This window comes from Lissotriton helveticus, chromosome 3_1 (assembly GCF_964261635.1).
Source record: "Lissotriton helveticus chromosome 3_1, aLisHel1.1, whole genome shotgun sequence".
Classification (NCBI taxonomy): domain Eukaryota; kingdom Metazoa; phylum Chordata; class Amphibia; order Caudata; family Salamandridae; genus Lissotriton; species Lissotriton helveticus.
This window is the reverse complement of record NC_136061.1, coordinates 314,683,382-314,827,560: the sequence shown is the minus strand read 5'-3', so window position 1 is coordinate 314,827,560 and position 144,179 is coordinate 314,683,382. Positions and strand designations below refer to the sequence as shown.

General features: G+C 47.9%; 1 protein-coding gene across 1 annotated transcript; it reads right to left on the bottom strand.

Annotated features, from left to right (window-relative positions):
- Window positions 1–48,883: 48,883 nt before the first annotated feature.
- On the bottom strand, window positions 48,884–106,672 carry LOC144822959 (E3 SUMO-protein ligase KIAA1586-like). Its single transcript, XM_078681040.1, has 2 exons — window positions 105,264–106,672; window positions 48,884–48,908 (listed from the first exon to the last, which is right to left on the bottom strand). The coding sequence occupies exons 1-2, from the start codon at window positions 106,670–106,672 to the stop codon at window positions 48,884–48,886; spliced, it is 1,434 nt and encodes a 477-aa protein (XP_078537166.1).
- Window positions 106,673–144,179: the final 37,507 nt, after the last annotated feature.

Here is a 144,179-nt window from a genome sequence, read left to right as displayed (position 1 = left end):
AGCTTCTTTTGAAGGCCCGTGACCTGCCTTCCTGTTTGTTTCATTCCTTGGTGGATCCCGCTCACGATAGCAGGCTTTCGGCGCAGCTTCAGCCTGCGCATTGTCCCAGAGGCGTAGCTAGAGCTTGTGGCGCCGGGGCTATCCCTCAGGTTGCCACCCATGGCATCCGCAGCCCTGTGATTGTGTGAGCTTAAGTCTCGGACTCGAATTTTGAATCTCACCTCACTGTCAAATTTCGGGCACAAAAATTTCTCACCTGTATCATTTGAATGCTAGTTTTCCATTGGTCTATTAACTAGTGCAAGTAAGTGTTAACTATCTGAACTCGCAGTTGTAGAAGGCTGCGCACAGCACCCCGGGGCCACTCGCTTAATTATACTGGTGTGATTTTTTAAAATAAATATTTGTCATCCTGCCTGACTGTGACCAATGTGTGTCGCACATGCTCTCCCGAGGCTTGCCCAGCAATCATGCTATTACGCACATGATCACTATGGCTGCCGGAGTCCTTAAGTCAGCTGACTCTCATGAATTTATGGTATAGGCCTGAGGCAATTTAGATTTGTGTTAGGGCCTCTCACACCCTGTTATAGTCTGGGCCGAGGCCCCATGAGGGACAGAGAGAGCAGCATGGAGTTTAGTGATTCTTCTCTCCTGGTTTATTATTTGAGCTCTCTCCAAACAGCCACAATGCCACATGTTCACAGACCGGTGCTCTCATCAGCGTTCGTCGTGACTGTCACTCGAGACAGACTACTTTTGCACTCACCTGGATCTGAAGGTAGGGTGTTGGATTTAGGGGGTCTTTCGACACTTGCTTTGCTGTAGGCTTTAAACAGCAATCAGGACGGACTGAATACCCGACTGTAGACCAAGCTGCTACTGTGCCACGGGCAGAAAACAAAATGTCAATCTTTGAAGTGTCGTCTGGTGTATTTATACTTGGTGTGTAACTTGTCAGTCGCTGTGCGACACTAGAGATCTAGAGATATTTCTGCCAGGTCATCAGGGCAGGCTCTGGTGATGCTCATGCCACTTCTACCATGAATGCCTCATGTGCACCCAGCAATACCCCTTCTACATCGGTGGGGTCCAGTAAAGATCTGTGTTCTCTACTAAACTGTTGTCTTGTATTGTCAGAGGCACAGCTTTGCTCCAGTGGAGCCCAGAGAAGAGACCGCAGCCACCCGGGGTCTGAGCTGGCCAGAGACTGCTGGATCAAGCAGCCTTCACAGTAGGGCTACGGAGTATACCCAAGGCACATGAGGTGGCAGAATCAGAGGACGAGGAAAAGGTGGATCTTTTACAGGGTGAATTGTTGAACCTACTGATGTGAGCTCCAGCACTCAAGGGCCGGGCTTTGCTCCGCTTGTTCTCCCGGCCGGGCTTGGCTCTGCTGGGCCCCTCCCACCTGCAGCGGACGTCGGAGGCAAGCGCCAGGAGGCGCATAAAGGCTCCCTCGGTGCGGAGTCCGGGGGGAGTCTCACCTGACATTCTTAGCTATGTTTAAGTCTTGATCATGTCTAAAGCTAAACCTGATAAGGCTGTACCTGGTGTAGGCACAATGGATAATTACCTGGTAAAAATGGTGGATAAAATCAACAAAGACAGGAGAGCCTCGTTAAGTCTAGGGAGCCCACCTGTTTTACCCCAAGATATCCCTAACCCCCCAGGTGAAACCCTAACTGATGATACGTTTGATTTGAGCAATCGGGTGGTGGTAAGGGCTGAAGTTCAGGTTCATTCCGAGTTGCAGGAGGAATTACCTGATATTTCCATTGAAGAGATAGAGGAGGTTCCGCCAGCTCCTAGACCAGTGAGATCCTGCAGAAAATCACAACCCAAACGTGGGGGTAAGCTTAGTAAAAAAAGAGCAGAAACTTCCCAATCAGTTCAAAATGGTCGTGTTGTTGGTACCGACCTACAGGAAGGAAATAGTGCAGCCACTTTTAACATTAGCTCAGAGCAGTTTGCTTTACTGGTCTGCACTATAGAAGCTAAAATTGAGGCTAAGATGAAAGACATCATCAACCCGCTAGTGCTCAAATTAGATTCCGTCACCGCAGAAGTTAAGAGACTAGGAGGTTTGTTAGCAACACACTTGGCCTCGGTCGAGAGAGTGAAGGAAGTCGTTAAGGGTCCTGTTGATGTGGCACAGGGAATTGTTAAAGTTAACATGCAGCAACAAATCCAGCAAACAACTGCAAGGGTAGTTTCTCCCCCTGTCCCTACTCCAATATCTTGTACTACTAAACAACATCTTCCAGGGCCTGATAGTACATTGAGATTTAGACAGCCAAAGAAAAGTCGTTTCTCACATCTTCCTCCTGATTGTGCACCCTACGTGGTTGTCCTAACTAATGTCCCGCCTCCAGATCACCACTCTGCTCAGTCACAGGAGGACCAAATATTGTCCACAAGAAGGGCAAACTGGATTGGCCCGTCCAGGAAGACTTGTAGTGGGGACTGTGTTATTGTAAATTTTAAATACTCTCAACATGCCGCTTCAGTTTTGTTAAGGGCAGCCTCTTTGGTTTATGATTCAAATAGTATTTGTGAGCGACCACTAGGCTACTTTTACACGCATTACACTAAAGCTCCTCCTAATCCCGGGAGATCCAGACCTTTTACTCCTACTGTGCCTCAGGCCCCTATAGTTTCACACTTCTATAATGCTGAAAATCCCTGTAGGGAAGGGCCCAATGTCATGACACAAAATAGATTCGATTTACTCTCGGGTCTAGAGGCGTGTGATTGACGCAAGGTCTATGAGGTCTGTGAAGAACAGGGAGGGGAGAGACCGGCTAATCAGGGATGCACGGAATCTGTGCAAGTAAAAATGTCCTATAATAATACCCAATCTAAATGTGCTGGCATCACTGAGGGCGTGGCGGAAAAGGTAAAAATGATAAGCTGGAATATTGCTGGCCTTCGGTCCAAAAGGGATGATAATGTCTGGTTAAATTTGGTGAAACAATATAACATTGTCGCACTTCAAGAGACTTGGGTTAAGGATTGTGACTTTTGGATTAATGGTTTTACATCTTACTATGAACCTGCCTTGAGCTCGTCAGCAGGGAGAAATAGAGGGGGGCTTATGTTTCTGGTCTCAGTAAACATAACAGGAAGTGTTAAAAAGGTCGACTGTACCTCCTCTAATTATCTAATATTAGAAATAAGTCTGGTAAATAACACTAAACTAATTCTCATCAATTGTTACAATTCACTGCAAGGGGAGTCCCCAAACGAGCACTTGCATTCGTTGTCAAATTTTTTAACTACTTATAAGGAGAATCAAACCACTTTTGTTCAATATATCCTGATGGGTGATTTTAATGTACATTTATGTAATCTAAACTGCCAATATAGTGACAGTGATGCCCCTGCTTTCTCAACCCCTCAACATTTTGAACATAGCTCCAAAGGGGAAGCATTGGAGGCTCTTTTGTCCAATAATGATTTGTTTGAGGCGGGGTTTATTGATGAGAATAACCGTGTTCCAACATACAGAGCTAGGGACTGGGAATCTATAATAAATTACATATTCCTATCCCCAGGACTTTTAAACTACGTTATTTTTTATAATGCTATACCCTCTTCTTTTAGCGACCACAATCCGGTAGTGATCGAACTGGATCATGGCCTTTCCATCCTGAATAAAACACCACTGGTACTAGTGCAAGTTGACCTAAAAGTAAAAGATCAAGGGAGAAGATTAAAATGGATTAAGGTTACTCCTGAAGATTTTCTTCACACAATTACGAAAAAGGTTGAGTCGGAACTAAACATATGTGCTGACCTCTCATTTTTGGGGGGGATGTAATAGCTTCATATGAAACTATCTGCCAGCAAGTGGCTAAAGAACTTACAATTAATACCCGAGTTAAAACTAAATCCGCCGTTGGCTGGTTCGATCACAAATGCACTAAAGCACATAATCTACTTAAAGAGGCTCTTAACAAATCACCTAGGAATAAAAGTCTGGTAGCTCAGCTAAGGAAAGAGTAATCACAAATAGTCCAGGCTCGAAAAAATTAAATTAAACAAGATGCTTGGGCAGCATTAATGGAGAAAGCAACTATGAAAGATAGTACTAAGTTTTGGGCAATTGTCAACAATCCTCTGTTTAGTGGTACCCAGAACTCCGTATTAGAAGTCAACATCTCAGAGGAGGCTTGGTTAACCCACTTTGAAAAAATCTTTGGGAGTAACATTGAGCTGGAATCCTTTGAGGTACCAATTTCTGATCCACCGCTGTCACCTATCAGCTTTAATACGACGGAGGTTGAGAAAGCGATAGAGGGAACGGCAGGGGGCAAGGCACCAGGCCCTGACGGCGTGCCTTCCAATATGTATAAGACTAATCCCAAATACTGGGTAAAAATATTTACAAATGTTTTCAACACATCGGCCGCCACAGGGTTCCCAAAATCATGGTCACGATCAATTATAATCCCCGTATTTAAGAAGGGCCAAAGGGGAGATCCCAGATGTTATAGACCAATATCTTTAATAGATTCCTCAATTAAAATCTTAGGGAAGGTTATCCTAGCAAAAATCACAGACTGGGCTACGGAGAAAGACATCTTATGTAACGCCCAGTATGGCTTTAGATCTGGGACGGAGGACCAATGTTTGAATTTACATCTAATTGTTTCTAAATACACGAAGGCAGCTGAGGGTTCAATCTTTCTGGGCTTTATGGATCTGTCCACAGCCTTTGATCTAGTCAATAGATCAAGACTGTGGACCATGTTGTTGGACCTCGGACTTGACCGGCCTCTGGTGTACTTTCTAGCCGAGCTACATAGAGACTTGAGAGTGTCAATAAGGATGACACAGGAGGGGAAATGCACTGCAAGTTTTAAATCAGGCAGAGGGGTGCGTCAGGGATGTATCTTGGCCCCCATGTTATTTACTTTATATATAAATGCCCTGGAAGAAAACCTGTTAACGGCGTCATTAGATATTCCGCGTATGGGAGGAACGCCCATTCCTGTACTCCTATACGCGGATGACGCCGTTCTACTGGCACGGACTCCCCTTGGCTTACAAAGACTATTAGACTCTTTCGGGGATTTTATGCAATCACTGGACCTTGTGATTAATAACGCTAAATCTCATATCATGTCTCTAGGCAAGAGGAAAAATAACATCAAATCCTTTTATTGCAACAAGGAAGCAATCTCAAGAGTGAAAGTGTTTACTTACCTGGGTGTCGTCTTTGACGACAAAGGTCTTTGGACACCGCAACTCTCAACTAAAGTCAAAGCTGTGAGAAGCTCCTCAGCAGCAATACTAGGTTTTGCCAAAAGATTGGGCGGGAAACCGTGCGAAGCTATCCTAGCAATATACAAAGCAAAAACAATATCAATTGCTAGGTACGGACCCGCAATATGGGGTTATATCAAATCTGACCTTATTCAAAGAGAAGAAAACAAATTTCTTCGTGCCCTCCTCGGCCTTCCACAATCGACAGCGACCCATTCGGTCCACCTTGAGTTGGGGGTAGGCTACATTTTAGACATAATAAACGTGGCCCCAATACTGCTCTGGATTAGAATCTGGTTGAATTCGAACCTTACCCTGAATCATAAGATCCTGAAGGATTGTATGAATTTAGATAAAACAAGGGATATCCGTTGGCTGTCCTATATTAAAATGATAACCAGGAAATTGGGGCGCCCAGAGATTTTCTCCAATCCTGAAGGTCTATGTAAAACTGACCTCAAATGGGTTAAAGTAAACTTCATCAAGCTCAGTGAGCTAGAGCGGGAATCTGAAGAGTTAACTAAACCCACAGTCAGAGCTCACTTCTTGCTCATCTCGTCATTAGCCATGCAATCGTATCTTTCTATTGTTACGATCCCTTTTCATAGATGGCTACTGACAAAATTTCGTTCCAACCAGATTAATTTGGTATTGGGTGATTCAAAGGGTTGGAGTAGGCCTGAGGATATGGCTGTCTGTAAATGTGAGGATTTCTCCCCTCAAGATCCGAAGCATTTTATGCTTTTTTGTCCCCTGTATCATGAAGCTAGAAAAAGGTTTATCTTTCCAGTATCGAAAGAGAATGCATTTATACAGTTTAAACCTGCCTTATTGTTTTTACAATTAATGGAATCCCCTGTAACCATGTTTGGTGTTGCAAGTTTTCTTGTCGCGTCTATTAGAACTAGGAGGATCAGACTGGTAGCACAACAGGAGACGGAAAACTAGCTTATATAATCTTAATGACAGTAATTAACTGATTTTTACAATGAAAGTGTTTTTCTACTGTTTTTAATGGAATTTTATGTTTTGATACTATTTTTAATAGAAACAAAATTGTATAGCATACTTTTATGATTTTTATTAATCGAATAAAGTGGTTTTGACTTGACTGACTCGCTCCAGTGGTTCTACAGCCTAACCGCAGGTCCTTACTCTTTTGGTGTTAATTCTTAGTGGAGCCATGTGACCTGCTTTCTAGATGTCCATAGCTGTCCTTTTAATTATAGTCAGCTGCAGCAGGTGTTTGCAGCGGTTTTAGATCTTCTGAGAGTTTCTAGTTGCTCAAATAGGTCTAATTTCTGATATTTATGTTTCCTCATCTTTATTGCTTGATTTTTGCTTGCAAGAAAGTGTCAAATGTCACTCATAACCACACTGAAATTATGAACATGTCACACATAGCGACCTAAAACCTTGGCAGGTATGGATGGCATGTGTCATGATGTCATTTGCTGACTGCCTAACTTGGTTAGTCCCCCCACTTCTTTTTAAAGGACCACTGCCCTGCCACTCACCAAAGATCCTTTCCTCCCCTCGTGACAACCGTTTAGCTCTTACCTTCCTCCGGCTCCAGTACTCCACAGTGGTGGCAGGGTCTCTGGTGTAGAGGTTGGTTCTGCTGCAGCCTATCGCCCAGCACTGCTACTGCCACTGCCACTGCCACTTCCCCAGACTCAACTCATAACTGCCCAGGTTTCAGATTGCTATTTGTGACATTTCCATAATTTTAGTGTAATTATGAGTTACATTTCAATAACTATGAGTGACACTTTCTCCCGAGCAAAATCAAGCAATGAAGACAAGGAAAACATATAAATATCAGAAATGACTCCCATTTGAGCAAAGAGAAACTCTAAAAGCTGCAAAGCACCAGAAATGGAAGTGAACTACCCTAATGCCCATGTAACCTGACTGGGCAGTGGCTTCAGATACTAGCCTCAGACACTCTGCATCGGGCAAGGCTCAGGGGAGTGAGGGTGAGGCACACATAAGTTACAGCCAGCCAGGGCAGTGCTGTGTGTAAAATGGTATGTCCCGTTATGAGAAAATCCAAACATGGCAGACGCTGACACACCAAAAGAGGACTGGGTAATGTTTGACATAGGCAGTTTTATAAAGAAATCAGACAGGTTTTATACAGGGATTCCAGAATCCATGTAACCTTCCAGACACAGCTTGATGGTGTCACCCAGGATGAGGAGACCACCACCCAATCCTGAAACAGAAGATTGTGCTTATGTGGTACTGCTGGCCAGTATCTAGGAACCAAAAATGACCCTTACCACATAAGGGGACAGAAGACTCTTGCAAAACACACAAGATGATGGACGGAATGTTGCACATTGGCAAAACATTCACCCCCCAGTCACAGATCTGGGTTTAATCCATTGTTATTTTGCTCACCACGCCACCCCAGTTCAAACATGGCCATATGCATATCAGCCTTGACCCTGTGCCTCATGGGAACAGTCCAGCCCGAACTGCCAAGCCATGTCTTCCCTGGACCGGAATCAAGCATCCTAGGACCGGTTTCTGGCTATCAGCCGTCATCAGTCAGGATAGCTTGACTCCAGTGGCGTAGTGAGCACTGGACCCACGTCTGGGCATACCCTTCCTACTTAGGGCGAACAGCAAAACACACAAGATGATGGACAGAATGTTGCACATTGGCAAAACATTCACCCCAAGTCACAGATCTGGGTTAATCCATCGTTATTTTGCTCACCACGCCACCCCAGTTCAAACATGGCCATATGCAATTCAGCCTTGACCCTGTGCCTTATGATGGGAACAGTCCAGCCCGAACTGCCAAGCCATGTCTTCCCTGGACCGGAATCAAGCATCCTAGGACCGGTTTCTGGTTATCAGCCATCTTTAGCCAGGATAGCTTGACTCCAGTGGCGTAGTGAGCACTGGACTCACGTCTGGGCATACCCTTCCCACATTGGGCGAACAGCAAAACACACAAGATGATGGACGGAATGTTGCACATTGGCAAAACATTCACGCCCAGTCACTGATCTGGGTTTAATCCATCGTTATTTTGCTCACCACGCCACCCCAGTTCAAACATGGCCATATGCAAATCAGCCTTGACCCAGCCTTGACCCTGTGCCTCATGGGAACAGTCCAGCCCGAACTGCCAAGCCATGTCTTCCCTGGACCGGAATCAAGCATCCTAGGACTGGTTTCTGGCTATCAGCCATCATCAGACTCTTGCTCCATTCATGAGATGCTACTAAAGGCACCCCTTCGCTAGTTGTAGAGTGTGCCAAGGCATAAACTGAACACACAAAGGTCTTTTTCTCGAAAAACGACCTTTGGGAAGGGGGCTAGAGGTGTCTGAATCATTAGGTTTTCCTAACAGTCTTTGTAGATAAGACATTCCAGGAGTTACAAGAAATATGGAACTATTGAGACTACACAGGGGCAGGTGGTCCTTTTCTGAAACCTTATAGGTGTGTTTTTATGTATGCGTGTGCGCCACTCAAATAGTCAAAACCATTCGACCATGTCGGCCTTATAAAATTATTTTCTAGTAGCTATAATTTAATGTCCTTAAGACCTGACGTGGCCATACGTGTACAGAAGATGTTGTGCGATGCTGTAGCAGAAGAAGGCCTTTCTAGAAAAATGAGCCATGTAAATATTAAACTACATTTAATTCATCTGTAGGAGCCTGAATAATATGAGCCTCTCTTTTGTTAATTCGTATTCGGGTTTAAGAAAAATTATTAGCATAAATTCGGGACCCCCTCTAATCTTACTTTATGACCAGGGAAAAGAGAGGACAACATCTATCAGAACAAAATAAAGTTCCCCCATGGCCTTAACATACTTTTGTATAGGACATAGCTCATATATTTAGTTAATAAACCTTCAGATTAACACAGGTACACACATGATTTTCATATATTTCTTGATATTTTATTCATTTTTTGTGTAGTATATCAAAAAAGATTTTTCTCCTTTTTTTATAATTTTTTCTCTTTTACCAAAATGTATTTCACAATTAATTAATAATACATATAAACATTTAAATTAAATACAGAGTATATTCATTTCTATAATTCAGTATCTCTATAAAAACACTTTCTGTAGTGGAAAAACGAGCACCCTGTCAAATACACATTATTCAACATTCATACCTGCTCATTCACACACATATACACACTTAAATTTACACCCTGAGTAATTTCTATGGTTGAGGTGACACTGATGTTAGTCGTCAATCTCCACGCCAGGTCGACGCGCGTTTCGGTGGATTCATACCACCTTCCTCAGGACCAACAAAGGAAGAAATTGCTCTTCCGTGTGTGTATGCAGGGTACCTGCAATTACAAATATAATATATTGTACCTTTGACAAAATCCAAAGGGCAATTGAATCAATCTAACACATTTCTTCTTGTTCAGCATTTAGTGATTACTGCGAGGCATCAATATACACCAGTAACTTCTAACACAGATGGGGTGTGAGAAAACTCTAGTCAATGGAAAAACAAGGTTTAGTTTTGTTTGGTCGTAAATCTAAATGTCGATGTTCTCATCCAAATAGTAATCATCAGTAGGTGCTACATTTGGAACATATTCAGGAGTTTCCAAAACTATTTATTATAGTCAGAAAAAATGACCATAGAAAACCATAGAAATTACTCAGGGTGTAAATTTAAGTGTGTATATGTGTATGAATGAGCAGGTATGAATGTTGAATAGTGTGTATTTGACAGGGTGCTCGTTTTTCCACTACAGAAAGTGTTTTTATAGAGATACTGAATTATAGAGATGAATATACTATGTATTTAATTTAAATGTTTATATGTATTATTAATTAATTGTGAAATACATTTTGGTAAAAGAGAAAAAATTATAAAAAAGGAGAAAAGTATTTTTTGATATACTACACAAAAAATGAATAAAATATCAAAAAATATATGAAAATCATGTGTGTACCTGTGTTAATCTGAAGGTTTATTAACTAAATATATGAGCTATGTCCTATACAAAAGTATGTTAAGGCCATAGGGGAACTTTATTTTGTTCTTAGGAGAAATTATTGCCCGTCATTGTACATACCAGAAAGAAACAGGGTGTGCACAAATGTATTGTTAACAGCGTTTGTCATGGTGGTTTACGTTAAGCAGGGCAGCTCCGTTTGTCTCAGTGGCATTGCTAGGGGGCAGGGGGATGGGGGGGGTCGGTCGATGGGGACGGCCCCACCCAGGCGGCACAATTTTAGGGGCGGTGGCATTTACAAAGTGCACTTGCTCTTCACAGCGGGGCCGGGGGGCACTTGTGGCGCCCTTTCTAACTTATTTGGGGACACTCAAATTCTATAATAAAATAAATGATAAAAGCCGCCGCCAGTGCCGCGTGGCCCCCGTGTGAAGAACAAGTGCACCTTGTAAATGTAGCCTGCAGTGTAACATGCACGCGTCTTGAAGAAGCCGGATTGTTAGCATTTATCATGCCCCGGTGTAATCATGTGAGAGACTTTTCTATCACCATTTCCGTGAGGTATTGCTACATTGCATTATTGTGACAAATGACAACGAATTTTGCATGACATTTCAACTACTGTGGAGTTCTGAAGGGACGTCGATCGGGGTCTTCAAATAAGCAACAGCAGCTGAAATACACAGGTAAACATTGTTCCTTTCCAGAAAAGAAGTGGTTTCTTTAATATCCCAGCCGTCAGACTATAAATTATGTTTTTATGTTGCGCAGATTCGCAGCGCACAAGACAAACCTGTGAAGTAACAAGGAGCTCCGATACACTATGAAAAGCTAAGTGGTGGGAGCGTGCTTCGTTCCTGGACTTACTCTTGTTTTTGTGACAGTTTTCTCTGTTAACATAGTATCTTCAAGTATACAGTATTTGTATCCAGCTAGCCTAAGGATTCTGTTCGTGTTCTGGGACACTTATTGATTTGCTTTGGATACTGCGCTGAGCTGCTGACTCTTCCTTTCTTGTGGCCAGTGTCATAGATTCCTTCTGGTTGCTGAGGGATGTGAACCTTTGTTTGGAATAGATTAGAGTACATTATGCAGGATAAGGCTAGTTTGCATTTGTGTTCACTCAATTCTCTATCCTCTCCTGCACACAGGGTACGTCAGAAAGATCAATGTTCGTGAAGGTGTTGGCAGTCTGCCATACCCCAGAAATGGACCTGACCAGCGCGTCCTCCACCCAGCAGTTTGTATTGTTTTCTCCCATCCCGTTTCCCCGACACAATCCTTAAGGGGTAGCAAGATACGCACTATTGCTCCCTGTGTGGCAGTGTAATGGGGAAGTGGGAAACTATCTGCCTCTCATCATCCCCTCCGGACGTTATCCGCAGGCCAGGGTATTTCTGTCTTCAGTATACGACACTTTCATTCTCTGAAACTATAAATGAGAAATAACAGGAAATTAAACTATTAGTTTTCATTAAACCATATTCACAACTCAATAACAAGTGTTTACAACAGAGAGTTTGGTTCACATTAAATATTGTGAATGTATTTGAGCAAACTTGGTTATCACGTTTCGAAGAACATTCATTCTATATTTATTACGTATATCTAAATAATCAACATGTGGAAAAGTTCCTATGTAGAATGGGAAAACATAATTATACCACTCTGAATATATTTAGACACATTTGTCTTGAGGTAAGGAGTGCATCAGTAAAATAATTGAAATCCCAGGCTTATTGTAAACAGCTTTGTTCTACATCCATCATGGCTGATCCCCTTGAACTCAGAGAAAATATAAATTTGGAAATAAATAAATGAACCTGTTATTTTTTTTAGATCCCCTGGAGGCAGATGTGATAGAGGTTGTCAAATTCTAATTAGTGCTGTTGGTTCAAGGTCTGCCTACAGTACTGTCAGTTCCTTTAACCCAACCATTTTGGCCTACAGGAATGTCAATTCACATAGCTCAGCTATTTTGGCAGGTCACCAATCAGTATCCGGAGCACTACTCTCCTCTGTTTGCAATGTAAAAGTAATTCTTAGTTTCTTACAAAACCGGCAAGCAAACATATTTTAGGTATGTTAACTGTGTTGATGTGCCTCATGTCAGGCGTCTAGGCTTTTAATCTAAACAACAGTTTGTTCACTGCTAATGGAATCACTTATACAAACAAAAACTTCTACTAGGTTGGTATCTTATCATTTTTTCCAGTGACTCTTAATTATGTAAAAACGGTGTCTGAATGAATGCAAGGACAGAAAGAGAGGGAAGGCTCACATCTTCGAAACAACTTTTGATTTCATATACAAAACATTTTACATTTCATTGTAACTTTAGCATTATGGTTTAAATGGAGCATGGCCGAAACTGGCATAAATGTGAATATATTTCGAGCTCATTCAGTGAAAGGAACCATGGCAACCAAATCTTATCTATAGGTATATGTTTAGAAGTAGGATCTAAGAGAAGAATGTGACTCAGCACCCACTTGAAATCAAAGTTTCTAGTAATCGAGTTAATAAACGATTTGAGATTGAATCGTAATTGAATTACGTAATGCATAGACTATTGGAACCTTTTCCTTAAAAGTTAGTTTCTTTATTCGTAATCTTTTTTCATTTAATAAAAACTTCTTATTTTTCCCCATAGCCAACACATATCGTCCCAACTGACTTTTTCAGGGCTTCGTTTGTTGTATCCTTTATGAGATGTTGTGGCCAAGTGAAACCTTCCTAGTCGTAAGAAAGAGAAAATACTTCAGAACTTGGAGTGCTATTTGTCCAGAAAATGCCTACTCCTATATTTAAAAAGTATTCAGAAGGTTCTCGACCTTACATTAGTGTCCTGGCCACATGATTTGCTCCCGCCTGGCACCCCAACTGCAGAGGAAACATTTATTTGAGGGTCTTTAAAATGGGAGAATTGATATAAGGATCACTGCAGTGTATACCATAATTTTTGGAGGAAGAACCAATAGCACTCCAAGTTCTGAATCGTTTTTTCTCTCTTACGACTAGGAAGGTTTTACTTGCCCACTACATCTCATAAAGTATACACCAAACAAAGCCCTGAAGAAGTCAGTTGGGATGAAAGTTATTGGCTACAGCAAAATAAAAGAAGAAGTTAATTTTTTTAAATAAGATTACGAATAAAGATATTAACTTTTTAAGAAAATGGTTCTGAAGTCTGTGCATTATGTAATTCAATTATGATTCAATATCTAATCATTTATTGACTTGTACATTACTAGAAACATTGATATCAAGTGGGTGCTGAGTCACGTTCTTCTCTAATATACTCCTTCTAAACATATTCCTACAGATAAGATTTGGTTACCATGGCCCCTTTCACTGAATATTGAGTTGGTGCTGAGGGAGAGACCTCCAGTTGAGTAGGAAGCAATTAAGAAGTTTAAAGCAGGAACTAGTGTTTCCAGACAGCATGAGAAATTGGATATTGAAGGATATTAACACTAGTGACATAACAATGGTCCTTCAAGGATCCGAGGAAAAGGAGAACACGGAGGAGAGGATTTACTCACAGGCTTCATGTCTAGTAGTTGGGCCATAGAGTGCATGATATCTGAGGTCGAAGAACCAGAGTCTGTGGCACGTGGTGAACCAGTGTTGTATATCCACTGTGCTACTTGGACAAAATATTGAATTTTGAACATCGAGTAGCAGAAATATCAGAAAAAAAATATTGTGATCCAAAAATATTGTAAAGCAGAAAGATCGTCGTCAAGAATATTGATTTTTCAGGTAAGTTATATCGTTGTCAAGAATATCATTATTGTTAATATTGTTTTCAGTAATATAGTTGTACAGAATGTCATTTTAAATTAGCTTGATGTGTTTTCTTTCATATATACATTTTATATGTTATTATTGTTTGTATAATTGTTAAGACTATTTCTAAATATAGATTGTAATTTTAAGTGATTTTTTTATTTAATTGTTAATAATAATTTATAGTGTATTAGAGAGTTGCTAGGTTTGTAGGGGTGTTGAGTGCGAAGTTAAGTATAATTGATTAGCAGTTCAATTTTAATAGTTATTTAATTGATTATTAATTATGGTAATTGTATAATGATTATATTTTAAGTTATTGTTTTGATGCGGGCTGCTGGGCTTTGTAGGGGTATAGGGAGGGAAATTAATTAATTAAGTAATAACTATTAACTTATTCATAATTATTTCTTTTATTATTAAATATGTGTATTTTGTAATAATTATATTTTAAAGTTATATATTAGGTGCAGGATGCTGGGTTTGTAGGGAATAGAGTGGGAAGCTAAGTAATAAGTAATTTATTAATTAACAGTTAATTCTTAATGTATTAATAATTATTTAATTGATTATTAATTATGTAAATTATGTAATTACATTTTTTTGCTATATATTATGTGTGGGCTGTTGGGTTTGTAGTGATTTAGGTTAACCATGTATTCTTAATTATTTAATTGCTTATTAATTATGTACACGGTGTAGTCATTTGTGTTTTAAGTTATATACTAGGTGCAGGCCTGTTCCAAAGATACAGCTAAAATGCAAAGAAAGAGGTTGAAATTACTGTGCGATGTCAAGATATGAAATGAATTGTCCTTCATGATGCGTTTCAATAAAATTGAGAAAATAATATAGTTTGTAAAAAAACATGCAGGATTAACATGCCAACTTTAATGAAATACAATGGCCCCCCTTAAGATGGCGGGAGGACTTCAGTCCGCATGCCACCCTAGCGGTGCTGGGACCAGCCACCAGTGCTGCGGCAGTCCCGCACTGCCAATTAGAATGCGACCGCCACCCTTAGCGGTCGCTTCCCGCATATTCAACATTGTAGCGGGCGGTGCTGTAAGCAGCACCCACCACAATGTTGAAAATGCATGTTGTGCATTTGCATGTACAACGAGACAGGCACTGCGCAGTGCCTGCCACCTTGTGAATGCCAATGGTACCCCCCAAGTGCAGTCCACCATCCCCCCACTACCCGGGGGCCCGCAACAGGACCCCAAAATAATCTCCGCCATGGAAAGGCAGGCACCGCCACCATATTATGGGCCTTTTCCGCCCAGCAGGCAATCGTGATGGTTGCCTACCAGCGGAAAAGCAGTGGCCGGTCTTTCCGTCCACTGCGGCCATTTACCCCCGCCACATTAGCATGGCGGGGATAAATGGCCATCCGGCAGGGTGTTTTGGCGGGCGGATCGCCACCACCGGTAGGGTAGTGGCGATCACCCCGCCATGCTAATAGGCCCCTAAGTGTTTAAGATGCAAACATTGTGAAAGGCAACCATATTTTGTCATACTAGGCCTCAAATGGCTAAAGAACAATGTTTGACTAGAAATGTTTAAACACACAGAAAAGTTATTTTCTTGACCTGTCCATGAACATGTTTTTTTATAGTAAATAATAGCTGCATAAATGTTTTCATCTAAATTTTGAAAAATGTTTCTACTTAGACAAAGTTCACTGTTGATTCATTTTTGTCATTTAGTGAGGTAATAAAAAAGTTCATACATAGATATGGCCAGGTATTGCCGAGTCCCCTCCAGTCTGACACCAACCTTCCTTCCAGAGACCCGGGGATGGATACTTCCCACCCCTGTCAGGGACTGTCCGGAACTATGTGGGGAACGGATCACTGACATAATATCGAGGGACATAATATCGACTATCAAAAATATCGGCGACAAAATACCGACAGACAGAATATCGACTTTGTATCTACAAACAGGTAAGTACAAAAATGACGAGTAAAAAATATCGTTTACAAAAATATAGTTTATAAAAATATCGACTTTATTAAAAACAATGTTAAATTAAATTATTATTAAAAAATAATTACTAAAATATACTTAAAAATACTTAAATTACCTTATAATAATTAAATAATTAATGAAAGTTATAAAATAAAATTTGTTATAACATATATATATAGTAACATAATATAATTAAATACTATCCAATATTATTAACGTAGGATAGCGGAAGTGTAAAAATTACTATTCCCACTCAAAAGAGTGCAACAGTAGGGAACACGTTGGATGGCGTAGGGGTAAAAATTACTATTCCCACTCCAGTGAGTGCAACAGTAGGGAAAGCGTTGGATAGCATAGGGGTAAAAATTACTATTCCCACTCCAGAGAGTGCAAAAGTAGGGAAAGTAAATACCTCATATTATTTAAAAAAATATAAATTAATATCTATAAAAAATGTATTAAAAGTAATTACCAATTTAATATAATATAATAATTAATCAATTAAAATTACAAATTACAATTAATTTTTACTATTAGTTACCTATTCAAATTAATTACAAATTAACAATTAATGAATTAACATTTTAAAATTAATTAACAATTATTTCAAATTAAATATAATTAAATAAATTGAATTATTTAATTAATTATGAATAAATTACTTCACACCCTATTCCCCTATAAACTCACAACCCACTACAGAAAATAAATTAGTCAAATTAACATAATTAGCAATTAATCAATTAAATTAAATTAATTGGCAATTAAAATTGAATTAATTACCCATAAAAAATTAATTAACAATTATTTCTAAAAAAATACCAATAAATATTTTTACATATTTAATTAATTATAAATAAATTACTTCCCACCCAATTCCCCTATAAACCCGCAACCCGCTACAGAAAATAAATTAGTAAAATTAACATAATTAGCAATTAATCAATTAAATAAAATGAATTGCCAATTAAAATTTAATTAATTACCAAATATAAATTAATTAACAAATATTTAAAAATTAATACAAATATATAAATTTACATATTTAATTAATTATAATTAAATTACTTCCCACCCTATTACCCTATAAACCCACAACCCGCTACAGAATTGAATTATGCAAAAAATAAAAAAACAAAATTCATTAATTAAAATTAATTATAACATAAATACACACTTTTCACACATATAATAACATAACAAACACTATAAAATATTCGATATTATTAAAAATTGGATAATTTTAATAACCTATATTATATACTTCGATTTTTTAACTTTCTATATTTTTAACATTCGATATTACATTACTTACCTTCAAAACGATATTTTTGATGTCTATATTCTGTCCATTCGATATTTTGTCCAGCCTATATTTTTTACTCGATATTATGTCCATTTGATATTTTGTAGTCGTTTTATGTCTGTTTACCGTGGGGAACACAGTCAGGGACTTGGACAAGGACTGGGAACTGGGTAGAAGACGTACACAGAAAGGAGGAGTACAGAGCTGCCCAGGATCATACAGGGAGTCAGAGGAGAAAAAGGGATCCAAAGGGGAAGCCTGTACAAGTGAACAAGATGGGTAAGACTCAGAAAGGAAGGGCACTCACAAGGCAATTTAGCATTCAGACTAACTACACCCAGGACGGACGTGCAAGACATATATATAATACAACATTAACAATATAGGGGGGTGTGGGGTAAAGCACTCAGGAGCTCCACATTGTAAGACTGAAGCTCAGTACGTTTCTTACCCGCAATTGCTGTTACAGATACTGACTGCAAATACCCACATGTAGGATATGCATGCAAAGGCAGGGTCTGTGGAGCTTATACCTATAGTGATGTTATAAATGTAACTCAAAGACAAAACTCACAGTGAACAAGAAACACCACCTAGGTAGTCAGCTGAGCCCACGGATCCTGGCGATCAAACAGGAACGCGCAAGGCAGTAACAGCAAAGGGAACTAAAAACAAGCACAATAGACAAGGAGCTAGCAAGGAGGAGTGCTTAACAGGAAAGGAAGGAAATGCCAGGGCACCCTTGGCAGAAAGCAGGTAACAAACATACAAGGTAACAGAAGTAAGACAGCAGAATAGAAAGGCAGCAAACTAGAACTGGAACCAAGGAAATGGAAAGCAAGGCAGGGACCGGAAACGGATATACAGAAGGGGAGGCTACAAGGGTATACTAGAATAGTGCAGGTTAAGGAATCAAGAAAACAAAGTAGCATAGAAGGCAGTGCTGGGGCAGGAACAAGAAGTGAGCGAAGGCTCAGGAGTCAAGGCAGCACTGCAGACAGTGGTGGTTCAGGAACAGGGAAATTACTAGAGCTCAGGAGTCAAGGTACCACTGCTGGCAATACTGGTTCAAGGAAACAGGACATAGCTACAGCTCAGGAGACAAGGAGTCAAGAGAGCACTGCAAGCAGTGCAAATAAGGAACAATAAATAGTTAATCCCAGGAACAAAGAATAACTATAGCTCAGGAACTCAGGAAACAAGGTAGCCCTGAAGGCAGTGCTAATTCAGGTACAGGGAATAGCTATAGCTCAGGAACTCAGGAAACAAGGTAGCACTGCAGGCAGTGCTAATTCAGGTACAGGGAATAGCTATAGCTCAGGAACTCAGGAAACAAGGTAGCACTGCAAGCAGTGCTAATTCAGGAGAATGGAAACTGCTGCAGTTCAGGAACAAGGCATACTAAGGCTATGGGGTCAGGGTAGCACTGCAGGCAGTGCTAATTCAGGAACAGGAAAAACAGCAGCAGGTCAGAAACAAGGCATAATTAAAGCTCAGGAAACACTGGAAACAAGAATAGCAAAAGCTCAAGGAACTCTGGAAACAAGGATTTGTCTCACCGGTAAACAGCTACAATGACCAACCTTGGTCTGAAGGGAACTGGGGCTTAAAAGAGCTCACAGTAATCATATGCATCAGGTGTGAGCATGCTAGCAGCAGCCATCCACAGGTGAGCTGAATTCCTCCACCCATCCTTGGCCTGCAGGGGTAGAGACAAAGCAGTGAACAGGGAATTCTGGGTAATGGAGTTTCAGGCATGAATAGGATGGCTTCCTGTATAAGCAGGCTGGCTTTCACAAAACCCGGCATGGATTGGGAATGGATGTCAATTCCCAATAAGTGTCCAAGGGCCAGATGTAGGTAGCCCAATACCGGTCGGTAACGGCCGAAAATCGGTGTTTTCGGCCGTTACCGACCAGTATTTGGAAAATGAGATGTAGGTCGCCTAAAACCGGAAAAAATACCGAATCGGTAGATTACCGGCTCGGTAAAGATACCGAGTCGGTAAAAGTTCCGAATCGGTAAAATTACCGATTCGGAACAAATACCGAGTCGGTAAAAGTTCCGAATCGGTAAAATTACCGAATCTGAACAAATACCGAGTCGGTAAAAGTTCCGACTCGGTAAAATTACCGATTCGGAAATTACGAAATGGAAAATACCACGCCATCGAGATGTAGGTGAGCCTTAAATTACCGATTTGCTCCGAAATTCGGTAATTACGAGTCGGTATTTAACATGGATTGCAAGCAGGTGGTAATCAGGTGCAGCCTATAAAAAAGGGCCCCAAAATGCAACACTGGAAGCAGAATGGCGGCTTTTTACGTTATAGCAAGACGGCTAAGGCTACAGGCAGCAGGTGAGAGGGAATGGAGAAGGGAGGAACAGGTATATAGGCAAAGGATTACACTCCTCCAATTGACAGAGCCAGAGGTACTGCAGAGATACAGACTGCACCCTGAAACCATCATGGACCTGATCAGGGACCTGCATCCACTCCTGGACCACCCAAGACCAAGGGCCCATGCCATCCCACCCCATGTCCAGGTACTCTGTAGCATACACCTCCTAGCATCTGGGAGCTACCAGAGTATAGTGGCAGCGGTAGGTGGGGTGTCCCAGAGCTGCCTGTCGCGTTTTTTCTGAAATTTCCTGGATGCCATGATGCAAAGAATGGATCACTACATCCACTTCCCAGACACTGACCTCATGGCAAACTTCCCACACGTGATTGGCTGCATTGATGGGACCCACATCTCCATTAGCCCCCCAGCTGCCCCAGAGCACATATACAGGAACAGGAAGTCAACACACACAATTAATGTACAAGCAATCTGTGATGCCAAGTTCATCATCACCGATATAGTGGCCAGATACCCAGGAAGTACCCACGATTCATATATCTTCCAAAACAGTGGGATCTATACCCGCCTGACAGCGGGTGAATTCGGGGAAGGATACCTGCTAGGTAAAGAAATGGGTGACACTCCCTTGATAGATGAAGCAGACGTATGTCAATGTGTGCATCTGAGTAATGTATATTTTGTCTTCCACTTTAGGGGATAGTGCATATGCACTCCGTTCCTTCGTCCTGACACCCTACCTCAACCCCACAACCCCCAGCCAGAGACGTTACAATGTGGCACATAAATCCACCCGGAACATCATTGAGCGCACCTTTGGCCTCCTGAAGAGCCGGTTCCGCTGCCTCCACAAAAGTGGGGGGGCACGGCAGTACACACCTGAAACGTGCTGTAAGATAATTGCAACCTGTGCAATGTTGCACAACCTCGCAACTAAGAGGGGCACAGAGGTAGAATTGGAGGAGTATGTAGACCATGACGATGAGCAGGCACTACCAGCAGCCAACACAGTACCAACACCCACAGATGGAAGACAGAGACGGACAGAAATCACACACAACTACTTCTGAGTAAGTATCGAGACAAAGCACGTGTTGTACGTCAATGCATGTAGTTTATTTAGCACTACGTAGAAAAGACATGAGCCACAAATGTCACATACTAGTGTGCCTGGCACTACTGTGTGTACAGGGGTTACTTCACCCTCACATGTCCAACTGAACATGCTAGACTCACTGCTTGCGCCCATGAACAGCCCCGCGTGATGCATGAGCTTGGCTGGGTTCTAAGTCTGCTGTGCCAGCGCCGGCACTCTGGCGTCTGCTACTCCTCCCTACTTCAGGGACAGGGGTGCTGCCCCTGCTACTAGTGGTATCTGTGTCCCAAGACCTTCTGCTCCTGTGGTGGCTGACTGGTTTGTCAGCAACACTTTCATCGCTGTAGTGACTCTCCCCATCCCCCGTGTGAGGTCAGTACAGCAGTGCACCAGCCCCTCCTGCATTGAAACTGACCGGTGACACATCAGTGAAGTTGCATTTGCAAGTTGCCGCATGCCGCCTGTCTGCTGCCGCGTACGATGGGTCTCCCTGCGCCTTTGTGCACGGTCCTCACGAAGTTCCTCACAGAGTGTCATCACACACTGAGACATGTCCCTGACTCCCTCTGCCATGTCCTTCATGCTGTCTGCCATTGATGCTATTCCCTTGTTCATGTCTGTGAAGTTGGTGTTCAGAATTCGCATCTGCCTGTGTACTGCACTTATCCCTTTTGCCTGCAGGCGCTTAACCTTCACCATTGTGGTCTCGAGGCCTTGGAACACACTCTCATCACGGCCACTGCCGCCTGACTCCCGGACCCTACGACGTCTTGTTCCTTCAGATGGCCTGACAGGAGTGGATGTGTGACCTGGTGCATTCCCTGCCATAGACTGCATTGACTCCTCACATTCCCCTTCCTCATCCGAGGATGTTTGTAGGATCCTATGCGGGGGACCCTCATGCCTCACATGCCTGAGGATTTCAGACACCTCGGAGTCTGCTGGTGTGTGTGATTGTTCTGACGCAGGTAGTGGTGAGCCAATGAGCACAGGAGATGCTTCCAGTTGCATGGTGTTGTCTGCCTCTGGTGTGTCAGCTGCTTGTCTGCAGGGTGCTGTAGGTCTTGCACTGCTGGGCCCAGCATCCCTGCCTTCTTGCTCACTGCTATCCCTTTGGGGATGTGTCTTCTCCCTCACCTGCTGTGACTTGCGTGATGTCTCTCCTGTGGACAAACATGGACAGTATCTTAGTGGTGCTTTCACCGTGTACATCAATATTAAATTACATTTTCACATCACTATTATCTGCTCCACCCATGTGTCTGATTGTATTGTGTGGCATGCCTGACGACATTTCATGTTGACTGCTCATATGGGTATTCTTATGACTACCACTCCCATAATGCATTGCAGGTGAGTACTAAAGTCAGAACTGGATTTCCTAAATACATAGCCACATTGGGGAGGTACACAGGCAGGGGGTGTGGGATGATGGACATCTCCCTTACCTTTCTTAGCTGCAGCTCGGGCTGAGCTGTCTGCATCACCAATCCCCAGGACGCAGTCTGGCTCCAGTGTGGACTCCACTAGCTCTTCCAGGTCTGTGAGTGGGGGTGCCTTGTTCTTCCCTCCACCTGTTAAATTGGACTCCTTGCTTCTTGCAGCCAGTTTCTTCTTTGTGATGATCCTTAGATCGTACCATCGCTTTTTTAGGTCGTCCACTTCCCTGTTGGTCACTCCTATGGCGTTGATTTTAGTCTGGATCCCCAGCCAGGTGCTCCTCTTGACTGCCTCTGGTACCTGCAGGGACTGCTTTCCAAAGATTCTTGGGTAGTGCTTGACTACCTCCTCCACCAGCACCTGCAGTTCTCCAGTGCTAAACTTCATCTTCCTCTTTTTCTCTGCTCCTTCCCTCTGAGAGTCTTGGGGCTCCATTTGTTTCTCCTGCAGGGATCTGCTTCACAACTGCCTGTCTCTGTGTGTCTGCTCTCCTGTGTGATCAGTTACACTGCACCTGCATGGGTGTGGCCACTTCCTGGTTGTGGGGTGGGGTCGATGCACTGGATTGGTCTATTGCTCTGTTGGTTGGCTGAGGGGCGGGATGGAGACACGTGATTGGTTGATACTTCAACTGCCTGATATTTTGTATCCCCGACTCGGTATTTACCGACTCTGTATTTACCGATTCGGTAAAAACCGAGTCGGTAGTTTCAATGCATTCCTATGGGCCTCCGGGCCCATAGGATTGCATGTGAGTTACCGAATCGGTATTTGCCGTATCGGAAAATACCGATTCGGTGAATACCGTGACGGGGTTACCGATTTTTACTGAATCGGTATTTTTTACCGGATTTTGACCTACATCTCGTTTCACTTTTCTGAAATACCGATTCGGTAAAAATCGGTATTTTGGAGTCGGTAAAAATGTGTTACCTACATCTCGCCCCAAATGCCTGGAAGTCAGGATATGCATACAGGTGAGTGTCTGGAGGCATATTAGAACACTGGAATGCCCCACAATTCAGCCCCCTGGTGGTGGGCACGAGAGCACAGGGAGCGAATCGTGACAACCCTCCCCCTATTCCCCAAAGCAATAATAAATCATCCACCACAGAACGTGGATTAGGGGTCGAATAACAGGGGCCGTATTTTATTAAAAAATTAACAAATCATAATAAAAACTTATTGACACATTTCAATACGCAGAAACCCACACATATTCAATACTTTATACATTTCACATACAACGTATTTACATATCTTGTATGGCTAACCTTAACATGAGTCTAATACATAGCCATACCTAACATAAAACTGGAATATGTACAATTTGTTTTCTGCATATCCCGGATAAGCCTACATGCAAGGTCATTACTGATCCCAACTACTTGTCAGGTCCACCTTGCGCAGGAGGCCCGGTTGCCCATGAGATTCCTTTCCGCCGGCACCTCCTACGCCCTTCAATACTCTCTCCCAGGGACTGATGTTATGCCACCTTGGCACCCATGCGCCTGTGCAGGGGTTAGCCCAAGGGCCTGCTGGAAAAGGAGCTTCCTCCCCCGCACCTTTCAACCTACCAGCCGTAAACGCCCCCTGGAGTGTGATGAGAGACCACTGTTCCCCCTCCCCCAGGCATCCCCATTAAATAACGGGATGCCTACTAAGAGATGTAAAAATTAACCGACCAATCATGACTTTCCACCACAGGACAGTATAGTTGACCGACTATCTGCCCCCCCTTCCGCCTGCTGATAAAAGGTCATGCCCTGTCCTTTGCCCCTAAAATCCAGGCCAGCACGTTATCAATGAAAAACTCATTGCCCAGCTTAGAAAGGTGAACCCCGTCCTGTAGAAAAAAACGCTCCCCCCAGATGCATCCATGTGCAATCGTCTGCAGTTTGGGAGCCCGGAAAGCCAATCAATCCTGTTATAAATTCACTTTACTGAGTGATTCAGAGCCCAGACTACTCACCCCCGCAACTGGAACCTCGCGATCATGTGAGACCACACTAACACTGCATGTGGGCACTTCTTGGCCAACCATCCCATTTCTGTGATCAGTACCTCCACCACTCCCTTCCTACCCATGTGTACCAAGTCATTGCCTTCCAGGGGTACTATTACTACGGTGGGTGCTGCCGGAGTCCTAGCCAGAAAAGTAGAAAAAACATTACGAATCTGGCCTAATAGCAATCCACCTTGTCCGTGCAATGACATCTTGAAACCCACCTGGCGGGCCCAGTCTGCGAAATTTCCTGTATAAAAAATGCTTCAACCTGCACACATATGAATGGCCTATGATCCAGACTTCTCTGTGGCCTGGCCCCCAGGCGGGGAGCTGGAATGGGCGAGGCTCAGGTGACCGGCGGACCTCGCCAGCTCCCCTCCTGCAGCACAGGACGTGGAAACAGCAGAAAATTGACACAAAACCAACCATTAACAAAAGCACTTAAAGTAAGTGTAAATTCACATATAGTTTGTAACAGTCAGAAGACCAACGCCCCATTCTTTGAACTTCATGGTGGATAAATAAAGGCCCTTCTGCGCCCAGTGGCCTGTAGGCCAGATAAGCCTCTAGGTTGTCTACCGGACAGCATGCGCTCCCCAGACCTTTGTGCAGAATAACATACATATCCTCCCTGTAGATGAACATGGGCAAATTGCATCCCACCCTGCCAATCGTGCTTGTTACGCGCCACCAATTCCCCTACCCTAAAACCACCATAGAAGGCAAGGGAAAAGCAGACCTGAACAGCTGGACCTCCCCAGTGGATCTACATACTTGTTCCACTGACTCCATGAGGGCTGACACAACTTCTATGCTAATCGGATGCCGTATGTCCGGCTGGGAACGTTGCAGGCGTTACCACCCTTTCAATGCCCTTTGCACTAAGAACCAGCCTGTGGGATCCCTATGCCCCTGCATCTTTGCAAAAAAGGCTATCGCTGCCATGTGGCACCTTGTGCATGCCACAGAACTCCCTCCATCCCAGAATTCCCTCACAAATGATAAGACAGACTTTAGCTCATGCCATACCCCTTCCCAGTCATCCCCTAGAAATTTGCAGTAGGTGGTAAAGGCCCCCTCATAGGCCCGCCAAGTCCTGGGTGCTAGGCTAGCTGTCACGAGGTCTGGTAGGTTGTGGCACCAAGTAGCCACAGATGCCCTGGAAAAGGCGTTGGACAGTCCGCTGCTCCTGGGCGATAGGGCCTGAAAACCTGCATCTTGAAACGAGACAATGAGTCAGCAGCGTGGTTGAGTATTCCGAGGACATGCCTGGCCTTAAACATCACATTTAATCTCATGCATTGCAGTACTATCTCCTTCAACAAGCGAAGCATCATTTAACAATTAGCAGACTGTTGATTAATGCATTCCACCACTGCCATATTATCAGACCACAAAACCACAAATTGATTGCATAACTGGTGTGGCCAAATGCTAAGGGCCACCAAGATGGGGAATACTTCCAGAAATGAAATGTTACTTGTTACACCAGCGTCAACCCACCAAGTGGGCCAACATTGCGCTGCTCATAGTGAACCCAGAATGGCACCAAAATCCTCACTCCCAGCAGTGTCTGTCATGAGGCCAAAGCCTGGGCTGGACCTGGCAGGGCTGGGCCACACTACCGTGCCATTGAACTCATGCAGGAATGCCATCCAAATCCACATATCCTGCTTAACCTCGCTGGACAACCATGTGTGGTGATGCTTTTCTGTCAGACCCGACATTGCGTGCGTAATGGAACATGAAAAAGGTGCGGGCAATTGGAATGATTCATAACGCAAAATTAAGCATTCCCACTGCCTTCTGCAGTTGATGTAAAGTGACTTTTTCCGTGCTCAGGCATTCTTCCAATGGTAGCGTGAAACTTCTTACCTTACTCAGTGTGTCCTGAGTCGGGGTTTTCATGTGTCTCAACCACAAAATGACATCAATTTGATACCAGGTTAAGGCAGAGGCCTTTGCACTCCGGAAGTCTTTGTCATATTCTTTCCAACCCACTCCCCCGAACTCGTCATGTGCACATGTGATCCTATTCTGATAGCACGCCAATTGCGCGCCCAGCCCGGGGAAGCTTTCTAGTATCATCGTGTGATAGTTGGGAAATGCCTTTATCCAATTAACCAAGGTTTCATCAATCTTTTTCCTGGTGGGTCAATTGCCCCAATCCCTTTGATGAGCCCATTTCATTTGTTCATATTTGTAGCCTCTTCTTTATCATCCTTATCAATTAACAAAGAAAACATGTTCATATATTCCCCTTTCCAGACTTGTTCTTTCACCCCCTGTGAAATGTGTCTCAGACGCTTTCTGGATGTGCGCATCTCCCCCAAACCTAAACAGGGTAACACTTGCACTGTACCTGCAGGCATGCAGGCATGTGTCTTTGCGTGTTCAGTTCCTGCAGCTGTGGCAACTTTGGGGGGCTCTAGCCCACTCTTGTGGCACCCCATGCTTAGCCCTTTCTACTTGCGCTACCAAATTCTTGGCCCTTTCAACTGTGTCCCCTTCGGCTAACAGGACCCCTCTGCCTGCAGAAGGAATTACTGCCCCCGCTTTGACTAGCCATGGGAGCACTGCCGCTAGACTGGCTACCAAATCTGGTTGACCAGGAACACTACCCCCCAGGGAAACACATGGGGGTACTACTGGCTGGGATGGGGCCCCCTCTAAACTAGGACCTCCTTACGTGCCTGGCTGACTGTGGCCCCCTGCACTCCCTGGTGGTGTTACTCCCTTTGAACGCTTCCAGGCTCAAAACAGAGGGGGCTACAAACCACAACAACATTATCAGCAGGAAGAGCCACAATTCATCAGGGAAACACGCAATCGACAGTACTAGAAACCAGGGATGTAATCCCTATTTTCAATCTGTCTAAAATAGAGTTAGATGAACATAGTGTTAGCCTCCTATCAAAAGGTCTCTCTTACGTCCCTCATTCTAATGCTAATATTTTTTAACTGCATCGTGATATCATTTCATTCTTTTGTAAAATACGGTTGAAGAAGTTTTTCAATTTTGAAAATATTGTTGACAATAACCATGATAATACTAGTAGTTTGTCTCTTCCTTCTACATTTAGCCCTTCCCTAGATCAATTAGGACCTGAAGTAGCAGCATTTGAGCTGGTGGTATTACAAAGATTGGAACAAGCCCTCCACTTTGTTCCTAAACCACTATACAATCTAAATAAAAATGAACATATGGTATTAAAATCACTAGCAACTAATAAGGCCCTAACAATAAAAAGTTGTGATAAAGGGGGTGGTATAGTTGTAATTGACTCTCTTAAGTATGAACAAAATATGTGTAGTATGCTTGATGATCCCTTCTTTTATACCATTGTCAGATCTAATCCCTCAAATACCATTAGTAAAGAGATCCAGGGGTCCATTAGGATGATGGGCGGACTTTGTCCGCCCATCATCCTAGCGGGGATTGGGACCGCCCGCCATAAGGGCGGGGGTCCCGTGGGGGGCATTAGGATGTGGCCCCCACAGTGGCGGGCACATCCTGCATTTCTAGCATTGTGGCGGGCGGTGCTCTCAGCACCGCCCGCCACAATGCTAGAAATGCATTTCAGCATTTGCATAAACAAAGCGGCAGGCAACGTGCGGTGCCTGCCGCTTTGTTTTTGCAAATGTGGGGGGGTACCACAGGTACCCCCCGTGTGCAGCCCCCACCCCTCCTTCACTCTGGGGGCCCGCAAGGGTCCCCCAGAGTGAAGACGCATGCCTTTCCATGGCGGCATTGCTGCCACGGAAAGGCATGACTGACAGCCCATACTAATATGGCTGTCGGTGTCTATGAGACACCGCCACCATATTAAACATTCTCCGCCCCGGCCGCAAGGCGACCGGGGCGGAAAAGCGGCGGACAGTCTTTCCGTCCGCCGCGTTCACCCCCGGCGGGGGGAAATCAGGAATGGATGTCCGGCGGATTGCCTCCGCCAGGCCGGCGGTGGCTACCGCCAGCCTGGCGGAGGCAATCCGCCCGACATCGTAATGGGCCCCTAAGCGTTTGACACTTCAAGCACTTGAAGCAGGAGACATTACCCAGAAGGAATATGAGTATTTAAACTATAACAAAGGTAAAACAGCTTGTGTTTATGGATTACCTAAAATAAATGGGGACCAGACAAATCCTCCTTATAGACCTATAGTGTCCACCATAGGCACGATTACTGAGTCTGTATATAAATATGTGGATTTTCAGCTTCGTCCATATATTCCAAATATAGTTTCCTATGTTAAGGACACAGGAGACATGATTAGGAAAGTTGAGAATTTGAGTTTTAACCCTTCCAATGATTTACTTGTAACTCTTGATGTTGAATCTCTTATAGTAATATTCCTTTAACTGCAGCTATGGAGACAACTGAATGGTTTATTGACGATCAGAGAATACCTTGTCCAAAAACTTTCACTCTTGCATGCCTGAAGATAGTTTTAACTGAAAATATCTTTGAATTCGGACATCGACTATATCGCCAAGTGAATGAGGTTGCCCCATTTTATGAGTCTGTCTCCCATTGGTCCAATTATATTGATGATATTTTTTTCGTCTGGACCAATGGGAGAGAGGCTCTATCCGAGTTTCTTAGTTGGTTGAATGTCACGGATCCTAACCTTAAATTCACGGCCCATGTTAGTGCTGAGAAAGTTGAGTTTCTGGCTATCCTAATCTTGAAGGATCAGGGGAAATTGAAAGTGGACTTATATGTGAAGCCCACTGCGAGGAATACTCTGCTACATTTCCACAGTTTCCATCCGCGCAATCAAAAGCAGAGTATTCCTTTTTCGCAGTTCCTGAGAGTGAGACGTAACTGCTCTGATCTCCGTGATTTTGATAGACAGGCAGCCGTTATGAGAGAGAAATTTCTAGAGAGAGGATATCCTCACCGGTTGGTGAGGTACTCCTACAAAAGGGCCAGATATTTCGATAGAGATTGCCTCTTGAGATCCAAAACAGATAAGGAAAATTAGTCTGCATTACTAAACACTCTACTTTGGATGCCAAGGTAAAACAAATTGTTAATTCTAATTGGCACATCTTGAATAGCAATTGTACCAAAGATCAAAAATTGTCCAAACCCCTATTTGCACATCGGCGCAACAAGAATATTAAAGACCAGATTGTTAATTCACGCTTCAATGATTCACTGAGGCAGCAGAATTTTTTGCAAAAATCGATTGATACTAATCAACCGATTAAAGGTACAATGCAATGTACCTCTTGCAAATCTTGTCATACTATTCTGGATGTGGAAAGCTTCACCCACAATGGTTATACCACTCATGCCAGCCAAATGTGGAATTGTAAAACATCCAACACTGTTTATTTTATCCAGTGCCCTTGTCCACTTGGATATGTTGGAGAGACTTCGAGGCCTATTCAAGTTCGACTGACGGAGAATCGCTCTGCCATAAGAACTAAAAAATGATTGTCACCCATGGTGAAACATTTTATTGAATGTAATCATGGACCAGACGATTTCAAATGGCGAATACTAGAAAAAATTAATACCCCAGACACTAAAGGAGACATGTGCATAAGAAAGAAACGTGAGGTCTTTTGGATATTTTCTTTGGACACTTTCAAAAATGGTTTGAACAGCGAAATTCCATGGGAAAACGATACTTTTTAATACCATTGAAAATGCTATTGATTAACACTAACTATATCCGTATTTCAGCTATTTTGTTTTTTGGTTTATTTCTTTTTTCTTTTTAGTTTAAGTATTATTCGTTTTTTTACATTTATATGTGATTTTGCCTTGGTTGATCTTGTCTTTGTACTTTTTATACTCTTTGATCTTTATGCCTCTTTATAGAAATTATCTTTTATAATCAATGGCATCCATATATATCTTTGTAATCATAGACATCTGTGGTCAAGAATAAAAAAAGTTGTCCATTTGTATATCTCGCGTAAAGTTATTCAGCCTATATGAGGGGTTGTCTTTATAGGCAGGGTGTAATGCTTTATAGGTATGTAATGCTCTCCCAGTTGGTTATCCAATGGGCTGCGAGTATTCAAACTGGTGAAAATAATTGCATTGTCGTTATTTATTGGCCATTTATTTTCAGAAGACTGTGGTTGATGAAAGAGTTGTTTATTTGTATAATTCGCGTAACTCGTTTTGCCTCCATGAGGAGCTGCTCTCATAGACAATGTATAATATTATGTAATGCTCTCCCATGTAGTTATCCAATAAGCTGTGAGCATTTATATCGACGAAAATACCCACAATCGTGAGTATTTAATCGCCATTTTTGTTACCTGTGCTAACTTCGGGTATTATTAGAGGCCGCGTTAATAAGAGAAATGTTTATTTTGCCTATTACATCGTTTTATTTTCGCGAATGAGTCTGTTCTCTATTTTTATGAAAGGTTATGTGTATAAGACATGTGCCATATCACATGACGTGCTACTGTGCAGTTAACCAATTAAACGCGAGTATTTAAAAGGCTTGGAAGTCAACAAACCTATGACAAAATATCGACTACAAAAATATTGAGGTACCAAAATATCGCAACAAAAATATCGAGGACAATAATATCGGGATCCTATCTCTAACAAGGTAAGTACAGGGGGCGTGGCCAAGACGGCGAACATGGCGGACGTAGCCTAAGTGAGCTCCGTCCCGCCATCTGCATATCCTGCCTGCATCCTACGTCGCCCCGACCGAACTGCGCCCAAAATCAGGTGGCAGACAGCGGATCCGACGGCGACGACCCGGCAGTGACTCTGGTGTCCCGGCGGTCTGCGGCTGGGGTGATACAGCCGCCGGGAGCCCTGACGGCGAAGGGGCCTTCCTCCACGCCACAGCCGGGACCTCGATTTATGGTTGGTCCGCCCGGAAGTGTGTGGCAGCCGGGGCGCGCCGGCGGAAGGTGCCGCTCCAACGGAAGTGAAGCGGCGGAGAGGCGGCCGGAATCGATCTAGCCCCGCTAGCGCCTGGACGCTTGGTGCAGTGGCGACAACGCCGGCTGGGGAAGACGGAGTCGGCGCCCGTTCCCCGGCGGAGGTGGGGTAAGGAGAGGCGGCTGGGCGTGAGGCCTAGTGGGGGAGGGGACGCTCTGGGACTGTGCCTGGCCTCACTCGGCGGCGGAATCGAGCCGCGGGGCTCTGGTACACTGGACCGCTAGGGGGGCGGCCGTCATACCGACTCCCTACTTGTCCCCCCCCCCCCTCCATATTCGGACTGTGACCCTGCTGGACTCTTCCCGGGGGCCGGACTACTGGTATAATCCTACTCGGTGGCCGCCTCGGGCCGTGGTGAGGGGGGGTGAACTGGACGGACCCCCGCAGTCTGCTGACACAGTCCTAGGCCTGCAGGCGGCCCCCAAACGGCATCGACATTGCAACTGAGAGGCGTGGCGCGGGCGCTGGGTTGATCTCGGCGGGCCCCGCAGCGGAGTGAGTGGCCCCGTTACCGCGTGGCTCGGCTGTGAAGCCCGGACGCTATCCCCTGTCACTGAACGCATAGCGCCTTGCGGGAGCTCCACGGGGGTGCGCTTCATATCCGGAGGTCCACGGTGGTCCGGGAGACGCTCATCATCAGAGAACGTGCACATAGTGAGGAGTGCATTGGACTGCTGGTCCCTCGTGGTCGAGATCATCACTCTGCCTGAGACATGACGAGAGGGGGCAACAGCGGCAATGCTTCTAAGCAGGGCCCGATGGACAAGTTTGCAGGACCCAGTGGGAGTGCGGGGGCGTCTGGTGGTCCCCAGAGCACGGGTCTTGACAACGCGGCGTTGATGGCGGCGATCACGCAGTCGAGGGACATGCTGGATGCGAAGATCGGAGCGGTCGGAGCCGACGTGACCTTGCTCCGACAGGACCTACGCAATGCGGTGGCACGTATCACCGAAACGGAATCCAGGATCACGGAGGTCGAGGATGATGTGGTAATTCTCAAGAAGAAAGTCGCCGCCATGGAGGGGATTCAGAAGGGACTTGCGCTGCGGGTGGAAGATGCGGAAGGGAGGGCCAGAAGGAACAACCTGCGCTTCGTGGGCTTCCCGGAGAACTGTGAAAAAGGGAACATGGAGGCCTTCCTGACCCAATGGCTTGAGGGATGGCTCCCCCCGGACACCCTGTCGCGCTGCTTTGTGGTAGAGCGGGCGCATCGAGCACTCCTTCCCAAACCGCCTACTGGAGCTCGCCCCCGCTCAGTGATTGCCAAATTACTCAACTATCACGACAGGGACGCTATCCTGCGACAAGCCCGCGCCCAGGACCCTCTAATGTTTGAGAACCACAAAATCCTTGTGTTCCCGGATTACACAAAATTGGTCCAGCAGCAGAGACAGTCGTTCACTGCGGCAAAGGCACGTCTACGTGAGCTCAAAATTCCTTATGCTCTACTCTTCCCGGCTCGCCTGCGTGTGGTCTTCCAGTCCCGCACCCAGTTCTTCAATTCCCCGGAGGAAGTTTTTGAATGGACAGACGAGACAGTGCGAGTCAAGGTGAATACCCCCCCTAGGCGGAACTCGGATTCGTCGACCACCGGGAGACCTCCAAAACCACCTAGAAGGTCACGCAGCAGGAGTAACTGGAGGTCGCGCTCCCTGAAGTGCCCGCCTCCCCGCGACGAGACAGCCGAAGCACCGGAGGAATCGGACTCTTCCCCGTCGAAATCCTGACTCCCTTACTTTCACGCCGACTCTGGCAACGGATCTACTGGGCTGCTGAAGTGCTTGGCTGGATGGAGTAGGCCTGGCGCTGCTCCTGGACATGCCACTCATTGATGGACTGCATAATTCCATACTCATGGGTGGGCAGTAGGTCGGGTGACGCTTACCCGAGGGCGGGCCTACTCCCGGAGTTCGTCCCCACGTGTTGGGTGGGAGGTTGTTAGATACTTTGTGGGTAGTTGGGTGGGATCCATTGGTGTAGTGGGTCTTGGACCTCCCGTTGGAGGTTTGTGATTGCCTGCACCGCGACAGGTACTTCAATGTTTCTGAGGTATGGAGTGGGGGGTTGGAGGGGGGGTCGTTGGCACAGTTTGGGGCAGGGGGGGCGCAGGGGGGGGAACCGGGGTTGGGGGGGTTCGGGAATCATGGGGGGGGAGTTGGATCTAGCTCTAGCACGGTGTTTGCGAGAACTTGGGGGCAACTGCATGTGCGCGTGTGGTCTTGGTGGCCCGATACTCTCAAGGTTTGGGTGATTGATGGCGGCTGATGAGCAGGGTGCGAGCCTTTCGCATGCTACGATGCGCATATTGAGCTGGAACGTGAGAGGGATGCTTGATAAAATCAAGCGGAGTGCGGTTCTGCGCTTGGGGAAGACTGAAAAAGCGGAGGTTTTGTTACTCCAGGAGACGCACATCATGGGCACAAAGGTTCTTAGTCTGCGGAGGTATGGATACGACCAAGTGTTTCATGCTGGGTTCACGAGAGGGTCCAGGGGAGTTGCAATCTTGATTCATCGCAGGGTCCCGTACACACACGACACACAGTGGCTGGATGTGCATGGACGGTACACGTTTGTCAAGGGGAAGCTGGGGAGTGAGCCTGTGGTCTTTGGCAGTGTGTATGCTCCACCCCCACTACAAGATGCTCTGATTGAACGGCTGTTCGATATCTGGACTGACGTCCCGCTTGTACTGACGATTGTGGGTGGAGATTGGAATGACGTGATGGACGGGAGGCTTGATCGCTGTAGACCTGGGGGAGGCCAGCTACTCGATACTACTACACGACTGAGTAGGGTGGTGCAAGGGATGGGATGGATTGACACTTGGCGGCATCATCATGCATGTACCCGCGAATATACCTTTGTGTCCGCGGTCCACAAATCCTTCTCCCGTCTGGACTACCTGTTTGTCCCACAACCCTGGATAGGGAGAGTTGTTTCTACCTCCATACTTCCTAGGGGCCTATCGGACCACTCCCCGATTGCACTGACGTTGAGTCTAGGTGTGCGGAGACAGCCGTTTCGCTGGCGACTCTCCACGTGGCACTTGCAGCGCGACGACTACCAATCGCGCATGAGGGAGGCAATAGCGCATTACTGGATAGAGAATGAGGACCCGAGTGTAGATGCCATGACCTTGTGGGAGGCCCTGAAACCTGTGCTCCGGGGCGTGGACATAGCGTGGTGCGCCGCGAATCGTAAGGCCCGCACGTTGGCCCTGGCGGACGCGGCTGACCAGGTGCGTACCCAAGAGGCGACCTGCCTGACAGGGGAGAGTGAACACGCGGTGACTGTATTATTGCACCTCCAGCGCTCTTACACCTCCTTATTGCTGGATGAAGCCAGACAGAACTGGCTAGCTACACAGAGTCGAATCTATCATTGGGGGGACAAATCTAGCACGATGCTTTATAGGCTGTGTCAGGATACCTACCAGGCCCAGCCCTTGCCGGGACTCTGTGATGGCGCCGGAAACCCTATATCAGCTCCCGAGATCCTGGCCCAAACGTTTGCCCAATACTACGAGACGCAATATGCCCCCCAGGACTCCCTCCTGGCGGAGGAGATCGATAGATTCTTGGCGGACCTTCTGCCCCGGGCGCTCTCGGATGAAGCTAGGGATCAACTGGATCTCCCGTTGTCTGCTGAGGAGCTGGGAACAGCTCTAGGTGGACTAAACACGGGCAAGGCTCCTGGGCCCAATGGGTTCCCCTGTGAATTCATGAAGTTGTTCCACCTCCAATTGGGGCTGCGCTATAAGAAAGCCCTGGAAGTGGCTAGAGACCGTGGCAGACTGCCGGCGGACTGGCGACATGCAAGCCGGGGAGGCCCCAAGATAGTCCCGAATCTTATCGCCCGATATCATTGCTGAACTTCGAGGCGAAGATACTGGCAAAGGCATTGGTGAATCGCCTTCTCCCATATATTACGGACTTGATTCATGCGGACCAGGCGGGCTTCATGCCCCACAGAGCGACAAGACATAATATACGCCGCGCGCATTTAGTGGTAGAGGCGGTGCGGGCGGCGGGCATCCCTGCGGCCCTCTTGCTGGCGGATATTGACCGCGCCTTTGACTCCCTGAGCTGGCCATATCTTCAAGCGCTCCTCCTCCGGCTTAACCTGGGCCCGCGCTTTTTGTCGTACATTCACTTGCTGTATACGGACCTGACGGCAGCGGTCAGGGTTGCGGGGGCGGTCTCCAATTCATTCCCCATTGGTCGGGGCACCCGACAGGGATGCCCCCTCTCACCTTACCTGTTCGCCTTGGCTATGGAGCCGCTTGCGGCTTGGGTGAGGATGGACGCTCAATTACACGGATTGGAATGGGTGGGAGGCCCATCCGATAGGATTGCACTCTATGCTGACGATGTGCTCTTTTTCCTCACAGACCTCAATAAATCGGGACCGAGGGTCCTGGACATAATGCGCATTTTCGGTGAGGTGTCCGGTCTTAGGATCAATGTACGGAAGTCGAAATTGTGGGTCCTGGGTGACCGGGGGACCTTGGGTCCTTGGGCCTCGGCCTTGCAGGAAGCGGCGGGAGGCCTTAAATATTTAGGTGTCTTCTTGACGGATGTACCGGGAGTGTCGTGGTCCCGTAACATAGTGCCAGTCTGGGACAGGATCCGTTCAGATATGCAGACGTGGTCCAGGATGCCCCTGAACGTCTATGGCCGCTCGGCCATCTTCAAGATGGTAGCCCTACCCCGCATTCTATATCAACTGCAAAACCACCCGTACCCAGTTCCGCCGCATTGGTTTCGGCAGGTGAACTCTGCCTTGGGTCGATTCCTGTGGACTGGGGGAGCGGTGAGAGTGGCGCTCCGTACCTGCTTCCTGTCGACCTACTGTGGGGGGCTGGCTACATCGGACGTCCAATCCTACTATCAGGCGTCGCACCTGCTTGTCCTTAACGAATGGTGGTATGGGGATCTGGGAGACCCGACCTATGCCCTGGAAAGATATATGATGGACCCGGACACGCTCCATACTATCCTGTACTCGGCTGCTCTCCGGAAACGACTCCCGATGGTCACTCAGGTGGTCTTCAGAGTGTGGCGCGACGCTCTCCGCCGCATGGGGTGGTGGAATAGGCTAACAGGTGAAACTCCCCTGTGGCACAATGGGAGACTGCCCGGCTTGGCTTCCCTGCGGGGCTTTGAAGGTTGGGATGCTATTGGCATCTCGGCACTGGGCCACGTCTTAAAGGGCACAGTCCTCAAGTCGTTCCAGGCTTTGCGGGTTGAATATGACATGCCCCAGTCTCAATTCTTTCGATACCTGCAGCTCAGACACGCACTGACCCCCGCACTGGCGAACTTAACGTCTTTGCCAGAATTCAGTCCCTTGGAAGCTAAAGTATTTATGGGGGAATTGGAGACACAGAAAATTTCAACCATATATCAAACGCTGGTTACCCATTGTTCCCCCTCCCTTGATAATCTGCGGGCGGTTTGGGAGGGTGAGCTGGGGGAGTTGGAGGAGGAGGACTGGAGGGAAGCCCTGGAGGCCCCTAGTGGAGCAGCAATAGCAGTGCGCCTGCGATTCATCCAATTTAAGTACCTACATAGAGCATACTATACAAGGGAATGGCTGTGGAAAGCTGGGCTGATAGCCTCCCCGGAGTGCCTGCGGTGTGGGAGTGCGATAGGCTCCTTCTTACATACGGTATGGGGATGTGTACGGCTGCAGAGATTTTGGACTGGTGTGTGGGACTGTCTGGAGGAAGTACTGGCATGGGACCTCCCTCGCACGCCGAAGTTGGGCCTCCTCCATGTTATGGAGCAAGTAGGGGGTAATAGATATAAACGTCACTTGCTCCTGTTGGGTCTCACGGTGGCCAAGAGGGACATGGCCCGGGCTTGGAAGGCACCCAGAGCTCCGCTGGTGGGGGTATGGAAGCGAGGCATGGACTTCAACATGGGCCTGGAACGTCCAATCTTTGAGGCCAGGGGCTGCCCTAGAAAATACTATCGAATCTGGAAGAAATGGGCGGATTATCGGGGCCTACTACTGGACCCCCCAGCGACAAGAGCCACAAGTCTGGATCTCGTTGGTTCTGCCCCTGAGTGAACTGTACCACATGCTGCTATTACGATCCCTCAGATTATGTTCTGGACAATGTAAGCACCGTGCAGGGTGGGGGGTGGGTGTTGGGTTGGAATACGGGGAGGGGGGCTTGGGTAAACGTTGATTGAATATTTTAACCTTATTGCTCTTGTATTTTCACCGCCTTCCTGATACTACGGAAGCGGTGTCTTGTTTATATTCTGTCAACTACTGAAACCCAATAAAATTTGTTCTGAAAAAAAAAAAAAAAAACAAGGTAAGTACAAAAATATCGAAAAAAATATATCGATGTTAAAAATATTGTTTTTTTAAAAATATCGTTTTTTTAATACCAAAAAATGTAATATTAACAAAATAATACTTATAAATATAATAAACATAGTTAAGAATATATTATAATATTTAAAATTAATAAATAATGTAATAAAAAATAATAATAAAAATATAATACATTAGATATATTTAATTAATATTAACTGTAAAATAATTATTTTAATAAATTATAAATAAATAAAAATATAACAAATTACAAATACATTTATATAATAAAATAATAATATAAACAACAATTAATAACAATGTAAAACATAAAAAAAAATATTAAATTTTGGATAGCGTACGGGTAAAAAGGACTATTCCCACTCCAGAGAGTGCAACAGTAGGGAAAGTGTTGGATAGCGTAGGGGTAATAATTACTATTCCAACTCCAGAGACTGCATCAGTAGAGAAAGTGTTGGATAGCGTAGGGGTAACAATTACTATTCCCACTCCAGAGAGTGCAACAGTAGAGAAAGTGTTGGATAGCGTAGGGGTAACAATTACTATTCCCACTCCAGAGAGTGCAACAGTAGGGAAGGTTTTGGATAGCGTAGGGGTATACATTACTATTCCCACTCCAGAGAGTGCAACAGTAGGGAAAGTGTTGGATAGCGTAGGGGTAATAATTACTATTCCAACTCCAAAGAGCGCAACAGTAGGGAAAGAGTTGGATAGCGTAGGGGTAAAAATTACTATTCCCACTCCAGAGAGTGCAACAGTAGGGAAAGTGTTGGATAGCGTAGGGGTAACAATTACTATTCCCACTCCAGAGAGTGCAACAGTAGGGAAAGTGTTGGCTAGCATAGGGGTAAAAATTACTATTCCCACTCCAGAGAGTGCAACATTAGGGAAAATGTTGGATAGCGTAGGGGTAACAATTACTATTCCAACTCCAGAGAGCGCAACAGTAGGGAAAGTGTTGGATAGCGTAGGGGTATAAATTACTATTCCCACTCCAGAGAGTGCAACAGTAGGGAAAGTGTTGGATAGCGTAAGGGTATATATTACTATTCCCACTCCAGAGAGTGCAACAGTAGGGAAAGTGTTGGATAGCGTAGGGGTATAAATTACTATTCCCACTCCAGAGAGTGCAACAGTAGGGAAAGTGTTGGATAGCGTAGGGGTATAAATTACTATTCCCACTCCAGAGAGTGCAACAGTAGGGAAAGTGTTGGATGGCGTAGGGGTAATAATTACTATTCCAACTCCAAAGAGCGCAACAGTAGGGAAAGTGTTGGATAGCGTAGGGGTAAAAATTACTATTCCCACTCCAGAGAGTGCAACAGTAGGGAAAATGTTGGATAGCGTAGGAGTAAAAATAACATACTTATAAACAAATGTTTTATTTTAAATAATAAAAATATTAACTATTAAATAGATATAAACCATTTACAAATAACAATACATAATTATTAGAAACATGATGAGCAAAATATATGTAATTTAAAGAATTTATAAAAATACCATTTAATAATATTTAATTAACAATTAATAATGAATTAACAATTAGATAATTAACAAAACAATTAATTAAAGAACATTACTTAATTACATTTAAATTACTTCCCACCCTATTCCCCTCTAAACCCACAACCCACTACAGAACATAATTATCAATTAATCTATTAATTAAAATTAATTTCCAATTAATTAAAAATAATGAGCAATTATTAAAAATTAATTTATAATTCCTACTAATTCCTAATTAATTTAACATTTTTAAATTACTTCCCACCCTATTCCCCTATAAACCCACAACCCGCTACAGAACATAATTATCAATTAATCAATTAATTACCAATTAATTAAAAATATTTACCAAGAATAAATATTAATTTATAATTCCTACTAATTAATAATTAATTTAACATAATTAAATTACTTCCCACCCTATTCCCCTATAAACCCACAACCCGCTACAGAACATAATTATCAATTAATCAATTAATTAAAATTAATGACCAATTAATTAAAAATATTTACCAATTAATAAATAATAATTTATAATTCCTACTAATTAATAATTAATTTAACATAATTAAATTACTTCCCACCCTATTCCCCTATAAACTCACAACCCGCTACAGTACTAAAATACAAAATTTAATTAAATTACATAAAATTAAATTAAAAACATAATAAATACATAATAATATACACTAAAATATTTTAAAAATCGATATTAGTAACATCGAAATTATTAACATCGATATTACTTACATCGATATTTTAAACTTCGATATTACTAATATCGATATTAAATATATCGATATTACTTACCTTCTATATTTTGTCCCTTCAATATTAAAACTTCGATATTAGTGTATGTCGATATTAAAATTTCGATATTTTGTCTGCATACCGAAGTCAACATTATGTTGATATCCATCCGCCATTTGGTTCTCCATGACGTAGGACGCCGTGACTTCCCGTTTGCCTTCGGTGATCTCTGGCGAAGCATTATCCTAGGTAGGCATTGTACTATTGGACTTTGCTTAATGTCTGCGGACATGAATATTCTTATAAAGGGACCATGTTGTCAATGTGGTTATTAATTTGAGAATCTTGTAGTTTAACTTTCATTTGGGTTAATAGTGTTTATTTGAATATTCTTTCTGGTCGTCTTTACAGCTTCACGTTTTATCGATGTTCACATACCAGAAGGCAACGTTTGTCGTCAAAGACCATTAGGTAGTTACGCCTACACGAATTTGAAGTTTTTTCTTTAATGAATTGGATATTGACTTGGCCTGTCCTGCACGTGTGTTTATTTAATTACACACGTAATTTCCTTTTCATTTAGATTTTATCAGCAGACCATTTTTACAACGTTCTACAATAAGGCGCACCTTTGTAATTTTATCGCTTAATCATATATACGACGTTGCCTCAAAATGAGGATCTAGAAGGTAAATCTGTGACGTACTAAAGTTTTGAAATTCATGATAGGGATTAGGATATTAAACAATTAGGTATCACTTTTCTAATCCTCTATCTCTTAATCCCGTGGATTTAAAGGGGTCGATTCCGATCCGGTAAAAAGCGCTCCGATTAGCTGTACGGAGCCTTTTTCCCGTACGAATCGTACATCCCCGTACGAACTAGCAAGTACGATCCTAACCCAAAGCGCCACTCCGTACAACTCGTATCAAACACCGTACAAATAAAAAGTACATACGGATTCACTCCGGCCGACGCTGTACGCCATGTCCGTATGGAAATTGGAAGCCATTTCCGAACCAGGAAGTACGATCCGTGTTGACGACACTCCGTACGACCCTTTTTCTACGGGAGCTGAAAACAGCCGTAAAAGCAGAGTTTGCGCCGAAACAGGTACGGAACGGCCCCCTGGGTACGGCTCGTACCCCCCATGATCGCAGGGGTACGCACCGTACCCCTGCGATCATGGGGTGTACGAGCCGTACCCCATTGTACGATGGGTGTACGAGCCGTACCCCCATTGTACGATGGGTGTACGAGCCGTACCCCCATTGTACGATGGGTGTACGAGCCGTACCCCATTGTACGATGGGTGTACGAGCCGTACCCCATTGTACGATGGGTGTACGAGCTGTACCCCCATACGGCTCGTACACCCATCGTGCAATGGGGTATGGCTCGTACACCCCATGATCGCAGGGGTACGGTGCGTATCATGGGGGGTACGGATACGGTGTGTATATGTTTGTGTGCTTTTCCGTATGACTCGCCCGGATCGTACTCGTCGGGTCGTACGGCATGTGTACGAGTCGTACGGTATGTGTACGAGTCATACGGTATGTGTATGAGTCGTACGGTTCACGGTTTCAGCCTTGCAATACGTACGGATTGCGACGATTCGGACGGATTCACGGAATGCGGATCGTACTTGGCGACTCGGTCGGATGGGTACGATTCGTACGGAGAGGGCTCCGGATACAAATCGTACGGACGTTTTTTTTCCCGAATCGGAATCGACCCCAAAGTGTTCTTTGCTCTAATTGAAGTCTTTGGCTAATTATTCCACCTTTCTATCCTTCTCCTTTAGGATACTTTAAATCTTTTGATGAATTATTGTACTTCTTAGCGCATATAATCCATTGCGTTTTGTTGATCATGTGATGCTTTCTGATTAGCTTGAAAATATAGGATTTATTTAAAATGCTGGTTAGAATAATATCTAATACTTAGAGACGTATCTAAATACCAGTATTATTGATATTATGTCTCTCTAATAGAAAAAGAACACGGGAATAATTACCCTGCTTGTGGTTTGTTACATTCGATATCACGAATGCAAACAGCTCTTCAGAACTGAATAACACAATTTAAAGAAAAGCAAATCAAGAACCTTTTGTAAGTAATTAGAGAGAATTGGGATCAGCCTCTCAATAATAATTATTGTTTTCCTCAAGGGTTAATTTTCAATATTGAATACGTTATTTTCTTACAGATAAACTAATCAACACATCGATAGGAAAAAGAATTTTAAACATTCTTATCGAACTATCAAAAGTGTTCTTTAAGTAGGAGGCGCTAGGGGGCGCACAGCGGAATGGCTGCCTGACATGCAGCTCCGCCGGGCGATCACACACAATGTGATCCATTGCCGCTGAAAACCCACCATCCCACACAACGCGACTACCAACATGGATGGGAAGGTAGGGAGCAAAAACTGACCCGGTCCGCTGCGGTGTCCACTCCCGCCGTGAAGAAATATTCCGATTAAATCGCGGAGGAACGGGACTGCCTGACAAAATGGCCGCCAGTAAACGACATCACCTGGGTTTACAGCGCGGAGCTCGCGGCTGACTGCCAGAATAGCCCAAAATTTACGGCCGGAGGTGAGCGCATCCTGCCCAGTCCAGCGTAGTTAATCTGAGTTGCTGCTGTCATTGGAAACGCCGGCGGAGCTGAGCTTATCTCCGGCCGGGTGCCTGACAATATGGCGGCGCCACTTGCAGAAATGGCGGGCTCTTCGCAATGACGCCGGCGGGCTACTGTTGAGCTTTCCGCGCTACCGGACCAGCGATGCACGGTGGAGGACTGAAGGGCGCCCTGACATGTGGCTTGTGAGTCTGGGGAAGGCACCACACCGACGTCCTGTTCCCGCCCGCACTCACATCTTGGGAAGTGGATTCCCACTGCACTAAACGCTAGCAGGAAGTTTGTGGGGCTGGGGGCGATGCAGGGCACCCAACGAATGCGGCCGCAGCTATCCGGACGACGTTGGGCTGCTCCTGGGCTGCCACTGACCGCATAACATACACAATCCTCACATTCTGGCGCAAAATCAACTGGTGGTGACCAGAACGGACGCGAGCCTGACCCCATTTGCTGCTGCGAGCTCTCACTGTCGAGGAACCACGGCGACAACGGTCAGAGTCACGAGGGCGTCTGGACCCGCGCGGAAGAAAGTACAGTCACCGGCCACTGTCATGGGGAAGCCGGATAAGCAGCAGCAGAAACTGACCTTCGACAACAGGAGAGCGTCGAAACCTGCAGACGATTTGGCGGAGCCCGGAGGATCTTCAGAATCACCGCAAACCACTAACATGGAGAAGATACTTTTGGCCATTCAATCAAATCTTCAGGATATTAATGGCAAATTGGACAATTTGACGTGCAGGATGGATGGCATGGCGGCTCGACAAGAAAAACATGGTGAACGACTGGATGAGGCCGAAACTAGGATATCGGCTGTAGAGGATGAGGCGCGGACGTCCACCACGAAATGCACTGGAATGGAACGGATTCTGCAGGTGATAAGAGCGAAGGAGGAAGATTTGGAAGCGCGCTCAAGGCGCAACAACGTGCGAATCGCAGGCCTGCCGGAATCGACCAACACAGGTCGTATGGAACACTACGTAGAGGGGTTGTGCAAGGATATCTTTGGGTCGGAGGCCCTGTCGCAGATCTTCATTGTGGAAAGAGCCCACAGGTCGCTGGGCCCCAAACCACCGCCCGGTGCTACACCCAGGCCAATTGTGGCGCGCATCCTCAATTATCGAGACAGGGACACGATCCTCCGGCTTGCAAGGGAGAAGGGCAGAATCACCCACCAAGGCAACACTCTGGAGTTCTACCCCGACCACACGGTTGCTGTTCAGCAAGCACGTAAAGAATACGCGACAGTGAAGGCTAAGCTGAGAGAGTTGAATATTGTATATTCTATGTTGTACCCTGCCCGCCTTCGAGTAGTGTGGAAGGAACAGGCGATTGTACTGGCGACACCCAAAGCGGCCCTTGACTTTGTTAAGACAGCACAGCGTGAGGCGAGGTCTGCATCCCAAAACGATCAGAATAGAGACTCGGATTGATACGGCGAGAGGAATGCATCAAAATACGGCGACGAGTACATCTAATCGGATGGCCGCTGTGTACTACTACTGAACTGCGAGAAGCGGCCGGCTACGAATCCACCAGAGGTGAGGTGTGTGCGTTGCCATTTGCCACTGGGAATCGGCCAGGTGGGGGGGGGGCGGGGTTGTCGAGGACTGGACTACACCCCTGCATTGAACAATAACTGCTACCCATGGCTAGACCTTGTTGCCGCGCTTTCACCTCTGGATAAATGGAACGGCGAAGGTGGTGGTAAACCTTAGAACGTTGGGAAACATTTCACATTGCAGGGCATGGACAAATGAAAATGCATAGCTTCTGTAAGTTGCTGATTACCGTACTATACGTAGCCAGACAGTGGAGATGTGGGGGGGGGTGTATTACTGTAGCGTTCCTAGGTCACATCCCATCCATGGGTGTCTGTTCATCGCTAAGAACGGCTATATCTCCTAAATGACTGCTCCACTGCCTGCGTCTGAGTGTGGGATGTGGGAGGGTCGGAGGGCCAATGGTTTAATGGACACACACATTGCGACTATCCCGATTCTTACTAGTATCGCCCGCACCTGTACACCGGGTGTAAAGTTGTGCCTCTGGCGGTCCTCCATGAGGGTAATACCCGACACGAGTTTTGCTATGAGCACCAAGTTGTTGTTTAAATGGTTGAAGGGAATGTGCTCTGAAGGGATATGGCTTCGGCAGGTTGGGGATGCTGGAGTGGGCGGGATGAGGGGTGGGGGGGTATTTGACTGTTTGAGAAGACCGATAGTATCACAAATGTACACATTATTTGGATATACACTGAGAGATGTGGTGAATGTAACTTACGATAACTTTGATGAATGGGGTCGGGCTCCGGGTGTGTTCTTGGGGAGTACAGGTATGAGTGGTATTGTATCATTTGAGGAACACAGGTTCTAGTAACACAGGCAGAAACGGTTTGAACGTTCTTACTTGGAATGTGCGGGGTCTCTCACGCCCTCAGAAAATCAGACAGGTATTTGCCAGCCTCACTAGATGGAATATAGATATAGCTTTCCTGCAAGAGTCACATCTAGCGCCGAACACTCACGCTACATTGGGGTCGAGATGGGCGGGTTCATCCTACAGAGCCTCATACTCATCTTATTCAAGGGGGGTGATAATATTGCTCAAGAAAGGGATCGCCTTTGAGGAGAAGCACGTACTACAGGACCCCACTGGCAGATATGTGCTGGTGACGGGCACACTGAGGGGCCAACACATAACACTCCTTAATGTGTACGGACCGAATATTGATGCACCGGAATTCTACCGTGAAGTTTGGGGCCACTTACAGACACATGCGAACACGCACATATTATGCGGGGGAGACTGGAATGTGACACTACAGGACGGTCTGGACCGCTCTTTACAATCTGTAGAACAGCACAAACAGTCGAGACAGATGGTGGGTCACATGCTAGAGGACTTGGCGCTAGCGGATATCTGGAGACTGCACCACACGAACGACCCAGGCGCTACACACATCACAGCATCACACAATAGTTGGTCCAGACTAGACTATTGGTTGGGATCTAAGGACGTTGCTCTGTGGGCAAGAAAGGTGCAGGTACTACCGCGCACATTGTCAGACCACAACCCGGTACTATTGCAGCTGGATATCCCTCATTACACACCCCCCCCCTTTCAATGGCGTTTCAACTCCCAGGCCCTCACAGACCCTATGTATGCTACCGCAGTGACTACGGCAATCAAAGACTATTTTGCTGATAATGCACAAACTACTGATGACCCATGTCTCCTATGGGAAGCCTTTAAGGCCACTTTGAGAGGCGTCTGCATCAGCACTACCATAGGTATACTTAAAGACATCAGGGGCCAAATTCGCCGCTGCGAAAGCCAAATGAGGGATTTAGAACTGCGGTACGAAAAAACACAGGACGTATTGCTATTACCCAAATTGCGCGAACTAAACACCGAACATGCTGACTTCCTGGCGTCAGAACTCAAATACCTAGATCGCAAACATGCGGCCAGGGCTTTTGGCGAAGGGGGTAGGCCAGGAAGAGTGCTCGCGCGTAAAATTTGTGAGGGGCGGGGACAATCGGCTATACTCCGTGTCAAGTCCGGGGATGACATGCTCCGTACGCAACCCACAGATATAGTGCAATGTTTTGTGGACTCCTACAGTGCACTGTACCAATCTCAACCCACAGCTACAACAGATGAAACGTACGCCTATTTACATGATGTGGCAATTGGCTGGCTGTCGGATGCCCACAGGGAATATCTAGCTCGGCCAATCACAGTAGAGGAAGTCACTGAGGTGATCGCCTCGCTCCCCAACGGAAAGGCGCCAGGTCCCGACGGGTACACATCCGAATTCTATAAAAAATTTGTAGATATACTTGCCCCATACTTGGTGGCTATGTATGGTACTTCCTTTGATAATGGATTACTCCCTCCCACGCTGCGAGAGGCGATGATAATAGCACTCCTCAAACCTTCCAAAGATCCTGAAAACTGCGACTCCTACAGGCCCCTATCCCTCATAAACGTGGACTCGAAAGTTCTCGCGAAACTACTAGCCGTTAGGTTAACCCCTCTGATGACTCGACTGGTGCTGCCAGACCAAGCGGGATTTGTTCCCACTAGATCCACCTCACACAATACCAGATCCCTGTTTGCACTAGCACACTACCTGAAGCCCTCGGTTAGGGCGGTGGCTGTACTACTCGACGCTGCAAAAGCGTTCGATTCCATTGAATGGCGCTATATGCTGCTTGTCCTCAACAGGATGGGTTTCCCTAAACGATTTGTCCAGTGGATCACCTTATTGTATACTGAACCGAGTGCGAGGGTCCGCATCAATGGCTATGTTTCGGCCCCTTTCGATATTGGACGAGGTACGAGGCAGGGCTGCCCCCTGTCACCTCTACTCTTCGCTTTGGCGTTAGAACCACTAGCGTGCATAGTGCGTCAAAATTACAAGGAATCGGCATTGCAATTTGTGTCCAGGCCGCTACATATATCGCTATACGCAGACGATATGCTGCTGTATGTACGGGACCCGGGGGTACATCTGAACCCGCTGCTTCGGGAGTATATCCGATTTGGGGGACACTCGGGATTAGCTATTAATTGGTCCAAGTCCTCACTCATCCCTCTCACTGACGCCACCGATTCTTTTGAAGTGGACTATCCACTAGAATGGCAACAAGACCCGATCCGCTACCTGGGGGTCATGTTCCACAGGGATCCAGACGAAGTAATGCGCGCGAATTATGGTGTGGCCCTCTCCAAACTGGAAGACAGGGTCCATCGCTGGATCCACTTACCATTATCTATAGCTGATCGCATAGCGATCGTAAAAATGAACATTCTGCCTAAGTTATTGTACCTTTTTAATAACATACCTATTACACCTCCACAAGAGATCTTCCGTCGCATAAAGTCCTTGGTTCTAACACTGATATGGGCAGGTAAACAAGCTCGTATTGATCTACAGACACTAACACTCCCGATTGCACAGGGCGGATTCGGGGTGCCTGATTTTCTACTATATTACCTCTGTGCTCAGGCACAGTACGCAGCTTATTGGTTCCATGAGGTCCCCTATATCACTCACGTGGCCATTGAGGAGGGAGATGCTCATCCTGTCCCCCTATCTGAGATATTGTCGCACAAAAGACCGCCGCTTCACATGAAAGATATCAACACTGTAGACACAACAATCAAAGCTTGGCACAAACTGGGGCAATTGGCTCACAAAACCCCATTATATGCTCCGGACATGCCACTACGGAACCATCAGGCTTTGTCGGTCACTAACGAAAAAGTGGGGATGTCTCTACTGCACAAAGTTGGGATCGACAAAATGGGTGATGTGTTTCGAGAAGGCAAATTTTTGGACATTAACGACTTGGCTTATATCCGAAACCAGACTCCCATGTTTAGATTCACATACTACAGACTGACGAGGGCATTACGTGAACACTACCCTTCATTCCCAGCAGAGCCTGACACCCTAACACCTTTGCAAATGCTGATCACTACAACAGACCTCTCTCACCTGGTGTCCCGACTGTACACTGCTGCACAAACCGAAATAGCGGGACACACACTCAAGGCTAAGGGAAGATGGGATGAGCTTTTGGATAATCCATTGACAGACACAGAATGGTGCAGCGCATGCGCACTAACGCAGATACTGACACCAAATGGAAATCTGCGGATTATTCATTTCAAGTTCTTGCACCAAGCTTACTACACTCCTGTGAAAATGCGTAAATTTGGGCTGCAAGAGGAAGACAGATGTAAGCGTTGTAATGGGGAAGGTGCGGATTTTGTACACCTGGCATGGCAGTGTGCGAAAGTGGCTGATTACTGGACGGAGGTTACTGCCGCACTCACGATCATGTTAGAGGATGAGGTGAAGTGTACTCCGCAGATTTGTCTACTAGGTATTATACCACAATTCAGGGCGCTGAAAAGGAAATTTTGTGCTGTCGCCTTGTTGTTAGCCAAAAGACAGGTGGCGCAATGTTGGCACAGCCGCAGGGTACCAACCACGAAAGTATGGCTGCATGATATGTCCATATGTCGAGATAAACTCCAAACATATGAGGAGGACTTACCAGCCAACTCGAAACCCAAGGACATGTGGGGATTCTTGACAGACTATCTGAACTCCTTGCAGGACACCGAGGAAGACTAGCGGATACACTGGTTGTGCTGGAATGGGTGCTGTCTGGAATGAGAGTTGGAGACGACTGTGGGCTACACTAGGGATACCGAGACACGATCTCACTCACTGTATAGGGTGTACATGAGGGTACAGTTAGGTCTTAAGTTGGGGAATGTTGTCCTTTACTGTTTATAACATGTAAAATGTAAGACTCAGACTGACAGCGTGCTATGAGACCTACGTAGAACATGCGTGGAAGAAACACTGAACATACACACACAGTTTTTTTTTCAGGACTACCATATATATTTTGAACAAACAATGTGGAATGGCGGGCCGGCCTCCGGGTTGTAGGCTCATGCTGTGTCAATTGCTCTTTGTGAATAAAGGTCTTACAAAAAAAAAAAAAAAAAAAAAAAAAAAAAAAAAAGTGTTCTTTAAGTAAGTATTATGTAATGTTTTGCCATAATCCAGATAGGTTAAAATCCATGTAATTAGCTGGTATTAGTGTCCAGTTGTCCTTGTATCTATACAAATGGCATATAGTTATGGTTCAAAATGAGCACTGAAGTAAACCATATTTTATAGACTCGATTTGTTTATGAGTTTTTCTTGTCCATCTGCGGGGGATTGAACGAATATATACTTTAAGTTGTTTAACTATGAGTTCTGTGGCTATGTTGTTACAATTGATTTGTTTGAATCTGCCTATCTCATTTTATAGAGAACTAGCAGCCCGCCCCGGCGTTGCCCGGGGCAGAAGGGGGCTGGGGGCAGCATTTTAAGGCTCTGTGCACTTCTGCCTGCACCGACATTGCCCAGACCGCATCCCTCCCGCCTCGCCGCCGCCCCCCCGCCGCCTGCCCCGATATTGCCCAGCCCGCCTCCCGCCTCCAGCCCCGACATTGCCCAGCCCGCCTCCCGCCCCGACATTGCCCAGCCCGCCTCCCGCCTCTAGCCTGCCTTTGCCTTACCTGAGCCGCCCGCAACGGACTTCACCGCCACTCCTCGCCGCTCTTTGCCTTACCTGAGCCGCCGCCCACTCCGGACTCCACCGCCACTCCTCGCCGCACGTCACCGCTCCTCCCCGCATATCGTCATTACGTCCAGGTCGCGTTCAGAGCTACGTCGCGGCCGGCGCTTGTTTTAGGGGACTACTTTGTTTACAAAATGTTTACGTTTTTTTTTAATTTAATGTCGCCTATCTCCATCTACACACCCTGAGGATTCCAACAATGTATTGGGTGTGTGGATTGGCGCTGTGGTTCCCGAGTTTACCTGGACAAAAGGTGCAAGTTCTCTCTTTATAATAGTAGTATAGATTTTAATGTGATTAAGTGACATATCAAATGTATTATATTTCTAATAAATGTATTTCATTATACACTTTTTTCCAGGTAATAAGTGGCTATTCCTGAAGAAGGCGCTGGTTCGCCGAAACGCGCGTTGAATTTATTGTTGTGCCACATTTTGTTTTCTTCATTTTTGTGATTTTGGGTTTTAATAATACTGTATCTGATTTGTTCTATATTGTATATAGACACAAGTCTTTTTTAATGATGTATGTATTTTACAATGTGTCTTTTTAAAATTAAAACTGTGACAATAAAAAGCGGAACCTCATTTGTTAATGTGTTGACTCCCCCATCTATCAATGTATAGACAAGATGATATAATTGCCTAGGTTGTTATTTCTCATACATATTTGTCCCTGACCTAGGAATTGAATTCATTTTTAATTCAGCGGGTCCTTGTTATATACACTGTTACTCCCCTTTGAGCCAGTCCACTCCCCTCCTCTGGCTGGGATCCCCCAGCCAGGGCTGAAGGTCCTGGGATCCATGGGATCGGCAAACCTGCAGGTACAGCCCCCTGCTCCCGTGTTTTGGTTTAGATCCCTGGGGTATTGGAAGGAATGACGCCCTGGGGGCCACCCCGGAACGCCTGGCCATCCACTTTCCTACGTAACTCTGCCACGGTCTGACCCAAATCGTTCATTGTGCGCATCATTGTCACCATCCACTCATCCATTCGAGTTTGAACCTGACCCCTCTTAGCCTTGGGTGCCATTACTGAATTAATACACAGACAGGAGTGCCCAAAGTAAATGGCGCTTAGTGTAAAACCTTTGCCTGTGGCCTACCACACAAGTAACGCCTAGCAGCACTGCACTAAAACAGGGAAAACATAGACCTATGCAGTGGTCAACTTTTAACACTGCCCCCTGCACAACCAACAGAAGCTTACAATGTATCTTGCTGCAGGCCAACCTTAATCCTCCCACCTGGCATTGCCTTAAAGACCCCTCTGCCCTAATTGCAACCCCTGGGGCCAAGCTACCTAGGGTCCGGTCTGGGAGGATGCCCAAACCCTTACCTCCCTTCTAAATCAGCCAATGGTCCAAGCCTCTGGTCGACCACAAGCATTCCCACAGCCAAAGCCACTCCCACAAGTCCAAATTAAGTGGGTCAGGTGAGTATGTACTCGAACCCGAGGGGCTCCCAGCTGCGGTATAGTGCAGGTCTACCGAAGACAAAGGGAGAAGAACCCCAAGGTGTTGCTTCTGATCGCTTTCTCCAAGTGCTCCATCTTGTAAAATAAACCTGCAGATAGGAAAGAAAAGAAATAAGACTCCAGATGACCTCCGCCGCGTGGACAGAGGCGTGTAGTTGACCCAAAGCGGATTCGCGAGGAAAAGACCGTGCCGCAGATCCGCGCTCCTTTTAAAGGAGCCTAGCACCTAAATACTGGTTTCAACAGGTCCTGGCAGGATCCGGGACCTGTTCTGCTCACTTTGCCCAGGAAGCGCTAGTTGCGCTTCCGGGGCGTGCCTGACCAACCCAATCACTGCTCGCGGGGGCGGGCGCTGGGCACATCCTCGCCATCCTAGCCCTGCCCCGCAGGAGAATCGTCCCGGGAACCGGCACAACCACATATTTGCGGCGTGCCCGAGTTCATGGTGGCACCTATGGGGATGCAGCATTTAAAACGTGAACATGAACTTTTTTAACCATTATTTCAAATGAATGATTGGCTGTTGTGCTAAAATGTTTTCTTTCCATCAATACAGCTGTCTTGGCTTCTATATATTAGTAATAGAAAAAGATCGCTATTTAGAAGGTTAGAAATGTAGAGTATACGTGGGAAGATAAACCAGAATGAGAAAAAGACCCACATGAACTTAGAAATCAATCAACCAATCAATCAATGCATTTATAGAGCGCGCTACTCACCCGTGTGGGTCTCAAGGCGCTGAGTGGGAGGGGGTTGTGGGGGGGGGTGCTGCTACTGCTCGAAGAGCCAGGTCTTGAGGTGTTTCCTGAAGGTGAGGTGGTCCTGGGTCAGTCGTAGGTGTGCAGGGAGGAAGTTCCATGTTTTGGCTGCCAGGTAGGACAACGATCTTCCTCCGGTGGTGGTTCTGCGAATCGGTGGGACGGTGGCGAGGGCGAGGCTGGCGGAGCAGAGCTGGCGGGTGGGAGTGTGGGACGGGAGGCTTTTGTTGAGGTATTCGGGGCCCATGTCGTGGAGCGCTTTGTGTGCGTGGGTAAGTAGCCTGAACGTGATCCTCTTGCTGATGGGGAGCCAGTGCAGGTTTCTCTGGTGGGCGGATATGTGGCTGTGGCGAGGGATGCCGAGGATGAGTCGTGCGGAGGCGTTCTGTATGTGTTGTAGTCGTTTCTGGAGTTTGGCAGTGGTTCCTGCGTATAGGGCGTTTCCGTAGTCCAGTCGGCTGGTGACGAGGGCCTGGGTGACGGTCTTTCTGGTTTCGGTGGGGATCCTCTTGAAGATTTTTCGGAGCATGCGCAGGCAGAGGCGTAGCTAGAGCTTGTGGCGCCCGGGGCTATCCCTCAGATTGCCGCCCCTGAGGGGAGGGGGGAGAAAGGACGACGAGCACTTGAAAGTGGTCCGAGAGACACGTAGTATCGCCGCTAATAGTTACGTCGATCATGCAAGTTACATGCGCATACATGACACGGTCCAAGGCTACACCCTGCATTATTTCTGTTGCCTACCAGGGTTCAGTGAAAAGTCCTGCACCACTGATTTGTGGTTTCACTCCCTTATTTAAACCCTGTGATTCTCCTGCCCAGAGACGAAACACATACAGGTACATGCATCATTGTTGCCGTTTGCGATTCCTTAATTGCGAAAATTAAGGAATCGCAATTAAGGAATCGCAAACGGCAATGCATCAATAATTCGCAATTTTTTTAGCGATTCCTTATTATTCCTTAATTGCGATTCACAATTTGCGAATCGCAATTAAGGAATCCCTTCCCATTGATTCCTATGGGCCAAAAGGCCCATAGGAATGAATGGGAAGACAATCTCAATTTGCGATTCGCAATTAGCTAATCGCAAATTGAGATTGCGATTTCAAGGGTGCAGGGGTGTCCAAAGGACACCCTGTTGCACCCCTGAAATCAATCTATGCACATATGTTGTGCACACACATGCCCTAAGGGCATGCGTGTGCACAACATGACAGTTTGAAAAAAGCACAAAAATGCCTTTTTCTGATTTTTCGCAAATTACCATGAGGTCCAACCTCATGGTAATTTTTTCCTCCTAATTGCGAATTCGCACTTCTTAAAGATGTCATGCATTGCATTTAAGGAATCGCAAATTGCGATTCCTTAAATGCAATCGCATTTTTAGAAATCGCAAAAAATAGCGATTTCTTGTATGTTTGATTGATGCATCCCAAATAGTGATTTAGGGATCGCAAACGGCCGAATTTTGCGATTCGCACCGTTTGCGATTCCTAAATCGCTTGATGCATGTGGCTGTAAGACACAAGGAACTGAAGACTTCACACTATGCCCTCATCAGCCTTTTGTGGACAAAACAACAGGACACACACACCACCTGCCAAATAGATGGGAGTCACATCTGAAAGAAACAAAGAATATGACATGGCAAAAGGCTATGACTGCAGTACTAACTGAACCTCTGTCTCCAAACAACAAACGCCACCTACTATCCTGAAAGGGATTACACCACAAAGGAACCAAGAATAGGATATGGTAAAAGACTATTCCAGCACGACAGCTGCCTCCAGCCCTTTCATACTCTAGATGTTGGCTCAACACAATAGCACCAGGAACGGCAACAATAAATATCACTCACCTGGAAGGTTATGTCAGATTTATATTTTATAAATCTTCTCTGCAGTGGAGATCCCAAAAGTGGGCTTTTCTCTGTACATTTGTGCTTCTGCAACTGTATTTGGGTGAAAAGCCTGCACTACTGCTGTCTAGTTCTTTTTTTCTCTGTCAATTAAGCAAAATGGTAATGCTACAAATTGTGTTGTACATGTTTCACTTCTGACTGCTTCTCTGGCTGTCTTTGCAATGTGTTTGAGGAAATCCGGCTCTAGGGTTTTGGGACCCCGGGCAGAAGATAATGTGTGGGCCCCTTCTAATTTGCATCCATGTCAAATCACAGGAAATTACATCACAGGAAGTCCAATCAATTGACCTTTTTTGAATGTCTTTGCAAGAAGCAATTTTCTTGGTGTGGATATCAGTAAAACAATAAAAAAATAAATATTAAAACTAATAAAAATAAGTGTATTTATTTTAAAGTTCTATACCACATGGAAATACATTATATTAGTCCTGTGATACACGTCCTGCCTCCCAGTTGTCATGCTGTCCAACTCTGCATAGTGGTTGGTCCCAGACTCAGTGTTGTTGCTTACTACTGGGAGGAGCTGCTTCCAGGATTCCCAGCTAATCTATTTGTTTTGCACCCACTATTGATTATCTTGCATGCTTACATCAGTCCCTTGGCAGGCAAAAAAAGTTAGAAATTTGGCATCCAACGGGAGCTTGCAGTAGGATCCAGGACAAACATCTAAAATGAAGAACAATCCTGCATCTTGCCACTCTGCTTTGGTAGGCCTCAGAGCACTGGACCATGGCTATGAGGTCCAGGGGAGAGGATGACTCTCTTGATCCTCGCAGAACTGGATCATGCTGTGAGGCGCAAGAGAGTGGGACCAGTTGTGTAGCAACGCTGCCATGGGCCATCGTGCAAGCAAGGTAAATTGTTTCTTCCCACTACCCTCTGGTCATTGACTGGACAGTAAAATACAACCATAATCTGGGTGCATTGGATCCATACCGCCACTAGACCGACCATGGTCCTATTGCACTTCCTACACTATGGCTACGAGATGTAGAGTTGGAGCTTCCAATCCCTTAGGCCTCGTAACCATGGTGTAGTGTAGTGCAGTCCTGGTTCTACTAATGTAACCAACTGTTTGATCCTGGAAAAATAATTTTTTCCTGTTCCTCGTCTACTGATTTGACAATATGGCAGCACTTTGAAACAGGCTTCATGTATAATAAGAGCGTACACACCGGGCAGGTTCGGAGCATGGGGACAGGAGGGGAGAAGATGTAGCTTTACGTCAGAGCTGCTGACTTTGGATTTGAAAAATCAGGTTCAACATCCTGTGATCCCGGGCAATTCCATTTAATCTCTCCCTACCTAAAAAAAGGAATATGTCCTTGTGAAATGTAATCGGTGCTCATGTAAAGCACTCAAATACCTTTGTTTTGAGTTTGCTCTATCTAAAAACTGAAGGGAAAAAATGGGTTTAATTTACTAATTCAAGGCTATTTTTATCAAAATAATGGAAGGTGCTCTTGACCCTGCATGGAGCACGAACCCCTCCTGTGCTGCAACGCCTTCCTTTCTGCCACTGACAAGGATCTCTTTCAGAGCTCATCAGCGTCTGAAAAAGAGAGAGAGAGAGAGAGTTGCTTGTCTTTTCAAATGGTTAAAACTGCCAGGTACCAAAATGCAGGATAATGAGCATCACTTTTTGTCTTTGAGTGGGAAGTGTAAGGGATCCCCAGTTGCAGGCCGAACCTGCCAAATGCTGACGGGTCTCACAGCTACGTCTGTGGCTGCAAGGCTGAAAGGCTCAGGGGAGAAGGGGCCCCTCCTCTGGGTTTTGCAACCATGGCCCAGAACTGCGAAGCACAGGGCTGGTGGGCCTCTCTTCCGCTATTCCTTGCAGCACTACACATGCTTTCAAGGCCCAGGAGAGAGGTGGACTCAGTGCTTAATTTGAGCCTCTGGTTTTCGGTGCTCGACACCGGCCCTTAATTGCCAACAACAGTACCTATGACATCGACCACATTGTGGCGCTGTTTGTGTAATTTAAAAATTAATAAAAAAAACAGTTGTTTGCTAATTCAATTGTTGGTAGTGCACATGCTCTTTATGTGAGGAAAGATTGATCGTCTCCTGGCTCTGCGGATACAGCAAACTTGAAATACTCGACCCTGGATTGCACAAGGCGGTCTCCCAGGAAAGGTATAAGGGTGGTATCCATGCTACATACCTGTTCTGTAAGTGAAGGGAACTGGACTGCGGGCCCACATGTTCTGCCTGTTCTTTCAGTGACTATAATCTGTTAGTGATGGAAGCATCCGACGTGGTAGTGGTGAATGGCTGTGCTTGCGCTATTTTGTCATTCTGTCTCTCACCACTCTTCATCCAGGTCCTAAGCACGCTGTCTCGCTACCGCTTGTACTGTCTGCTAATGAATTCAGCAGCTCTCGCTCATCTGCGGTTTATCTCCGCGCGGCAACACAGGTCACGCGGATTGAATGGCTTGCCACTGATACATAGCTGCCAAGGTTTAAGATTGCTAAGTGTGACATGTTCATAATTTTTGTGTAAATATGAGTGACATTTCAACGACTATGAGTGACACTTTCTCATGAGCAAAATCAAGCAGTGAAGGAAGACGAAGGAAACAAATATGAGAAATAACACACATCTGACCTACAAGCAACTCTTTAAACTGCTGCAAAGCACCAGAAATTCAAGGCCACTGACCTAGTGGCCTTTGTACCTGATCGCACTGTTGGGGGGGGCATAGCCTCAGGAGAAGCTGTCTCAGGCACACGATAGTCTAGGTCACAGCCTGGCCGGCTGAACACTATTTGGAAAAGACACTCAGAGCTATATCATGAAGATCAATAATAGCTCAGCAGCCGATCGACCCGGGGTCTGCTGCGCCATCCACTATAACACGAGAGTCAGTTGCGCACTGCCTCATGACAGATGATCAGAAACCTCAAAAGGATGACGAGACAGAGCAGCCATGAAGTTGGGATTTTACTGAAATAATGTTCAGATCTGCAGACTGGGTGTGTGCTGCTGCTGTACTGTGACATGAAGGTATTGGAACAAGACAACATGACTACTATAAAGTCAGTGGCAGGCTGCTACTGACCATAAAATACTTGCTGTAAACTTCAGTTTGGCTGCAGGGGGTACTGGGTCACGGGCGCACAACTGTGCTGCAAAAACGCGTGCAGTCTCCCGCAGCGCCCATGCCTCTCATGCTGATCGTACCATGCAGCCATGCATCTGCCTGACTGACTGACCCTGAGTGAGAGAGTCACTCTGTCAGGCGAGGGTCATTTATTTTTTTGCCAAATGGAATACATGTCATAACTTTCCTGTGTGTTACTTCACAAAATAGCCCTCGTAGGCTGCTCCTAGTATTTTAAAGTTTTTCTTACCTGCCCATGGTGCTGAAGACACAATAACAACGCACTCGGCATAATCCTGCTACCAATATGGGCGCCGCTTTCTGTTGTACCTCCTCCATCCAGGAGGCGCTGAGTGCTTAGCCTGACATCGTCGTTGGACACGCTTCCTTCCTTCTTGCGCTTCTTCTGTGGGCTGATGAGTGATGACGTCTTAGGTGCTCCGGCTGGTTTAAATGTCCCGCGCACTTCAAATGGGGCTGCGGGCACGGCACTGGTGGCCCGTTGCGGCGGCGTTTATAATTTAATTGGGGACACTGACACTACTGTCGTTGACAGTAGTGTCAGTGAGAGTGTCCAAAAATAAATTATTAACGCCGCCGCAACGGGCCACCAGTGCGGCCGCCGTCCTAAATATGATGCTGCCTGGGGCAGACTGCCCCCCCCCCTGCACCCTCCTAGCTACGCGCCTGTGCGCAGGGTGTTAAAGCACGAGGACGAGACGGCGTTGACTTGCTTGGTCATTGAAAGGGAGGAGTCCAGGATGAATCCCAGGTTGCGAGCGTGGTCCGAGGGTGTCGGCGCGGAGCCCAGCGCCGTGGGCCACCAGGAGTCGTCTCAGGCAGATGGGGATTGTCCGAGGATGAGGACTTCTGTCTTGTCTGAGTTCAGCTTCAGGCGGCTGAGCTTCATCCATTCTACGACGTCTTTCATTCCTTCCTGGAGGTTGTTGTTGGCGGTGGCTGGGTCTTTGGTGAGAGAGAGTATCAGCTGGGTGTCGTCGGCGTAGGAGATGATGTTGATGTTGTGTTTGCGTGCGATGGCGGTGAGGGGGGTCATGTAGATATTGAAGAGGGTTGGGCTGAGCGAGGAGCCTTGGAGGACGCCGCAGATGATCTCCGTGGCCGCTGAGCGGAAGTGTGGGAGGCGGACTCTCTGGGTTCTGCCGGAGAGGAATGAGGTGATCCAGTCCAGGGCCTTTCCTTGGATCCCAGTGTTGAAGAGGCGGGTTATTAGGGTGCGGTGGCATACGGTATCAAAGGCTGCCAAGAGGTCCAGGAGGATGAGAGCGGTTGTTTCTCCGTTGTCCATCATGGTCCTGATGTCGTCGGTGGATGCAATGAGGGCGGTCTTGGTGCTGTGGTTGGCTTGAAATCTAGACTGGGACGGGTCGAGTGAGTTGTTTGCCTTGAGGAATGCAGTCAGCTGGTTATTGACGGTCTTCTCAATGACTTTAGCCGGGAAGGGAAGTAGAGAAATGGGGCGGAAGTTTTTGAGGTCTTTGGGGTCTGCCGTGGGTTTCTTCAGAAGGGGGTTGATTTCTGCGTGCTTCCAGCTCTCAGGGAAGGTGGCTGACGTGAAGGAGTTGTTAATGACGTTCCGGAGGTGGGGTGCGATGATGATGTCGGCTTTGTTGAAGATATGATGGGGGCATGGGTCCGAGGGGGAGCCGGAGTGGATGGTGTTCATGACGTGGGTGGTGTCTTTGGTGCTGATGGGGGTCCAGGTGCTGAGGGTGGTGTTGGGGGTCGTTGGTTCGGTGACTGGAGGCGGAGTCTGGGGTCCGAAGCTGTTGTGTATAACTGTGATCTTACGGTGGAAGAATGTGGCGAGGGAGTTGCAGAGGTCTTGTGATGGAGTGATGTCGCTGTTGCTGGTGCTGGGGTTGGAGAGCTCTTTGACGATGCTGAGGAGTTCCTTACTGTTGTGGGTGTTGTTGTCTAGCCGCTCTTTGAACGATGACCTTTTGGTGGTGCGGATCAGGTGGTGTTCGCGAGTGGCGTTCTTGAGGGCTATCAGGTTTTCTGTTGTCCGTTCGTGGCGCCAGGTTTTTTCGAGGGTTTGGCAGGATTTCTTTGATTCTTTGAGGGTGTCTGTGAACCATGATGTTTTCCTGTTGACGGTCTTGTTTGGGGGGTTCTTCAGTGGGGCGAGGTCGTCGGCGCAGTAGGTGATCCACTGTGCGAGGTTGTGGGCTGCTTCGTTGGTGTTCGTGGTGTCGACTGGCGGGTTCTGGTTTAGTGATCAGAGGAGCTGGTCTGGGGTGATTTTGCTCCAGCATCTTCAGGGGATTTGTCGTGTGCAGTGGTGCGATGTATTCTTTTCGAAGGTAAAGGTGATGCATCTGTGGTCGGTCCACTGTAGTACGGTGGAGTGGCTGAAGGAGACGTAGTTGCTGGCGGTGAAGATGGGGTCGAGCGTGTGGCCGGCGAGGTGGGTGGGGGTGTTCAACAGTTGTTTGAGTCCGAGCTTGGCGAGGTTGTCATACATGGTGGAGGTGCTGTTGTCGTTGTTTTTCTCCAGGTGGGCGTTCAGGTCCCCTAGGAGGATGTATTCTGGTGAGGCTAGGGCGTGCGGGCTGATGAAGTCGGCGATGGTTTCGCTGAATTGTGTGCGCGGGCCCTGGTGTCTGTAGATGAGCGTTCCTCTAATGGTGGTCTTGGGGTCTGTGTGAATCTGGAAGTGTAGGTGTTTCGGCGGTGGAGAGTGTGTCTTCGATGCTGGTCGTGATGTTGATGGTGTACCTGTAGACGATGGCGATTCCTCCTCCGGTTTGGTTGACGCAGTCCTTCCGGGTGATTTTGTCGCCTCCGGGGTGGCTATGGCGATGTCGGGGGCCGAGGAAGCGTTCATCCAGGTTTTCGTGAGGAAGGCGACGTCCGGTGCTGTTGCGTCGAGGAGGTCCCAGAGTTCGTCGGCGTGTTTGTTGTTGCTTTTGCTGGTGTGTTTGGTTGGCGGGGGGCAGGTTCGAAGGCATGTAAATTTGCAGGCTTTGCAGGCGAAGGGTCCATGGGTTCGTTTCGGGGTGGCTCGGTAGCAGGCGGGTGGGTGTCCGGTGTTGAGTGCGGCGGGGTGATATCTCAGTCGGGTACTCTGGGTGCGGGGGTTAGGGGTTCTGGCGTTGGGCGCGGTCGAGGCGCGGACGGGCGCAGACGGACTTGCCTTTGGCACACCCGGCTGCGCGGCCTCCAAATGAAGGGCTGTGGGAGGGAGGAGCAGCTGGGAGGCGGGAGCGGGGTGGTGAATGGGACAGCGGGGGGCGGGGCCGCAGGGACGCAGTGGCGGGAAAAGGTGGCACGGAGGGGAAACAGAGAGGCACAGAAAAACGAAGGGGGACAACAGTGATCAGGGGCACAGAATACAAAAAAACGGGGGAAATGGGGCACAAGGGCACAGAAAAACGAAGGGAGACAACAGTGATCAGGGGCGCAGAATGCAAAAAACGGGGGAGATGGGGCACAAGGGCACAGAAAAACGAAGGGGGACAAGAGTGATCAGGGGCACAGAATGCAAAAAAACGGGGGAGATGGGGCACGAGGGCACAGAAAAACGAAGGGAGACAACAGTGATCAGGGGCACAGAATGCAAAAAACGGGGGAGATGGGGCACAAGGGCACAGAAAAACGAAGGGAGACAACAGTGATCAGGCACAGAAGGACATACTCAGGCAGCAGTGAGAGCACTAGCGGGGCAGCACCACAGGAAGACCGTGTGGCGGCTGGCGGGGCGACCTACCTGCTGGCAGGTATACAACTTAGGGGCCAATTATGATGTCAGTCGGAAAGGCTCCGAACAGGCTTCAGATTTTTCTAACCCGTGTCGGAACCTCTGTTTCCGACCGACTCAGAAACATTTCTGACAGACTGATTACGATGGGAAGGAAACCATTTGGTCTTTCTGACTCGGTTCCGACCACCATTCGAAGACTCCGAGTTGGTCGGAGCCCAATCAAACAGGTCTATGGACATCATTTCCGACCAACATATTACGATGTTTGATTCGGACAGCCTTTCCGAATCGGTCCATACAATACTAAACGGCCGTCACCTGTAGGCCTCCGTTGGGGCCCTTGGGGTGCTTGCTACAGGGTGGAGGTTTTTCCGCAACCACCCCATTTTTCAATGGGAGCCTGTGTTGTCGGTCAGAATAGAAGCTCTCATTGAAGTCAATGGGCTACCGACCAAACGGTGTTTGGAAACATCACAATCGGTCGGTCTGACTCCTTGAACCTGAGCCGGTCAGAAATGATTCCGATAAGGAGTCGATCGGAATGCCTTCCGACCGACATTGTAAGGAGGCCCTTAGTTGCAAATTCAATATTGTTCTCTGTGGAATATTGTATTCCGGTGAGAAGAAGAGGATTGATCCTGTTCCCATGAGAAAGTTGACGGGAGAATGAAGAAGCGACATATTGCAAAAGCTTCAGCATGTGTTGTCTATAATAGTGCATGTTCCTAGAGTAGGCTCAGAACTCTTTCAGGCCACTTCCCAGAACCTTTCTCACCTAGACCCTCTTTCACGCTGTTTTGAGACTCTACTGAGTTTCTCAAACCTCTTTATCTGGGAATTTCTGCTTTGATTGATTGATTTTTGATTTATTGAATTACTTTATATGCCAAAGCTTTATGCTTTATGCTCTCTCAAACTAGAATTCTTTATGGGTTCAAACGAACACCATTTTGCTCCCGATTCATAGAATAGGGATTCCTTCCTGTATGGAACACGCTTAAAGCATTTTTGTTACAATTTATGTGTTGCTAAATTAGTGATTATTAATTGTTAATAGTGTTGCTGGGCCTCGGAAAATCCGTAGGACGACAGGAACAGCAGACCAGTCAGCATCATTGTGGTGCCTGCAGTTGCAGTGAAGTGACTCCTTCACTCCAAGGGTGATTACTTCGGATGTCCTTGATGCCCACAGACCCTCTGGAGAACCTAGCTGAAGCACAGACACATAAGACTTGAAGACTTGAAGAACAGGAAGACCAGGAGCAGCAGGAGTTTTCCTTGATGCGGTCCCAGTTCCAGTCGAAGTCCAAGTGTCCAGACAGTCGAAAAGTGTCTTTGTTTCAGAGGTGAGTCTTGTTCCATGACAAATCACACCACAGGGGAGCCCTTAAGTACCTAGGGAAAGGGTTGGAATGACTCTGGGGTCCCTCCCAGTAGTGGGGCTGGATGGAGAGAAGGATACGCCCCTGTCCTTTGTCCAGTTTTGTACCAGAGCAGGAACCAAGGGTTTCTGAACTGGCTCATTCCGTAGTATGCAAGGAGAGCATGAAATGTGCCTTTCATAGCAGTCTGGTGGTGCTGGAAAGTGCCCCCACCCCAGCCCAATACACTAAGTCATGTCTGGGAGGTGGTCACACCTCCCTGTGAGAGGAAACCTATTGTTCTACCTTCCCCTGCTCAGCAGCAGGAGGGCAGAATCGTGTGGGTGGTCGGCAGCAGCACTAGCTTGCTGGCAGACCCTTAAAGGCTATTAACGGGAGTGCAGAGGGGTCCCCAAGAGAGCCCTGCCAGTATATGGGTCTGACTTCTACAGAATATTATGCCGCCTTGATGTCAACGCACATGTCCTTCTAATGTGCATGTATACTATTTGGCATGAAGTAAGCTTATGCTTGTTATGTGTTTACGTGTACAGTGACCACACGCATGGTGTTGGGGAAGGCTAGAATACTATGTTGTGTGTGAGGTAGATGGCTTTATAGCTGCTGTTTAGCTTTGAACACACTAGCTGTAGTCTACACCTGCTGACGCTGTGTGTCCTGTGCCCCACATGTCCGTAAAGGCCCTGATCCAGTGACTGTGATCTTTGGTGATTACTGTGCCATTTTATTTGCAGTGCCCTTAGTGAGGCAGACACTCCTGCCTTCACATACACATGTCACTTTGTGGCTTGACAATGCCCTTGTGGTATGTGCTTGTTTTGCAAGTTGTCACACCCCTCCTGCCATCATGTCTTCACTCATTGCTGCTGCTGCATACACAGCCACCATGCAACGCACACTATCCAGGAACACAGGGACCTACAGGATGACCCTCCTTCCATCCATTTATAGAGCATGCTCCTGCCACCCTACACACAGACAAGACCAGACAATCACCCTCCTGGTATCACAATGCTTCTAACTCAGCCATTGCAGCTTTAATGCCTGTGTGTGCAACACATACTGGCACAACTATGCAGATTCACATGACATTTGGTCTACGTACCACCAGGTCATGTGCCGTGTACAGCACACACACACCTTCCATAGGCACAATATTGTACAGTGTTACCTTGTCAACACCACAGCAGCAAAAACATAGCTGTCACAGTCAGTCAAATAGCCACAGGGGACACACACCATGACCACGTCTCTTGGGTGTGGTGTGATTTCCCCGTTCTGGTGTAGGTATTTGTCAGATGTGGGTAGTTGTTCTGTATGCGTTGCTCCCATTACAGTATTATAGTACTTGTAGCTACATAGGGGTAGGTCACCTATTCAGGTGTGCTTGTGTAGAGTGCTACAGCCCATTGCCCACAGTCTGTCCTGCCACCCTTGTCCTGTGCGCCATTCATCACATCCACAGTACTGCATCATGCAGATGATAGTTCACATACCTGAGGACACAGTTGTAGGTACTCCCTACCTGGACAACTAGTTTTGTGACACTGATCTGTACACCTCAAAGTGACTCTCCTGGGCCTGCCTGTGATAGCAGTTTTGGGATCCAAACCCCCCTCCAGCATTTATTATCCCACACAGGTGTGTCTTTCCATCCATGTATCTAGTTGTTAGGAATTTCTGACCGATGTGTGTCCGCACTCAGATTCTGATCCAAGTGTGTGGTTGGCTGCTGTTTGTTGGATACCCTTGCATTTTATACATTTGCACACACATATCAATTTATGCTGTGGTTCAAAGATAACTCACCAAATGCGTATGATGTTTAGAATATTTATTGGGTGATCTTGTGCAGGAAACGCGAATAGGTGCTGTACAGAAAGGGGTGGAATCCAAAGTTCACTGCTGGAGATGAGATGCCTTACAGTTTCAGTCAACAGAGTCCAGGCCACAGTGCTTGGCATCATTGGGCAGACTGTGACCAGCAAGTCCATGTGGGAGAGTCTCATAGGGGATGCTGTTGCACCCAGGGGCAATATGCCAGGTCCAGTGTCCTGGGAGATGTGCATGGCCCACTGCCCCTCAACGTCTTAGCCGTGGACGACCCACCTTCCTTGGGGGACCCTCAGGTGCAGGCCTGGACAATGCATGGGATGCTACGTCAGAGAGTTCCTCCTCCTCCTCCCTCCCTGTCGCTGGTGTCACACTTTGCCGTGATGTTGCTGGCCTTGTGACACAGGGAGGGTGCTGCATGTTGGCAGCTATCTGACGTAGCGATTGGCTCATTTGTAAATGTAAATGTAAATGTAAATGTAGTATACTTGTAAAGCGCACAGCTGCCCCAGCAACGGGGCGTCCCGGCGCTGTATAACTCTGGGGAACCCGTCCTGGCTTTCCCTGTGGGATGGTCCCTTGCTGGGAGTCCCCAAGGTGGAGCCAGGCATCCCCGGAATTGGTGGGGCCGTTGTGGAGATTAGGCAAGCTAATGCCCAGAGTTGCCGAGTGGAACCCCTGATTAGAGTAAGCACCGAAGCGAGAATTATCAAGTCCGCTGACCACGGTCCACGACCCTGCCGCATCGGGAATTGAACCCTGGTCCCGGGCTGACTTCTGCTCCCAGGCCTGCGGCCTCTAACCAGTGAGCCACACTACTCCACATGCACCATCAAGAGCTGAGCCAGACTTGCCTCCACCCGTCCATAATGTAGGTCTTGCCTGGCTATTTGCTCTGCCTGCTGTTCTTTCACCTGGTTGAGGGCCTCCGCAAGCTGGCTTACCTCCCTGGTGTCCCGCCGGTATGCCTCCAGGATGTTAGCGAGTTCAGGCATACCGGGTGCTGCAGCTGACTGGCCAGAATCTCGCCTCCGCCTTCCGCCACTCCCACCACCCTGACCCACACGAACACGGCCTGCGCTTGTGGGCACATCCGATCGACGGGCCCCCCGAGTGCTGCCAGGGTGGAGGTCGTCAGCAACCTCAGGGGTGCCCGACAAAGGGTGTCCCTCATTTTCAGACTGGCTCTCTTGTGGATCATGGGCAGGGCTGTGACCTGTCTGCTGGGATGTGGTGGGACTGGGTCTGGTGGTTGGCTGAGATGTAGCTGGTACAGTTGGTGCAGGGGTTTGGGATCCAGAGGAGCCAGGTTGGTTGGGGTCATCCACAGTGCGTTGAGTGGCGTCGCTGTCGGTGGGGTCTGGGTCCTGCTGAGCCTGGGACTGGGATCCTTCTCCCCCCTGGTTGGGGGGGGCGCCACACGTTCCCCTGCGTGTGGGAGAGACAGACACTGTTAAGGCACTATCAAGTGACATCTTGGCACTTCTCTAAGACGCATAACCTTGTCAATACCCATGTCCATGTTGGTACTTCAGTGCATCCACAACGTTCATGAGATGGGGCACGTGCATTGTTTGAGCGGCACAATGGACTTGAGCATATGCAATGTGTATGTATGAGTTGTATGCGTATTCATATGAGTGTTTTGTTGTGGTACATGACAATTGGGACAGTGTTGCACTCCAAAGCCTTCCCCAGGGGATGAGTTTCTGTAAGGCGGGTGTATGATAGGCCATGCTAGCAGTTTGCGTGTGATTTGCAAGCGTCCATCGTTCATTATTTGGCTGCCCCCTGATGTAGCATGCTGGCATAATCGCGGTTTTGTGTTCATGCACAGGATGTGTGACCTTGTCCTGGTGTTTGTGTTTGCAGTGATCACAGGAGGGACTTGTGCTGCCTACACCTGTGCCCATTGTGTACTACAGAGCTTTCCGAGATGTGTGTCCTGACACAGTACAGTGTTGCCTGGAAATGGTGTGTTTGTTGCAGGCACTTAGTAGATGACTGCTGGTAATTAGGAGACATCCCTAAACATTCTGCTCTATGGTGTTTGTAAGGCCTGTGCAGTGCTTGGGTGCAACTGTGTGTGTGCCCAGGGAGATGCGGTGAGGTGACAGAGGGAGGAACACTGAGTGATGGATACAGAGGGAGGCAGGCAGACAGAGGGAGGGAGGGCGACAGAGGGAGAGGGCGACAGAGGGAGAGGTCGACAGAGGGAGAGGGCGACAGTGGGAGAGGGCGACAGAGGGAGAGGGCGACAGAGGGAGAGGGCAACAGTCGGAGAGGGCAACAGTGGGAGAGGGCAACAGAGGGAGAGGGCGACAGTGGGAGAGGGCAACAGAGGGAGAGGGCGACAGTGGGAGAGGGCGACAGTGGGAGAGGGCAACAGTGGGAGAGGGCAACAGAGGGAGAGGGCGACAGTGGGAGAGGGCGACAGAGGGAGGGAGGGCAACAGAGGGAGAGGACGACAGAGGGAGGGAGGGCAACAGAGGGAGAGGGCAACAGTGGGAGAGGGCGACAGAGGGAGGGAGGGTGACAGAGGGAGAGGGCGACAGAGGGAGAGGGCGACAGAGGGAGGGAGAGGGCGACAGAGGGAGAGGGTGACAGAGGGAGAGGGCAACAGTGGGAGAGGGCAACAGTGGGAGAGGGCAACAGAGGGAGAGGGCGACAGTGGGAGAGGGTGACAGAGGGTGAGGGCGACAGAGGGAGAGGGAGACAGGGATGGAGACAGGTTGTTTGTGCTTGCTCACTTGGTACACTGCCTTACTGTGTCACAAAATATTGCATCTCTGGAAGGTGTGTCCGCAACATGAAATTATTTAGGAGCTGTGGTCTACTATCTTGTGTGATATTTCCCTATGCCTGCACATTGGGCATGGTGCTTGGGTGAGGCCCTGGGACATATGAGATGAGAGCAGCCTCCTACCCTCCACCTTCCACCCTTTGTGGCTCCCCTTGCAACAAACCACATTTTGTTTTGTCCTGCTTGGACTCATGGCCACCCACCCCATGCTACTGGGCACTGTTGTAAGTCCACCCATGTAACATGTTTTTTTTGTACACTCACCAGACTCAACGGCTCCTTCGATTCCATGTACTCCCACCGGTGGCAGCAGGGCCATGATTCTCTCCTCCCAGGGATGGTATACAGGAGGTCTGTGGGGACCACCACCTCCAGTGTAGTGTGCAGAGGCGTAGTCCTGGTCCATTTTCTTCTTGACCATCCTCCGCAGATCATACCACCTGGACTGGCATTCCCCCCTGGTGCGCCTGATGGGTGCAACAGCATTGACCCGGTCTACGATCCTCTCCCACAGGCGTGTTTTTTCTGCCATGCTGATCTGTCTGACCAATGCGCCAAACAGCTGTGGCTCGACTCTGATGACTTCATCTGTAAGTATCTCATTCTCCGGGTTAGTGAACTTTGGATTCTTGGGTGTGGTCATGGTGTGGGGTGTATGTGATTGAGGTGGTGATGGTGTGTGTGGATGAGGGTGTGTGGTTGTGATTGTGAAGGGGGTGCTGTGGGTGTAGATGTGATAGGGTGTATGTGTGAAGGTATGTGGCTGCAATTGTTGGTGTGCTCTCTGTTTCTTCGCAATAATGGGTATGTTGCAAAGGATGATGGGTTGTATGTGTGGACCCTTTTATTGGTCAAATAGTGGGTGTGGCTTAATTTGAATTGGTTGTGTGTGTGTTATATGGGGTGGGTGTTAGTGTTGACCTCTGTTTGCCTGTTTGGCTGTGACCAGGACATAGTCCTTGTGCTGGTTTGGGTGTTGGCGTTATGTGTGCTTGTCGTACTTGTGCGTGCGATCGACTTGTTCGGGCCGTTGGCGGGTGGGGGTTCGCGTAGGGGGGTGTGCATGTCGTACTTGTGCATGCGATCGACTTGTACGGGCCGTTGGCGGGTGGGGGTGTTCGCGTAGGGGGGTGTGGGTGTCGTACTTGTGCGTGCGATTGACTTGTACGGGCCGTTGGCGGGTGGGGGGTTCGCGTGGCCTTGTTGGGGGGGTGTGTATGTCGTACTTGTGCGTGCGATCAACTTGTATGGGCCGTTGGCGGGTGGGGGGGTTCCCGTAGGCTTGTTGGGGGGGTGTGCATGTCGTACTTGTGCATGCGATTGACTTGTACGGGCCGTTGGCGGGTGGGGGGGTTCACGTAGGGGGGTGTGCGTGTCATACTTGTGCGTGCGATCGACTTGTACGGGCCGTTGGCGGGTAGGGGGTTCGCGTGGCCTTGTTGGGGGGTTGTGCGTGTCGTACTTGTGCGTGCGATCGACTTGTACGGGCCGTTGGCGGGTGGGGGTGTTCGCGTGGGCTTGTTGGGGGTGTGTGCGTGTCGTACTTGTGCGTGCGATCGACTTGTACGGGCCGGTGGCGGGTAGGGGTGTTCGCGTGGCCTTGTTGGGGGGGGTGTGCGTGTCGTACTTGTGCGTGCGATCGACTTGTACGGGCCGTTAGCGGGTGGGGGTTCGCGTAGGGGGGTGTGCGTGTCGTACTTGTGCGTGCGATCGACTTGTACGGGCCGTTGGCGGGTGGGGGTGTTCGCGTGGCCTTGTTGGGGGGGTGCGTGTCGTACTTGTGCGTGCGATCGACTTGTACGGGCCGTTGGCGGGTGGGGGTGTTCGCGTGGCCTTGTTGGGGGGGTGTGCGTGTCGTACTTGTGCGTGCGATCGACTTGTACGGGCCGTTGGTGGGTGGGGGGTTCGCGTAGGGGGGTGTGCGTGTCATACTTGTGCGTGCGATCGACTTGTACGGGCCGTTGGCGGGTGGGGGTGTTCGCGTGGCCTTGTTGGGGGGGGTGCGTGCCGTACTTGTGCGTGCGATCGACTTGTACGGGCCGGTGGCGGGTGGGGGTGTTCGCGTGGCCTTGTTGGGGGGGTGTGCGTGTCGTACTTGTGCGTGCGATCGACTTGTACGGGCCGTTAGCGGGTGGGGGTTCGCGTAGGGGGGTGTGCGTGTCGTACTTGTGCGTGCGATCGACTTGTACGGGCCGTTGGCGGGTGGGGGTGTTCGCGTGGCCTTGTTGGGGGGGTGCGTGTCGTACTTGTGCGTGCGATCGACTTGTACGGGCCGTTGGCGGGTGGGGGTGTTCGCGTGGCCTTGTTGGGGGGGTGTGCGTGTCATACTTCTGCGTGCGATCGACTTGTACGGGCCGTTGGCGGGTGGGGGTGTTCGCGTGGCCTTGTTGGGGGGGTGTGCGTGTCGTACTTGTGCGTGCGATCGACTTGTACGGGCCATTGGTGGGTGGGGGGTTCGCGTAGGGGGGTGTGCATGTCGTACTTGTGCGTGCGATCGACTTGTACGGGCCGTTGGCGGGTGGGGGTGTTCGCGTGGCCTTGTTGGGGGGGTGCGTGTCGTACTTGTGCGTGCAATCGACTTGTACGGGCTGTTGGCGGGTGGGGGTGTTCGCGTGGCCTTGATGGGGGGGGTTTGCGTGTCATACTTGTGCGTACGAACAACTTGTACGGGCCGTTGGCGGGTGGGGGTGTTCGCGTAGGCTTGTTGGGGGGGTGTGCGTGTCGTACTTGTGCGTGCGATCGACTTGTACGGGCCGTTGGCGGGTGGGGGTGTTCGCGTGGCCTTGTTGGGGGGGTGCGTGTCGTACTTGTGCGTGCGATCAACTTGTACGGGCCGTTGGCGGGTGGGGGTGTTCGAGTGGGCTTGTTGGGGGGGTGTGCGTGTCGTACTCTGCGTGCGATCGACTTGTACGGGCCGTTGGCGGGTGGGGCTGTTCGCGTGGCCTTGTTGGGGGGTGTGCGTGTCGTACTTGTGCGTGCGATCGACTTGTACAGGCCGTTGGTGGGTGGGGGGTTCGCGTAGGGGGGTGTGCGTGTCGTACTTGTGCGTGCGATCGACTTGTACGGGCCGTTGGCGGGTGGGGGTGTTCGCGTGGCCTTGTTGGGGGGGTGCGTGTCGTACTTGTACGTGCAATCGACTTGTACGGGCTGTTGGCGGGTGGGGGTGTTCGCGTGGCCTTGATGGGGGGGTGTGCGTGTCGTACTTGTGCGTACGAACAACTTGTACGGGCCGTTGGCGGGTGGGGGTGTTCGCGTAGGCTTGTTGGGGGGGTGTGCGTGTCGTACTTGTGCGTGCGATCGACTTGTACGGGCCGTTGGCGGGTGGGGGGGTTTGCGTAGGGGGGTGTGCGTGTCGTACTTGTGCGTGCGATCGACTTGTACGGGCCGTTGGCGGGTGGGGGGTTCGAGTGGGCTTGTTGGGGGGGTGCATGTCGTACTTGTGCTTGAGCGAGGGGTACACGTGTGGTATGTGTTGACGCTGCTTGATGCGAGCCGAATATTGCCCTACGAATCATTATTGAAGTGCGGAAACTTTGTTCCGTACGAATCGCTGTCAGGCTTCTCGTACAGGATCGTACTAGTGTGTTTGTACGGCCTGGTTACGATTCGTACGGTAGGAATTCTGATGCATTTTCGTACGGATCATCGACTGTGATTCGTACGGTTCGATGAGATTCGTACGGCATTCGACGGGAACGGATCGGAATTCGCAGATCGGACGGAAAGTTCCCATTCGTACGGATTCGTATACGAATGCGAATCGTACAGCAGAATATTTTACCGGATCGGAATCAACGCCTTGGTGAACTTTGAGCATAGTGACGCAGCTATCAAGTTGATTTATGTGTTATGCAAGAATCACTGAGAAGTAAGTTATACACAAAAGAGATTTTCCATGTACTTTTGAACTAGTTTGGCAAAGGGCAGAAAACTTAACTGTTATCTTCTTTTCAAATATATTTAGGAAAAGCACTAATCTCTCAGTGAAACTATCTGGTGTACCGAAAGAGACCAGAGACAGTAAGGTACAATTCTCATATATGTATAAAGTGTTAGCAACTATGTTTGTTTCATAATAGGTAGAATGAATTCGAGGATAAATCTTGATTTGGTTATTTCCTTTAACTAGATAATACTGCAAGCAAAACTCCCTGCCAGTGGACGTTTCAAGAGACGCAGTGTTTTCTCTCTCTTTTATTATTTTCTCCACTCCCCTTTCCCTTAGGCTTCTTATCTTCACACACTGTTTAAAAATCCAGTGAAGTGAGATTAGAGGTTTGAGAGAGGGTTTGAACTGTCTTCAGAATTCTCGGCAGAACTAACTGGATGTTCAGGTGAGACAAGGTCTGACACTCTCCGGGCAGTGTTAAATGGTCAACAATCAGCAGGCTGATATCACATTTCAGCTGGCACTCAGCAGTTTTGGAAAACATTTAATAATTTCCGTCTTTCACTTTGCTTTTCCAAATTGCTATTTTGTTTCTCATAGCACAAGAATTAAAAAAAAACAGCACTAACTATTTTATTGGGATGAATGAGGTTGATAGGATGAACACAGCTGGTCAATATTTGGTGGCATATAAGATAAAGACACTCGCATTTCGTCATTAAGCATTTTCAAGCTTCCACGTTTTAGTGTCATTTTTTATTCAGCTAATTCTTCTTCAGAAAGTGAAAAGTTCCCAGTTGCAGTTTAAAGAAATAAATTTCTGATACAATCATAGTCTTTAGATTTCAACATTTGGGAAGTAATGATGAAGGATCTCTCTGAGCAATGTTAAATGGTCAACCATCAGCAGGCTGATATCACATTTCAGCTGGCACTCAGCAGTTTTGGAAAACATTTCAAAATTGCCTTTTTTCACTTTCCTTTTCCACATTTTTATTTTGTCTCTCAAAGCACAAATTTTATCAACTGCTTTAACATATTTTCTCCTTTTCCTTGCATACTGGTGTTAATTGTATTCAAATGTTCAAATATGTCAGCAAGATATGGCAATTTTGTGAACCAAAGTTTGTTTTGAATTAGATCGCAGAATTGATGCAGCTGATTTTCCTCAAAAAGTTTAAGCATCATTTTCCGCAATTCGCATACAGGACAAAGCACGCGACCTCATGAGAGCCAATGAACCTCTGTGTGCAGTAGAAGCTTTTTAAACCTTGCCCCCATTTGTTCACAAATATGAGCAAAGATCCGTGATTTAAGAGGTCTGCTTTAATGTAATTGACCATTTGAACCACTTTGTCCATAACTTTTCTTAATTCATTTCCAATGGTTTGCACGACTAGTGCCTCGCAATGTAAAAAGCAATGAGTAAATATGATATTTTCATTTTCTTACTTTGCTAAGGCTATAAAACCTTTTGTTGAGCCAACCATTGAGGGTGCACCAACCGTGCATATCCTGACAACATTTAACCATTGCAAATTAATTTCCTTCATGAAGCAACCTAGTGTTCAATATATCCTCACCTCTAGTTCTCAATGGAAGTTCTAGGCAACACAGGAATTGCTCAATAATTCTCTCAGTATGAATGAAACGTATAAAAAACAGTATTTGAGCTAACCCACTGACATCAGTTGATTCGTCTAATTGCAATGTAAAGATCATATTATCTTCTTGAAAAATATCCTTAATTTGCAGCTTAATGTTAGCAGACATATCTTGAATACGTCTTCCAATTGTGTTATCTGCCAAAGGGATTTTATTAATTCTATCTCAAGTTCTGGCCCAAACATTGTTCGAACAATAGCACAGATTGCTTTATGGTGGTTTTGGCAACAGCGTGTGGTTCCTTGTTTTTGGCAATTATTTGAGCAACCAAGTAACTTGCCTTTTGAGCTTTCTCTGATGTCTTCATTCTCTTCGTGAATGATCCAGACTGCTTCCTTATAGATTTTGTAGGCTCAATAAAGTATTTTACTAGTTTTTCTGACAAATGGCTGTGTTTTGTGGTAAAACATTTTTTAATTTATTTGATACCATACTTTCATTTGCAAGTATTTGCCCATAAACTAAACACTGGGGACAAGGATGGTTTTCATTACCAGAAAATGTGAACCCCAGTTTCATATAAGCTTTATTATATAAACGAGGATTGGAGATTTTTCCTTTACACGTCTTACGTACTGAGACAGAAGGTTCAGTTGATTCTTCACCAGCTTTTCGCTTCTTAATTATAAACTTATCCATTTTGTGTTTTTGTTTGCCTTATCTTGCCCTTGCCTAGTGATCTCTGGAATGTCCCACAGCAAATCCTAAACTTCAAAAGTGTCTCCTTTTTTAGGCTTTCAAGCAATCTGGGTTAGGCTAGAACATGCTGTCTCTCATGCCTCTGTTTGATCCCTGCTACCTCTGGTGCTATTGTCTCTGGTGTATCTGCAGTGTTACAGTTTCTGTGGCTAGTGCTACTGCATCTGCTTCTTAAATCCTATGATGCTGCTGTGTCCAAAGTTGCTGTTTCTGTGACTGCATCCAGGAAACTATAGGGCTGTTTCTGGGAAAGGAAGAATATTGGAAATCTAGAGATAGGAGCTTACAGACCTCATTCTCTCTAGTAACATTTCAGGATTTGAGTAGTAAATAATCATGTCAAATCAGAGATCTCAGCATAAGGTGGGACAGAAGTAATAACTGCATTGACAGTGGCTCGACATACTCAGGATGCCAAGTGAGTTGTCCAGAACCCACAATTATATTCCATCTTTTACCAGAAGGCCCTTACATTTCCATGACATGGTCTTCCCTGCCAAACTTGCTTACTTTCCTAAAAAACAAATGTATGTCTCAGTTTTAATCTACTTATTTGAACAGGAAGCAATCAAGAGATAATCACATAAACAACCACATATTGCTCTGGTATGACACTGAAGCCTTTTTGACAGGATCAGAGACAGGCAACCTAAATGAGGTAGCAGGGCTGCAGGTGAAAAACAAGACATTGAAGGTGGAAGAGCCACGCCAACATTGCCCATGGGAAATTCTAATTAAGTTGATGAACCACGTTTCTGAAACATCTAAAATGGTTGGGAAATCAAACAGTTGCCCAAGCTGTGTTGGAAATAATGGCTGCCATCTTTCAAGAATCTAGTTCTAATCTAGTCAATAATATCACAGGACTTAAGATTAGTCTATAAAACAATGAAGCAAACATAAGGAGATGATGGGCGGAGCGCTGAAACTTTACAGACACTCACCAACACTCACAGAACTGGGTTGAATCCATTATCATTCTTTAGCTCACTTTGCCACCTCAGTTCAGACCCAGCTATATGACAATTAATCCATACATTATATCGATGTACACTGTAAGATTAAGCAGTAAACACAGAGCTGGAATCTCAACCAATTTTGAAAGTCAGAAATATAAACACAGCATTTACTTAACAACAACAAAAAAAACAGCTGTCTTGAAACATGACTTTCAGAATGTACAAACAACCAGAGTGCAACACTATCTTGACGGCTAACTGAACAGCTCTAGTTTTACAGTTATATTCACAAACATCTCAATCCAGTATTCAGTAAGCAAGGCTCACTTTAGTGCACAAGTAACTGAGCAGTCATAGGATGGTTATGTAACACAGGTTATTCGAACATGGTGTTTCAAGTGTGAAGCTTTAGAAATTAATGTCTGGAATAGATTAGAATTCGAGAAGCAGCGGAACTTTGATCTAAACTAGTGTCTGCTTGTGGAGCCCAGAGGCCAAGGCTGCCAACCACAAGCCTGAGGAGGACTTTGCAGCAGCTGTCACCTCATCTGCCCCCTCAGCTCCTGCCACCCTTGGAGAAGTGCCTGCAGTCAACTAACCAAGTCACCATCGCAGGTAATTTAGAAGCATTCTGCCTCCTTGCCCCAGGTACTTCATTCGGTGACTTCACTCGGCTCCATGTTTCTTGTCGCAGAATAAGGGTTAGGGAAGGGGGAATTGTTTTACTAAGTGCAGAAGCCAAACTGAGGCAGCTTGCTTCTGTGACTACATGATCCACATTAATGGAAAAGTAGCTTCTGAAATTTAGAGTAGCCTGGTCAGCCCCAGGTCTGTTAGTGTTTGTTAGGAATAAATATGCCAGATTTTTTATCGATGAGTTTCTGTGAAGCACTATAAATAACAAAAATGTTCAATGGGTACCGTCAAAGATAAGAAGGATGACTAAACCCAGCGATGACTGTGCATCTGCTTCTCTGTTTCAAAAACATAATATTCTATCTATGGATCTTTACTTTTATCTTTTCACTCTTCTGTAACCATACCTCTCAATCACAGCTCAAGTTGGCAAATGATGACGACATAAATATAATGCAGGAACATAATGCAGAGTCATCACAGGCTTAGAACTTAGAAATGCAAGCATTGTAATAACGGAGGTAGAAGTACATTAAGCAACATAATATCAGCCTTGGGGCTATGATGCCCTTTCTTTTATTAACAAGGATGGAAACTGCCATAGCACTGGGGTAGGTGCTATCTGGCATCAATTACATCCCCAGGCACCGCTTCTGGCTTTGGCACGGAGCTAGTGCCCGCTACCACCCCCAAAGAGCTTTAAGTTTTCCGGATCCAGTATCCAGTAAAGGCTGGAATAATTAACAAGGTGAACCTGCAGGTAGATAGAGTATCCACCAGTAATTGCCAAAGGTAAGAACTTTTTCATTTGTATTTGTGAAAATCGTGAGGGATTTTTTTTTAGCTGAGAGCAGGGTTTGGGGTGATACAGAAACACACTACTGATCATCAGTCTCTTTTTTAAATCCCTGAAGAGATTTAAAAAAAAGGAAAGCCAATATGTCTGGCTTGTAATCCAAGTTACAAACCTGCTTTGCTAATGTTGCATGTGGTGGTGTTACTTAATGGGCTACAATGGAAGAGCGATATCTGAAGGACCTGGTGGGATAAGGATGGTGTCAAACATGTGAAGCGTAGAAGCACGGAAACAGAGGGACAGCAGAAACAGGGTATGGCCCATGTGGGGGGCAGGGGCATGCTGAGGGCTTGCAGGACAACTTTGCCACACATAAGCACTACAGTTAGGTCATAGAGGGGCTGCAGTGATGAGATGAAGCAGAGCACATACAAAAGGGCAGCAGCAGGCCAGGCAGTTAAACAGGCTAGGCTAGGCTGTTACACACAGGAGCTTGGGGGTTGAGGGGCACAGAGGGAATCAGAGGGCCGACAGGGGCGGATAGATACAACAGAGAGGCTGCAGTGGGCAAGGGGGCACATATACGTACTTCAGCAGGGTGTAAGGCAGAAAAAGCTGATATTGAGGATGTGGCAGACACACAGAGAGGTTACAAAGGGTGGAGAGTCACAGATAGATTGACACACAGGCCGCAGAAGGGTAGGACCACACATAGAGACTGCATGGGTTTGAGGGGCACATAGATGGGATGCAGGGGAATGGCTCATAGGGGCTGACTAGCAGGATGGTATATACGGACCACAGGGTGTTGTGAAACACAGAGGGGCTGTAGAGGGGCTAGGAAGCTCACAGATTGAAAGTAGGAGCACATAGAGGGGCTGCAGGCAGTGTGGCTACAGGGAGGGGCTTCAGAGATGTGGGGACACAGAGAGGTGAGGCAGGAAGCTAACAGAGTTGGGAAGAGGGCATGCAGACTGCAGTAAGACAGGCCAAACATTGGCGCTTCAGGGTGATTTAGTGCTAAAAGAGGGATTGTTGGGAAGCGATATATAGGCAGATGGATAGCAGCAGTTACGCCAACACCCCCTTCATACAGCCACACAAAGAACACTATGTATCAATGCAACCAACGATTATATACTCCACACACCACCATACATCCACACATACCACATCACAACAAAACTCCTGTAAATTCCCTACAAACACTAAAATTGAATGAGTGTACTTTTTTTTGTTTTTTTGTTTTTTTTTATATTAAAAACTTTTATTGAGCAATAAAATAAGAGTTACAGAGATGGGCCTACAACCACACGGGCTGGCCGCTAGTAGCAACGCACAACATAAGTAGCGAACGATCATTCCCGTGGCCGGGCACAAGGAAGGTACCAATTATTGCTCGAAGCATAGGACAGGACATGACAATTTTTATATTAATCATAAAAACAACAAACTCTAAACAAGGCGAATGCACAGTAATCAAGTCAGCCCAGGAGGCGGAGGGGAAAGCAACTAATCAGGAAGACAAAAGCAAAGCAATGAAACTCGGCATGGCCGGGGGGGTGGGGGGGCCAGCGGGGAGGGCAGGAAAATCCTAAAACCATATGAAAAAATTTCGGGAACGTCAGCCTAGGGAGATAGGGTCACATCTGGGTGCGTCAACCAAGGGAGGGGCACAAATATCTCCACGATATGCATTCCACTGACCCCAAATCTTCGTCCACGCCCCGGGTCTGCCCCTAGCCACATAGACGGTCTTCTCTCGGAACATGGACCAGTCCATGTTATCCTCCCACACCGAAACTTCGGGAGGTCTGGATGCGCCCCAAAGTTGCGCAATGTCCCGCTTCGCGACCATGTATCCCAAGGTCGCCCATCTGGTCTGGGCCACAGAATAGTCGGTGGGTTCCCACACGTTCAACAGGCATCGTCGGGCCTCAGGCCGCAGGGTAATACCAGTCACAACAGTCCTCACCGCAAGCACATCAATCCAGTAGGCTGCTACCACCGGGCACTCCCAAAGAATATGCAGAAATGTGGCACTCATCCCACAACCACGCTTACATAAACCATCCGGGGAAAAACCCATCACAACCAGACGCGGACCAGTTACATACACCCGGTGGAGGATCTTAAGTTGAACCAAACGGAGACGGGCGGGGATGGCGACCTCTTTCGGAGAAGAGAGTGCCGACTGCCAATCCTCGTCATCCAAGTCCAATCCGTCATCGACCCAAACCTCCCGAAGTCGGACCAATAAGTCAGCGTGATTATTAATAAGTTTCTTGTAGATAAGGGAGATAGTGCTATCGGGCAGGTGTCCATCCAGTATACGATCCTCAAGGGGAGAGGACTCGGGCAGGGTCACATCAGGAGTCAGAACTGAGGCCAGGGCATGCCGGACCTGCAAATACCGAAAAAACTCTCTATCACTCAAGTCATATTCTGCCTTAAGGGCCTGGAAAGACTTCACTCTACCCTGCACACAGACGTCACCCACTTTACATATCCCAATCATATCCCAGCGGTCAAAGCCCTTAGTAGACCAGAGACACCCCAAACGTTCAGAAGCATAAAGCGGGGTCGCCATTGTCAGTCGGTTCTCCCATCCCAAACTCACATTCGCGGCGCGCCACACATTGACTGCGATCCTGGACGGGCCCACAAGATGGCGCCCGGCCGATCTGGAATAAAGCGCTCTATTAAAATCCCCTCCCGGCAGCTGGAGTCTATCCATCTCAAAGGCCGGATCTCGACCCGGGGAATACATTACGTGGTTAATGGCAGACAGCTGGGCAGCCCAATAATATCTCTTGATATCGGGGAGCGCCATGCCCCCGTCATACCAAGGGATAGTAAGTTTCGCAAGGGCGATACGTGGACGCCCGTCCCAGATCAGTTGCCTTTGAAGACTCTCGATCTCCCGGAAATAGGTAGCGGGAATGTCGTCATAAGAATTTTGAAGCGCGTATAGGAATCGCGGCAAAGACATCATTTTAAAAAGGGCAGCCCTGCCCAGAGGAGACAGGGGTAGCTTACGCCAACGGGCCACATCCAGTCGCAGTCTAAGAAGCGGGGGAAGGAGGTTACGCTCGAACCGGAGTGAGGAGTCCAGCGTGATAAAAATCCCCAAATATTTGAAGCCAGAGTGGACAACCTGGATAGGAAACCTGTCCGGTAATGGGGGCAAAACACCCGAGAGAACATATACACAGGACTTAGCCCAATTAATAACCAGACCCGAGTTAGCACCAAACGAAGTAAGAACGTCGAATAAGACATTTAAAGATTTACGCGGGGAAGTAAGATACAGAAGAATGTCATCCGCGTAAAGCGAGATGCGGTCTTCAAAATCCGGTGACCAACGGATCCCTTTGAGTGAAGGTTCCCATCGAAGCCACGCAGCCAACGGTTCCAGAGCAAGCGCGAAAAGCAACGGAGACAGGGGGCACCCCTGACGGGTCCCCCTACCAAGACAGAAGGGGACAGAAACTCGACCGTTTACTACTACCTGTGCCAAGGGTTCGGCGTATAACAACTTCACCCAACCAATAAACTCAGGCCCAAAACCGAATTTCTCAAGAGCTGCCCAAAGATAGGGCCACTCTACCGTGTCAAAGGCCATCGAGGCGTCCAGCGAAGCCAAAATGGCCGGCTCCGTCAGTAGCCCCGCCCTCGCAACAGCTCCGTGGAGACGGCGTAGATTGAGAGCCGTGTTGTGATGTGGGATAAATCCGGACTGATCCGGATGAACCAAGCCACTAATGACCGTCAAGAGGCGGGTTGCCAGGAGCTTAGCCAGGACCTTGGGTTCAACATTCAAAAGGGAAATGGGCCTGTAAGACGAACAAAGGTCCCGAGGTTTACCTTCTTTGGGAATAACAACTATCGTAGCCAAACGCTGATCATATGGGAGAATACCCCGTTCGCGGGATTCCAAAAACATGGCACGAAGATAGGGCGCCACCTTGTCAGGACGTAGCTTGTACAATTCAATTGGCAATCCATTCGGGCCCAAAGCCTTGCCCGAACGGAGTGAGCGAATGGCCGTCGCTATCTCGTCCGTAGTAAAAGGGGACTCCAAAGAGACTCGGTCTAAATCGGAAACACTGGGCAGAGCTATATCACGCAACAAAAGGTGAGAGTCATCAACATCCCGTTCAGACACAGGGGTATAAACCGCACGAAAATAATCCGCAAAACATTCAACTATTTCAACCGGGTCTGTCACTCCCACGCCACTCGAAGTCTGAATCACAGGCACCACACGATTCGCCCTCTCCGTCTTATCCAACCATGCCAGTAATTTACCCGCTTTGTCCCCCACATCATACAAACGACCCTGTTGCTCCCGAAACATCAGCTTAGCCGCATCTGTGACCAAAGACTTATAAGCAAATTGCTTCAGACCCAGGGCGTGGAGTTTATCAGATGTAACGTTCGATTCTAGGTCAGCCTCTATCTCAGCAATCTCCCTCTCAAGGTCTACCACCTCCCGATTCCTCGCCTTCTTGGATTCGGCAATAAGGGCGAGGGCCTGCCCGCGAATCACTGTCTTAAAGGCCTCCCACAGGGATACAGTAGAGGAGACGGAACCCTCGTTGTCCAAAAAATAATTGTCCAAAGACTTAATCAAGAGATTGCGGGTCTCAGGGGAGGTGAGGTACCATGGGTTGGTAGGAGCCACCCGGCCCGCCGCCTCCACCCCCACCTCAAAACAAAGCCAGAGCGGGGAATGATCAGAGATGCCCCGGGGAAGGTGCCTAATCTCACGAACCGCTGGCGACTGCGCCGCAGGCATCAGGAAATAATCCAGTCTAGACAGACTCCCATGGGCCCCAGAGTGGAAAGTCTATTGAAGCTGAGTAGGATGCATAAGTCTCCAGCAATCCACCAAGCCGAACGTATCCAGAAACCCACCCAGCCACTGTTGGGACAAAGGGGTGTCCCTAGGGGGGTGACGATCATGTAGACCGGAGAGCACAGAATTAAAGTCACCTGCTATCAAGAGAGTACTATCAGGGAGGTTCAACAACACACGGCCCAAATCGGAAAAGGTAGAGGTCTGTAGACCGGGGGGCACATAAACGGCAAACAAGGAAAGGGTTCGACCCTCATAGCGACCCACGAGGACGGCGTATCGCCCCCGATCATCAAGGATCACATCATCAATAGCTAGGGGGAGGGAAGCCCGAACAAGGATACCCACCCCCTGGAACCCGTGGTAAACCCCGAATGTGCGGCTAGGCGATAGCCCCACCTATTCATTGCACGACATGTATTGCCTACCAAGTGAGTCTCCTGCAGAAAAACAATATCTGGAGACAAACGTCGTATACATCGCAACACCACACCCCGCTTAATACGATCCCCCAGACCATTAACATTCCACGAAATAAACCTCAACCCGCTACCCCCCATCCCATAAAGTAACGCCGCAACCCCCCTCCAATGAGCATGACATCAAAAACATCATTAGCAAGGTAGAATCGCCTTGAGAACACAACACACAAACATCAAACTGCCCATCCACCCACCCCCCAACAATCAAGAAAACACCCCCCACCCTGCACCCCTGCAAGAAGCTAAAAAGCCACCCCAACATGCAGTGTGCCTGTCGCCCAAGAACCCCCATTCTACAAAAAGACCCCGGAGGAGGAAAGGCTCTGACCCACCCGCCACCCCAACAAGAAAAATAACAAAGAGATCACTCAGACAGCAGAGGCACTTAGGCATAGAATCCCAGAAGAAGTTACTTGACACGAGGACCCGGGCATAAACAAACAGTTCAGCTCTCTACACCACCCTCAGCACCACCCGGGTGGGCGGCGGACTCAGCCGCAGGAGGTCGGTCCGGCAGGGAGTCCAGCCAGTCATTCACAGAATCAGGCCGATCAAAGAAAAAGGTTTGTTCATTGTACTCAACTCGCAGCCTGGTCGGAAAAAGCATAGCGTAGCGCAGTCCCATGTCCCGGAGACGCTTCTTGACTCCACGGAAGCCCATACGCTGTTTCTGCACCAGTTGAGAAAAGTCCGGATAAAAGTTCACCGTGGCATTCTCCAAGGCCACCGGGCCCTTCACACGTGATGCCTGCAGGATAGCGTCCCGATCCCTATAGTGGAAGAGTTTCGCAACAATAGGCCTCGGCGGGGCGCCAGGCTTACCTTGGCCTCCCGGAACACGATGGGCACGCTCCACTGCGAAGAACTTACTCAGCCCAGACGGAGAGAGGTAGTTCTGGATCAGGTCCTCAACCAGGAGATCAACAGAGTGCGGTTCTGGATTCTCCGGAACGCCAACCACACGCACATTACAGCGACGTGCCCTGTTCTCAAAGTCCTCCAAGCGCCGGGTCATGAAATCGTTCACCCTACGGAGATTGCCAATCTCTGTCTGTATCTCCGAGACGTCTGCCGTGAGGCTGGATGACTTGAGATCCAATGACTTCACCTTCTCATTGGTTTTAGATAGGTCGGCCCGAATCAAGTTCACATCAATGGCCACGGTGTCGATTTTGTGGGCCAAAGCTTCATATTGTTGACCTATCGTTTCCTTTATGCCAGAAATGGCGCCCATGATGTCCTGCAAGGATGGTTCCGTTGATGCGTCTACGATGTGATCAACCACACTTGGGCCAGGCAGGGCGGCTCCGGGGGACCCCTTCGCATGGGTGTAACGGTCCATAACGTTAGACTGGACCGGGCCCCCACGCAGGGGCGTCTTGGTCTTTCGTGTCTCTCGGTCCCCTCTGCCCGCCATGTCGGAAACCGCGCCACCAGGAGACTCACTCGACCCGATGGAAATGGCCACAGGAAAGTAGGGCGTCGGGACCAGAAGGCCGCTGCAAGGGTACCACTAGGAGAGGACCAGCTTGAAAGGAGAATAAGCCAGCCAAACGCCCGACAGCCGTACCGTGTGCCGGACCCAGCCCAGGCCAGACTCCCCTGCCAGATGTCTCAGTCTGAGGCAGAATCGAAACCGAAACTTAAGAGGGGGACCCACAGGTCCAATCCCCCTGCCGTTGTTGTTCAACTCCGAGACGGCCAGAGAACCTCACCCAGTCCCGGGCACACCCCAAGGGCGGACCCCGAAAGTTCAAATCGCCATATCTTCGGCGCCCCGGGTCCAAATCAAATTCCAAAAATCACAGGAAGATCAGCCCAGCGTCCTCTACATAAATCCTCGTGAAGAATCAGGATATGTTCAGGATATCATGCCGGGAGTGGCGGGGGTCCGGAGAGCGCTGTGCTCACGCGGCCATCACGGATGCCCGCCAAGCTCCTCCAATGAGTGTACTGTTAAAGCTGACTGATATATTAACAGTGCCTTTGCCATACAAATTAATAAGGCATACAATTAATGCGGAAATGTGCTAAGTTTACCTTGTGGACCCAACCTCACTATACTAATTGATCCTTAACTGTCATGCCTGGCATCCAGTCTTCTCACCATCAGAGTAATATAACATTTGACATAGTGTAAATGAAAATATTAACTACTTTATATGCCAACACCTCCAACATCTCTTAAATGTCCTCACAGTCAGCCATATATGTCAACAAGCCAACCATTAATAGATAACCCATCCCCCATAAACGACCATCCACACAACATCATATAGGACTGCCCAACCATCATTACACATAGGCATAGTCACCGGTATATACCTATGCACCATTTATCGGCCTACCCACCTACAGCAAGTCGGTCAGTCAGGCCTGGTTCTCATGGTGGCACAAACAGACAGCGCCGTAGCCCAGCTTCCCTCAGCAGCCTCTGGGCAGTGCTCCTCGTCTCCGGGCGGCCCCTCCTATTAAAAGTGTGCCGTAGTCCTGCCAAGCGTCACGCAACAGGCGTGACGCTCCCGCATTCCAGTGCGGTGATCCGCATCACCGCACTGAAATGCATTGTCACGCATTTTGCCTCCTGCTGCCAGGCGAGCCACCAGCGGTGCCTGTCACTGTGCCCACCCAGGCTCTCTCTGCTGCTGAGGTGCGCCTGCTTCCGAGTTCCTAAACAGTTAATCAGAGACTGTTCTCAGCTCTGAGCGCTACAATGTATTTCTCTGCCTATTGCCGTGGAAACAAGGGTGCGGCGCCAGCGCGGCTCATCATGTCATCACACATTGCAGGGGCCCTCAGACCGATAGTACTGCAATTGTGTCAATCACCGATCGTGTCACCAGGGGGCCGGGATTAAATCCGGATGTGCGGCGGTAGAGTGCCGTCACATCCGGAGGAACAGAAAGTAACTTAGCAGAAGCGGCGGGGGAATTTGAGAGAGTGCAGGCTGGTCACGAGACAGCCTCTCTCATCAGCCAGTGATTATTATAATAGGCTCTGAATACCTTGCAGCCTGTGGTGGCCTATGGCCTGAGCCTGCCTGCCTGGTGCAGCCAGCCCTGCACAGCAGAGTCGTGCGTGCAATTATGGAGCTGCAGCCTGCTGCCAGTCTTCGAGTGCGGACTGTGACCCTCGTCAGCCACTGCAGCAGAGGCCCGAGTAAGTTCCAGCCTGTGCATGAAAATGATCAAATGCCGACTCCTGTTTACAAAATGGTGCGGCCACTCGGGAGGCAGGGAACGGGGAGTGAAGATCCTCCCGTTCCTCCCCATTCTGGGGCAACGCTGTGGACCGCAACTACTCTTCCTCCTGTGATTGGTTAGAGAAGACTAACCCACCCTGTGGACCGCGGCATATCCGTTTCCCCCCTTGCGATGGGCTGCAGTGGCCCAGGGGTACGTGAGAGGGAGAGGAGCGGCAGGTCCCACACCGTGCCGCAAAATATCGTGGTTGGACTCCAGGCTCTGGTCACAGTGATTCCTAATGAAGTAAGTCTGTTAGCACGCCCGCCTTCTTATTGACACAAAGATAAATTAACTCTCACCCAGGTACCCAGCAGATGGGAAGCAGCTCGGAGCAGGCGCCGGCGCTGGGAGCCCCTGCCTCTTGACCAGAGCCTCTAGTGCTTCTCTTGCGAAATGCTGGTCACTGTTGATGTTAAATCCCGCAGTTTCGGCCTCTCAGGGAAATCCTCGCCCTCGAGGTCACACTGGCTTGGAGAGCCGATCGTTCCTTGCTGCACCCAATTTTCAAATTGTGCTCCAATACAAGTTAAAAGGCCACGAGGCAGGAGTGGACTGTAGGGGCATCCAGCCCCATAAGTAAATATTGAGCCAGGCTCGGGAGTCCCGTAGCTCTTCTTAAGTCTAAACCTTACTGTGTAAGTCGTAGTGTAAAAATGCTGAGGCACATGCTGTGACCCGCAGGGGGTGACTCTCTGCTCTACTGCTGGGCCTGGTGCTGTGACAGAGCAATTAGCAGCTCACTGACAAGACAAGACGCATTTGCATTTCAGGGGCTAACATTTAGAATCGGTAACACCTTGGGTGAAAACACAGACAGCCGCCCATCAGCTCAAGGCAGCACACCAACTCACTGCTAAACATAGACAGGAGGAAATGTAGATCAGCTGTGTAAAGACAAACATAGTTTTACTTCAATTTAGCACCAAATCAGACAATATATTTTAAACTATGCACACCTGTCAAATTACTAGCAATTTACGGGTGTCATGCAAGATATATTTTAAACACTAGCAAAATGTGCATCTCACCCACAGATGCACTGTCAGGCTTGCCCCTCACTGTAATTTGATGAGAAACACTTGTCTCAGGGCTGTGATACAACTCTTATATACACAGCACTATGAGTTAGCGAAACCGAACTGTCACTCCATTGTCCTTTTATTTATAACAGCACCACTAACCACCACACACTCACAAAAACAGTAAGTGCCTGAGACGGAGTAACGGTAAAATCTCCTAGTTGCTCTTGCTATGCTATAAAATGTGCTTTTTAGGCTAGCGAGTGGTCTTGAATGATCATATCAATGAAATAATCTTCTGAGCGGCTGCAGTGCCTGCCAGCCCTCTGTTACTGAGAACTGTAGTCATACAGTCTGCCTCCAATGAGTGCACTTCCATTTCTGGTGCTTTGTAGCAGTTTTCATACCTTCTTAGAGTTTCTCGATGCCCAAATAGCTGTAATTTCTGATATTTATATGTTTCCAGCGTCTTCATTCCTTGATTTTACTCCCGAGAAAGTGTCACTCATAGTCATTGAAATGTCACTCATAATTACCCTGAAATTATGAAAATGTCACACACAGCAATCTGAAACCTTGGCAGCTATGCGTACCGAGGGCCTGGGATGAGGAGCAGAGGCGACTTCGTGGACTGCGCATTCAACGATCAACGCACGCAGCAAAGGGAACGAGGCCAAGCGCACATGCTTGCCAACGCCTCTCCTCCCTCCACGTACCGCGTACTGCATCACTGACATGCGCAGACGTCCTGCTAAAAATAATTACACCAGAATTTATGATTTATGACATACAAGCAAGATTAGAGAGCACTAATCTGCCCGCAGACTTCATAGTTGCACGACACACCCACGTGTCAGGCAATACAGTACCATGTCGCGTTTGGAAAGCTCTGAACTACTGAGTCAGAGGAATCATCAAAATGCAAGTTGTGATCCCTTAATACAGTAAAACTGGAGGGAAAGCTTGCCAGGTTAGCGACAATTTCTGGTAAAACTTTGAACAGTTGCCCATATGGTCCGGGGAAGGGGGGCAGTATATAAGAATACCCAAAAAGTTATGGGTGGGGAGAGCGTGACGAAGAAGGAAAAGTTTTCACAATCCGGTAGGATGTTAGGGACGATGCAACATTTAAAACACTCTTTTAAAATAATGGCAATGACTTCTCCCTTCCCCTGCTCCTGGTCTCTCCTCAGGTTATAGTATCCCATTATGAGGCATTGCACCAGGTCTGGTATTGAGCTACATTTCTGTAAGAAACAGCATATCGGGGCATTCCTCTTGGAGCAGAATAGAGATTTGAGTGCCGTGTTTGGGTACGCATCCACAGTTTAAGGACAGTATTTTATAAACTGAGGTGGTTGCAGGGGCTAGGCGGAGTTTAGGATTAGCGAGTGGTGTGTAAGAACAATGTGGACAGCTCAAAATGTACATAATTGGACAAATGGAGTGTAGTCAATTATTGCTAGGAGAGCCCCTTAATTTCCAGAGTTACTCTGAGGAGTAAGTAAGTTGCTTTGTGTTCAAACGGGCAGCAGAGGTGGCCCCTGGCCCCGGATGGGCACGGACTGGCGCAGACAGGCTTGCCTTTGGTGTGCGGCTGAGGTGCGCCACTTGCACCATCGCCTCTGATATAGCCGGAGCCCTAATTGAAGTTGAAGGAGACTGGAGCGCCTCACCTCCAAGATGGCTGCCGTATAATGGCCCAACGGAAGTGGGTGAAGAACACTCTTCCAGGAAAAAAGGAGATCCTCCCTCCACTCAAACAGCAGCCTAGCTGCTGTGGTGGACCTGGGAGAAGGAGAGACAGGAGGACGCAAAAGGCACAGTGAGCATTTATAGAGTGCAAAGCAGGCAGAATAAAAAACAGTCCAAAGTTAAAAGCACAGTTCAGAATATAAATTTTTTTAAAAGCACAATTAGTTAAAAGCACAGGCTAAAAATAAAGTGATCATGGGAGGGAACGATTAACACCAGCAGCGCTACGTAAACTACCTTGTCCTGGCTATGTAAGTGCTGCATTGAGGTTGGTTACGGGTCTTCAAGCTGTAGCACGAATGGAGAGAGAGATTTGACGTATTCCAAATTGAAAATCATAAACATTGAATTGATTTGAATTGCTAAATACTTAGGGGCCGATTACGTTGCAGCTCGGAAGGCCAACAAGCCTTCTGTGCCGCATCGTAATGTGCTGGTCGGACTCTTCTCCGGCTGCCTCATTTTTATTGAGGTGGTCGGAAAGGAATCCGAATGGCCATACCGGGTGGCTTCCGACGTGCCCGGAAAGCCCGTCCACCAGTCCGAATGTGGCAAGTAATCTCAAGGACAGGCTACTCCGCCCTTGAGATTACGATGACGGTTTCCAACAAGGTTTCCATGCCTGTCTGTTTAACATGGAAACCATGGTGGAAAGCGTCTTTGGGGCCCCTAAAGGGCCTCCTTTGGTGCACAGCCTCCAGTTGGAATTCGAGGGGGCACCTATGGTGCCCTCTTATTGATCCCTGCACCTTGAGATGCCTGCCATGTGGTGCAGGGATGAATAACACCTCCTGTTTTGCTATGAGAGCATGCATTATGGTCGGTTTATGGCTGGAATGCATGCTCCCATAGTAAAATATTCGAATGCGACCGAACAGTATTCGGTCGCATCCTAACGGGGCGGTCGGGACCGCTGACTGGGTGTCAGTCGGTCCCATGATCGATGCAGTGTCAGGCAGAAGAAATTTCGCCTGAAATCGTAATGAGCCCCTTAATGTTGAATTATCGCAAAAATGTAATGTTTAAAAGGATTTAAGAGTCTTGTGAGAGGTTATGTAACAATAATGTAAATAATCTAGGGCTACTTCATGAAATAATTATCTTAAAGCATTGAAAGGTAAAACACAATAGTGACATTAATGGTTGAAAAAATACAACAATAATTTATTAATCCTCATGGTTATTTTGGTAAATATAAAAAACAAACATATTGAAAAGAGTCCCACAGAGACTAACAATAAAACAACATTCTAACCGCATTCATTCAATACACAGGCATACTACATTCAAATATTCATGTTGATGTATATAATCTTCTTAATGAAAAACAATTTAATTTACAATTGATGTAGTATAACAGCTTTAATGAACACATAAATCTTTGGGTGGTTTGCAAAATGACTCAACGCGCGTTTCGACAGACAACTGTCTTCATCAGGAGTTCCGACACCGAAAATTGTGCTCTTTATGTGGGGTTAATGAGTTTCTCTCTAGGCGATTTCTTTTTGATAATAGAGGAATCCGATCCCTAGACTGCTGTAAAGATAATTCCTGCAAGATGGACGAGCTGCTAGTCCTTAAAAAGCATAACAGGTGCGTTTTGTCTTGAATGATGTAACAAGCAGCTCTTTTTCTGATCCAGGCTACAGGTCACCAGTGAATTATTTTTGTATTTTTTCAACCATTAGTGTCACTATTGTGTTTTACCTTTCAATGCTTTAAGATAATTATTTCATGAAGTAGCCCTAGATAATTTACATTAATGTATTTCCCTGTCTAGGTGTACTTCACATTAGTATCAGGGGGCCCCTGTTTCTTTGCAATAGGTTATGTAACAATGCCAGTACGGGAAGGTGAAGAGGCACCTACCAAGGGTACACCACCACATTATATGACACCGAATATCTTAGTGGGTTCAACAATGGTGCAAGATCATTGAAAATGAGGGTCCTTTGAGATTTTCAAGATAAGGTTTTCAGAATCAGGCGTTTGCAGGAAATTCTGGTGGCCTACAAGCTGTTGGTTTGCAGACTCAAGGTGTTCAAGGAGGATTTGGTGTTTCACAGGGTGGAGGTAGAGGTGTTTTGATTGATCCAAATTCTGGTTTGGATGTTGAAACGTTGAAGATAACAACCCATGGTCACTTCTGTAAGAAGATTGGCCATTGGGGCCGCCCTCCGACTCCCGCCAGAAGATCCTGTCATCTATCCTGTTTTTGTGCCCTGCTTCCGTGTGTATGAACCGGACTAGAGATTAATGGTGCAATCCCGAGATTTCTACCAGTTTGGGAGACAAAGATACGTCGTGTGGCAGTTTGCGGCCTAGACCAGCTTGGAAGCCGGGGTCTCGAGTACTGGCCCAGCCGGGTTTCAGTTAAACAACACCGGCTGTAGATGTGTGACAGGGTGTGGTCTACCGGAGTGGAGGAATTTTTTGGATCGATGTTGACGACGATTGGCTGACTTGGTGCCTATCGAAGGAGGGGTGACAAAGCACAATTGAAGCGGTGGGCGGAGGTCCCCGGCCCGCTGGCCCGGTCCCGACCCCGCCGGCGTTCGCTGGGTTGGTATCTCCGCCCGCGGTGGTGGAGTCCCGATCGTAATTGTGACCAACGATAAGTCCCCCTCTGCAGTCGTCAGATCCACATTCACCTGTTTCCCCCGGAGGGACTGGCTCTCTGGGGACGTGAATATGACTGAAACCGAGCGAAGACTGGTGGAACGGACCAAGAGTGACCCGTCGATACGAACTGTACTGATAGCTATAGGGTCACTTCATGTTTGCGTGGAAGGCTATATTCATAAAATGATAGCGCGTTTGTCTGCAATTGGGCGGATTGGACCGGACCCTGTTCCACTACAAGAAACGAAACGACTCGAGATACCCAAGATGGCCACTTCGAGGGAGGAAGCAGACCCCGTATTATAGAAGGTGTCGGAGCCTCCGACCAGTGCTTTGTGTGATGTGAGCGAGCACAATGCCGCGAATGGATTGTCAGGCCTACGATCGTTGCCGATTATGGAAAGACTATTTGATGTACCCCTTCCGGAGACTTTTGATAGAAACTGTTATTGGTTAGAAACTGCGTCACTCCCCTATATATTTGCACCGCTAAGATGGCGGACGAAACAATGCTGGGAGTTCATAACGGTGAGGGGAGTTTCTGGACCTGCCGGAGTTCTCAGCACTTTCATCTCTCTGCTACGTCGTGGTTTGAACTTTGCTACAGTTTCTTTGAGCCTGGACTATCCTGTGGAAGTGACGGTTCGTCCGGAAGGGGCCCATACGTCTGATCGGAAGGGTCAAGGATGAGACTGAGTGACTGGGTTTGACATCGGGTCTTGCTGGACATGGGATTTGCTAACATGATTCTTTCGGGAGGCTGGGCGGTGTTTCAAGTTTCCTTTGTTCGCGATACGTATTTGCAGCTTAGTAGATTTTTGACCTCAGTCTGGGGATTCTTGGCTCTGGCGGGGGCGAGGGGCGTCCGGGGGCATGTATGAAGATGCCCTCCTCCATTTTCTATTTTATAGTATCTAGTTAGTTGGGGCGACAGGCATACTGCTAGTTGGGGTTAGGCGATAGCCATATGCAGGGGTGCAGGGTGGGGGATGGGTTTATTGTTTTGTCTTCCTTTTTGGGTTTCGCCTGCCGAAGGCTGCGCTCTGCGCAGCTCTTCAGCGCAGGTGAAATCCTATGTCGTCAATAAGGACTCCTGGAACGTCCCCCGGCTCTCATTGGTTAGCTCCATAAATGGAGGCTAGCCATTGAGTGCCGGATCTGTCCATCAAGGCTGGACCAGATTCGGGGGCGTTCCGGAGATTTTTTCCCAGGGCGGAGTTACGTTTTTTCCCGTTCCCTCCCCTTTCACTGAAAGTGAATTCAGATGCGCTGTCCATTCCCGCCCCCTCCGTGTGCCTTTCCGCCGCCCTTGCTGTCCTGTGCACGTTTCCCGCCGTCCGTGTCCTCTCCCGCCCCCTCCCGCCGTCCGTGTCCTCTCCCGCCCCCCTCCCGCCGTTCGTGTCCTCTCCCGCCCCCCTCCCGCCGTTCGTGTCCTCTCCCGCCCCCTCCCGCCGTCCGTGTCCTCTCACGCCACCAGCGAGTGCCCACCTCGCGATTTCTGCCCGCCTGCCTGCCTAGCGAGGGCCGCCGCGCTGCCCGCGGCGACCCGGAAGTACCTGGCCGGCCGGCCAATCCCTTCGCGGCCGGCCGGAAGTCCCGCACCCGCAGCCCGGGGGAGGGAAAGGGAAGCCTTGCTGTTTGCCGCTTCCCCCTGCCTGGGGGAAGCCTTTGTCGGTGTTGCCGGTCTCCCATGCCTGGAGGGAGACCGGAGAGGAGCCTGACGAGGGTGGAGCGGAGGGGGCGCGGGGCACATTGTGGTGCCCGCCCCCACCGCAAATCCGTACCGGCAGCAAGGAGGAGGGCAGCAGCGATCAGGTAAGGATCAGCCTGGGCCTGCCTTTAGTCACGGCGCTTCCTCGAGCACTCCGCTGCCCCTGGCCACGAGCACAGCGTGGAGTTGCTGTGGCGTGGCGCGCCGCTGACTGACTGCCTGCCAGAGCGGGGCGTGTGAGTCCGGGAGGGATTTGAACCCTGCGGTGCAGAGCGGAGACAGCATGGCTGGAGTCTGAGGTGCCTTGTGTGGAAGAGGGTCCCCTACCCCAGCATCAGATAACGTCAGGAGGGCTTCTCGCCGCTGCAGGGCTGTCGTAGGGAGCATAACCTGGTTGGGGAATCCGGAGAGCAAGGGATAGTTCCGGCCGACAGGCGGCGTCCTGTCCAGCGCGGGAGGGTGCGCCACCATGGCACCCTGGCGCCCACCGCCGCAGCGTGCCCTGCTCTGGCTCACCTTTGGGATCCTGTGCTGCGCGCCCAGACCGGTAAGGGGGCAGCTGATGGCGGGTGGCGGCCCGGGGCACTACTGTCAGGAGGTGCTTGTTTGGCGACTCTGAACTGCCTCTCCAGTGGCATCCGGGATGTACAATGTGTTGTGGGTGACTTTGAGCAAGATGTAAGGGGGGCAGAGTGGCATGTCGTGATCGTGCCCTCAGAGGTTGTCATTAAGACAGGCTCGCATCATGTGCAGAATGTAACCCTGGGTTTGGCATCATGGCCACCTGGCAGAGTTCAGAGGTGTTTAAAGGAGAGGATGGAATGTACCAAGTGCTTTCATGAGTTGTCATTAAGTTAAGATGGCATGCCCAAAGTAGGCATGGGTGTGAATGAGGGCACCATGGCATGTCCTGGGTATTCCTCTGAGGTAGGCATTACGTGCTGAATGTGTCTTTCCAGTTGCCATAAGGTAGGAAGCCACATGCTGAGTGTTACTCTGAGGTTGGCATTAACGAGGAATGGCATACGAAGAGTGTTTTCTGGGTTTGACATGAGAGTAGGCTGGCATGGGCTGAATGTCTGCGTGGCTGGCATAAGGGGCATGTGCTGATGGTGTCTTTGCGGTTGGTGTTAAGATTGTGTCACTTGGAATAGCCACAGGACCGGCTGGTATGTGATGAAGGTGACTCTGGGGCTGGCATCATGACACCGTGGCATTTGTTTAGCGTGACTTGGCATCAAAACAGGATGAAGTGAACTTTTGGAGTTGGCATAAGGGAAACCAGGCCTCTGCTGAGGATCCTTAAGGAGTTGGAATGGGCTGAGCATGTCATTGTGGTTGGCAGCTCCATGGAACAGTGTGCATTAAAATGCGTACATGGTACCTAGCATGGCATTAGAACAAAATGTCACCAAATGTTATGGTTCTGATGCTCACATCGCTGTGTTTGGCATGGAACAGACTTGGGTGTGCAACATGTTGCCCTGAGTTTCACGTCATGACATCATGTGGCGCATTATGGACTTTTAGGGAGCATTTTAACTAGGCAAGGAGGAAATGTGCCAGGTGTGTCACAGGTGTGAGCTACGTATTAAAGGTAATGTCGAGTCCTTCTCTGACGCTGGTACAAAGGTGGGATGACGAACTGAGTCAATCAGTCAAATAACTTTATTCGCATTTAGTAAATGCATAAAAGTACAAGTAGTTATCACAGTACGAATTGATCAAGGAATAATTCAAAACAGTTAAAAATTAATTGTATACATTTTTCCTTTTAAAAGATATCAACATTTATATGCATCCACATTACTGGAGCTAGCAGCTATACATTTATGAGAGGAATATTTGCAGTAATCAATTTATGATGGTAACACCCTCACGTGTGGTTTGTTCAGAATAGCCATGCACTGGAAACATGGCTGTGCTTGCTTCCCTGCCCCCTGGCTGTGCTTTCTTCCCTGCCCCCTGGCTGTGCTTTCTTCCCTGCCCCCTGGCTGTGCTTTCTTCCCTGCCCCCTGGCTGTGCTTTCTTCCCTGCCCCCTGGCTGTGCTTTCTTCCCTGCCCCCTGGCTGTGCTTTCTTCCCTGCCCCCTGGCTGTGCTTTCTCCCCTGCCCCCTGGCTGTGCTTGCTGCCCCGCCCCCTGGCTGTGCTTGCTGCCCCGCCCCCTGGCTCTGCTTGCTTCCCCGCCCCCTGGCTCTGCTTGCTCTCCTGAGTGTGTGTGTGTGACTCTGGGTGGGTGTGTGTGGCTCTCGGTGGGTGTGTGTGGCTCTCGGTGGGTTGCTCCCCCGCCCCCTGGTTCCCCTTACCCTGGTTCCCATTCCCCTGGTTCCCCTTCCCCTGGTTCCCCTTCCCCTGGTTGTGCTTGCTTCCCTGCCACCTGGTTGTGCTTGCTTCCCTGCCACCTGGCTGTGCTTGCTTCCCTGCCACCTGGCTGTGCTTGCTTCCCTGCCCCCTCGCTGTGCTTGCTTCCCTGCCCCCTCGCTGTGCTTGCTTCCCTGCCCCCTCGCTGTGCTTGCTCTCCTGAGTGTGGGTGAGTGTGGCTCTGGGTGGGTGTGTGTGTGTGTGGCTCTGGGTGGGTGTGTGTGTGTGTGTGTGGCTCTGGGTGTGTGTGTGTGTGTGGCTGGCTCTGGGTGTGTGTGTGTGTGGCTGGCTCTGGGTGTGTGTGTGTGGCTCTGGGTGTGTGTGTCTGGCTGTCTCTGGGTGTGTGTGGCTCTGGGTGTGTGTGTGTGGTAGTAATTGCTGTCTGCTGAGCTCGTCTGTAGGGTACAATAGGTCTCACATTTGCGAGAGATTAAGCTAATGGCAATGTAAATGACAATGCCATTTATTTATTTGTTTTCAAAACCAACACATAAATACAAATTTTGTCATTTACAATGCCAAAAGCTCTAACTTTTCCAAAGGCGAAACCATTGCATTGTAAATGCTTGTTTGTTTTTATGGTTTCTTTTTCTTCGCACTCTCTTTCACTTTTCTTTTATAAGTATAGTTGGTGGAACATCCTGAATCTGATCGTATTCTAATATCTGGTGCTCACGCTTCCTTTTATTATCCTGATTTGTAGGTGGGCAGGCTCAGAGGGCTTGCGCTTAATGCGGATTGTTTATTGTACTGTTGCATATCCTGCTTCTCGAACATTAGCGTAGGCGTCTCAACCATTTTTCATTGCTTAGTATCTATCCTGTTTCTACGCCTGTTGGCCTTATTATTATGTTTGAAATTATGGCACCTGATATGTCTATTTCTCATTTTGTTCCAAAAATAATAAAAAGATTTATAAAAAAACAAAAAAAAGATTGGCCATTGGAAGAGGGAGCGTAGGCTGAGTGGAAATAATCGTATGCAAGGAGGAAATCATATGCAGATGGACAATGTACCAGTTCAACAAATACAAGTGCCAATGCAGAAACAGGTGCCAATGATGCAGACTCCACAAGCACTGATGGGTCCTACAGAATATAGGAAACCCTAGATCTAATATAAATTAAATTCCCAAAGCAAATATAAACTCATTTAAGAGTCAGAATTCATTTCAACAGTACCCTATGTTAGAAAGTTATGGTTCCGACGATTTCCAACGGCAGTGCCTGAGGGGGGAGGAAGGTTGTGTGCTTGGCGCAGTCTTAGAGGTGTACCGGAAGGGATCATTTGTAGAAGGAGAAGTTCATGTCCACCAAGTGTCAGAACAGAAGAAATCTCAGACCTACCCCTCTCGGGAAAGAAGATCCAAGTTCTAGGAGTTTCAAATAAACAGATAGCAAATCCAGTTTCAGAAAATATCCCAGTAAAAATTGGTTCATTTCAAGAAAAACATCAATTCGTTGTCTGCAATTCTAGTCCTGTAAACCTGTTAAGGGGTGTAGCAGGGTTTCTGTTCTCCCACAGAACTGTGCACAGAGGATTGGAACCTCGGCGAATTAGGGTGACCCAAAACTCACCTCAGTACCCAACAAACCCCTTACCGAGCTAGCTACAGTGTCTCATTGGTCATAACAAACTCCCAATGTTTAGACAAACCAGAACATGAACTTACGATACCTCAGGTTACTTGGAACACATGAGCACTCTTTCGTTATACAATCATTTCAAACCAGAACTTGGAGTAAATGAGGACACGTGCACATTTGAAATATTTATTTACTAATGCCGTTTTCTCAAACACAGTATCTTAGATAATACAAGGAAACATATTATCAGAAGCAAAGTTATCAGCATAGTTACTAGTCCATAGAAAGCAAACGGTGACAGCATGTTAACATGCTGTAATGAATAAGAGTTAACAACACTTATTTCTCACCCTCCCTAACTCACATATTATATTAATAGCTAAGAAGGTCTCTTTGGGTTTTAACAGGGCGGGCCCATACCTCAGGATCCTAGAATGAAGAGATCACATCAGCATACACCAGCTCTCTCTGCATGCGAACAGCATCAAGTGTGTATCTGTGCTCCAAGCAAAGCAATATAAAACCCGCCTAAAGCCTAAAGTTGGCAGAAGCTGCACTTATGTTATGTCTATGAAGGTGCGGAGATCAGACCTCATAACAATTCTGTATCGTGTTATTCCTGAAGCTTCAGCACTCTCTGTACAGACATAGTTTATTAAGCAAAGCTGATATCAGAGCAATAACATATTATTCTCATGTAAACCACAACGGGCTACTAGGTTGAAAGCTAAATCACCAATTAAGTGTCATGTGCAGAAGCAGCAAAAGGAAAAATGGCGTTCAAACATATAATAAGCCTATGCTAACTTAACACATTATAAAGATAAACAGTAGCTATATGACACCCCCCCATGATCCGAGCACGGATAAGATAAGATACGGGCAACTTCATGAAACCAGAGTTCAAGAGCCATGAACAACGTTATAATCATAATAAGTGATGAAAAAAACTACATGAACCAAAGCAAAAATTCAAAATGTCAAGTCAATAGGACTGGGAGGTGAAAAAATGCAAAAAAGAAAAAGGAGGCATCAACAGAAACCAAGAAAGGTATTCAAGGCAAGACCGAATATGCAAAATATGCAGCAACAGCCTCCAACAGGAAATCACCGTCTTCATCCGAAAACAGTTCAGCCATCCAATTCAAAAGAGGAAAAGAACATACGTGTTCTCCTAGTACCGGAGCCTCTATTACCATCAGAGGACAACTCGGTGGGTTTTCAAGAAAGCCCGTGCCAAGAAATCTTGCGCTGCTGTAAGAATGTTCCAAGGACCCATTAGTCCATGCATCGCTGCTAAGGCCATAATCCTTTCGCCAGTACAAACCAACTCGTGAGTAACGATGGGACTCATCAGCTGATTAAAGTCGACGTCAGGAGAAACTGGTCCGCAGAGACACAAATCAATGGCCCAGTCAAAATCACAGCTTAGGCAATGAAACACAGGCTGGACACAGGTGAAGTAGGAAAATCGAAACGATAATCCATATGCCGTGCTTAAAATTGCAAGCGGCAGCGTGCCATAATATTCAAGCATCCGGTTGCGAAACAGCGCCAGAAGGGGCTGGGCGGCTCCTTCCACATGTGGGGCATCCATATTTAAGGAAGCAAACAACCACTAGAACGCCTGCCGCTAGTGCCAGTAAAACCGGGAATCCACCAAACAAACTCGAAAAAATGGAATGGAAGAAAGCAGGGATGACTCCAAATATTTTTTCAAATGAAGTTACAAGACCACTGCTAACATTTAAAAAAAAATGCGCCAGCCCAGTTGTGGAGGACGCGTTAAAGATAGAGTGAACCATCTCGCTGAAATGTAATGGTAAATCAGTATTTAAAAGGGCCTGAACCTCAGTCCGGGTATTAGCTATGTGAAGCACGAAAGTTTCCCGAGCCGAACTCAAGGCCGCTTCTTTCTGGGACAATAGAGCCCTTATTCTGCTCATGCCGTTGAACTCTGCTGTCAAGGTTGGGATGCGTGGCCAGATGGAAACATCCCTATTTTCATGTGTGGGTGGGTACAGAACATTTCTGCAGCAAACTACACGCTCAGTCACGGTTACCACATAAGCAACACCTTTAATTAACCCGCATCAATCTTCATTATTTAAAAGTAAATAACTTCCGTTTCCCAGCAAGGTAAAAGTCGGGGTGATTGCAGGAACTGGAGTCCCTTTTAAAACACAGGCTAAGTTTGGCCGGTCCTGGTTACAAGAACTGTGCAATTGTATATGCCTACACATTAGCGAGTGATCTGGTGTTTCTGTACACTCCTCCCCATTCAGATAAGCTTCCTGTCCGTCTTTCAAACATCTATAAGTGAAAGGAAGGGACCAGACTTCATGGAGAAATGCACTACCTAAGGGCTCATAGCGACCTATGGCAACATATCTCATACAATTTGTAAAATTTATACAAAGCAAAAGGTAATGTTATCAAACCGTGGATAAGCCATGTAGCAGCGCTGGCCTCTGCCATAGAAAAAGGCAAGGACTCTAATCTCTCAATATGTAACATAGAAAAGGAAGCATCTCGCATGGAAAGCAGGCGCTGCTTGTCAGTCAAATTAAAGGGGGCAAAGAGAGAAGAAACATTCATGTAGGTCCATGGCACCTTGCCAGATTTAAGCGTTTGAAGGGTCCATGCAAATTGCATGATAGAACGTAATTGATTCTGACCATGGTACAACACAGACACTTCATCATGCACAATATCCACTACAGAAGACACAATATTATCTAAAGTGTAAATGCGGGAAGAAAGTATGTTAATACTATTATCTACCACAGCAAGCACTTTTTCTATATTGGCTTGATCTATAGCTCTAAGGCGTGTCGCTGCTTCTATCTGTGATGTCTTCCAGATTTCATTGTAAACAGCATATATCCATCTTTTTGATCTACCACTAGCCGGGCCTTTTATGAAATCACTTAAATCTACATCATTATTCAGCTTTGCAAGATGTAATTTTACTGCAGACAATTTTGAATGTGTCAGCCAATTTTGACATAATTTGCCTGAGTAAGTCGTAACAGAATGATCTGATTCAAAACGTGGATCAGGTCTGACCTGTGTAAAGCCATCAGACAAACCCAGAAAACGGCTCTGGCAAGAATCAGCACTTCTGTGCCACATCAGCCAACCCTTTGGATCCATACTGGATATGTTAAAGGATGAATTCAGCAATAGGGACTGTAAGTCCCTAATCGAAAACTGAGTATAATTACTCCAGCCAGAATAGTCTTCTAACTCTGGGATGGTCGGAGAATTAAATTTTTTAGAAGTAGCCAATCCAAAGCATGTTGTTTGTGAAATAGAGGAATTCAAAAACAACATTTGATTTGGGATGAGACAAGCACGGTGCAAAGCCTCAGTGCCTTGTACCTGCCAGCTTTTAGAACCCCAAACAGATTTTAAGTCAATAATTTCCTTCCATAATTCATAGCCGCCAACAGCCAGCTGATCAAGAAAGGACTTCGAGTACAATAATTTGGTATCGGTAAGTCTAACCTTGGACATAGGCTTCTGTGTCATTTTGAAATAAAAGGACTCGAGATTAGACTGATTGAAGTCAGTAAAATAAGTGTACTTTTTCTAAAAAGTACTTGAACTGCCTTGTTTAGGAGCTGGGCAATGCTCCCATTGTGTATCATTTACAGTATTCCTTCTGGATGTTGTTTTTTGCAAGAAGTGATTGCCAAAATGTTGAAAGCGATACAAATCACCATAATTAGCAGATTCTAAGTACAAATCTTCTGCATCAAAGGCAGCATAGTATTTCAAATCAGAAAACAAAGACTCTACGGCCTGAACATCCCAATCATCAGAACGTATGTTTTGTTTCACTACATCCCCCATGTTTACTCTAAGCACATTAGGGACATTAACAACCTCTGTAGCGCCATGAATTTGAAACCTAACGGCATCCCACACTATTCCATCAAGGACAGGCCAAGCAGTGATGTTAACCAATGTCAAGTCTCTTTTCAACCTGTGTGCTGAATGCGATGAGGAAAGGAGTGCTAAAGTTCCATTCAGATGTCGAATACATGTTCTTTCCTCGACATAGTGTCCATTCATAATCCTGAAAAAATAAAACACAAACCCAATTGACATAAAAAGGTAAATTGAAAAAAGCACCAGCCAAATATATGTCCAAGGGGGAATCAAAAAATGTTTTTTAAATAAGCTGGCATAAACTGCAAAACGTGAGGGTTCTCTCGAAGCATTGGAAACAGTGTCAAATGAAAATCTGGATTCTGTGGCCAAACGTGCTTGCAGGTCAGGCATGGACATGTCAGTGGGGTAAGTATAGTCTATTTCGTCATGGTTTGTACCTGGCAAAGTACTTAGTAAAGGACTGGAAATTGCAGGTAATTTGATGGCCACTTCAGTTTCATGATTAGAAGCAGTGGGCAAAACTGAATTTCTCACAATGGAAGGACAGGAAACAGCCGGTGTCATGCTAAGAAGAATCGGCCACTCTGTGTATCTTGACATTGTCAATTGAGATAAACCTGTTTTCCTTACGACCAGGAAGCGGTGGTAAAATGACTGTTCTTGTGCCCTTCACACCAAGCACTGGAACCGGAGCTCGATAGGAAGGACCAAATTCTTTCTTGTTATCGATCTTTTCTCGAACCAATTCTCCAACTTGGGGTAGCCAGCCGACTACTGGGATCTGCAACGTAACATCCGATGTGGAGGGCAAATGTTCCTTTGCAAGACTGTCTCTGGTCTTTTGTAGATCCTGTAAAACATTGTAATGTTCATCTACGTCAAAGGTTGTGGCGCGAGCCACGCAGTCTAGACCGTCAAGGTCAGGGACGTACATCTTGATGCCAAAGAGCATTTCGTATGGGGTCCGCCCACCCAGAGACCTTCTAGGGAGATTATTAAGAGCACGCTGCACGCCATAGAGGTGGGCCAGCCAGTTTCTGCCAGTGCCTATAACTCGAGCTGTCAAAGATTGCTTTAAATCACGGTTCATTTGCTCCACTACACTATTACCCTCAGGCCTGTATGGAGACGAAAACTTGACTTGGACCCCCATCGAAGTCATGGCATCCTTATACGCCTTAGAGGCGAAAGCCGGACCCTGATCCGAATGGAAGGTACCACAGGCAAAAATCCCTACAAAGATACGCAAATCTCTAATGACAGTCCGTGAATCAGCACTGCGATGGGGCCAGACCCACACAAAGCGTGTGCATGAATCAACTGCTACTAAGATGTACTTATACGCAGTATCAGATGAAAAAGGACCGCAGTGATCTAAATAAACACAACCTAGTGGTTTATTAGAAATGTACAACTGTGTCTGTGGTGGACGCGCAGCAGTCGAAGGTTTAATCTGCTGACAAATGTCACATTGAAGGACATAATCTCGCGCCTGTTTGTACAGTCTCTGCCACCAGAACCGTTGTTGTAATTCAGCCACAGTGGCCGAGACGCCCGCATGCGCAGACGCCACACCATCATGTGCCGCTGTAATCAAGTCAGCCCTGCGATCCGAGTTGGGAATCAAACGTTCTCCAACATCAGGAATTTTCACAAAAGGAACCTTTTCGGGACTTAAGTGGTATGTGTACTTCGAAGGGAACCCCGTAGGATGTTTACCTCCCTTCTCAGTGGCAGCAACAGCCGCCAAGATGTCATCATCAATCTTGCTTTTGGACCTAGTAACTGCTGCAACTAAGTATGTAGACACTGCTGATTTCGCCGCTTCATCAGCAAGCGAGTTACCGACAGCGTGGACTCCAACACGCTGATGGCCGAGAGTATGAATTACAAAAACGAGTCGCAACGTAGCCTTAAGCTCCGCCACTCGAACCCAGATCATCTTGTGTTTTATTGTGCTACCCTTGGAATCACGAAAATCATTCTGAATCCAAAAGAACAAGTTTTCATTGTAAGACTGGACACAGTAGAAAGAATCACTCACAATAAGAGTAGTAACACTAGGATCAGCGTACTCCAACGCTAGTAAGAGAGCACGAAGCTCTGCCAATTGTGCGGTGCAATCCCCCAGAGGCAGCGTGTGCACTTCCCTGGATATGAACTCATCGTTCACCATGGCATCGACCACAATGGCGCAAGCGGAAACGTAGGCATGTTTTGAGCCATGCGCAACCTGCGCCGAAACATCAGTGTAAATGATGCAATGGAAGTCCCCAAAGGTCGCATAGCTAGAGGAGCAGGATGAACGAATTCATACTGCAAGTACTCTTGCGACCGTAATGAGGCGTCAAAAATAAACGTGACATCCGTGGACGTCAAGGACGCAGCCCATTGGATCCACCGAGGGTGCAAAGCTTTTGAATTTGGTACACTGGCTTTCGTGACTGCCTCTAAATGAGGACAGGGCGTAACAACCAACATGCGTGACAGAGCTCGTTCCTTAAGAATCGCCATCTGCACAGCTGTTAAAACCTTTTCCACAGTGGGAAACCGCATCTCAGCCAAAGTGTACAAGTGTGACTTGTAAGCAATAGGTACTGTGTCTCCTTCATTAAAAGCGAGGTACGTGAAACCCACTGCCCCCGGAATTATCCTTATCACCAGGTTGGTGTGGTTATCACGAGTCAGTAAGAATTTAGAAGCGAGCAGATCAGCCTGCAAGGATTGCAAGACGGCTGAGTGCTCAGGCAGCCAGCATGATTTTGAAAAAGTTGGTTGTATCAAAGCATACAAAGGCTTGATACGCTGGGCATATTCCGGAATGCATGTCCTCCCGAAATTTAAAAAGCCCAGTAAAGACTGTAATTTTTTCAGTGTTGTAGGAGCGCGCAACTGTGCGCATTTCTCCAAGAAGTGAGGAGCCAAACCTCTACCTTCATTGTTGAGCTCATAGCCCAGGAACAACACTGTGTACTCAGCAATGTGCGATTTTGCAAAGTTAAACTTGTAACCCATGTCTGCAAAGTTACAAATAATCGAATTTACGCGACACAGATGCTCCCAAATTTCGTCGTCTGTGAGATATATGTCATCCACATACGAACAAGCATCTGGGTCGATTCTCTCCAAAAGAGAGACTATGCGTGCGGTAAAGATACCAGGACTATTCTTATAGCCCATTGGGAGACGCCGGAATTGTTTTTGGACCCCAGCGCATGTAAAACTGGTCCATTGGGAGCTAAAGCTATCCAATCTGTGGGCATAGAAACCGTTGGATATGTCAAGCGTTGTTTTAAAACGCTTACGCACTAGACCATCCACAAGGGCAGAGCCGTGAGTATTCTGTACAGCACAGTTACGGCAATGCGAGTTCAAATGCCGGTAATCCAATACCAAACGATACGATCCGTCAGGCTTGGTCACAGTAAAAAGAGGATTAATCATCCGTGACACACACGTTTCAATAACTCCCTGATATTCCAATTGTTCAAGGATTTCCGCGACAGAAGCTTTGGCTTCACGTCGTATAGGATATTGAGGTTGAGGATGCGGCTGAGACCGCAAAGGAATCTCGTGGCACGGGGACAATTTATCCCAACCACATTGGTTACGGTACAGAGCCGGTGCGAGAGCCCGAGCCCACTCCTCTGCAAAATGCTGCGCATGCTCTTTCGAGACAGTGTTCGCGAAACTGGGGAGGATCACCTCCTCCCCTCGCGGCGCCGCGAGCACAAAAGGTGGGGGCCAGTCAGCCTCCAAAAGCAAAATATCATACGTAGAAGAAAGATTTTCCCAAAATACCCCTTTGATGGTACGTTGTATGTCACCTTCAATTAACAGGACAATTTCATAAAGTCTTTCAGGGGGAGCAAGTCTTGTATCGGCTGTTTCTATTACAACATAGACATCAGTCGCTGTCACCCTCAGTAGTGGACGCAGCGCCTCTCTCACTATGGTAATCTCCGCCGCGCTGTCCAGCAAGGTCAGAGCCCACGTCAGATTCCGAAGCCGCGTTCTCACTATCTGTGGCATATCGATGCGCTGTTAAGGCTGCGACTTTCTTTTTCGCAAACTGCGGTCTTTTTGGCATAGAATCCTCCTGTTTCGCTGCGCCGTCTGTCTGGCGGGGCTGGCCACGTCCTTGTTGGCCACCACGTCCCCTTCCGCCTCCTCCTCCACCGGTCTTCGGGGTCGATGAGTCCTGAAAGGAACGAGGAGAGCGTTGATCAGAAACCTGAAATCGATCAGGTGATTTAATCATCGCGCGATTGCGCAAGTCATAAACTCTCTCTGTCGGCGCAGAAACTTGTGGCGCAGGATACGAATCCTGAGTCTGCTGTTGTTGCTTCCCCTGTTTCTGTTTTTTAGGCCAATTTTGTTTTTTCGACTTGGGCTGGACATCTGCCTCAGCAGAATGCCCTTGTGGTTGTTTTTTCTCCTTGATAGCAAAATACTTCAGACCTTTACTTGTGCGACCTATAGTTTTATATGCGGCCACAACTATTTTCGCCAACTGTCGGGGTTTTTTGGCATCGGGCAGAGCAGCCAAAGCATTCGACACCTGAAAGTTCACCGCATCTCCCTTTATATTGGAGAGTATGAGATCGCTAACAATCTCAAAAGAACCACACAGGCGCATACCCAATTCAACCGCTGCTTCCGGTCCGTGATCATCCTGATCACGTTTAACGATCGTAGGCAGTACGGACATAGACGGGGTGCCGAAACACCTCGCATAAACAGCCGCAAAAGTTTTTCCCCAACTTTCACAGTCAACGAGTTCAGGAGTTAAATCCTTAGGCAAAGTAATCGTCAACATTCTATGTTTATCAGCAGGAGTAGAATTCGGAAACACAGCCTCCAGTTGGTCAAATTTCTCGGCAAGCCAGAAAGGGAACTCATCTTTATCATCGGGGCGCTTACCAAAGACCGAATTGACCATAACCGGATTGAGCTTTAAACCGCCATGTTCCGTCTGAACAGCCGGACCCCCCGGGGGACCACCCGGGAGATGACGACCTATGTATTGCACTAATGCACGAATCACGGCAATCGAAACAACATGTAGTCTGCGAATATCCGCTAGGGGACATGCGCCGTGATTCGGGTGCGGGGTAAATCCAGCCAACGCAGGCCAATTCGTGCCTGGAATGGACAAAGGACCTAACCTTGCAGCGGACAAAGAGTGGGGTAGGGCGCCATCAAACCAAACGCGATGCTGCCAATGACCAATAGGTATTTCCAGTGCCCTGTACGGCGTATATTCAGCCGGTACAGGTGAGGGTGTGTAGGTGTGGAACACACCAGAATTTGCGTCCACTGCCGGAAACGTTACCCACGAGCAATGTTCCCTCTAATTTTTTTACTCTGCGTGCGGCACAGGAGGGTCTCTGTGCGCTGCAACCATGGCCATGTGCGCCAGGAACCAGACCACGCGCGTGTGCAGCGCCAAATGTCACTCCAAACGTTGGCTTAAAAAAGTGAAAAGATGGTGCATTTTCACACAAACAGCTAGACGTTAAGCTTTTGCATATTGGATAACGACGCCATGACATTGATTGGTTACACAGGTAAGTACACTTAAGGTTTAAAAAAGCACAAGACTCCAAAAGGTGGTAGCATCATAAGATTTTACTAAATATTTTTAACTGGAGCACTGTTCATTAGGTGGGGGAATGTTGAGAGCCTATACAATATCAAATATACACAATAAGTTAAAAAATTACATAACATTTACAATGTGATGTGAAAGCTACTGAGTAATGTTGGGCTATCCCGCCAGGGATAGTTTGTAAAACTCAGACATCCACTCAGACAAAACTCGGACTGTGGGAGAAGGACGTTCAGAAAAGTCAAGTGGCATCACTAGATGGGTGACAGGGTTGCTTCTCACGGCGATCCTTGCCATTTTTCCAGTGCTGATAAACTTTATCAAGCTCAACTTTCCCATTCAGGAGGTAGGCCTTTGTTCTCATCAGCATATCCAAATGCTTCTGCTCTAGTCTATTCCTCAATTTACTCTTAATAGTATTCATGAGACTGAATCCTCGTTCACAATCTGCACTAGATGCTTGAAATGTTGCGCAGACATCAACTAGCTGAGACACCACACTGTACTGAGCAGCATTGCGTACAGTGAAATTCACCATGTCTTGAAATGTGGTCAATAAACCACCCTTTACATGTTCTGCCACCACATATTTATAGCCTCTGTACTGTCGAACAACATCTTCTGGTGTTTCACAATCACCCAGGACCAAGACATTTTTATACTTTTCAACAAGTCTTTGTATATTCTCAGTCCCAAAATCTAAATGTGATTGTGTTGACATTGCCTGGATTTCAAAACTTGCCCATTCTTTCAGTTCATCCTCAGGGAACCTTTTTTGCATGTGATCACAAAGAAGGGAAACAAAAGACAGAATAGGCCCACTGTCAAATTCTTGCCTTTCCTTGTACAACACCATCATCTCTCTTACATTGCTGCTCCAAAAGACAGTGTCCCCCAAATACTGTTCCTTAATTTTGCCAATCTTTGCTCTTGCATACTGTACAGCTTTAACAGTAGTCAAATAACTTTTTTGGAACAGTTTGCACAATGCTGCAAATTCACTCAGAATGTCATGAAGTACTGCAAGGGAAATGTGGTAGTTTGAGTCAGATAGCTTTTTGTAACAATATTTAGCAATTGGATCATTCTCTTCAACTTTCTCATGCTCAAAGTACTTAAGAACAGCCTCGTAATTCCGAATTAGTGCACCAACTGCAAAATGCCTCGAAAGCCACCGGACTTCATTCAATGGTCGAAAAGAGACCACTTCACAGTCAGTGACTAATGCCATTTCATCCAGCTTGGACTTCTTTGCAGGTGATCTGGAGAACACAGTGTAGACAGTCCTCAATAATGTCTCCATCTCTTTAATCATTGGAACCCTCTTCCAGGCATCATCAACTCCCAAATCTTCTCGATGAGCGACACAATGCTGCTCAACTAGATGAGGAATGGATTGTTTAAGGCGAGTAGCAACACCATTATTTTTACCCAGCATCACAGACGCACCATCGGATGTGAACATGACCATTTTCATGAGGTCAAGTTCATTGGCAGTGTAGAATTCTTTCACGGCAGTAGTGATAGCCTCAGCATTACAACTAGTCAGCTTCACTATGCCCCCAAACTGTGTTTTGTGCTCTGTTGAGGTTACAGGTCGGTACTTGAAGTACAGAATGAGCATTTTTGTAACAGAAATATCTGTGCTCTCATCAATTATCAATGTGTGATACAAAGCGTTACGAAGTTCTGCCATACCTTCACTGTGTATCACGCTATTGATGGCCTCAAGGAACTCAAAGGCATAGTTCTTGCTCCTCCAGCTCTCTGGTATCTTCACATACAAAGCTAGGTGGTCATGGATGTCTTGTACAGATAACATTGAAGTATTCATCTTGACTGCCAGCAACACATTGTTGATGAGAATCTTTATCTCCTCAGGCAGGGATCTTTGTCGTTCAACTACTTCCATCCTATTTGCTTTGTCAGTGGGAGTTTCTGTCAGCATTGCCCGCACTCCAAAACCAAACCTGGCAGCAGCAATTCTGTTTCTCAATATCACCATGGCAGACTCGTAAACTTTGCTAATTAGATGGCGTTTCAGGTAATCCAGTTTCCAGCCATCACTCCATTTCTTCCCTGTGGAAAAGTCCCCAACAATCTTGGTTTCTGCACACGCTTTGCAAATTAAGCCCACATCTGGACTGTATTGAAATAGTTCCCCAAGTTGCACTCGAACCTTGCTTCGTGATTTCTGGGTCTCAGCCTCCACAATTTCTTTCATCCACTCTTCCTTGAAGACAAGGCAACATTTCTTCCTTTGTGGTGAAGCATCACACTCGGCAGAAGGTACAGCTTTGCGCTTGAACATATTTGCAATAACTGGGTTTAGCCTGCAAAATAAAGGAACATGGTTAAAGTTGAAGCCTATGCTCATGATTGCAATTGGTCACATAATACTGAGGCATTGCCGGCAATACGTAGAGTGTAATTACCTGGATTTTCTGTCCACTGCAGTGCCCTTTCAAACTTATATGTAGCACTGTCCGTAGAGCCTGCAATAGAAGTAAAGATTGTTACAGCACATTGTGAATTTGTAATACAGAAATATACCATGTGCACCAAGGGGGACTCTACCAAACAATTACCTGTTGTGCTTGTTCTTACGTATGCCCGTTCAAATGTATGGGGTACTGCCTGTGAAACCTACAACAGAAGAAAACGTGGGTAAGATATGTTATTATACTACAATGTAGAAGATGCACCACAGTTTAACTCTACCAAAGAATTACCTGCTCTGCTTGTTCTCACGTATGCCTGTTCAAATGTGTGGGGTACTGCCTGTGAAACCTACAACAGAAGAAAACGTGGGTAAGATATGTGGTTATACTACAATGTAGAAGATGCACCACAGTTTAACTCTACCAAAGAATTACCTGCTCTGCTTGTTCTCACGTATGCCCGTTCAAATGTGTGGGGGACTGCCTGTGAAACCTACAACAGAAGAAAACGTGGGTAAGGTATGTGGTTATACTACAATGTAGAAGATGCACCACAGTTTAACTCTACCAAAGAATTACCTGCTCTGCTTGTTCTCACGTATGTCCGTTCAAATTGTGGGGTACTGTCTGTGAAACCTACAACAGAAGAAAACGTGGGTAAGGTATGTGGTTATACTACAATGCACAAGATGCACCACAGTTTACCAAACAATTTCCTGTTGTGCTTGTACTCCCGTATGCCCGCTCAAATGTGTGGGGTACTGCCTGTGAAACCTACAACAGAAGAAAACATGGATAAGGTATGTGGATATACTACAATGCACAAGATGCACCACAGTTTAACTCTACCAAAGAATTACCTGCTCTGCTTGTTCTCACGTATGCCCGTTCAAATGTGTGGGGTACTGTCTGTGAAACCTACAACAGAAGAAAACGTGGGTAAGGTATGTGGTTATACTACAATGCACAAGATGCACCACAGTTTAACTCACAAACAATTGCCTGTTTGTTCTGCCTGTACTCACATCTGCCTGTTTGTTCTGCCTGTACTCATGTCTGCCCGTACAACTGTATTTGTAGCACAGTCTCACAAACCTGTAAAAGAAAAGGGGTGCAGATTGTGAATCTATTTACCAAGCACCCCCAAATGCAACGTGGAACATAAACAGAATTACCTTGTCTTTGTGGGTACTCACGCCTGACCATTCAAATACAAATACCTTACAGACTGCAAACCTGCAATTGAAGACAAGATGGTTAGCAAAGGCTCTAAGAGTAACAAACAATGAATGCGACTGGCCCAGATACTCCACTATGCAAAACGACCAAATAGTTACCTGGGATTCCAGTTTAGCCAAATAGGCACGTGCCCCTGTGCTTCATTATTAGCTTCAATTAGGCTAAACTTATCTGCACCTCCCCACACAATCCAGCCACTCTCCTGCATTTTGTTTACCTTTTGCCATGTCAGTGTTTTTACCGAGACGTTTCCCATTCACACACATTTGCATGTAATCACATTTACAATAGACCAGTGGAGTGGTTTATGCATGGTGTGGTAGCGCACCACATTACAGACAACACATTTCCAATTCAAATGAGCACAGCAACTGCCACCACCAAACCTAAGGGGTTTGCGTTTCATTTGTCTTCATCTTCCGAAGACAAAATGCAGAAAATCAGAACAGCTATTGTGCTGAGAGCCGTGCACCCGACACATCACCACGGTAGTCCCCTTCAGCAGCCCACAACTTTTCCTCCTTCACTCCAGCCAAACCTTCACTTGTTTCCCGTTTATAAAAAAGCCTCAAACCCAACAAGCAATGGAAATGCCATATTTAACCAATCTGAAAATGTGGTGGCTATGCCGCAAGTCATGATCTCCTACTGTTGCACTGACTTCCTATGCTGTGATAATGTGCCTCTCCTGGCGCAGTCACCTTGCTCAAATGGGTGTAATTTCTGATACATATATCCCATGTGATCAAGCTCCTTTGAGGAGTGAAACATGTCATGGAAAACACCTGTCTGAAAATGGCAGATTAAAACCTTGCGCTGCTTGCACCTTGATTCTGAGTGCTGGCCCGTGACTTTTGAAGGGAGTTTAAAGAGGTCTACACCTGAGGACTCTCCGGCCGAGCACTAGGCGGTCAGGAGTTTGATATATATATATATATATATATATATATATATATATATATATATATATACACATATATATACACACATATATATATATATATATATATATATATATACACACACATATATATATATATACACACACATATACATACATATACACACATATATATACATATATATATATATATATATATATACAAACACACACACATATATATATATATATACACACATATGTATACATATATACACATATATACACACACATACATATATACACACACATACATATATACATAAACATATGCACATATACATACACATACATACAGTTTCCCTCTTCTTCATTGCTTGATTTTGCGCACAAGAAAGTGTCACACATAGTTGTTGAAATGTCATTCATAATTACACTTAAATTATAAAAATGTCACACATAGCAATCTGAAACCTTGGCAGCTATGCAGAAGAAGTGGAGAAATGTCAATCATAATTACACTGAAATTTTGAACATGTCACACATAGCAATCCGAAACCTTGGCAGCTATGGCTTTCTCTACCCAGACCAGCTGCCTATACCAATAGTCATCAGTTCGCAGTAGATGGCCTTGTTTACCTTGATTAGGAATGCCACTGTGTTTTATTGTAACCATGAGAAATACATCGATTTTGAAAAGTGGCTGGAGTGAAATAAAAATATGAATGCAGTAAAACAAAGTAAAGAACCTTTGGGATGAATGTATGTGTCTCTTCCTCCCGACATGAAGAAAGCTTGGCAAACACATTTTTTTCACTGTAAACTGTCGTTCTTCAGGGTAGGCACACGCAGGCCCTGCACCTCAGGTGGAGAAGCAGCAGAAAGGTAATGGCCACTAGGAGGAAAAGCCTGTACGGTAGTTTAGGGCTCACAGCTGGCATGGGGCACACCATAGGTTTCAACCAAAACAGGTAGCAGCCCGTCTGCAATACAAATCCAAGAAGCCCTTGGGGGCAACAACTCTGCTTATGCAATGTAACACTGGGGGAAGAGACACCCTTCATATCACTGTGACCAGGTAACGTGAATGCATTCTATGGCCAAGAGGTTAGTAACTGTGCCCACGTAGCAAGGAGTTACCTATGATTTTGGTCAGGCGTATTCAAAAGCAAGCCGAACCTAAACATTCAGCATTTGAAAAGGGCATTTCCAGCGGCATGCAGCGAAAGACTCTGCCAGACTCTGCCGTAGCACAGTGAAGAGTAGTGCTTGTGGGACAGGAGCGAGTGGAGGTGGGCAGCTGGCCTGGGCTGGAAGTTTGCACTTAGTATTCTGCCGCGTCATTGATTGGTGCATTTGAGCATCACAGTTGTAGGGGAGGGTGAATGTATTTAGGAAAATGCGAAACAGATGATATCCGCCCGTTTTTTGTTGAATGTGCATGTCCAGCAAAAGTGGGCCACAGAAACTGATCGGGTTTGCTGCGCGGGAGAACCAGAGAAAAAGATGCATTTTGTGGTGCGCGTGCGTGCGCTTTGTGGGGTGCTCCGTGGCAAAACCAGGTCTAGAGAGAACCGCATGGACTGCACACGAACCGCACAGCTTCCAGGGTGCGGGCGCTACTCACTGAACGTTGGTTCGCCCCACATGAACGGCCCGAATAGCAGAATTTTGGTCTATGAGGCTTTTCGTTCTTCCATGCTAGGCAGGGGCGAATTGCGCAGTTTTTCTGCAGCCTACACCAGCAGCACCGACAGCTTGAGCCGCTTCCGATAACACACACGCACACTCCACTTCCAAAACAATACAGGAAGTTTAGAAACACATGCCGTGTTTCTAAACTTTCTGGATTGTATTGTTAGTAACGCGAGGCTGCGGGGGGACATTGAGTGCTTTGTTTAAATAACCAAGTTAATCGCAGCTCGTGAAGGGGCTGCGATTAACATGGATACTTTTTTTTTTTAAAACACTTTATTAGAGCAACCTGGTGCAAACCATAGTAATACAACAGACAGAGTTCAATCATAGCGTCCAATCATGCATAATCAATACAGTTCCAGGAACAGAAACGTGACGCTAGGTAAGAAACAGTTAGGTCGCACCGTGTAGCATAACCAATGTCACAATAGGAAAATTTTCTGATAAGCAACTGAAATGCAAAGCAAACAGAAACAATAACCCAAAAGTTCAAAAAAAAAAAGAAAAAAAAAAAAAAAAAAAAGGGGAAGATATCATGCAGAAGGAACAGAGTGCGAGACCAGCACAATAGTCCGTTCCGTATCACATTAGGAGGCATCGCAGACAATGACCATATTACCATAACAGCAAACACTTAATCATCCTACCCAGAAGGAACAGGAGTAAAACCCAAAGGCCACAGAGCGCCAACATGCCAGGGGGGCCAAGAGTAGGGTGCATCAACAAGAAAAAGGGATGTTCCAGCCCCACGTCGCAAGGGAGCAGCGTGTCGTGGCAGAGGCCTTAACTGATGGAGTGCAGAGTGGGGTTTCTGAGGCCTAGCCCACCCCAGTAGGTAAGTTGGGGTGTAAGGACTGAGATGAAGCTTCCTTCGTCTTCCGCGCAATGTATTGGCGATATGGGACCCATATGTCCGTGGGGCGGGAGGTTGCTGGGAGTTGGTCAGAATATTCCACACTATTGATATTGCAATAAGCCACACTGCGCAGCCAAGCGGCAACTGTGGGAGCCCGTCTCGCGCACCAGTGCAGTGCTACCTCCCTCTTGGCCAGTAGGAAGCAGATCGATGCCAATTTACGTATCTTTCGGGGAAAGTCGGACATATAGCCCATCAGGGCGATCTCTGGTAAGCCAATGGTAGGCCCAAAATCTCACCCAGTGTAACATGTATAGCAACCCAAAAGGTGTGGAGTTTCGGGCATGTCCAGGACAGATGGGCAAAGTCCGCCTGTGGGGCGTTGCATTTAGGGCAGGTGTGGGGGCGCGCAGGGTCGATTCTGTTGGCCATCGCTGGGGTGTGGTATAGTCGACGAAGGAATTTGAAATGAATTAGCTTGTGTCTGTTATTCATCGATACCTCCCTGGTCGTGGCACAACATGCGTCCCATTGATCGTCAGAGATTTGGGTACCCAGATCCGCTTCCCAAGCGGCACGAACCGCCTCATCCGATGATGGGAGTGAGGATAAGCATAATTTGTAAAGTTTGGACACCACATGGGCCTCCAAAGTATTCTGGATAATGGAAGTGAGTGCTAAAGTGTCGTCCGGTGGCAACGGGAAGGTGTGGAACGTGGAACGCATCAAGGCCTTGATTCTAGCAAACACAAAGGTGTCCATGAAGGTGCGTTCCGAGAAGCGAGGGTCCTCGGAAACGGAAAGCGCGTGGCCGTCGGGGAACAAGTCACCGATCGTAGTCAGTTGGTATTTAGCTAGTGTACGACAGATCAACGTTTCGCCAGTTATGGGGAGCCAATGAGGGTTGGGTAGTGGGAGGGCATGTGAGTACAAAGTGTCAACCCGCAGTAAGCGCCTAAGTTTGTCCCAGGCCCAAGCCGTGGTGGTAAGAGGAAGTATGTCATGTGGATCGCGAGGAAGGCCCTTAGGGAGTACATTGTTCAGAGACACAGGGAGTGCGGCGTCAGCTTCAGGTTTCAAGTGTTGGATCCTGGCGTCCGGGTGGAACCAGGAGTGGGCATACGAGCACTGGGCAACCAGGTAATAGAGGTAGAAGTCTGGGACCCCAAAGCCTCCCCTCTCATATGGCAGTGTCAACGCGCTCCAAGCTAGGCGAGGACGCCTCCCACCCCAAACCAGCCTCAGCAGGGCGGTGCGCAGCTGCGCGAAAAAGACCCGAGTGAGAGGGATGGGGATGTTGTTGAATAAATACAGGAACCGGGGCAGTACCACCATTTTCACTATAGCGATGCGCCCAGCCATTGACAGGGGAAGGCGGAGCCATCTATCAGTGTTATCTTCCAGGAAATCGAGGGCTCGTCCATAATTCATGCGAATGATAGCCACGGTATCTAAGTGGATGTGAATCCCTAGGTATTTAACGGAGTCCTCGCACCATTCCAATGGGAGGGAGCAAGGCCACTTTGTAGTGGCGAGGGTTAGGGGGAACAGTTGTGACTTGTGCCAATTAACCCTGAGGCCAGAGTAGTCACCAAAGCGTACAATCTCCGCCAGTAGAGGCTGCAGGTTGGTTTCTGGGGCGCGGATGTACAAAACCATGTCGTCCGCGTAGAGCGACACTAGCAGAGGCCCTGTGCGGAACTGGAGTCCCCTGTGCAAGTGCTTCTCCTGAAAGTGACGGAACAGAGGATCCATAGCCAAAATAAAAAGTAAGGGGGATAAGGGGCATCCCTGGCGGGTACCTCTAGACAGAGTGAACCTGTCGGTGATAGTACCATTGAGGCGAAGACGCGCCGTGGGAGCTGTGTAAAGCAATTCGACGGTCGCCACAAACATAGCCGGCATGCCCATCCTACGCATCACTTCCAGAAAAAAAGGCCACTCAAGGGTGTCGAACGCCTTCTCAGTGTCCAGAAAGACCGCAGCCGCTGAAACGGTCGGATCAATTCTGTGTAGGACCGAGAAGACCGTACGGAGATTCAGGGAAGTCGACCTTTGGGGCACGAAGCCAGACTGAACCGGTGAAATGATAGAATTCACTAGCAGCGCGAGCCGCATAGCGAGCACCTTGGCAAGGATTTTATAGTCTAGGTTTAGAAGTGACAGCGGTCGATAGGAGCCGCAGATCGTTGGGTCTCAGCCAGGTTTGGGTAACAAGACAATAACTGCCTCTCGGAGCGTAGGCGGGAGAACACCGGACTCCAGGGCCTCAGCGTACATCTCAACCAGGATAGGAACCAACTCCTCCTTGTATGTTTGATAAAAATCGGCTGTGAAACCGTCCAGGCCCGGCGCCGAGGAACCTTTCAGCGAGTCTATCGCTTCTGCGATCAGTTCGGGAGTAATAGGGTGCGCCAAGAAGTCTTGCATGTACTTTTCCAAGAACACCATGGCTATTTCGTTGATGTAGGGACCAGGGTCGCGATTTACCCCCGTTAGTGCAGATTTGTAGAGATGCTTGTAATAGGACAAGAAAGTGTTGCAAATGTCAGGAGTGTTGAAGTGAGGTGTGCCATCTGGAGCCACAATCTGTGTGATGTACGCTGCCTGCCGGGGGGGGCGCAACAGTTGTGCCAATAATCGTCCCGGTCTGTCCCCCTCGCCATATTGGCGGGCCGAATGGTACTTGCCTAAGTATTTGAGTTCCCTGTCCGCCGTGTCTCTGAACTCTAACAGGAGTTCGTTGCGTTTGGCTTCGTTAGCCGGGGAGGGGTCAGTCAGGATCCGAGATTCTATGGCCGATAGGTCAGTCTCAATGCGGGATAGGGTGGACCGTATCTCACGCAGCGCCCCCACGTGCTTGGTGATGCAGACCCCCCTGATTGTTGCTTTGAATCCCTCCCATAGTATGGCCCACGTAGTCACGGAGCTGGTGTTGAGGTCAAAATAGTCCTCGATCGCCGAGCGGATCTCCTCCGTGAACACTGGGTCCGCCAATGCACGCCCAGGGAATCTCCACTGCCTCTCATACCCACCCAACCTGGGGATCGCAAGCGCCAGAATCACCGGAGAGTGGTCAGATATGGTGCGTGGAAGCGTGCGCAAGTCAGTAACCCATCCCGCCAAGCCCGGGGACAATAGCCAGTAGTCAATCCTGGTACTCGTGTTGTGGTAGCCAGAGTGGTGCGTGAAGGACGGGGAGGCGGCATTACGGGTAGCCTCAATGTCCTGTAGTGTAAAGTGGGAGCATAAATCCGCCATCGCCGCGCGGGATAATGGTTTGCGGTCAGGGGAGGGGGATGTGCTGTCCCTGCCGGGGTTCATTAACAGGTTAAAGTCGCCCCCCAACGCCAGAAGGTCAATATCTGCATGAACCAGAGACATGTGCAGGTCCGCCAGGCAGGCCGGGGAATCGACATTAGGGCCATAAACCCCCACAATGGAAACCTTGTACCCAAACAGCAGCCCGTGCAGAATCACATATCGTCCCTCCCGGTCCACCCTGCTACCGGTCAGGACAAAGGGTAAGCGTTTGTGAACCAAGACCGCCACTCCCCGAGCATATCTACTGAAGCAAGAAAACACTCTGTGTGCGCCCCAGCTCCGTGCAAAGGAGGAAGTGTCTGAGTGCACCATGTGCGTCTCCTGCAGTACTAAAATATCCACATGATGTCTCGCTGCATACTGTAAAACCTGTTTCCTCTTCCGGGTGGAGTTCAAGCCCCGGACATTCCAGGTCATCAACTTTAGCATGGAAGGTCCAGTCTGCAATCCTACTCGGGCCATAGAGCCAATCCGAAAATCGTGGGCCGAAGGCCACCCGTGAACAAACCAGTACCATGTGTCTCGCGATCAAAATGCAGAAGAAGAAAACAACACAAAAAATACAAATAACCCCACCCCCCACAACCACCCAGCCTCCCAACAACCCGTGAGAGGCAGAACCCCCCCATTTGCATATCCAAAAGGCATAACAGCGAGTGTAATGTAGGAACAGTTTGCATACAAGGTAGCACTACACAAGCTAGAAACCCCCAGAGGACGCTACGAAACATATCAGCCCGCGCTAGGGGGGGAGGCAACGCTAACCCCCGGGCGGGCAATCCAACGGAACATTGAGAATGTCACAACAGGATAAACATGAAGGAACAGTAACCACTCCCGAAACCAATAAGGATCCAAGACTAAAGCGGAGTGAGCAATCAGCCCTGTCCAGCGTCTGTGAACAGGTCAGCGCTGACCTGCGTGTCCGACTGCGGGGGAGAAGTGGGCCTAGAGCCGGGGGCCGAACCAGACCCAGACTTATAAGTGTGACAGAAGTCTTGAACCTCAGCTGGAGAGTCAAAGATGCGATACCGGCCATTGATTTCCACTTTCAGTCGAGCTGGGTAGAGCATATTGTATTTTAGGCCCAGGTTACGAAGAGCCGCCTTGACGCTGGTGTATTTTCTCCGGGCCTCTTGCACCATAACTGTATAGTCCGGGAAGAACGACAGCCTGCTCCCCTGCCATCGCACCTCACCCATTTCTCGCGCCGCCCGAAGCGCGGCATCCCGGTCTCTGAAGTTCATGATCCTTGCGATGATGGGCCGGGGTAGCTGTCCCGAGCTAGGCCTAGGCCCCAATGACCTATGTGCCCTCTCCACTACAAAACCGGACGTAAATGTGTCTTTACCAAACAGTTCGATAAGGAGAGTTTCCACAAAGGTATCAAACCGGCCAATGGCAGTCGTCTCCGCTACGCCAAGGATTCTGATGTTATTGCGCCTGCCACGCGCCTCCAAATCCTTGTTTTTAATGGCAACTTCCTTTAGAATTTTCTCCACCCTCTCGAGTCTCTTTCGGGTTTTAGAGGAGTCGTCGTCAAGGTCGGATATTCTAGACTCCGCCAGGTCCAGACGCCTATCGTGGGCTTGTACTGTGGAGTTAATGGCGGAGAGCTTCTGTTCCAGGCTGTCGAACCTAGTGTCCAGGGCTTTGAAGCCAGCCCGCATCTCCCCCATTATAGTGGCCATCATGGACGCCGCATCTCCAGCAGGCTGTGTCGCCAGGGTTCCAGCCGCAGCGCCCGGAGGGGGGTCAGCGACAGGGAGAGCCTTGTCAAAGTTGAGAGTCTTTTGGGCCGGGTCTTTTTTCCCCATCGTGGTGGATGTGTGGCGTGGCCGCAGTCTCTGCGACAAAGGAGGTGAGCGAGGATCAATGGCAGAGGCAGGACGGCCCCCAGCAACCGGGCAAGCGGACAGGACAGCAGGCAAAGGCCCAAGCCGCAGTCAGGGTAGCAGGGACACAGGCAGCCGGGGAGCTCAAAATGGCGCCACGAGGCTCAGTGGTAGGCCTCCCAACCGAGGCGTCAGCAGTAGCAGCCGTGCAGGGCGACGGAGGGCGGCGTGGTGTTCAGGCGCAGTGCGGGGCCGCCACACGCTACCAGGGAGCGCCCCCGGACCGACCAGCAAGCTCGCACCCCCCTCCCCCCAGACCCCCGAACGCGCCCGCAGCACCCCCCTCCAACCCGGCCCAAGACCCAAATCCAGTCCCCGGCTCCACTCCCCGAGCAGGCCCAAATAGCTGCCCTCTCCTGGGAGACCGGAACCAGGGCCTAGACGGGCCGAGCGGCCAGGGGGAAGCAGCGCGCGGAAGCGCCAGAGCCAGGGGATGAAAGGGGTGGCGGCGGGGCCGCAGTCCGCCGAGGTGCACTCACCCGACTCTCCAGCGTTGCGGGGGAGATGGCGCCAGGCTCTGGAGGCCTCAGATTCCCTCCGTCGCGGCCGCGGTAATCAGCCGTCCCCGCGGCTCAGGAACGTCCCCAAGGCTGCCCAGGATTATCAGGCGGCTGGACGGTGCAGTTAGTGATGGCTGGGACGTGGATCACATTCCTTTTCGTCCGATTTGGGCACCCGCCCGGAGGAGCTTCACGGCAGTGCGGCCATTGCGGTTGCCGCCGTGGCCACGCCCCGATTAACATGGATACTTAACTGCATTTGGACACAGTATCCCCCGCAGCCTCGCATTAAGAAATAACAGCGAGGAAACAGTGTGTGCCGCCTGAGGGGGTCAAAAGCACCAGCAGCAAAAGAAAGCAAAACAAAAGAAATCAAGGGGGCACATAACACTTACCTCCGCTCCCGACACCCGAGTGATACCTTTCACGCCGTTCACTGCCGCCTCCGCAATCACGAAATGCCCGTTTTTCGCGCCGCGCGCTTTTTAAAAGCGGCGGCGCGAATACTCTCGCGGGATGTGCGCGCTCCACAAATAGGAATGCGCGCTCAGGGGTTAGTAAGTGCGCGCGCGCGGGCGCGCGCCTTGTTGGGAACAGTGCCCACGAGTAAAACAGTTCGTAAGGGTACGCCGGATCTGCACACACAACTAAAATCACAGCTAAGCCATCCACTGGGACCTGGAAAGTCTGTAAATGGTTGCGCACCGCAATGCGACTATGCTGCGGGATGTTCACAGCCTGCGCCATGATTACACCGGAACTACTGAAAAACAAAGGAAACTTTGTAGCACAACTGGGTAGTAATTCAAGGAAACCGTTTTTTATAGATTCAAGCTTGAAAAGACCTATTTCAAAAACAGGTAGGTTTTTCGGACACCACCGTTTTCCGGAAACGATAGTGAAGGGGTTAAGGTTTGAATGATACTACTCGAGTGTCATGATATAAGACCACCAACGTATGGGCGCCATGTAGCAGGGTTTCTGTTCTCCCACAGAACTGTGCACAGAGGATTGGAACCTCGGCGAATTAGAACTCACCTCAGTACCCAACAAACCCCTTACCGAGCTAGCTACAGTGTCTCATTGGTCATAACAAACTCCCAATGTTTAGACAAACCAGAACATGAACTTACGATACCTCAGGTTACGTGGAACACATGAGCACTCTTTCGTTATACAATCATTTCAAACCAGAACTTGGAGTAAATGAGGACACGTGCACATTTGAAATATTTATTTACTAATGCCGTTTTCTCAAACGCAGTATCTTAGATAATACAAGGAAACATATTATCAGAAGCAAAGTTATCAGCATAGTTACTAGTCCATAGAAAGCAAACGGTGACAGCATGTTAACATGCTGTAATGAATAAGAGTTAACAACACTTATTTCTCACCCTCCCTAACTCACATATTATATTAATAGCTAAGAAGGTCTCTTTGGGTTTTAACAGGGCGGGCCCATACCTCAGGATCCTAGAATGAAGAGATCACATCAGCATACACCAGCTCTCTCTGCATGCGAACAGCATCAAGTGTGTATCTGTGCTCCAAGCAAAGCAATATAAAACCCGCCTAAAGCCTAAAGTTGGCAGAAGCTGCACTTATGTTATGTCTATGAAGGTGCGGAGATCAGACCTCATAACAATTCTGTATCGTGTTATTCCTGAAGCTTCAGCACTCTCTGTACAGACGTAGTTTATTAAGCAAAGCTGATATCAGAGCAATAACATATTATTCTCATGTAAACCACAACGGGCTACTAGGTTGAAAGCTAAATCAACAATTAAGTGTCGTGTGCAGAAGCAGCAAAAGGAAAAATGGCGTTTAAACATATAATAAGCCTATGCTAACTTAACACATTATAAAGATAAACAGTAGCTATATGACAGGGGAGAATTATTGTGCAAGTTAAAATGTAAACTTCAATGTACACCAGATGGTATTGATTTTCATACTCATGAGGAAGATGTTGAATTTAAAATGGCACGACAAGATACAGCTGTAAGATTGCACCCAGTGCGAGCAACCGAAGAGTTGCCTCCAGATATAAAAGAGACAGTGAACCCATAAGTATGGGATTTCACAGAGAAAGACATTGGACCGATTAAAGACGTAGAACCTGTCCGAGTTACAGTGAAACCTATTGCTGTATATCCGAGAACACCACCATACAATTTGACCCTAAAGACAATTGCAGGAATACCTCCTATAATTAAAGATATGCCGAGGAAAAGGATTTTAAATCAAATTGTCAGGAGTCCTTGCAATTCTACTGTCATGAGTTTGCAGAAGCCCAGTCGTAAATATTGGATTGTGCAGAATCTCCAAAAGATTATCAGCATTGTTGTTCCCTGTTGTCCCATAGTACCGAATCCAGTCACCGTCCTTTTCTAGATTCCGTGCACTTCAGAATGGTTCACCATTGTGGACTTGTGCCAGGCCTTCTTTTCTGTACCATTACATGAGTACAGCCAATTCTTGTTCTCTTTTGAATTCTGATAGAGGGTTTTAGCATAGTGACGAGTTCCACAAGGGTCTGGAGAAAGCTATTTTTATTTTTTAACCAGATCTTGAAAAAGAATTTTAAATCTCTGCAGATGCCTAACACTTCAGTTCTTGTGCAGTACATTTCTGACCTACTTGCGGCATCAGATACGCAGGAAGCTTACAGAAGTGGATACAATTGCACTGTTAAATCACCTGGCTGAGAATGGATATAAAGTTTTGTTTTTTTGAAGACCTTTATTGCACTTATTACAAGAACACAGCTGATGGCCTACAACCCGAAAGAAGGGCCGGCCGCAAATCAGTTCGCACATACATCACAATCGTTGTAAATAATCACTATAACGAAGATGAAAGGCAATGTGTTAGCAGGATATAATGCAGAACCTGAGTCTTGTAACAATTCTTATGCATATTATAAGCAGTCTCATTTTTAGATATACCACAACAATAATTGAATACTTCACCATCCCCCCACCCAAACACCCCAGGGCTCAGATCCTGGCATCAAGAAGTAATACGGAAAAGCATGTGGTAAGTAAGGTATACGGAACATGCACTGCAACGCATCTTTGGTTGGTGATTGGTTAGGCCCTGTATATCGTAGAGGAATAGCTCAGCAGGAAAAACCGTGCCACTGACAGATGGACGGCAGGTCAGGTGGCCACCCTTATATCTTTATTAGAGATTCGTATAGGAAGGAAGCACACCCACAGCACATCCACATCTCAGTCATGAATATCCACACAGTGAAACGAACTAGGGACTCCCATCATCTGCAAGCTTCGACAACATGTATTCTGTGTATGGGCCCCATATATCCCGTGGTCTGGAGGTAGCCGGCCGCTCTTCATAGTAACAGGTCAATTGATCACGACAATATGCCAAGTCTTGCAACCAGAGTTTGACATCAGGCGCTCGCTTCCCCCCCCATGACATGGCCACTCTGCGCTTAGCAATCTGCAGGGTTAGCACTACTGAGCGTTTCACCCCGGCAGGCACTCGAGAGGCTATGCCTAACAAGCACAGGCGCGGGTCAGTAGGAATATCGATCAATGTCATTTCGGAAAGCGCCGCAGTCACAGCTACCCAAAATGCATACACTCGATCACATCCCCATGCCAAATGAATAAAGTCAGCAGCCTCTACGCCACAACGCACACAACTGGACAGGTCACGTAGGCCATATCTCGCCAACTGTACAGGCGTATAATACCACTGTTGTAGGAATTTATAGTGAATGAGACGGAAATTTCCATTAGCCGCAAATCTTTCGGTCATGGAACAGCACTCAGACCATTCATCATCAGTTAGCGGATCAGGCAAACATGCATCCCACCTAGCTTTGGCCGCCACACCGCCTCCTCCCTCATCCTCCTGTGAAGCCCGGTACAATCGTGAGATCAATTTTACTCGGTTCGTCGTGGTATATAGCAGTTGTAAGGCACCCAACACCGGTGGCTCGTCCGGAAAGGAAGGATACAAGGCACGTATCGCAGCACGGAGTCTAACATAAATAAACGTAGCCATAGTGGAATTAGTCGTCTGATCTAACAAGGTCTGCAAAGGAAGGAAATTAGCAATCGGAAACAAATCTCCCATAGTGGTTATCCCTGCACCCTGTAGTAACTGTAAAGCTCCCAATTCACTCGAAACCGAGATCTCAGCATGATATAGTAGTGGCATACCTGGGGCATACAGTGGCAATCTATTTGATCGTTTGCCTAACTCCCGCCATGCGCTGTACGTACTGTGTACCGTATCCACTTTCACTTTCTCAAATATTGAGTGAGAATTCACTATCATCGCCTTGAGTGGCAGCGGAAGGACTGCACTAGCCTCAAGTGCCACATGCGGCCTGTATGGCGGAGCTGACAACCAGTAAGTAGCGAAATGAGACTGAGCGCAAAGATAGTACAGCTTCATGTCCGGTACAGCAAAACCTCCCAACTCATAAGGTTTCGTTAATACATCCCATCTCACTCGCGGCTTCTTCCCGGCCCAAGCCAAAGTAATCAATAATAATTGCAGTTGCGCAAAGAAATGGGATGTCAGGGCGATTGGCACATTAACAAAATAGTAAAAAAAATTAGGAAGAACCACCATTTTGATGAGGGAGACCCTATCAGCAAACGACAGTGGTAGCCTAACCCAACGCGTGACCTGATCTTCCAATTTCGAAATAGCCACTCCGTAGTTGGCCCGTATTGTTTCTTTGCAATCCCTGTGCACCCAGATCCCCAGATATCGCACCGGCTCCAGCGCCCATTCCAACGGAAATTCCAATGGGAAAGGTAGTATGGCATCCGTGAGGGGCAACAATATGGACTTATCCCAGTTGATGTACAATCCAGAAAAATGCCCGAATCTAATGAATTCCCGAAGTACTCTTTCCAAATTCTGAGCAGGGTCTCTTATGTACAGGACCATGTCATCGGCATACATGGACTCCGCCAGAGACCTGAGAGGGAATCGTAACGCTGTGTCGGCATATCTTTGCCGCAGAATGCAAGCCAGGGGTTCTAATATGACAGCAAATAGTAAGGGCGAAAGGGAACAACCTTGTCTAGTCCCCCTCTGTATAGGGAATGGTGCCGACACATGTCCGTTAACCCTCACTCGCGCCATTGGGTTTGTGTACAGCAGAGTGATCAAGGATGTAAAAAATATGGCACACCCATGCGATGCAGCACTGCTATCATGTATCGCCAGGCCACGGAGTCGAATGCTTTCGCAGCATCCAAAAGTACCGCCACTGCAGCAAGATCTGGGTTGAGAAGATGCAGAACCGCAAACAGAGCTCTCAAATTATGAGTAGTGGAGCGGAGGGGTACGAAACCGGACTGATCCGGCAAAACCATAACCGGCAATATCAGTCGCAATCGCGTCGCTAGCACCTTGGCAATAATCTTAACGTCCGTATTCATCAGGGACAGAGGTCGATACGATTCGCAGTGATTCAGGGGTTTGCCTGGTTTCGGTAGTGCAACCAACAGTGCCTCTCTCATCGTTGCCGGAAGCTGTCCCTGTTCCAGCGCTTCCTCCAGAACCATCACCAAGCGTGGTAACAGCAGATCCACATATTCTTTATAAAATTCGGATGGCAAACCGTCTGTGCCGGCCGCCTTGCCATTTGGCAGAGCGGCAATTGCATCCCGAAGCTCCCCCTCAGTAATGTGATGCATTAAGAAATCCTGCTGTCCCTTCGACAGCCAGATCAATGCTAGGTCATCCAAATAGTGCGCTAACTCATCCTCACCTGCCGTCTCCCTATGTTCATACATCTGCTCATAGTTTTGTACAAAACAACCTAATATGCCAGTTGCGCTCATCATGGTAGTATCCCCATCCACTATCTCCTGTACCCCACAGTGCCTAGCCCAGGGTTCTCTGATTCTATCTGCCAGCCCGCGTCCTGCGCGTCCCCCCTCACTATAATACCACGCTCTAGTGCGTTTGGACAAGAATTTAACCTCCTGATCTGCGAGTTCGTTATATTCAGTTACTTTCTTTCGGATTTCAGCCAACCGAGACTCCTCCGGCAGCAGCTCCTGCAGTCGTTCTAGTGATAACAGTTCACCCTCCAGTTTGTCCATGGAGTTCCTTAGTGACTTAAGGACCCCTGATTGTAAACCTATACACGATCCCAGTATTGTCACCTTAAAGGCCTCCCACACTGTACCCATGCTCTCGACGGATCCTACATTTTTATCAAAAAATTCTTCGATAATTGTCCTTAGTTCTTCACGCTGCACCAGATCCGTCAAAGTACCTGGGGATAAACGCCATGAAAAAGGAGCCGGAGTGTGCGTCGGCAACCCCACCTCCATAAGCACAGGAGCGTGATCAGAGAGAGTCCTGGGCAAGTGACTCGCCCTCCTGACCCACCCACTAATATATAGTGTCACCAGCCAATAGTCCAGCCTCGACCACGTGTCATGCGCAGATGCATAGCATGTACCCTCTCTCGCTCCCGGATGCACCAGCCGCCACACATCCACCAGTCCAAGTCCATTCATACCATCACGTACCGAGTCAGCCGCTTTCCTATGCACACAGGGCCTCTCAACCTTCCTATCTAGCATCCCATCCAGTGTCACATTCAAGTCCCCTCCACAAACAATCGCCAAGGGTGGGAGAGCATATACCTTGTTCCATAGAGTGACATAAAAGTTAGGGTCATCGACATTCGGTCCATAGACATTTAACATCGTTATCAGCGTGCCACATAGTTTCCCATGCAGTATAATGTATCTACCTTCTTTATCAATTTCTTCATGCATTGAAACAAACTGTACATTTTTCTTAATCAAAATCATAACCCCACGAGCATATGAGGAGTAGTTAGAGGCTTCTCGAGTGCCTGCCCACTGCCTAGCCACTGTCTCCACCGCCCTACCCTTAAGGTGTGTCTCTTGAAGAAAGACCACCTGCGCCCCATGCTTGTTAAGAAAGGACAACATCTGTCCGGTCTTCTATGGTCGGTTCAGACCCCGTACATTCCATGTTATCCAACTAATCTTTCCTCCCTCAGCCATAAGGCGCACCCGTCACGGAATCTGAAGCATAAAGAGGAAGCAAGCCTCCCAGCACCAACTGCCCAGTACAAGGCAGCAAACCCAATAACCTTCTGTAGCAGTCATCTGAAAAGCAAAGCAACATGTCCTCCAATAGATCTGAATCCCAGTGTTCGCGTCCCCCAACCTCCCACCCATGAAATTAAAGTAAAATGCCCAGACCTGAAACCCCTGGTAACCGGCTACCCTCCCCCCACCCTTTTCAGCACCCCCAACCTGCCTAAGCCTTCCCCAACCCCCCAGCTTCCCAACTTTGAACTCTACATCAAACAGTCTGTGGGGAACTCCCATATGTGGGGGCGTAGAGGTGCCCAACCCCCGCTAGTAAACTAAGCAGGAGAGGACCGGGCTATTTATCTGAACGTCCGCCCCAGCCACCCCAGCGCTACGGCCTATAGCGTAATGTACCTGCAATACGCATTCGAAGAGGCAATATTACAACTATTGTCTCACGCCATGCCAGCCTGCAATCAGTAACACTCCAGTAAACAGTGTAGCAAAGAACAGTCCCAACAAATATCCAGCCCCTAGGCCATATCTACATGTCAGGCGCATCCCTTTCCCCATAAAGTAGGCCTAGAATTCTAGCTGCTGAACCCCAACAATTATTAATCAATAGCACAAAAGTCATGAATCCTTAGTCAGGGCACTGGCATCACCGTTGGAAATCGCAAAGTCGCACAGGCCCACCACCCACCAGCAGTAGTGAATTACAACTAAAACGTCAAGTACAAGAGCGGAGTGTAAAAGAGCAGCAGCACCCCAGCATATATGATCAAGATTGATGATTGTGCTGAGGGAGTACTTAGGCTCATGCAACCTCGTCATGTAATTCCTCCCCCACTGTCCTGCGCTGCATTTGAGTCTCGCTTCCTTTTTTTCTGCTTCTTCGCATAGTCCATGGCTGCCTTAGGAGAATTAAAGATTTTATTATCTGACGGAGCCCCAATCCAGAGGCGTGCCGGGTATAGCATGGCATATGAAATATCCTCCGCCCTAAGAAGCTGCTTTACCACATTGAATTCTTTCCTCGCCGTTTGCACCGCCACCGTAAAGTCAGGATAAAATTCAAGTTTACTGCCCTGATAGTCTATGGTGCCCTTCTCCCGTGCTAAGCGCAGGATCACATCCCTGTCCTTATAATTAAGTATGCGGGCAATGATGGGACGGGGCAGTGCTCCAGCCACTGGTCGTTTCGCTAATGAGCGATGTGCCCGCTCCACAATGAACACTCGGGATAACTGATCCGCCCCAAAGATGTCAATGATCAATCGTTCCATGAAGTCTTCCATGCGGCCAACATTTGTAGATTCCGGCAGCCCCGTGACGCGGATGTTATTGCATCGTGACCTCCCTTCCAACTCCTCATTTTTGGCCTGAATCACCGCCAAAACCCGCTCCATGTTAAATACCTTGGTAGTCACGGTGGCCAAACCATCCTCCGTGGCAGACACCCTCTGCTCTACCTCTCCCATCCGTTCATTCTGTCTGTCAAATTGTGTAGCCATATGATCAAGTCTGTGATTAACTGCTTCCATGGTGCCTTCAATGGACTGCAATGTCTTTTGCATAGCCACGAGCACAGCCTCTAAATTCGGCGTCCCGCCAGACGCCCCAGCAGACTCTGTGTCCGGTGGCGCCGGCGAGGCCGACATTGCGGTTTTTTTAGTATAAAAAGTTAATTTGGGCTGATTTCTCTCAGGCCTGCCCATAATGCCAGCAGCTTAACACACCCAACCACGCCGGCCTCAGCACTCAAGGTCACAGGGATTAGGCAGTACCAGCAGTCCAGACCAGGATCCGCAAGCAGTAAGGGCAAACAGTTCCAACACCCAAGGAGGGTGAGCTCCAGAATCCACACAGGCAGCACCCCGGGGCAGGAGTCGCAGTCAGGAGAGGCCCAGTCCGTGCCCCTAGGACGCTGATCTCATCCCCTCAGGGCACCTTCCAGTTCGAGATACAGTCCTGTATGTTGCCTCCAGGTCACAGTATCAGCTATCACTGGTAGCAGTGCACAATTACAGGGCAATTCAGCAGTGGTAGCAGATCAGATCCGTGGTCTCATGTTATGTCACAGGCAGCCCCGATTACCTGGAGGGATAAGCGTCAGGCGCACCCCTGTCCCAGTGTCAGTCAGCAAACTGTGTGGTGATTAGGCCCAGGACACACTCCCGCGTCTAGTGCACTTTAAAGTGCATCTGCAGTCTCAAACTTTAGGCGCCAGTGATCCCCCAGGCACCTTGGAGCCGCCACTATTTCGCCTGTCCCCCGCTGTCGCCCCCGAGCACACCCAGCCCCCACCGGCCGCAGTTTGCACGGAGCGGCCCAGTGCGGCCTAGTGCCACCTCCGCAGCCCCGGGCTTTCCTAGGCCGCTTCCCCACTCACCGCCACCGGCAGAGACCGGTAACAGCCCAGGTGACGATTGCTCTCCTCCTCCGCCGTGCAGAGCCTCCCTGCTGGCCGCGATGATCTGTCAGCCATTTGAGCCGCTCCCAGCAGCAATGCCAGGCGTCACCGGAGTCCTCCGCGGCAGGCAGGCCTCAACCGCGGCGACCCTCCCCGAGCACCACGATGTCGGGTACCAGCTAGTAGGCCAAGCAGCAGTGTACGCCTCCGGAGACGAGGCGGACAGCCAGAGTCAACGCCAATCAATGCCGCCTCGTTTCCCTCATATACGACCACAACGCTGGTAAGCTACGAAGGCAGGACGTATAGGATGTTGAAAGGATTGTTGCCCGATCTGGCGGAGCCTCACATATGTGCGGCCATCTTGCCTGGCGCCCTCTAGCGCCCCCAAGAATGGATATAAAGTTTCTCCAGCTAAACTGAATACTGTCAAAAAGAAGTCCTGTACTTGGGTGTCACCAGAAAGAGAAGAGACCATTCTTTAAATTAACCTTTTAGATACAGAGAGAAGTTAGAAGTTTTTGGGAATGGTTGGCTATAGTAGACAGTGGATAACTAATGCTTCCCTAATGGCTAAGCCAGACTGGCACACAAAGATGAGCCTGATCCGCTTCCATGGGACAACACGTGCTTGGAAGCTTTCCTAGAGCTGAGAGAAAGTCACTGTGATGCCCCAGCACTAGGAATGTCTGATGAAAGTAAGATGCTTACATTGTTTTATATTGAGATGGAGGGTTGCACTCTCTCATTGCTTACTCAGATGCATGGACATACATGAAGACTTCTGGCTTATTTCTTGAATACCCTTGACCCTGAGGCTACAGGACTGCTCGGCTGCCTTAAATCAGTGGCTGTGGTTGGTGTTAGTATCAAGAGATGTGAGAACATAGAGATAGGACACCCCTTTCTTGGTATGATCCCGCACTCCATTGAAATATTTCTCACCAGAACGAAAACACAGTGCATGACAAACAGTAGACTCACTAAGTACGAGCAGCAGATCCTTGCCGTACAGAATATAATACTGAAGAGGTGTCATATTTGAAATCTGTCAAATCTATTGCTTGTAGGTGAGGATTTCGGTTTTAGCAAAAGTTTAACATGATTGTCTGTAGCGTTTCATGGACCCAACAACATAGCACACAACATTTGTTATATGTTAATTAAAGTTTCAAATGCTCAACTAAAAAAGTTGTTTTACTATTTTTTACCAAGTTGCAGTTGTGTTGCAAAGGCACATTATATAACTAATAAAGATTTTATTTATTTTTGCAATTTTATATAGCGTGGACATGGCCCAAAGGCATCAGAGCACTTTACAACAGTAGCATGAAACAAGGATACAGCAAGTTACAGTTACAATAATTATGTTCAGACAGATTGCTGTGACCGGGACAAAAGCAGCCATTGGACAGGAATGTACACCGTTCAAGCATTGATTAAGTTGGTGGGGACACACAATGAAGGTAGTTCCTCTCCTGGATAGACTATAGGTATGTTTGAGGGTGCTGAACCCAGGTGTCTGTCAAATAGGAGGTGCTTGGGGTCCTTTTTGAAGGTAGCTATGCAGGTTGTTAGGTGAAGGAAGGGAGGTAGGGAGTTCCCGATTCTTTTGGCGCTATCAGAGAATGATTGGTTCATGTACCATTCTCAACTAAAGGAGGGGGGATGCCAAGAGCAGGGATTGGGCCTTTTTGGAACCCCTATTTGCTCCAGAGATTTTAATTTTATCACTCAGATAGGAGGGTGAAGAGGAGTGCAGGTCTCTGTGGGTAATGTAGGCAGTTTTGAATTGGGCCCAAACCTCAATGGGAACCCATTGGAGGGGTAGCAAGGCTAGGGAAATGTGGTTACATTTCTTGATACCTAACACGAAGCACGCTGCTGCATGTTGAGTTGCTCTCAGTGGGCCTAGATGAACTTTGTGAATGCCTGAGATAAGGGCAATTCCGTAATCTAGTCTGGAGAGGACGAGTGACTGTGCCACTGTTTTGAGGTCTTGTTCCAGGATCAGTTACCTGACGCCCCACAGCTGTCTAAGTTGGTGTTGTGTGATTTTGGCCATGGCTGTGATGTGGCTGTGGAGATTTAGATGATTGTCAAGGGTGATACTAAGGGATATAGCATTTTAGACAATGGCAGGGCAGCTATCCAGGACGGGGAAGTTGGCCATTTATTCCTGTACTGGGGTTTTTGCTTTCGGAAGTGAGTTCAAAAGAAATTCTGTTTTTGTTGGGTTGAGCTTTAGATAGTGGTTAGACATCCAATCTTGAATCTTTAGGAGCCTGATTGAAAGGAGGGCAAGGTCTTCAGGGGAAGAGATTTTCATGTATATTGGAGTGTCGTTAGCATAAAGTGGGAGAGAATCCCAGTGTTTCTGAGCATCACAAATAGTGGTCCTATGTACAAGGTAAAGAGTTGGGAAGAGGATTGAGCCTTGAGGGACCTCATGATGTACATTGACTGGTCTCAAGAGAACTTTGCCCATTTTCACAATTGGGTGCGGTTGGTTAGGTAAGAGGAGAACCACTTGAGGGCTGTGTCTCTACAGCTCATACGTTGTTCAAGAGTGTGTAAGTAGGCCTAGATGGTTAACAGTGTTGAATGCAGCAGGCAAGTCCAGGAGGACAAAGGGGCAGGAGTTTCCAGAGTCGAGAATTATAAGCGAGTCGTAGACTATTTCTAGGATCTCAGTTTCTGTACTGTGGCCCTGGCAGAAACCTGATTGAGTCTAGGAGGTTGTTTGTCTGAACGTGTGAAGTGAGCTGGGAAGCAAAGCAACTTTCAATAATGACTTTGCCTAAAAATGGAAGTTTGGAGACTGGGAGAGAGTTGTTCATCTTCTCTGGACGAGAGATTGTTTTTTCAAGAGAGGAGATACTTGACCCACTTTTTGTCATTCTGGAAGTAGGCCCTATTGAAGAGAGGAGTTAACCATGTTGGTCTATAGGGAAGTTAGTGTGTCTGATGCAGCGCGAAGTTTACCAAATTTATCTTCACCCCACTAAAAATTCTATCTTACTAGGGCCATTTCATTATCAGTCCTCAGTCTCACAGTGATCTCAATAAATTACTTTATTTCTACAAACCATGGCCCTCCAATGAATCTTTTGGTTGAGCAGACAGGGATCGGAATACTAAGAAACGTGAACAATAATTCTATGAGGACCTGGAATAAAATAATTGTTACCTCAAACCTAATTCAAAACTTTTCTCACCACAAATGCAAATGCCTTGAAACAAGAAATATGACCAAAAGAAAGAGACAAAATAAATAAAGATAATTCAGGGAAAACATTTATCTAATGCCGCGTATTGCATAAACAAGTCAAGAAAAATACATTTCAAATCAGATCTAATGACAAAATATTATTACACGTAAACACAAAACAAAGCATTATTAGACAGCTGGAAAATCATCTGTGTAGAGAAACAGGATACATTTTGAGTTTCAGTAATTATTCATACAAAATTAAGCAAAGCTGATCCCTTCAAGTTATCCTCAGTTAGAGCTGGTGAAGTCTGATCTGCAGCACCATGTGCCACAGTCAGAGTTAGATAACCTCTCAGCAGAAAGGTTATTTTACTGCACACTTTTTCAGCCGACAAAGTACAGGATTCGAGGTCGCAGTTAGATGCAGGTCCATTCATTGAAGTCTATTCTATCCAGCATGGATGGAAGGGACATAGAAAAAACAATAAGATCTGTCCGACAGCATGCCAGGCAGTAAAGGAAAATTATAGCCAGCCCTTGACTCATCCTCCGATGGGACAAATATGTCTCTAAATGTTCTAGATTTACACTCCTTAAAGTATCAATTCCATTGGTCCATGGGGTTTTCTTTGGTCACTCATAGTGATCTGTTGTGGGGTGATCAGTGAATCACACAAATCTGAAAGAATTAAGTAAACCTTTTTTGAAATTTCATTAAAACTCATTAAGTTAAATTGTGTTCCCATTTTATTATTTCCACGGAATTAGGTGGAACTTTACTTTTCTCTCAGTCCGTCCGTGCCCAGGTGCTTTTCCCCTGGGTTTGCAACAATATTGTTACATTTCTATCAAGTATGCTTCTTAGTGAGAAGTGAGTCCTTTGTTGGCAAATACAGAAATGAAACTCCACAGAAAGACTACGTCAAATCTCTCCAATTTAAAAGAAATTGCATTTCAAGAGCTTCATTATGCTGACTTCCGGTGAATGGAGTTACTTGTGAGGAACTTCGTCTTTCTGGCTGGATACGGGACTTGTAATTGGATGTTGCTGGCGTTTTCCGAGGATTGGAAAAGACAGAAGTATTTATTTCCCTGTATCATTTCGTGGTTCAGTTTTTAGTAAATTGTGGTACCACATTTAGCCGCCACTGTAGGAGATCCTATTAGCGGCAGAACCGTTTGTCAGGGTAACGCGGCTGCGTTCTCTATGGGAGGTTCTTGTTCTATTTGCCCTTTCCCTTTTTGTTTTGTTCTAAAGGACAACGCTGTGGGACTTGTTGTCCTGCCATGACGATATATTTGTGGCGATAGTGGGTGCACCCAATATTCCTTCAGGGTTTGATAATGCTAGTAGGAGGGTTTTTTTGCCGTGCCTCATTGGCGTTTTTCCCCTTATTTCCCGTTTGCTATTTGCATGATATGACAGTTGAAGAGGTGTATTTTTTCCTTTCGGATATCTGTGATAGAATATCTGGACATTGCAAATAATTTCAATGAGGATATCTGCACTGGGAAATGCATGAGGATTTAAAAAACGCTGTTTCCTACAAATACAGTGAAGCAGTTGGACCCTTTTAAAGAGGGTGTTCTGTTTATGATTGCTGGTCCAAAGGATGTCCGAACATTTGTGTTTTGTTCCCCACTTTCTTCCATGGTACTTGCCTGCCATCACTATAATTACAGATGGTGTTGGCGACGGGTGCTAGGAAAGAGTAGTGGGATTTATCTTTGCTCCCACAGTATTGGCTGGTTGAGAACTGTTTACAGGACAGAAAACCAAGCCCACGTTTTAAAATACTGCCTGAGCGATGTTGGACCAGGGTGGGGAAGATGGGATTCCGTCTCTACAGGAGTTTGTGGTTGCTATTACATCACTCCAGACAGAGGTACAGGGTCTGAGACAGGAAAACGTAGGGTTACATCAAGAACTTAATGCCCTTCGAGTAAAAGAAGGTACTTGGGGTGCAGATATAAGGGCATCCTCAAAGACCAGGGGCCTGTGTTGCAACCAGCTACATTTCATTTTGATCGTCAGGCTGCGAGTGGTAGTAACCCTCTTTCCGTTGCAGTTAATACTCCTATCTCCGTACCATTGGAAGTTCCTGAAAGATTTACGGGTGACTGTAATAAGTACGCAGTCTTCATGAATCAATGCCATCTTCATTTCATGTGTCGCCCCTCTGTTTTTCCTGATGATTCTGCAAAAGTAGCCTTTGTTATATCTTATTTTGCAGGTTCTGCAGCCACATGGGCAGTTCCATTGGTAGAAGGGGATGATCCTGTGTTATACAACTATTTGGCCTTCAAGAAACAGATGCGTTGCTTATTTGCTAAACATGCTTTTTTTGCAAGCCAGAACCTTTGTTGTTGATAGGTGACAATGGACACTCAGAGAAAATCAGTTTTGATATAATCGATGCTCCCTCTTTCGGGATGGTATTGGGAGTTCCATGGTTGCAATTGCATAACCTGAAGATTGACTGGGTACGGAGGTTGGTAACTTTGATTCCGTGCATTGTCTACAGCATTGTTATTTAGAAGCAACAGAGGGTGTTGTGCCACTGCCTTGTGCCGCTAACAGTCATGGTGAGTCTCTTTTCATTCCCAAAATGTTTGAGGAATTCAGGGAAGTGTTTGTTTCAAATCTTATTTATTTTCCAGAACAAGGATCAGGCAAAAGACTGAATGGTACACATCATTAAGCCTACAACCCACTCAGGGCCGGCCACGTCACTAGACAACGCAATGATTGCTTTAGAAAGCGACACACTAAGTCCTATTGTACACAGCGGTTCGCCTACAACCCCTGGGGACCGGCCGCGTCATATGATGTCAAGCATAGGCCATTCAGTCTTGCAGAAAGAGTCCGACCCCTGGGGTCAAATACAAACAGGCAACCAGCCTAAATGGAACAAACGGACCAGCAGGGTCCAAAACCAAAGTAAATGCAGCATGCGAAGGGGAGAGGGGATTACGGGGCATCAGATCCTGTCCAGCACACCCGGCAGCCGGGCCCTAATGCCGGAGCTTGGCAGGCATGTGGCGCGCATGTTCAACGGCACATAAATATTTAATTAAGGGCCGCCAGACAACTCCAAAGCGTGTGTCCCGGGCTTGCAGCCGAGCTGTAAAGAGCTCCATCGTAAGAACATGCCATAAGTGCACGAACCAGGCTGCGATTGGAGGGGCTTCAGGCTTTTTCCAATACAAGGCTATAAGCTGCTTGGCCGCCCCCAGCATTTGAAGCGCCAAAGTCCAATCGCTCCGAGTCAGTGCCCTAAGGCCAACAGGTTTGATACCTAATAGGAGTGTTCTTGTGGCTTCAGGCAGTGGGAACCCCAACCCCCCCCCCTGTTGTGGCAGAGGACCTCTTTCCAGAATAGGGTCAACGTTGGGCATGCCCACCAGATATGAATAAAATCCCCCGTTGCAGACCGGCCTCTCCAGCATGTAGGTGAGGAAGCAGGGAACATCTTGTGAAGGCGCTGAGGCGTGTAGTACCACTGGGTCATGAGCTTGTAGGCATTTTCCCGCTGCGGGATGCTACGATACACTTTGGGGATATCCCGCCACAGGCGACACCACTGCTCGAGGGCCGCATGAGGGCGGTGTCATTGGGTGTTGCAGAAACTGGTAGATCCAGGAGATTAATCCCTTTGAGTCAACAAAGGAGCGGGCCAGTCGCTCAAATGGAGTGAAGGCGCGCGTAGCTGCCTGGTACGTTTTATCCTCGGCTACCCAGTGCCTCAACTGGGCGTCTTGCAACCCCGCCCCTGGAGAGATGCAGAACTCTTCCCTACAGTGGGCAAAGGACTTGAGGGCACCTCCCTCAAACATATCAGTGATCACCCTGCAGTTTCCCTGCACCCACTGGCTGAAGGCGCCCGTGCGATGAGCCGGCGGGAAGGACGGGTTTCCCTCTATCGGAGTGTGCGGTGAGGGAAAGGTCATGAGGCCTATGCGTACAGCTATCTTATCCCAGATCTCTAGCACCGTTTTCGTGGGTACCGCCATGTAGGCGCTCCGAGAGCGCGCCGCCCTATGATGCCATATAAGATCCCAGAAGGTTCGCCCAGTCACTGCCCGGTCCATATGCAGCCACCCCTTCTCGCTCTCAGTAACCCCCACTCTACTACAAAACAGAGGTGCGCTGCCCAGCAATAGTACACGAGGTTGGGGCAGGCCAGCCCCTCCCTGTCGCGCGGCGCTATCAGGAGCGTCTGGGAGAATCAAGGCCGCCTCCCCCCAGACAAAATTTGTGAGATCGCGTTGGAGGCCTCGTATATAGTGCAGCGGGATGGGTGTGGGGAGGCATTGGAATAAATATAGAATTTTGGGGACGATGGACATCTTGATGGCATTGAGTCTGCCCAGCTACCACAGTACAAGCGGCTTCCCTCTCCGTAAATCATCAAGAACCGAACGCCGACATTCCCGCCAGTTTACTGGCGTCCACTCATCCAGAGAGGGGGTCAACTGAAGGCCAAGGTAACGGATGTGCTGAGATGCCCATTGATATGGGACAAGCTGTTCCAGGAGGGGTATCTCATCCTTCGGGATGGTGAGGTTGAGGGCCAAAGACTTGTTATGATTAATCTTCAGGCCGGAGGCCCGCTCAAAGAGGCATAGCACTAAGTCCAGCCCCGAGAAGGACTCTCGAGGACTCGAAAGTGTAAGGATAAGGTCGTCGCAAACAGCGCCACCTTGTTCTCACGGCCCCATGGGGGACACCATGGATGCCAGTCATCCGCCGAATCATCTTCGCCAAAGGCTCCACCGCAAGGGCAAACAATAACGGCGAGAGCGGACATTCCTCCCTGGTACCTCTGTGGATAGTGAACGGTGCCGTGAGTTGCCCATTGACTCGGATCCTGGCCTGCGGGGCAAGATACGGCGCCATGAGCCTGGTGATCATATTCTGACCTATCCCCATCTTTTGTAGGACCGCCCGCAGGAAGGACCAGTCCACCCGGTCGAACGCCTTCTCCGCATCCAGCGATAGTAGACAGGCCGGTATCCTCCAGTGATGTGCTTTGCCCACGAGATGCGTAATCCTGCGCACGTTGTCCGCCCCCTGCCTGTTGCGGATGAAGCCGACCTGGTCCGGGTCCACCAGGCCCGGCATGTGGGGATCTTGCCGTTTCGCCAGTAGTTTGGTGTAGATTTTAAAATCGGTATTTAGCAGGGCAATCGGGCGGTATGACGCACATAGCGTAGTATCCTTTCCAGGTTTCAAGATCAAGGCTATCTCCATCATACCCATATCAGGGGACGGTCCTGCTGTGTCAGTGAAGGATTTGTACAGCCTGAGGACATAAGGCCGAAGCTGGGCTTCAAACATGCGATTGAAGGACAGAGGAAGACCGTCTGGCCCCGGGGTTTTCCCTAGTGGAACTTTCCTCATGGCTGTTGTTATCTCATCCTGAGAGATAGGGCCCTCCAGGGTGTTTTCATAGTGTGGGTGTAGCGGCGTCCCCGTATAGTTACTCAAGACTCCGTCACGACTTCCGGGGGAGGTGTCTCTGCCTGGTACAATGCTGAGTAATAAGCCCTAAATACCTCACACTTATCCCTCTCCGCGGTAGCCCTCGTCCCGTCTGGCAGCTGGACATTGGCAATATGAGCTTTGGCCGCACGTGCTCTCAGCCGTCCCACCAACAGTCTCCCTACCTTGTCCCCCCCTTCGAAATATCTCTGTTTCAACGCCAATAGGAATTTTTCTGCCCTGTTAGTACGCAGGAGCCGGAGCTGCCCTCTAAGATTGGCCAGTCGTCGCCTCGACGTCAGGGAGGTATAGCCCTGGTCCTGCGACTCTGCTTTCTTTATATCCCCCGCCAATCTGTCTTCCAGCGACCTAGCCTCGCATGCCCTTGCAATTGAAAGGGAGGTGATATGGCCCCGTATCGTGGCATTGAAGGCATCCCACACCACTGGAAAGGGTGTCTCCGGCAGATCATTACTAACAAAGTAAGAGTCGATGACATCCCTAATGCTTTCTACATCGGCTGCATCCCGGAGACTACCCGGCAGCAGACGCCACCTCGTTTCCCGGGCAGGGCAAGCAGCCGGGTCCTGCAGGAGCAGCTCGACATGAGCGGGGTCAGAAAGCGAGATATCAGACATAGCGGCCCCAAGTATGTCTCGGGAGAGGGGGTGGGAAATAAATAGATAATCGAAAAGGGAGTACGAGCGGTGCGCATGAGAGTAGAACGAGTAGTCACTCCGATCTGGGGAATGGTAGCGCCACGCATCCAGTAACCCTAAGTCTGTTATCTGTGTGCGCAATGCCGAGGACATGGCCCCTGCTCCACTAAAAGAGTCATCGCTGAGAAGGAGCTACAAGCGCGTCCAATATGGCCGCGGGAGCTTAGGGCTCCCGAGACCCCCGCTGCCCCGGGGTGTATCCTGACCTTCATCCTGTTGCTGGACCGTGGGATTCGGTTGCGGTGGGTGAGCGGTGCTGGGCACTGCAATTTGCGTCCCGATCGGCTGCGGAGCTCCGGAGGAAGGCGTTGGAGAAGATTGAGGCCTGCATGCCCAGAAGCCGGGGCCTCAAGTTGTAATCGAGCCCCGGCTGCAGTTCGTCAACATCGGGGCCGAAACCGGAAGTCCCCGGCTCGGCCCCGCGGAAGTCCCGGCTTTGTTCCCTGCGCCTATTGGACTCCCCCCCCACAGTTTGCACGATTAGGTGCACGGACGGTGGCACGCGCACGCCGTGGTGGCGTGGGGCTCAGCACTGCCCCTGTATGAGCCGGAGCCCGGACCGCGGCTCCCAGGGTGTTTAGCCTCCTCGAGGCCGCAGATATCGCCACTCATCCACAAGCCGGCACCTGCACCTCCCGGGCCGTCGCCCGCCACGCCACGGCCGAGCCAACACTGGTTTCCACTACTCCTATGGAATCCGCATACGCTGCCACCCCCCGTTAGGTCAGCTGGGCAACCCACTACGGCCTCTCCTGCCGCGACAACACCTAGTAACGCCGCTGCTAAGCCGGGCACCCCGAGCTCAGCGAAGTCCGCTCCTCAGACACCGGTGACAGCAACAACTCCTGGTGGAGCGCAGAAGTCGGGCCAGACTCCGACTACAGGGTAAGCTGCAAATAAACCGGGTTTGATACCTGGTAAGCCTTGGCAGTCGTCGAACACTGCCACAAACTCTACAAGGCCAGCCCGGTCTACTGCATCTCTGGCTCAGAAACCAGACCAGGCCTCGACGCTTGCAGGCAGGCCTCTCAACCTCCAGAGCCTGCTCAATCTCTTGCACCCCAGATGGGCAGGCCTGTTCAATCTCCTGCCTTCAACCGGGAAAACCTGCCCAGTCCCCACCCGGATAGGGAGCAAGGCCGACCCAGTCTCCTAGTGTGTAGCAGGAGAACACCGCTCAGCCGCCTCCCGCCTCACAGCAAAATAAGCCCGGACAGACCCAGCAAGCACAGAAACCAGGCCAGAACCAGCAGAGGCCTGGTCAGAATCAAGGCCAATAAAAGCCAGATCAAACCCAGAACCAGGTGAACCAAAACCAGCAAACAATGGGTCAAAATCAAGGCCAAAGTCAACGGGACGGCAGTCGGGATCAGGCACAGAACCAGCAGCAACACAAGACGATACTGAACCCATATCAGAGACCCGGTCAGTCCTGGACATGACCAGCAACAGAAGCCAAGCCAGAATCAACAGTGGACGCCAGGTCAGAGCCCAAACTAGGGCCAGAATCGACAGCAGTAGCCAGGTAAGGGCCCAACCAGGGCCAGCATCCACAGCAGAAGCCGGGTCAAGGCCCGAACCGGGGCCGGAATCAGCAGCAGAGGCCGTACCAGGGGCTGTACCAGGGCCAAAATCAACAGCAGAAGCCAGGCCAGGAGAGTGCATCCTGTGACCTGGCCATCACGCTGGGTACTACATATCGAAGCTGTATATTGGGTGATTGGCGCGGCTTGGGTGATCGCTGTCCCCCTGGAACGAAGGTTCGTGCGGAGGATGATAGGCTGCACCGACGGAACAGGAGTCAATATAGTGTAGCCCGTGCAACTGTGACCGGTGTCTGGCACTTCGTCGTGGGATCTCTGCTGCTGCTTGAGCCACTCTCAGCGTTTTTTAAAATGGCGACAAAATCTGAAGCTGGAAAACAACAATCTAAGACGGCTAGAGGGCTCAGATACACTCAAGCCAACAAGTTGGACCGTTACACGCAACCCAGGGGGTCGCCGACTGGGCTCGGGAAATTGCCAGATGGGAGTGCGGAGGCATTGGCCGCTACAACAGAGCCTACGCTGCAGGATGTGATGGCCGCGATCAACGGGGTGCAAACCTCCCTCGGTACGAAGATGGAGTCCTTAGATCATAAGCTTGACGCGGTCACGATAGAGGTTAACTTGATCCGAGCAGACCTCGCCAAGACCAGTGAGAAGGTAAAGTCACTAGACATCAAAACAGCCAGCCTCACTGATGATGTGGCTTTGTTGCAACAGGAAGTTTGTGATCTTAAAACGGCTGTGACTTCGCAAGTCGCAAGTTGGACGAATATGAAGGGAGGGCCCGTAGAAACAATGTGCGTATTATTGGTGTGCCTGAAAAGGCTGAGGGACAGGCCGCTGACCTTTTTGTTGAAGACATCATTCTCAATCATTTGAAACCCAGAGGCCTGGGAAATGTTTTTACAGTGGAAAGAGCACACAGGATACCGGGAGGGAGACCGCGACCTGGGGCACCACCCCGACCGATGATTGCGAGGGTGCTTAACTTCAGGGACAGAGACGCTATCCTGCAGGCCTCGAGGACCGCGGGTCCTCTGAAGTATGAAAACTCTACCCTAAGTTTTTTTCCGGACTTTACGCAGGCAGTACAGAAACAACGGCAAACCTTCATGGGTGTCAAAAGGAAACTTCGGGATAAAGGGTTGAAGTATGCCATGATGTACCCTGCCAAGTTGCGAGTTGAACATGCGGGCAAGGCGTTTTTCTTTGACAATCCCGAAATTGCCTCGGACTGGTTGGAGACTCTCTTCTCTCGGGATGAGCAATGGCGACGGAGCGGAGATGAGGATGAAGGCGCGCAGGAGCAAGAATAGGAACTAACATTGCTGCAGGTGGGGTTGTACCAGGGTGGGGGAGGGCTCTGGCTGAACAGAATACGTAGACAAGTCCGCTGTCGAAATGGCTTATAAGGGTCTGTTGGTAATTTTGGGGTTAGGCGGGGAATCGGGGGTCATACTCCTCATCAGAGTAACTTTTCGATAGTTCAGAAGTTAGATTATGGGCGGAGTTGGGGGCGATGAATACCGTGAGCAGGGGTGCTGGGTGGGGGGTGGTGAGTGGGATTTGTTTGGGGGTGGTGTATTTTGTTGTTTTTTTGTATTGTTTGTTATTGTATATCGAGGCATCGAACTGGAGAGTGGTCCATGGTTGGGGGCAGCCGCTTCTTCTGCATCTTTAATGATGGGGGGGTGGGGAAATAAAGGTCTTGAGTTGGAATGTCAATGGGTTGGGTGATAAAATAAAGCATAGTGTGGTTCTTCAGTATCTTAGACGGCATGCTTCTGATGTTGCTCTATTGCAGGAAACTCATCTGGTTGGGAATACATGTAAGGCAATGCATAGAATGGGATACAGATCGGTGGCGCATGCGGGCTTTACATCGGGCTCCAGGGGGGTGGGAATCCTTGCAGGCAAGGCGCTTCCTTTTGTGATTGACTCTGTCTCCGAGGATGACAGGGGCAGGTATGTTGTAGTTACGAGTAGCTGGGAGGGACATGTTCTCTCCTTGTTGTCGGTTTATGTGCCTCCGGGCATGCAAGCTCTCACTTTTTTTTTTTTTCACAACAGATTTTATTGAGCAGTTGAAGCAGAGTAAAACTGTGGCTCCCCACAGTCAGGAGATCACCACCAAGAGTTATGGTACAGGTTATAATGCATGCACAATGTCCGATCAATAAAAGAAGAAAAGCCCAAGAAGAACAACCCCTTATCCCACCCCTACCCTACCAACTCCCACTACCCCACAACCCCCCCCTATTCCCATGCTAACCCCGCGCACGTGTGTCTAAAGTTGTAGGCAATACTTGTGTGCGATGTGACAGGTAGGTCACAGATCTCAGGCCTACACAGCACATCTGATTCATACGTCCTCCTCTCGTTCCACTGGGGGATCCAATAACAGCCCCCTATAATCAGCCCACCGCTTCCAGATCTTAAAATGCTTACGGGGGTATCCCCTTGCTTCAAACACTGGTCTCTCAAGTCCCATGTAGTAATCCAGGCCAGCCTTCCATGCACACAAGGGGGGGGCTCTTTCTCCCTTCCATGCCCGGGGCAGGTCTCTCTTGGCCACAACAAGTCCCAACAACAGTAAGTGGCGCTTATATATGCAAGCTCTCACTTTTGCCGATTTGGGAAGAGCTCTGCTAGATCTCCCGCGTGGCTTATTGATTTTGGGAGGTGACTTTAACGCGGTTGTCTCTGGAGTTAAGGATAGGCACCCTCGGCGGGATATGGGGCGAGTTCAGAGATGGTTACTTGACTTCCTTGAAGCCATGGGTTTGGTCGATGGCTGGAGACTCCTTCATCCGGACCAAAAACAGTACACCTTCCATTCGGGAGCTCATGGTAGTCTGTTTAGATCAGATTACTGTCTTGTGCCTGCAGCTCATGATCTTATGTAGTGGAGGCGACGCATCTCGCTAGTGGTATCTCTGACCATTCGCCGCTCTGGTTCCGTTTCGGTGTTGCCTTGCGGTCTGGGGCTAGGGTGGCCCTCATTAATCCCTGGCATCTGCGTAATCCCAAAATTAGAGGGGACCTGATCAAGGCACTAGACCACTATTTCTCGGAAAATGAGGGGTCGGTGTCCTCGTCAATCACACTCTGGGAAGCCTTTAAGACGGTTGTTAGGGGTCAGGCTCTCTCGTTGATTGCAGGAGCTAAGAGAGACCTCAATAAGGAAATTGTTGATGCAGAGGCTGAGATAGGGGGCCTGGAGGCGGAATAGGAGCGGGAGGTGACTCGTGCTAAGCTACATGTCCTAAATCTCAAACAGCATGAGTATAGATCGCTGGTCACGTAGAGAGCAGCAGGGCCGGCTGTATGATGTCGGGGATAAAGCGGGAAAACTTATCGCTTGGTTGGACAAGAAGGATAGGGCGGATCGGGTTGTCCCAGAGATTGTGACGGAGAGCGGACTATACCTCACAGACGCCCAGAATATTGTAGATAGCTTTGCGGATTATTTTCACACTGTATACACTTCGGTCTCGGACCTCCCGGAGGAGGACTCCCGATTGATGCTGCAAGACTTGCAGCTCCTGTGTTTGGCCAGGTAGGACCGTGAGTTTATGGACGGTGCCCTTACCGTAGGCGAGGTAGCCCAGGCGGTGCGCTCATTGAATTCGGGTAAGGCATTGGGGCCAACGGGATCCCAATTGAGTTGTACAAGCTTCGACCTGATAAGATTGCTCCCTACCTGAGAAATATGTTCATTGAAGTCCGGGAGAAGGGTGTACTGCCCTTTGATCATAGAGTAGCTTCTATAGTGGTCATTCATACGGAGGGCAAGCCCAAATCGAGTTGTGCCTCATATAGGCCTATCACGTTACTAAACGCTGAACCCAAGATCCTTGCTAAGATCCTTTCCACTAGATTGCTTAAGGTGATCAGCGGTTTGATACACCCCGATCAATTGGGTTTTATCCCTCATAGGAACACGGCCCTTAATCTGCGTAAGTTGCATGGTGTGATCGCTAGCGCCCACACCCAGCTTGAGCCCACCGTCATAGCATCGCTTGATGCGATGATGGCCTTTGATATGGTAGAATGGCCTTATCTTTGGGCCGTCCTGGCTAAATTCAGCTTTAGCTCTGATTTTATCCGCTGGGTTTGATTGTTATACACTGAACCCCTTGCTCAGGTAGTGGTGAATGGCCAGTTCTCGTCGCCATTTTGTCTTGGACGGGGCACCCGACAGGGTTGTCCCCTTTCCCCCCTTTTGTTCTCGTTAGTTATGGAACCGTTGGCCGCCAGGATCCGAAGGGAGCCCTCTGTTCGGGGTTTCAGGTGGTAGCCACAGTGGGAGGATAGAATCGCTTTGTTTGCGGATGATATTTTACTTTATTTAGCCTCGCCTAGGAAATCTCTGGATGCTGTTTGTGATGTGTTTGCTTCTTTTGGTAGGAACTCGGGGTTATCTATAAATTGGGTAAAATCGATCTTATTCGTTCTCAGTGGGGGAACTCCGCTTCTCCGGCGAAATTGTCCAATTCAAATAGCTGAAGATGGGTTTAAGTATTTGGGGATATTTGTATCATTGGAGCCCTCTGTCCGCTACACGAGGAATCTCCTTTCCCCCTTGCTCAGACTCAGAAGCGATGTGGCCGGATGGAAGAGGCTCCCTCTCTCCCTGCTGGGGCGTGCAACCCTTTTCAAAATGATGTCTTTACCTCGCTTTCTTTACGCCCTTCAAAATACATTAGATGTCGTGCCAGCTAGTTACTTTCGTGAGGTCGAAGGGTTACAACGTAGTCTGTTATGGGATGGTAGACCCCGGATTGCGTTGGCCAAACTGACGCTCCCATGGTATGATGGTGGGATCGCACTTCCTGATATCAGGCGTTATTATTGGGCCTCTCAATTGGCTGCAATTAACCTCGGTACTTATGGATCCCCATCCGACCCTGGATGTGCGATGGACAGATGGCTTCTTCCAGGAGGCAATTATAATAGGGCACTATATGCTAGGTCGGCCGGGAAAAATTTGACGGGCCGACTAGACATGCGGTGCGGATCTGGCGTGATGCAACTAGCTCTTTGGGATGGAGGGGCCGTCTGACCATGGCTACCCCACTATTTGATTCCGAAAAGTTGGGCAAGCTATGGAATACGAAGGGTTTCGACAAATGGGACCTGATTGGGATTTCGACTGTTGGCGATGTTTGGGTTAAGGGGAGGATTAAAACGTTTGAAGAATTGCAAACTGAATACACACTGGGAAGGACTGAGTTCTTTCGATATGCACAGATTAAGCATGCGTTGATGGCAGCTCTGACGGCAGTGGCGGACCTGCCCGAAGTGTCACCTCTTGAAGATAGAATCTTAGATGGTCATCTGCCCAAAAAAACGATCTCCCTGATTTACAAAAAATTGGTTAATCATAGGGCTGATCTCCTGGATGAATTGCGGGAAAAATGGTCGCATGATGATATTGAATTAGATGATGAGGACTGGCAGTCTCCTGTATCTTCTCCAAAGGTAGTTGCGATTCCAGCACGATTGCAGCTTGTTCAGTTGAAGGTATTACATAGAATTTATGTCACGGGAACTCGTCTGGTCCGGATGGGGTTGTCGGATACAGATCTGTGCAGACGGGGATGTGGTCTGATGGGTACATTCCTCCATGTCATTTGGGAGTGTCGCTTCGTAGTCGAGTATTGGAGTGAGATCCATGTCGTCATGCAGGAGGTTTTGGGAGTGGCTGTGTTACCGGAGGCGAGGAGATGCCTCTTAAATATGTGGGAACCCACTGATCTTAATACAGCGCAGACCAAATGGGTAACTCTAGGTGATATGATAGCGAAACTGAATATAGCACAGCGATGGGGATCCGAGAGGCTACCGACCATCGAAGAATGGAAAGAGTACATGGATTGGTGTATGTTCCGCGAAAAGACTGTTTATATGGCTAGAGGCCGCCCTCGTAGGTGGGCATCTGTGTAGAGGTTGTGGAACAGCTATAGAGGAGACATTTGTGTGCCACCTGTTGATTCTCCCATTGACATTCCTGCTTCTCCGTGATTGTTTTTATAATTTTGTACCATGTGCCCTAATTCCCCCCCCCCTTTTGTGATGGTGTGCAATATGGGGGAGTGCCTTCTCCATGTCTTGTTCTTCTTTTTGATGCCTTGTTTTAATAAAAAGAAATGTAAAAAAAAAAAAAAGAGTCATCGCTGCGATCCACGTCTGGACTCCAAACTAAGTTGAAGTCCCCTCCCAGTATGACCGAGGGGTCATCGTTAGGGTCATATATATTACATAGGGTGTAGCGGCGCCGTCCAATCCCCACACTCACTCTAAGAAAGTGTCCATCCCCACTCCGAAAGGGCCTGGTCTCCCCCGCCTGATGCCAGCCCTGCACAATATCGTTACCCCAGCTGTCTTGGTGTCCGCTGCAGCCCAAAACTGGAGAGGGTACTTAGGATGTGCCATGCGCTTAGTGTCCGCCTGCAAAAGATGCGTCTCCTGTAAGAATATGATGTCGGGGTGTTGCTGAAGGAGGTAACGCCACGTTTGCCTCCG

What these genes read in the sequence shown, in the direction of transcription:
- LOC144822959 (XM_078681040.1), bottom strand. Translation starts at nt 106,672, where the DNA reads ATGTTCAAGCGCAAAGCTGTACCTTCTGCCGAGTGTGATGCTTCACCA. An exon ending in ATTGGCAAAATTAAGGAACA is followed by an intron (nt 48,909 to 105,263) that starts GTATTTGGGGGA and finishes TTTTTTTGTAAG; the next exon opens with ACCTTTATTCACAAAGAGCA.